This window comes from Meles meles, chromosome 14, assembly GCF_922984935.1.
Source record: "Meles meles chromosome 14, mMelMel3.1 paternal haplotype, whole genome shotgun sequence".
NCBI lineage: Eukaryota > Metazoa > Chordata > Mammalia > Carnivora > Mustelidae > Meles > Meles meles.
This window is the reverse complement of record NC_060079.1, coordinates 57235315-57379493: the sequence shown is the minus strand read 5'-3', so window position 1 is coordinate 57379493 and position 144179 is coordinate 57235315. Positions and strand designations below refer to the sequence as shown.

At 36.1% G+C, this 144179-nt stretch overlaps 1 protein-coding gene across 15 annotated transcripts; it reads left to right on the top strand.

The window, feature by feature from the left end:
• Positions 1-26822: 26822 nt before the first annotated feature.
• Positions 26823-115381, top strand: RBM26 (RNA binding motif protein 26). 15 transcript variants are annotated; one of them, XM_046028251.1, is made up of 24 exons: positions 26825-28166; positions 59028-59146; positions 59773-59909; positions 62798-62886; positions 63950-64167; positions 66130-66390; positions 67158-67397; positions 67832-68002; positions 68435-68590; positions 74524-74635; positions 75734-75893; positions 77923-78087; positions 78732-78863; positions 80074-80145; positions 87779-87904; positions 88232-88306; positions 89712-89879; positions 91557-91661; positions 94991-95191; positions 97868-97954; positions 106044-106157; positions 107807-108983; positions 109623-109678; positions 113409-115381. In XM_046028251.1, the coding sequence occupies exons 1-22, from the start codon at positions 28096-28098 to the stop codon at positions 107894-107896; spliced, it is 3069 nt and encodes a 1022-aa protein (XP_045884207.1). In that variant the 5' UTR covers positions 26825-28095; the 3' UTR covers positions 107897-108983; positions 109623-109678; positions 113409-115381. The 15 variants fall into 15 exon arrangements, with proteins under 15 accessions (XP_045884214.1, XP_045884207.1, XP_045884206.1 ...); XM_046028250.1 differs by having other exon boundaries at positions 109620-109678; positions 113412-115381; XM_046028248.1 differs by having other exon boundaries at positions 109620-109678.
• Positions 115382-144179: the final 28798 nt, after the last annotated feature.

The following is a 144179-nucleotide window of genomic DNA, read 5'->3' as shown; positions in this document are numbered from 1 at the left end:
TGATCTCTGTCTGTAAATAAATAAATAAAATCTTTAAAAAAAAGAATAATAATATGAGTAATAATAAGATGAAAAAGACCAATCCTTGAAAACTACAAACTATCAAAACTTATCCAACCTGAATAATCCTATTACTATTCAACAAATTGAATTCAAGTTTAAAATCTTCTGATAAAGAAATATCCAGCCCAGATTGTTTCACTAGAGAATTCTAGTGAACATTTACAGAAATAAAAATAATAAAAATAATTCTATACATTCTCTTCCAGAAAATAGAAGCAAAAATAGAATAAATGGAAGTAAACAGAAAAATAGAGGACACTTGCCAACTCATTTAATGAGGCCAGAATTACTCTTGTACCAAATCCAGACAAAGATTTTAGTAGAAAAGAAAACTCAGACTTATACCCTCAAGAACATAGATACTGGGCACCTGGGTGGCTCAGTGGGTTAAGCCTCTGCCTTTGGCTCAGGTCATGATCTCAGGGTCTTGGGATTGAGCCCTGTTTTGGGTTCTCTGCTCAGCAGGGAGTCTGCTTCCCCTCCCCTCAATGCCTCTCTGCCTACTTGTGATCTCTCTTCCTCTCTGTCAAATAAATAAATAAAATCTTAAAAAAAGAACATAGATACTAAAACCCCAGCAAAATATTAGCAAACAAGATCCAACAACATATAAAAAGAATAATGCATCGCAACCAAGTGGGTTTATCCCAGGAATGCAGGGCTAGTTGGTTCACCATGAGAATTCAATTATCGTCATTCACCATAGTAACAGCTTAGAGAAAAACACCACATGTTCACTACCAATTAAGGCAGAAAAAAGATTTGACAAAATTCAATACCTGTTAATGATAAAAGCTCTCAAAAAAACTAGAATAGATAGGAGCCTTCTTAACCTGGTAAGTGGCATCTATGAAAAACCTATAGCTATCCTCTAAGTGAACAGCCTCAAACCAACATCAAATATATATAATTGAAATACATACGGTTTTGTCATAGGCAAGATATCCATATTTTATACGTTGACATAAAGGCCTTCTGTAATGAGTGACTTGGGTCACTTGTTTGCATAAATAACACATAAAGAAGACAATCTTTCCCTTCTTTCTATTTTCATGGGGTATTATATCATTATCTTCAGAAGATCCAAATATTGTTTGGTTTTTAAAAAAAACAACAGGGGCACCTGGGTGGCTCAGTGGGTTAAAGCCTCTGCCTTCGGCTCAGGTCATGATCCCAGGGTCCTGGGATAGAGCCCTGCCTCGGACTGTCTGCTCCACGGGGAGCCTCCTTCCTCCTCTCTGCCTGCCTCTCTGTCTACTTATGATCTCTGTCTGTCAAGTGAACAAATAAAATATTTAAAACAACAACAACAACAGAGGCTGGTCCAAGTGAAGTGGTGTTTACAATTCATTGATCACAGCCAGTTACAGAGTTCTCTGTTCCTTCTCCACTCCCACTGCTTCAGTGGACTGGCCTTAAATAGAAAATTAATTAATTACACAAGAAAAGCCAGAATTCCAAAGTGTTGTTTGTTCTCTCTTTACCTTTTTCAAGACAAAAGTTTCTCATATGAATGAAATGCCTTTCATTATAATTACTAAACTAAAAAAGTAGTTCTGTTGTGAATATGCCCAGGTTTTTCCTTCCTTATGTTATGCTTAAAGTAATTTTAGGTTGGATGCTGGAGAGGTAATATAATTATTTTTTATATTTTATTATTTTATTTATTTATTTATTTATTTATTTTTATTATTATTTATTTATTTATTTATTATTTATTTATTTATTATTTTATTATATTTTAATATAATAATTGTGTTTATGAAACACAACACATGATTTACTGTAATTACAAATTCCTGCTCCGGGCGCCTGGTTGGCTTAGTCGGTTGAGCATCTGCCTTCCGCTCAGGTCATGATCTCAGGGTTCTGGGATTGAGCCTTGCATTGGGCTCCTTGCTCAGCAGGAAGCCTGCTTCCCCCTCTCTCTCTCCCCCGCTTGTGCGCACGCTCTCTCTCTCTAATAAATAAGATCTTAAAAAAAACAAAAGAAACACAAAAACAAATTCCTGCTTCTAATACAGTTAAGAATGTCCTTTATAAAAGGGGTATCAATGAAAAGGCCCAGATTTGTCTTAATCAGAGAATTCTGTATTTTATTTACATGGAGAGTTTGGGAAATGGAAGTTCAAATTTTTTCTCATTAGACTCATTAATATTTGCTTCTGCATAGGTGGAATGTTTATATAGCTTATAACAACTATTAAACTGTAATGCATATACATAATTTTCCATACAAATGGCTAGTAAAAAGGTGATTCTATAATTTATAACTACTATTTAAAAAATCATTCAAGTACTTATTTTTGTTTTTTGTATACAAACTTGATAAGAGCTAACATGTTTAAGATCAATTTAAAGGAATGTTATGGGCTGAATGGTATTCCCCAAAATTCATATGTTGAAGTCTTTTTCTTTTTTTTTTTTAATGAAGGAGAGGGTGGGGGAGGGGCAAAGGGTAGGGGAGAGAGAGAATCCCAAGCAGGCTCCATGCCCAGTGCAGAGCCAGATGAGGGACCCGATCTCATGACCCTGAGATCATGGCCTGAGCAAAAATGAAGAGTCAGAAGTTTACCCAACTGAGCTATCCAGGGGCCCCTCTATTAACCTTCAGTACTTTAGATTGTGACCGTATTTGAAGATAGGGTATTTAAAGAGGTAATTAAGATACTATATGGGTGGGCTCTAATCAAATAACACTGGTATCCTTTATGAGAAGAGGAGATCAGGACATAGATATGCACAAGGGGAAAAACCATGTGAGGACATGGCAAGAAGAGGAACATCTGTAAGCCAAACAGGCCTCAGAAGAAACCAAACTTGATGACACCTTGGTCAGAAATGTGAGAAGTAAATTTCTGTTGTGTAGGTTACCCAGTTTGTTTGATTATGATATTATATGGTATTATTTGGTTATGATAGTTCTAACAAACAAGCAAAAGGAGTTTAAAAAATTTTTTTCAGGGTGAGCTGTGTGCTAGGCACTGTGGGGAATACAAACATTTTAAGAAACAGTTGTTCACTCAAGAAATTTAAAACGTTTAACTGGGCTGAAGACCACTGGGGTAGATCCTATATTCTCTAACAGGCAGAATAATATATGTATATATCCCTTTACATTCTTTAATAAACAGAAGAGAAAACTGAGTGATCTGCTCATGAGCGCTAAAATCTTACAGTGTTTTTTGGACTGTAATACATAAATCCCCACAATAATATGTAAATATGTTTAATTATGAAAAAATTATTAATGAGGGGCACACCTGGGTGGCTCAGCCGGTTAAACATCTACCTTCGGCTCAGGGCGTGGTCTCAGGGTCCTGGGATTGAGCCCCACATCGGACTCCCTGCTCACCAGGGAGTGTGCTTCTCCCTCTGCCTCTGCCTGCTTGTGCTCTCTCTCTGTATCTTTGTCAAATAAGCAAATAAATAAATAAAATCTTCAAAAAAATTAATGAAAAACATTTCTTTCAGCTTAACCACGCTACTGCAAGAAGGAAAAATGGTAAAACTTACACCACATTTAATGGAGAATATCCTCATGACTTCCAAACAGGTGTTCGTTAATGGCTAAACATCTACTGAAAGATCCTAATTTCAGGCCAGGAGACTGATACCTAGAGCTGAGTAGAGAAGAGCGATCATGCACCAGAAGACCTAGAATTCAAATCATGGTATCCAGGACTTTACTATTCTTACAAAACAGGAGCAGCTCTTGTATTTATGATCATTCTGAGGAGAAATTACAGAGAATTTCTCTTTAGCAAAAAGTTAAAAAATTTATACAACTGTTTTTTCTACTTAAAAAAAAATCTCGGTGATTAGTTAAAAGAAGATGTGTTGATAAGTGAGTTTTGTCTGTTTTCTCTGTGGTTGGGTACAAGTTGTATAATCTGTTCCAACCTACTCATCTACATTACTCATCTCTATCACTGAATAATTGAAAGTTAGTTTCACATTTGGGCACTTACTGCATTGTCTTCTCATACATTCTTAATATTGTATGCTGATAAGTTGATAATGCACCCCCTTATATTAGAAGTAAATAATTAAAGGTGTTGAACTCTGGGAATATGAGCTATCAGCTTTCCTTTCCTCCCTTAATATTGAGTTTATTACTTGGATCACTTGATCTGTGGTTAAGGTTAGCCCATCCTCTGCTGAACACTGAATAAGCATCTTCAGGAAGTTTCTTGTGCAAATGAGCTAATTAATTTTATCAGAAAAGACAGAAAGAAGTAAGTGTACAGTTCATAGTACTTGCTAGGAAATATGTGCAACAAGGGGAACTTGCTGAAAACTGTATGAAACATTCTTAGGCTTTGTCTTTAACTTTCAAGATGAACATTGAACAAATTAACTCCATTCATTCATTCATTCATTTAGTCCACAAAGATTTGCTGAATCTTTGATTATGTCTTATATCAAGTCCTAGAAGTAGAGCCTGAGATGAGGATTCTTGTTAAAATAATTAGTTGAGGAAGTGATCTCAAAAGAAGGTGGGTGAGAGAGGCAAGATGGTACAGGGGAAAAGGTTGGGAAGGATGTAATCTCTTTAAGACATTAGCTTCAGTCTAGTTCCCCAGGAAATTCTCATCCCATCTTGAGTGAATGGGGCCAAATTTTGGGCCCCTTGTTGGTCGGTTATCACATGACAGCTATAGCTCTCAGGGTGTGGCTGTTCCAGTCTCCTGTTCTGCTGGAAGGAAGAAAGCAAATCTCCTGAGATGGGGACAGCTGTGAATGGCTAACAACAGGAACTCATAACAGCTGGGGGTCTGGGGGTAGACAAACTAGCCAGATCAAGGGAAGGTGGTCACCCACACAGTCTAGTAGATGACTGTTAGAAACGGTCATGACTTACTACATTTTTAGAGGTAGAATGTACTTTAGAGATTAGATAGAGGGGTACCCGGGTGGCTTAGTCAGTTCCAACTTTTGATTTTGGCTCAGGTCATGATCTCAGGGTCGTGAGATCAAGCCTGCATTGGGCTCTGCGATGGGCATGGAACCTGTTTATGATTCTGTCTCTCCCTCTCCCTCTGCCCCTCCCTACTGCTCGCATACTCCCTCTTTCTCAAAAAAAACAAACCAAAACCAAAAAACAACACTCATTTTCTACATAAGCAACACTGAGGCTCAGATACAGAGTCTTAAGAGTACCTAATTTGGTGGCACAATGTGGATTACAGCACATACATAACTTCCAGCAGGATAATTTTATTATATCCTAATTCCTAATTCCAGAAATTTTTCTTTTGATTAGTATATACGTTGCAGAAATCTTATCTCTAATATTTTTCTTTCAGAGAACTAAAGGACCTGATAACATATTTTGAGACTAAATGAGTTTTGTGAGAGGAAAGAATTAATAGCCCAGAAACAAGTAAATGGGCTGCTCCTGCCTACAATGAATTTAAGAAGAATTCAATATCTAAATTTAGGTGATAATGGAAAAAAAAAAAAAAGGCAGCCCCAAACTGGAGATAAGAATAAGAAATAAGAGATCAATTTTTTCCTATCACACGTGATGAGACAGAAAAATCCCAAGCAGCAATGATGCCTAGTAAAGAGAGAGAAGAAAGAGATGTCTTGTCATTGGATTTTTTATTAATAGCACTAAGTATTTTGACCACATTTTATGAGAAAGAACCTGAGAGAAACCGAGTTTAGGACTCTGTTTTCAAGTCTTTAGACTTGACACAGACTAAACCCAGGAATGTGACTTTTCTCTTAAAACATTCTTGCTCCGGGGCGCCTGGCTGGCTCAGTGGGTTAAAGTCTCTGTCTTAGGTTCAGGTCACGATCCCAGGGTCCTGCGATTGAGCCCCGCATTGGGCTTTCAGCTCAGCAGGGAGCTTGCTTCTTCCTCTCTCTCTGCCTGCCTCTCTGCCTACTTGTGATCTCTGTCTGTCAAAAAAAAACAAAAAAACAAAAAAAAAAAACCCAACAAAAAATAACATTCTTGCTTCAAGATGTATTTACATTGTCTTTAGGACGAATAACCAAAATGTGAGGGTTAAGAATTCTGTTTAATTTATCTGTTTATATCAGGAGTTCTTAACCGGAAGTCCTGGTGTGCCCGAAAGGTCCATGGATAGAATTTAGAGGGTGTTTGAACTTGAGGTGTAAAAAATTTACATCTTTATTTCCAGTAAGGTTTAACGGAAGTTTAGAAAGTCCTTCAAGTATGAATGTTGGCAAAACCTTAGTCCCTGGGACTTGGTCACCGCTAGAATTCATAGATATTTTTAGACCAGAGTGAAGTTATAGATACCTTAAACTATCATTTGTGCTAATCATTCCTCAAAAAGTGCTGCTGTGCGGGCTCTCAGCCTCCCTGTCTGGAGCTGGCCAAGCGCAGTGTTGAACTCACGTCCTCCGACTGGTGAAGCTATATAACCTCATAATAGAAATTTAACTACCACAGCTTCCAGGAATTTTGACATTCTTTGAGGGAACCTATCCATTTCTTGTGAAGCAAGGCATAGAAACTTTAATTAAATTTATGATAATATATTTTTTGGTGATCCAAATTGTCAACACTTATAACCAACAAACCCCCAAATGACATCAACAGGATACCTTACATGACAGATGCATTCCCTTGTCAAAGGTGATGGTTCTTATTCCTATTCAGTAACAATGGCCTTCACACGGATAAGTGTTCTAAAAATAAAACGTAACTTTGACTTGAAATTAACAGGTTTGAAATCTGTTGTTATTTAGTGTATTTTAAAAAGCTCATATGTTGTTACATTACAGAAATAATATTTTATAATGTTTTCAGTTGAATTACTTATTTTTGGTAACCCTATGTATTTTATGTATTCAAAACATTATTCTTGGTAGGAATCCATAGGCTTGATCACACTGCCAAAAAGGCCCATGATATAAAAAAAAGTTAAGAACCCTGGAATTAGGAGGTATTTATTACTTATGTCAATCACGACACTAAATAATCACTTTCACTGGCCTTTGTTTCTGTGTTCTGACTCAAATTGGTTAATTATTTCCTTAATTCATATTATCTCCGATTTTTATACCTTTAGTGAGATGTATTTTACATATTATAAAATGCACCCATTTCAGGTATACAATTCAGTGATTCAATTAGTAACCTTATTTTTTTTTAACTTGTTAATTTATTTTAGAGAGAGAGAGAGAGCACGCGCACACAAGCAGGAGGGGCAGTGGGAGGAGTGAGAATCTCAAGCAGACTCCACGCTGAGGTTGGAGCCCCACATGGGGCTTCATCTTATGACCCTGAGATTGTGACCTGAGCCAAAACCAAAAGTTGGACACTTAACTAATTGCACCACCAAAGCCTTCCTCAATTAGTAACATTACTGAGTGCTGCAATCATCACCATAAGTCAGTTTTAGAACACTTGCAATCCCAAATAAAATCAGTCTTTAATTCATTATTGGGCATATTAAAATTGTATCCTACACTCATCATTGATTATGTTTTTTAGATTATAGGAATTCATCTATAATAAAAGTCCTATGATTATGCTAACACTTAGCACAGCATGAGTGGTGTGCATTTTAGAAACAAGTTTAATTTAAAAATACTCATTCTAATTGATTCAGGTAGATTGAGCATCCATTCACCAATGGATGCTCAAATTAGTGTGTAAATGTTTGTGGAGTAACAGAATGGTTATACAATCTCAAAGTATCTTTCCAAAAGTCATCTACTAATTCTAAGAGGTAACATAACAATGTTACAGTGGAGAACCATGACAGACACCACCTTCGCCAAATGATCAAGGTTAAGCACAAATAGTGAGACAAGTCAGCAGCATATTCCTCCTCATGTGGTACATCCTTTCTGTGATATTCCTGTATAACTTGAATCTAACAATGAGAAAACATCAGACAAAACCCAATTCAAAGGACCATCTACAACATAATTGTCCCACACTCTTCAAAGAGGCCAGCTTCATGAAATACAAAGAAAGTCTCTGGGTTTCCATATTGAAGGAAAGTAAAGAGTTATGACAACTGAATGTTATGCATAATCCCAAATTTATTTTTCTGTAATTGCCTTTACTGGTGTATTAGTAAAATCTGAGTAAAGGCTGTGTAGTAGATAGTAACGTTGTATCAGCAGTAATTTCCCCATTTTGAAAATTGTGCTCTTGTTAGATACGAAAATGTTCCTGATTTTAGAAAATGCACACTGAAATGTATAGCACGAAAGAACTTATTCTTAAATGATTCAGTGTGTGTGTGTGTGCATGCGCATGCATGTGTGTGCATGCACACTCACGTGTAGAGAGGGAAAAAATGAAGGAGAAGATTATGAGACAATAAAAGTTAACATTTGCGGAATCTGGGTAGAGGTTATTCTAGAATTCGTTGTACTATTTTTGAAACTTCTCCGTAAGGATGACATTATGTTAAAAGAAAACAAAATAAAAGACAGCCCTACGTGTACTCACTGTCCTACCAAATGCTGAAAGTTCTGACACCTCTATTTACATCACTATTGGTTGTATTTAGCTGCTGGCTAATTTTCTCCATAGATTTTTTTGGCTGTGCCCCATTTGCTTCTTTCATTTGAGTATTTGTGCTCTCTTCTTTTGTTTATTATTTCCTTAGGGCATATGTTGCTGAGTTTCAAACATATGGCCATTTTCATTTTCTGCCATTCACCTACAAAAAAAAAAAAAAAGCGAAAAAGGACCAACCATTGTGATAAACTAAAATAAACTATAGAAATGTGGAACAGAATGAGTCATATATTTTGGGAATCTGCAACTTTGGTTAGCTACCAACTCAATTTATGACCTTGGAAAAAAGCACATCACTGCTTTGAACCCTATTCTCCCCATAATCTTTTTCAAAACAGCACTGAAAGGATTAACTTATGATTGTGCATCACGCTGACTCTTCTTGGTTTAGCTCTTAAAAGAGTTACCACAAATAAATACCACTATAAATAGCAAACTTATGAAAATCTTTTTCTTGGTATTTTGCTAGTTGTTTTAGAACTATAAAAGCTTTTCATAATGTTCAAAGTATTACCAGCACTGGCTGGAAGTAGATTTTCTCCCCGTGGACATTGTATTATTGAATAATATTGATGAGAATAGGAATCATGCCAGGGATTCATAGATCACCAGTATTTCGCCATTTTTGTCTTTTCATTTCTAGACTGAAAGTATCTAATTCTTTTTTCTTCCAAGTTTTTACCCTCTCTACCAGGCCTGTTATTTTAATTTGGAGACAAGGGGTGCCTGGGTGGCTCAGTGGGTTAAGCCTCTGCCTTTGAACAGGTCATGATCTCAGGGTCCTGGGAGTGAGCCCCGTATGGGGAATCTCTGCTCAGCAGGGAGCCTCTTTTGCCCTCTCTCTCTGCCTGCCTCTCTACTTGTGATCTCCCTCTCTGTCAAATAAAAAAAACCAAAATCTTAAATAAAATGATTTGGAGACCATCCTGCACCAACTTGGTTCATACGGTTTAGCTGGTACTGACCTAGGAGGATGAAGTCCATGGCACAGATGGGACCAATCAGAGCAGCACATACCCTGTCTACAACAATTGTACGAATAGGCACATGATACCAAGAACCATGAGTTCCTCTTAATGACTCTTTCTAAAATGAAGAAACAGGTGATCTCTTTTCACGGGGATTGCTAAACTGGCAGAATGTAAGCCCATTATTTCTAATAGCTCTCTTGCCTACAGGAGGGGAAAATAGGTCTAAGCCTGCTTCCAATCCAGGTAAAAGCACAGGTGAGAGATAAAGGAAATAATTTCCTAATGCTTATTTGAGTGCCTAGATTGGTATGTCTGCATAGAGATAACCTAAAGTTCACTAATGGGGGTCAATATATTCCCTGGTTTTTGTTGTCGCTGTTGTTTGGCTTAAGTTGTTGGGAGAGCTCCAACAAAATCATTTGGTACCTGTGGCGGAGACAGCTGGTTGCTTATTCAACATCCATTTTCTCCTTTATCCTTAGCAACATAATCTCAATTTTATTTAAGGTTCCAAATGCCCCAGCTTTAAAAAAAAAAAAAAAAAAAAGTACTTTCCAACCTCCTTTGTAGACAGGTATGACTATGTAACTAAGTACTAGTCAAGATATATAGGCGAAAGTGATAGGTTGGGATTTATTAGAAGGCTCTTATTAACAGAAGGCTTGGATGAGTCCTTTTATTCCTTGCCCTTCTATATATTCCTGACTAAAATGGACATATGATGGTTGCAATTCCTGTTGCCATCTTGTGACCTTGAGGATGGAACTATGTGTCAAGAAAAGCACTGTCGAACTAGAGAAAGGCCTGGATTCCTACTGTCTTTGTGAAACTCCATGCCAGTATGGAGAATCAACACTTGAACTTCTTTTATGTAAAACAATAAACTCTTAGGTGTTTAAGCCATAGCAGTCAGGTTTCTATTGCTAGCAGCTGATAAAATCCCTATGTACTATGATACATCTGCAGTCAAATACTAGTGGTACTTCATGAGATGCTTAAATTTATTTTTTGTGAATGGAACCTGAAGAGAAACAGAACATTTTTGCTTCAAGCTATCATTAATTTACCTCATTTATGAATTTCAGGTGACAAACAATAATTTTGGTTGCTACTACCTCAATCCTTTTTCTTTTTTTTAATGTTTTCATTTATTTTATTAATACCACTCATTAATTTAACAGGATCTTACTTTTTAAAATTTTTTACTTATTTTTTATTTTTTTATAAACATATAACGTATTTTTATCCCCAGGGGTACAGGTCTGTGACTCGCCAGGTTTACACACTTCACAGCACTCACCATAGCACATACCCTCCCCAATGTCCATAACCCCACACCCCTCTCCCAACCCCCTCCCCCCAGCAACCCTCAGTTTGTTTTGTGAGATTAAGAGTCACTTATGGTTTGTCTCCCTCCCAATCCCATCTTGTTTCATTTATTCTTCTCCTACCCCCCTAACCCCCCATGTTGCATCTCCACTTCCTCATATCAGGGAGATCATATGATAGTTGTTTTTCTCCACTCAATCCTTTTTCTGATCATCTCCACACACTAAAGAAAATTCTAGATGGGTCAAATGTGGCAGTTCAGAGTCACATGAGCTTGCAGATGTTCCTATTTGTTTGCCTTCTCTATTCTTGGGCTCGTTATTCCATTTTAAGTCATTGTCAGCTTGTTACTTGGATTTCTTACATCCAACCTTTGTTACTAAACCCAATTCTCTGTACTGGCACTACAGTAATCATTCAAATATATATCATGATTTTAAAAAAATTCCTCACAGAACAACTAAATGAACTGGAGAGTAAACACAAATAGGCAGAAGCTGGAGGGAGGTCAACACTTGAAGGAAAAGGCAACAGGGGAAAATATTATATGTGGTTTCTATCCTGAGGGTAGGCTCCAGGGAAGGAGCTACAATCTGAAGAGAAACCCACGGCCATTCTGGTTTCAAGAATAAGAAACAAAGCATAGAGTTTGGGGTGACCACTATAACCAGAAAGAAAAAGGGGAAATATACAAGAGAGGTTCAGAGAGGAGGGTTCCAAATACTCTGCTCAAATTTTAGTTAAAGACTGAACTCTTAACTTGCTCAGGGCAGATTTATCCCAGAGAAGGCAAAAGATCTGAACAGAGATTTCAGCCGCTGCTTTCCATAGGTAAGGCAGTGTGAGTCCAGTGATGTTAACCACCTTTCAACAACAACAAGAACAAAACAAAATACCACGGTTAGCCAAGTAGGAATAGAAAGAGAACTTCTTCAATTTGTTAAAAAAAAATCTACAAAAGCCCTGCAACTAATGTCATAGTTAATACTGAGAAAGTTGAGGTTTTCCAGATAAGATTAGGTACTGGGCAAGGATGTCTCCTGCACCACTGCTTTTTAATATCATACCGTTAAGTCCAGCTAATGCAATAAGACAAGAAAAGGAAATAAAAGTTATAAAGATTGGGAAAGAAGAAATAAAACTGTCATTGTTCATTGATGACATGATCGCCTATGTAGAAAAGCCTCCAAAATTGAAAAAAACAAACAAACAAAAAAGGCACAACAAAAACCATGGGAGAATTCTTTATAACCTGCAAGTGGGGATAGATTTTCTATAAATCAAAATCTAAAAGGCTGTAAACAAGATTGATAAATTTGATTATGTAGATAAGAAAATTTCTGCATGCTAAATATATACCATAAATCAAAAGACAACAAAGTGGCAACACATAGCACAAAGGGCTAGTCACGCTAATAAGGAGAGACTGCAATTTAATAAGGACCAACAACCTGACAGAAGAATGAGCAAATGATTATGAGCAGTAAGTTCCTGAAAAATAAATAAAAATGGCTTTGTCATTGCTGTTCAGTTAACTCACTCATAGTAAGAGAAATGTACCTGTCACCCACCAGACTGGTAACATTCATAAGTTTGACAACATTCAGTTGACAATATTGTAATGAAACAGCTACACTGTTCCTGAAGGAATGTAAATTGGTAAAACCTTCATATATGGTAATGTGGCAATATCCATTAATATTATAAATTCATATGTCTTTTTACCCAGCATTCCCACTTTTGGGGACTTCATCCTTTAGATAGACTCTTTACATATACAACATGGCCCATGTATATAAGGTTATTATTAAAAAATTATTTGTGGGGTGCCTGGGTTAAATCCTCTGCCTTCGGCTCAGGTGATGATCCCAGGGTCCTGGGATGGAGCCCTACATCGGGCTCTCTGCTCATCAGGGAGCCTGCTTCCCCCTCTCTCTGCCTGCCTCTCTGTCTACGTGGGATCTTGGTCAAATAAATAAATCTTAAAAAGATTATTCCTTTAAAAAAATTATTTGCAAGAGAAAAAGATCAGAAACAACTCAAAAGTTCAACAAACGGGAACATGTAAATAAATTGATATATTTTTAAAATGCACTTGCTATTCACTATACAAATGTTTATTTTTTTAAAAGATTTTATTTATTTATTAGAGAGATGGAGAGAGAGCACAAACAGGCAGAGCAGCAGGCAGAATGAGAGGGAGAAGCAGGGAGCCTGATGCAGGGCTCGATCCTAGGACCCCAGGGATCATGACCTGAGCCGAAGGCAGCGGCTTAACTGACTGAGCCACTCAGGCCTCCCTCCACTATACAAATGTTTAAGAAAAACGAGTAAGTTTTCTATAATAGACTTAATGGAAAGATTTCCAAGATATATTAGTGATAAAACTAAAATACAGAGTAGGATATATGATATGCTACTTATTGCCTAGGAAAAGGTGGATTAGAATGAGACTTTATATTCATGTACACCTGTGTATTCATAAGTAAATCCTGGAAGGATACTTAAGAAAATAATGAATGGTGTTTATGTATGTGGAGGGGCTGAGAACTGAGTGAATGGGAATGTGTTTATGTTTTATTACATATATAAGAATTAAACTTAAAATGTGTAATATTTTACCTATCATGTTAAATGTTTACAACCGGCAAGTTTTCATTATAGTTTGGTTCACTTTACCAGAACCAAAAATCTTGGTAAAAAAACAATTTTGGAAGCACAGTCTATGGAAAAAAATAAATGGAAAGAATGAAATTTCAATTGCCTGCCATTTCTAAATAAAATTAGTGATATTGATAACTTATTTGTGAATATATTTTTAACCAAAGGACTTTTTATTAATACATTCTATTATTTAAATAACTACATATTTTTCAGAATCCAGCACCTTTTATTTATTTACATTAGTCGTCATACAGTACATCATTATTTTTGATGTAGTGTGCCAAGATTCATTGTTTACATATAAACAAACACCCAGTGCTCCAAAATGTGTCCTCCTTAATACCCTCATGGGGCCAACCCATTTCCCCAACCCTCTCCCCTCTAAAACCCTCAGTTTGTGGGGACAAATTGGAGGGGGAGAGGAACCCTGAGAGACTGTGGATTCTGAGAAACAAACTGAGAACAAAGCACCTTTTCAAAGAAAATAATTTTGGGTAGTGATTTAAAGAACAAAGCAAAAAATGTTTGAGCTCCCTCTGTCGGCTCTGTAGTAGCATATCAGCATGTAGTTTGGTTTTATTTAGAAACAAACTGGCACACAGTTAATGCCATTAATTCATTTGCCAATATTAAAGAGAATCATTTTAAACTGTGTGTTTTCCATACTTTTATACATGTTAAGTTCTGCTAATATACTACGACTATTAGCAAGTAAGATGAACATTCAATATAAATGTTGAAGTTTTATATAGTATGTGTCTGTTCCATTTAATACATCCCTAAATACTGGGTTAAGCCTCTGCCTTCGGCTCAGGTCATGATCCCAAGGTCCTGGGATCAAGCCCCCACATCGGGCTCTCTGCTCAACAGGGAGCATGCTAACCCCCCTCTCTCTCCCTGCCTCTCTGCCTACTTGTGATCTCTCTCTCTCTGTCAAATGAATAAATAAAATCTTAAAAAAAAAAATCCCTAAATATGGTACCACGTTAGTGGATTATATAGGAGAAAATTTCTACATGCACAATATGTACAGGGGTATTTTAGCTTTTTAATTTATTATGGCTTTCAAATTTCAGTAATCATAAATGTTACCATTGTGTTAGTATATTTATATTTAATTAAAAATATATGCATACTTTGAAACTGGGAGGAATGTAAAATATTTGCAGAGTTAAGCAATAATTCACATGACAATCCTGAGTATCTATAGTTTTTTGTCACAACAGCACAATCTATGATGTGCTTTGCAAAATTACAAGTTACCTCTTCCTTTTATGTTTTCTATTTTTATTTTCCAGAATATCTATTAGTGTCTCAGTGGTGACCATCTGATCCTTCTCTTTATCCACTAAACTCTTCAATTTTTTTGTGTTGAACTTAATTAAACCTCTCTAAGGATGCCTTTTAAAAAAGCAATTGAGGTTTTCACCTCTCTTTTATGTTTTATCAGTTCCATTTTCCTCTTGCTTGTTCTGACTGCTATTCCTCTCTCAAACTACTGGTGCTTCTCATTTCATATGTTGCTGAATTCTGGTTGCTGAAATATTGGGAATTCCCCATGCGGTGGAACGTCAAAGTACTTCTAGTCAATGGTGTGCTGGAGCCCCGTTAGAAGTCTGAAAGGGCTTATTTACAAGAATTCTGCAAGCTGGTTGTTTGGACAACTTTTATTAAAAACTATCTAAACTTAAAATTACCTTAGTTATACCTTAAAGGCAATAAGTACTAAAAACTTATTACGTCCTAATTATTCTACCCTATTTTATTATTATTTGTGCCCCTCGGGTTCTTTACATCTATTATATCTGCATAGTGGAAATAGTGTGCAAAGATATGTTACTGTGACTCTCTTTCCAACTCTGCATTTGGCGATATGTTGATAACCTGAAATAGGCTAGTTTGGGAGCATTTATACCACGGAAATTAGCAACTGCCACAGAGTTGGACTCGATTTATCGTTTTGTTGATTATCTAGACATAAAAAAAGTAATCCAGAAAATGTTACAGATACAAGCATTTTGTAAAAATCAACTAAAACATTTTGTCAGAACCAATTTGTTGTAAGCAATTTGTAATAAAGAGTATTGTATTTTTATTATTTGTTAAGTTGTGTTTTACATATCCTTTGTATCAGTAATACTTAGTACATACATATGTATCCATACATTTTATTTTCTAGAAAGTCAGTTGCTAAACATTAACCAGCAGAGCCCCAGTCTCTATCCCCAAAGGTAGAATAGAAAGGCAAGCAGTCAATTCTCTGCTGATGTTCCTGGAGGAATCACTGATGTACTACTCAGGCAGCCTCAATGGTAGTGCTGTGGTTTTAAAATAAGTCCACAAATTCTTTGAGGACTTTTTATATAAGTCCACAGCACCTCCCCCACCCCTGCCCCCAGAATGTGGGCTATACAGTAACTCTAAAGAACAGAATGTGAAAGAAGTGATGGTATTAGATTTCCCAGTGAGGCATGCAAACACGGTGGGGAAGGGGTCTGATACCGAAAGGGGCAGGGATGGATGAAGCTCCAAGTTCCCTCCTCTTGGCCCCTTTATCTCCTGACTACTTATTCTCCAGACATTTGACTACCTGCTCTGTTTGGGATGTTCTGCAATTCCACAAGCTAAAAGGTCTCAGACTCCTTGAGGGTATGGCACAACAGGCTCCGAAGTCAGGCAAATTGGCTTGAAATGTTGGCTCTCCCACCTCCCACTGTACGATGTGCCCAAATCCCTTGAGTCCTTCCTCTCAGCCTCAATCTCCTCATTTCTACATGGGGACATGAATAGTATTTACCTTATGGGATTCATGTGATGAGTAAATGCATGTCAGCTCCAAGAACTCCATAAACAAAATAGGCTATTCAAGACCCTGGATTGATGGAAAATGATGACATATTTTTCTTTAATTTACAAAGACATAGACAATCAAATGCACCGTATGCTCCACAAAGCAATTGCCTTCAAAATATCTCTAAGCAGCATTTTTTCCCCTAAAGGTCTCTTAGCTTAACACATTCCTGGAACTTTTCTTTTGAAGTTGCCTCCAGCATGAGTATCTTTAGTAATGACAAATCTCTCTCTTTTGGGGATGCATTAGGACCAGAACAGCCAATCAGAGACAAGTGCAGTATTAAGGGGCATCCTTTCAGTTAAATGTGAGGGGGCAATTGTGAAGTTCTAATCTGGTCCCGACACATGTGTCCCGCTCTATCATCTGCCACAGCTCCCCGTGCAAGGCACTCAGAATTCCTCAACACTTACCATTTCCTGAACATGCCTTTCCCTGCTCCCAGGACTCTGGACGACTACTCCCCCTGAATAGAATGGCATAGCTTTATCTCACTGATCCATCCAGAAATATCCTACTTAACTGGCATGCCCCAGCTCACATTCAACCCCTTTGTAAAGCTTCTTCTCTGTCACTGGAGCACATCAGCACAGTGAAAGTCCAAGAATAGGGCTCAAGGGAAGCAGCAGACAAGGTTGTGGACCACGGAGCCAAGTGGTGAAGGTCTGAATCCTGCCTCTACAATGTGGTCACAAGCTCTGTGATCTTAGATGAGTTATTTTACTTCCCCATGAATCAGTCTGCTCCACAGTGAAATAAGATAGAGTGGTAGCTACGTCAAAAGTCTGTTTTGGAGATTAGATAAAGCACCTAGAATAGTACCCAGCAAATATTTGCCTAATAAAGTCCTAGATCTATCATTTCTTAGCTAGGTGACCCTCTGTGGGTTATTTAACCATTTTGCATCTCAATTTCTTGACTTTAAAACAAGGATAAGAAAAATAATATCAATATCATAGGATTTTTGAGGATTAAATAATGTATGTAATTTGCCTAGTACTTTATCATATGTAGAGCCTCACATATGGCAGAATATCAACAAAATGGTAGTTTAAAAAAAAGTTTGTTGCTTCTTCTGAACTCATAATGCTTTATTTATATTTTATTATATCAAATTATAATAGCCTAGACTGGGAACTCCTTGAGAGGAGTCATTATTCTTTGGATAAAGGGAAAACTGGTTCAGCTGGCAACTAGGATGTGAAAAGCGAACTGAAAGTTCAAACAGAAACTACCACTAGCAAAACCATATCATCACTCACAAAATAGAAAAACTGTACAAAACCATGACACGTAAGACAAATTGTCTTCAGACTCTGCATAGCAACTCATCAGACCCATGGTAGTCTGAATAAGACCACACAGACAGACCAACGGAACAATAACTCCACAAAAAGTCATGTTTCCTAAGATACAACTACCGATAGTTTCTAGTTTACAAATTCAGAGCACTCTCTGCCAAGGCCATCCTGTGACTACTTCCGGTTCTACAAACTCTATATAGGTATTCTTTTGTAAGTGCCACCTGTTGAAATGTTGAACTCCCCACAGTGCACATTCTCCCTTGTAGCAGCCAGCTGATAAACCTGATTTGAAGAAAGGAAAGAGAAAAGAACTATCTATTATATGTTAGGCACTGGGAATAAAACAGTGAATGGAAAAAAAGCTTTTGCTTTCAAGAAACGTGATCTTTTAATGTGGTGGACAACTATTAACAATACAGGATGATATCATTATAGTAGGGATGCACACTGTGAACACTCAACCCAGTCAGAAAAGACTTTCTAGAGGAAGTGATTTTTTAAGATAAATTCTGAAGTGTGATTAAGAGTGAAGTACAGAATAAGGCTGGCCATGGTAAATGTTCTAAACAGCAGGGGTTCTCTGTGCAAACAAGAGAATAAAGGGCAGTGTGTTTTGGAATAGAATAAAGGACAGTTAGCAATAGACTGAGGATTTTATAGGCCTAGGGCATCAAAAATATTATAATGCTTTTCCATTTCAAAGTCAAATTCAAAATAATGTTAATAACAAAATACATGCAGGAAATTCCTTCTGTCTGGTTTTTATCATTTTCAGTTGGATACTTTAAGAGAAATTCCCAAATTCTCTAAAAAATATATTTATGTTCCTGTTTTGATTTTTCTTTCTTAAGATCTTATTTGTCAGAGAGAGCGCATGAGAGCACAAGCAGGGGGAGTGGCAGGCAGAGGGAGAAGCAGGCTCTCTGCTGAGCAAGGAGCCCAACAGGGAATTACCTGAGCCGAAGGCACTTAACCAACTGAGCCACCCAGGCATCCCCTATTTTGATGTTTCTTCAGCATATACCAGTTTGCTTATTGCTCAGTACAGTTCTGTTTATTTGGGGAACTACACATATACTTCAGCAGAGTGTGAAAGGTGAGGAAGTGAGATGAATTTGGAGAGCCGGAGAGACACCAAATAATGAAAGATTAAGTAAAATGTGGTTAAAGAAGCAGTCACTGTTTAGTGATCTGAGTTCAAGTTCTACCATGCTTGAGTACTCCCTGAATGTACTGAGACCACTCAAGGCTTTAATTTTCTGTTATAAAATGGGAATGCTAAATTGTGAGGATTAACATAATATATATAAAGCACTTAGCATGGTGCTTAATACCATAAAACATACTACATTTATTTTATTTTATTTTATTTTTTTTTTTTAAGATTTTATTTATTTGACCAGAGAGAAATCACAAGAGAGGCAGGCAGAGAGAGAGGAAGGGAAGCAGGCTCTCCGCTGAGCAGAGAGCCCAACGTGGGGCTCGATCCCAGGACCCTGAGATCATGACCCAAGCCGAAGGCAGCGGCTTAACCCACTGAGCCACCCAGGCGCCCCAACATACTACATTTAAATTAGATGTTATTATGAATAAATTTGTACTTTAGTCTGGTAATCGGGGAGTCAATAAAGGATTTTAAACTGTGACATGATTAGCATGGGCTTTTATGGATTTCTTTGGCTGCAGTGTATAGCCTGGGCTAAATGATAATGAGCAGACTGTAGGTGTACTTAGGAGGAAGACTCAATTAAGTATTAATGATTAATTGGATGGTGGTTGAAGAGATATATGCATATATATATATATATATATACACACACACACATATACACACACACATTATATATTCATATTCACATATGCACACACAAAGCCCCTTGTATAAACTGCCCTAGATGATGACAGACAGGTATAATTCTCAGTATCCAGAGGAAAAAAGTCTGTAATATTGTTAAAACCATCTGTCAGAAACCATAAGAGACTCTTAATCTCACAAAACAAACTGAGGGTTGTGGGGGGGGGGGGGAGTAGGGAGAAGGTGGTTGGGTTATGGGCACTGGGGAGGGTGTGTGCTATGGTGAGTGCTGTGAAGTGTGTAAACCTGGTGATTCATAGACCTGTACCCTTGGGGCTAATAATACATTATATGTTAATTAAAAAAAATAATATTTTACCTTCTGTCAGGTAAATGATGTGATGTTTATGTTGTCAAAATAATTTGAAATGGGGTAAGATGAGAGTATAGAATATCAATGAAATAAGACTGATCATGAGTTGATAATTGTTGAAACTGGATGATAGGGAAGATTATACTTTTCGGTGTTTGTGTATGTTTAAATCTTTCCAAAATAAAAAATATTTTAAAAATCTATTAAGGAAGGAAGCTTGCCTGTCTTGTTTACATCTATATTTTCAGGACTTAGAGAAGTTCATAGCACACAGTAGGCTCTCAGTATAATATTATTTGTTGAATGAATGAACACTGGGGAACAAGATTTATAACCTGGGTGACAGTTTCACAGCTTAGGCTCAGAGTGGAGAGACTTGGGCTTCTCTTCATCTTCCATGATACAAGTAACATTCCATCAGCTACTGTAAAGATGAGTGCCTCAAAACAAAAACAAAAACATACCCAAAGAGAAAGCAAAGAAGATTGACAAACTTCACTTTGGAATTCCATGAGAAGTAGGTATTTACAGGCTTATATGTGTATGATCTCTAGGGAGCCTCTGTGGGGACTCTGCCATAAAATTTCACTTCATTGCTTTTTCCCAACACATATTTATTATGGAGCTATCTCTGTCCTTCAAGCGAAGAATCAGAAGAAAACTGGGTATACCCTTTTGTTCCTCCCCCTCTCATTGCCTGGCTAAGAAGAAGTCAGGGAGGAATGAACCATCTTTTGAAGAAAGTTCACCTCTACATTTCATTCTTGTTTCCTTAGTAGCCTTAGGACAAAAATATCTATTACAAAAGTAATGATGTAGAACTTTAATTAGGGCCTTTGAAATTCAAGCCCAATTTTATTGAAGGCCAGTACCTCAGCAGAGGAAAATAACCAATGACACTGAAACAACAGACATCAGTCACAATTAAAAACCCACACGAGACACTCTCTAGTTTTAAAGCTGTGCTGTCCAAGAGCATAGCCATTAGCAATGTGTAGCTACTGGGCACTTGTGATGTGGCATGCTTAAATTGAGATAGCTACAAGGGTAAGGTACACACTGGATATCAAAGACTTAGTAACCAGAAAAAAGTAAAATATCTCAGTAAGTCTTATATTACACACTGAAATGACAGTATTTTAGTTACTATGGCAAAATAAAATATATTAAAAGTAATTTCATCTTTATTAAAAATATGGCCACTAGAAAATGTAAAATTACATATGTGGCTCCTATTATATTTTTATTGGACAGTGCTTTCCCCAAATGGAAGAACTTTTCTCTCCTTATGTAGAATAAAAAGCTCAGTGTATTAATAGTACAACTCCTAGCCCTCTTACTCTGTACTGTTCTGCTTGGTTTTAGATCCCTTCCATTAAAGTACTGTGATAGGGAGTCATTATAATCAATTATGGGTATAAATGGAGTGCCCACTAAAGAATTGGTGATTATCCTTCAAATTCTTTTATTGCAAACAGAAGTACTCTGATCTTATTAAGGGGGAAACCATATGTCCTCTGATCCTAGTTTACAGTATTAGCGATTGCTGAAGGGTTTTCTCTCGAATTACCTAAGGACATACCTCACCACAGCAATGCCTTATTTCTCTTTCCAAGTTATTGGCCTCTAGTCTCAGATGAGAAAACTATATTCCCTTTATTAACATGATCTTGATTCTACTTCTAGGGAGATAAAAATCCTAGCATTTTTATGTTAAAGGTGATTTGCCTCTTTTTTGTTTTTATTTAAAAACTCCCAAATTTAATTAAGCTTTCTAAGAAGTGTATACATGCATGTTTTTAATTCAACCTGCCACACTGAAAACCTCTCAATGGCTGCACATTGTATTTTATTTTTATTACTTTTAAAAGATTTTATTTATTTGACAGATCGTGCATATGAGTGCACAAGCAAGGGGAGTGGCAGAGGGAGAGGGAGAAGCTGGCTCAATCCCAGAACCCCAGGATCATGACCTGAGCCCAAGGTAGATACTTAACCAACCAAGTCACGCAGGTACCACTTCCCATTAGATTTTAAATAAAATCTTGTTTAAAAATCTTAACATGGCCCTTGTTTACCTAATTTGGCCTATAGCTGTTTCCTCCTGACTTGACACACTCTCACCTCTCTGACCTTTAAGATCCTGGCCCTTCCTTACCTCAGGAACATCCCAAAAGCTATTATGTAGGATAGAAATGTTCTTGTCTCTACTTTGCTTCACATGGCTAACTTGTACTCATTATTCCGTTTTCTTAACCATTTAAGTATCATATCCTTAGAGAAACCATGCTTGGGCTTTCTAAACTGTTAAAATGGTTCATTTTTCCCTCTTTAGAATATGTAATACATTTTGTAAGTTTTCCCATATGATTATTTGTTAGAAGTCTGCCTTCTTTATGAGCCTATAAGCTCCTTAGGGCAGATACAGTGTCTTTTTTTGTCTACCACTGTATTCTCAGCAAGCAGTGGAGAAGAGACCTTTAGGAAACATTTGTTGAACAATGCATTGGAAAGGCCTAGTAGAGTGCAAGGGTTGAAAACAGGAGATAAGGAAGTACTGATGAAAAAAAGTACTCAAGGAGGTCACAGGGAATTAAATTCAGAGCATTAGCTGGAGGATAAAGTAATGTACACTAAAAAATAAAATGACAGGTACTAAATCAATGATGGCCAGAGAGTCATAGGCTTGCCAGAAGGTATGTGTTGGGATGAGATTATATTAAATTGAGTTGGATAGGGATGATTTCAAAGAAGCAATTGGGCCAGAAGGTATGGCTAGATTTTAATTATGACTTTAATTTATAAAAATAGAATGAATCAGATGACTTGTGTCATTAGTTGGATTCTCTGGGGAGATGCTGAGTTAGAAGTGCAAAAGGTTTACTGCAGACTAGCACTTGTGAAAGTGAAAGAGAGGAAGCAGGACTGGGCAGGGGGAGCTGTCGGACTGCCAAGCAAGATCTTACAGAGCCTCTATCATCAACATTGAGTATGTTCTTATACAATGCCTAACACTGTCTTTGGCTGAGGATGGGCTTGGGGAAAAGGGGCTGCCCTGAAAATAGTGTAACTTCAGCTTGAAAGCTCAGGTGAACCTAGAAGGAGTTAACAGCTGGAGGCTGTCAGCTAACTATATGCCTTCAGTTGGGCAGCAAGTCCTTTCTTGAACGAAGATCTGAGAAGCGCACCTGTGATTACCACGCAACCAATTAATCTATAAATTAAATAAGGGATTTTAATTTTACAAGCTCAACAGTCTTGTTCTAGGAAGTATTTGGAAAAACAAAAGTTTACATTAAGTAAAATTTGAAAAAAAAAAAAAGCAAAAAGGGGGGATTTGCCCTAATAGGTATTAAGAGTCTATAAGATGTTGGTAAATAAAAACAACAGGTTTTTTTGTTTTGGTAAGTAAAAACAACAGGTTTTATTTATGACAGGTGTAGTCATAAACAGAGAGACCAATTGAAGAGTTCAGATCCAGAGCCATATATAAATGGAAATAAGATATATAATAAAAGTGCCATCAAAAACCAATGAGAAAGGGATATACTGCTGTGTAGAATTTCAGAGAAAAACTGGCTTGCCATCTGGAGAAAAAATAGGCTAGCTCCCCACCTTACACCAAATAAAGGAATGTATTCCAGAGAGAATAAAGATCTAAATGTGATTCTCTGGAAAGTAATGAACTATAAAGGAAATAGAACATATAGAGTATCTTTGTGATGTCAAAATGCAGGCTGAGTTTTTTTTTTTTTTTTAAAGATTTTATCTATTTACTTGACAGAGAGAGATCACAAGTAGACAGAGAGGCAGGCAGAGAGAGAGAGAGGGAAGCAGGCTCGCCGCTGAGCAGAGAGCCCGATGCGGGACTCGATCCCAGGACCCCGAGATCATGACCTGAGCCGAAGGCAGCGGCTTAACCCACTGAGCCACCCAGGCGCCCCCAGGCTGAGTTTTTAAACCAGAGCCCAAAGACACCACTGAGAGTAATAAGATTACATCCATCAGCTAGGAGAGAGAACTGGAAGAACCTATGAAGGAGTTAACTACACTATGGAGAATCTTCCTAGGATCAGGGCAGCTAAGTAAACCATGAGGAGATATAAGGCTATTAGGAAGTATCATTATGACTTGTCTGTCCAAAATATTTTCCCTTGCCTCTACTTCTTTCCTATTTAAAATTAAGCACATATCCTTCAGTAAACATTTCTGAGTTCCAGACACTGTGCTAAGCGTGGGAAGTACAAGGATGAATAAGCTTGAGTCCTACTCCTTAAAGAGTTCATAATCTAGTTAAGCAGACGGAGGAGAAAACTAAACAAGATGTTTTAACTCCTATCCTACAGGTAGCAACCAAGAGGCAACTATCCTTGCCTAGGGCATCAGTGAGAAGGGGGTTTTTGAGCAATGAGGAAAGTCATTCCAGGCAAAAGGAACATCACTAACAAAGTCAACGGGCTTTCAAAGAGCACGGTGTATTGGGAAATGTTAACTAGGTAACCTAATACTGACATACATTCTTTTTTTTTTAAAGATTTTATTTATTTATTTGACAGACAGAGATCACAAGTAGGCAGAGAGGCAGCCAGAGAAAGAGAGAGAGGAAGAGAAGCAGGCTCCCTGCTGAGCAGAGAGCCCGATGTGGGGCTCGATGTGGGGCTCGATCCCAGGACCCCGGGATCATGACCCGAGCTGAAGGCAGTGGCTTTAACCCACTGAGCCACTCAGGAGCCCCTACTGACATATATCTGAAATGTTTGTTATTGAATGCAGAGAGTATTCAACAGAGGTTGTTTTAGTCATTTCTTAGCAGCAGTGATAGTAACACTAGCTAATTATCACTTAAAAAAAAGATTTTATTTATTTATTTGACAGAGAGAGAGAGATCACAAGGAGGCAGAGAGGCAGGCAGAGACAGAATGGGAAGCAGGCTCCCCACTGAGCAGAGAGCCTGATGCAGGGCTCAATCCCAGGACCCTGAAGCCATGATCTGAGCCGAAGGCAGAGGCTTAACTCACTGAGCCACCCAGGTGCCCCTAATTATCACTTTTGAAGGCAAAGCCAAAGATGAAGTACTGAAGTCATAAGGGATAGATGTTAATGGTTAAGAAAGAGAAGCACGCTACAAAGCACTGATGACTAAATATGGAACAATAACAAGCACTGTACAATGGATGCAGAGGAGGAAGAGGTCACTGTCAGTTTTGCTGGTCAGGGAAGATTTCATGGAAATGGCAGAGCTTCACTGAATCATTCAAAAAAACTGAGAACTGATTGAATATATCGGGGCTGTGCTTGGAGCAGGAGCTTCAAAACTATAGTTACTAAGGGACAGATAATCAGATACTTGGAAAAATAAAGCAAGACTGCTATAACAGACACAAACAGAAAATCTCAGAGTGACTCTTGGTTTAGAGCAGGGAGGTTAGGGATGCCTTTCCAGAGGCGAGGCTGTATACACTGAATTATGATGGATGAATAGGATTTCATCAAGTGAAAGGGAAGAAAAAACATTCTGCAATAGCCCCATTTAATGTGGGAATACACCTCCTTCCAAGGAACATGGAATAGCTCAAGATGGCTGAAGCAAAGCCTGAAAGACAGTGAAAGAACTTTGTAAGGCAAATAGGTAGGGGTTTGATTATGAAAGCCCTTTTATAGTCTGTTGGAAGAATTTGATTTTTATCCTGAAGACAATGTGGGAGTTGATGAAGATTGTAAGCAGGGAAGTTACATGATTACATGCAAGTTTTACAATGACTGCTATTAAAGTCAATGATGATAAAGGCAACTAAAGATGAGCTGATAATGGGGGCAGCCTAAGAAGCAGAGATTAAAAGTCTGTTGCTGTTGTTTAGGAAAAGTCAAAGAAGACGTCAAACATACAGTACCAGTGGTATTAGAAGAGAGTGGGTAAGGTTTGAGCAACCAGAGAAAGAAGTGGAGGTGTTCCTTGTGGAAATGATGTAGATAAGTGTTTGGAGAAGTGGAGGGTGAATAAATCGGTTTACCTAGAGTATACAGTATTGGTAGAATGATGGTTAGCTTTGGAAGGCAGGAGCAGAGAGACATTTAAGGAACAGTTGGTGATTAAGTTGAAAACCCTCCTGGAGTCAGCCTGAGACAAGTCTATTAAATAAACAAGCTAAACAATTAGGATTTTACTTTTCCCACAGCAACATTAAAATTTAAAAATCAGGGGTGCCTGGGTGGCTCAGTGGGTTAAAGCCTCTGCTTTCAGCTCAGGTCATGATCCAAGGGTCCTGGGATTGAGCCAGGTATCAGGCTCTCTGCTCAGCCGTGATCCTGCTCCCCACCATTCCCCCACCCTCCAATGGCCTGCCTCTCTGCTTACTTGTGATATCTGTCAAATAAATAAAATCTTAAAAAAATTAAAAAATCACTTTTATTGTCATAAAATATACGTAAAATTTACTGTTTTAATCATTTTAAGTGTACAATTCGATCGCATTAACCATGCAACCATCAACCCTGTTCCCCTCCAGAAACTTTTCAGCATCCCAAATAAAACTCTTTCCCCATCCTCTCCCTACTCTCCCACCACTGGCACCCAACCATTCTACCTTCTGTCTCTGAGTCTGGCTACTCTAGGTACCTCATAAGTAGAATCACATGATATTTGTCCTCTTGCTTCTAACTCATTTCACTTGGCTAAATCACTTTAACCAACATCCGGGTTATTCGGTGACTGAATTCCAATTTCATTCTACTCTACATGCTGTATTTTAAAACAAATGTCTAGCTTTTCTTACTTGATAATCTTTCCCACTTATTGCTTAAGGACACTTCAATCCAGCAAATTACAAACTCAGAGTTCTTAAGGACAATTTTGTCTACCACTGACTGCCACGAGAGTTTTTATGTCTTTGTTGCTAATGATTTTCATTTCATTATAGTTTACAGGCACTACACCTTTCGCAAAATCCCACCTAGTACCTTAACCATAGTAAATAATAGCAAATAAATTAACACAGACAGGATTCAAACTTCCCAGGAGAAGGGAAGTTAATTTATTCAGAACGCTGATATGAAGGGTCTTTTGATACTATTTAAATTCCTATCTGTGGCTGAATCGGCTTTAAAGGAAGAGAATTAAAAACACACTGTTCTTATCTTTAGCTGGGGGAAAAGTCCGAAGTTGCAGATGGTTTGAAAACTATTTCAGAACGGTCAAGGTTATCTCACCTTTCTTTTGGGGCAGCCCTAAATCATTACCTCTCTGCGATCAATGCGAGTAATTTTGGACAAGACACCAATCCTCTAGAAGTCTCCAAGGGTTAGATTACACCACCCTGTGCTTCCCAATCCTGTCCACACCACAGCGCACAGTATTAGGTATTGCAGGACAATAAGATAAACGGAGGAGGCAGTACAGCACACCTGGAGACCACAGGCCGCCGTGCGTCCCCAGCACAACGTGCAGACGCTCTCAAGGAGCGCTTCGGTCCGGAGGTTCGTTCCACTCATGCGCTACAGCCATCTATTACATAGGACGAACTGGGACTCCCACTGTTTCTGAAGTCAGCGGCCTCTCCCTTCTTCTAAGAAAGGAAATCTTTATTCCGTACGCGGGCCAAGGTGTAAAAGAAACACAAAGGCCGCGAACGACGTAAATAAGAAAAAAAAAAAAAAAAAAAAAAAAAAAATCGAAGTACCGCACTCAACCAGCGCGCTCTCCGCCGCTCTTACGTCTCTTCCCAGCAGGCTCCGGGAGTCACCGCGAGACTTCATCAATTCTCGCGAGGTTTATCGGCAGCCATCTTCTTGGGGGTGCTAGGAGCCGGGAAGACCCCCCGAATCGTTCCCATTGAGCTGCCCTTCGTCTTCGCTTTATTTACTTTTGCCAGTTCTGCGTTGCCAACACCACCTGATCCCGAGGCTGAGTGAAAGCCCGGATCTAGGCGCGTGTCGCGCTTTCGGTTCAAGATTTGCTCGGGTGGAGGGAAGGGGGAGGGCCCGGGCAAACCGTTGCTGCCTCAGTCGGGGTCCAGGGACGGGGAGCTCCTGGCACCCCGTGGATTCGCTGCCTGCGACGGTACCCGCAGAGCTGTTCGCTGATCGGGGCTCGCGGGAACCTGCCACCGGCGCCTCCCACCGGGGCCCACGCGGGAGGCGCGCGGAGGAGGGGGCGGGGGCAGCGGCGGCTGTAGCGGCCGCGACCTGGGCGGGCAGAGGAGTGTGACGGGCCTCGGGGCCGCTGTGGATGGTTTCTAAAATGATCATTGAAAACTTCGAGGCACTCAAGTCCTGGCTCAGCAAGACTCTCGAGCCCATGTGAGTATCCGGGGGCTATCTCCTTGCAGGGATGGAAGTGGGAGATAGGCGGCCACAGAGATCTGTGCAGTTGCCCGAAGTGCCTGTGATGGAGGCCGAAGCGGTGAACATAGATCCCCGGGTTTTGTGTTTTCTCCATTTCCACCCTCGCTTACAGGTTCAGGATTCCCCAGAGAGCCTAAGCTGACCTTTATCATACCGCTGAGTTGGTCCTCCAACTGATACCTCCTTCTCTTTTTTCCCCGTTATATGTAGACCGATCCCAATCTACACACACATTTGGTGAGGGCCCCCAAATCGGTTTCTTTTCTTTTAGTGAATCCGAGCATAACCTCTCGCTCACAGACCGCTTTACCTTGTTTTTTTAGATGAAGTGAACGGCCCTTGTTAGGGATTAGGACAGTTCTAATGTAAGCCATTCACGTTTTACCTAAATACAGTCCCCGAAAGAAAGGCCACGTTTCCCATGTGCTATCTGGCTCACCCGCACCTCTCTTAACTGATTGAAGATGTAACAGGTGCTAAGCTGCCCAGTAAGATTCCCTTTTCCCACTAGCAGATTTGTTAGCTTGGAGAGGAGGAAGAAAATGTTATTTATCCATATGGTATATTTGGCACGTTTAAGTGGGATGCTGTAGATGGACTGTGTGTGTGTGGGGGGGGGGTTCAGAATGCTGGATTGTTTTATATTGGAAAAAATAGGGTGTTTTAATATAAAATATATCATGGGTCAGGTGCTTTATCAAAATTAGTTGATTTACAATAAACAAAATGAAAGAGGGAAAATCCATTCATTTAATAGGTTTATTAAGTGCTTGCTGTATATTGTGCAAAGTTTTGGTGATAGAGCTTTTAAATTCCAAAGTTGAGAAGACAGTAGTAAATGAGTATTAAAGAAATAAGATAATTCCAGATTAAAATAGCAGTGACGGTTGTAATAATAGAGGGTCATATAAAAGACTGATTAGAAGGCCTCTCACAGGAGGTAGCATTTGAGCAACACTTAAGGAGGAGAAGAAACCATCTGTGTCAAAGTCTGGAGAAAGACTGTTCCTTGTAGAAGGAACAGCAAGTGCAAAGGCCCTGTAGCAGATATGATCATGGTGTGTTCCTGGAAGAGAAGGAAGGCAACTCTGGCTGCAAGGAACATTGTGATGGGGGAGAGAATGGAATAACAGGAGGTTGGAGAATTAGTCAGGAGCACATCATTTAGGTTCTGTGAGGTCATGGTCAAAACCTAGGATCTTATTTAAAATACAGTGAGACCTTAGATAATTTAAAGCAAGCAGAGATTGATTTGATTTTTAACACCGCTTGCTTTGTGGAGATTAAGGGGGTAAGAATGAAAAGACTATTCTGAAGGGCACTGTAGGCAGAAATGTAGGTCGTTTATATTAGAATGGTAATGGAGACAGAACAAAATATGATTTAAAAGTAGATCTGATAAAACTTGCTGTTGGAGTGGATGTGGGAGATAAGGGAAAGGGAAATCAAGGATAATGACTAAGAAGTTAGCGTAAACAGCTGGATGGGTGATGATGGAGAAGGCTGGGGAGAACAGGTTGAGGGGAGGAGGAAAGGTAATTGGTGTTTGTTACACATTCAAGTTACATATTTAAGAGGTGGTTGGGTTGAGTCTAGAACTCACGTAGGACTAGGGAAAGAATCACGCAGAGAGTATTTGAAACTACGGAATTGTGGGAGATTTCCTAGTCAGAATGTTGATAGGGAAGAAACGAGGGCCCACATTTGAGGTAGATCTCAAGACTGAGATTTGTGGTACTTAGGAAACAAATGTATGGCAAGAGAGGTGGGTTGTCAACTTGATGAGATGCTGCAGAGTTGGATGAAAAAGGTAGAGGCAGGTAAGTGGCCCTTAAGTTTGGAAAGGTAGGAGTCATTGGTGACCTTAGCAAAATAGTTTCATTGAAGTGAGGTGGTCCAGATAGAAGCCTTATTTCAGTGGATGGAGAGAGAGAGAGTGCAACAGTGATTGTAGTGTTTTAGAGGATGAACTTCAGAGTCAGAATGGCTGGCTTTGAATATTGCCTCTGCCACCTACCAGCTGTATAATATTGGGTAAGTTACTTAACTCAGTGCCTCCCATTTCCTCATCTGTATGGGGAAATAATGCGTATTAATCTTTAGACAGTGCCTGGTTTGTAGTTAGCTCTCAGTAGATATTAGGTGAACAGAAAATGTAAAAAAAAGTTTTGAGTTTAAATAGCATTCTTTTAAAAGAAATTTTTGAGTTACAGTTGACACACAATGTTATATTAGTTTCAGGTAAGCAACATAGTGATTTAACATCTCTGTATGTTATGCTGTAACCTAAAAGAAGATTATAGTTACATAGTGTATGCTTGTGACTTTTATTCAGTTTTAATAAAGTATGTTTCAGATATAGCCTACTTAGATGACTGTAGCACTGCAGTCATTACTGTTAGGATAAAGAAAGCTGTTAGTACAGCCTAGACAGTGGTAGGAATTGGGATTGGTCCTTTCATAATGGACATTGCTGTGGTAAAATTGAGCCCTTATCCAAGTTCCTGTCCTTTCATTGCATTTCAGGTGAGTTCTCGATGACTTTTAAAGCTGATTCCAATTGCTTAAGACTTGTGGTTTCTAGCCTTGGTTCTGTGAAACTTTAGGATGTGTTATCTAAAGGGATTTTTTTTTTTTTTTTGCTTTACTTTAAAAGTGTAATTGCCAAATAGCACTTACTTGAAGGAGGACATTTGAAGGATCAAGGTTAAGATGTAACTCAAAACTTGTATGGAACTTCTAGCTTCCTGTGCTAGTAAAATATCTCATGGTTTTGGACTTCCCCTGCATTTTCAATGTTAATTCAGCAAACTTTGAGTCCTTAATCTGTACTTTGCGGTGTGTTAGATATTGGGGATATTGGGAAACGACCTGAAATAACTATATTCATATTGTTTACCATTTAGCAGGGAAAACAGATGTTGAACAAGTAATTATAAGACCTTTGAGTATTCTAAAGTCAAGAGTGCTGTGAAATGTATGTTTGGAAGGTCAAGAAAGGCTTTTGCTTGGCATAACATTTGATCTTAGCTTAAAAGGATGAGGAGCAGTTTGCTAGGGCAAAACGGTGGGAGAGCTGTGAAAGCATTCTAGGCTTTAAAGAACAGATTTATGAAAGCCCTAAAATGAAAGAAAAAAAGTGTCTTGGGGGAAATGAAAGAAATTGAAAAAAAGAGCAAAGGGAAGAATAGCAGAGGATAGCTCCAGAGAGAGAGGAGCTAGATCATTCAGGACTTTGTTGAGTCATGTTAAGGATTTTGGATGTTAACTGAAAGATAGTGGGAAGCCGGTGAGGGGTTTTAGTGCAGGAGAGTTTTCAGATTGACATGAAAACAAACAAATCCCTAGCCTGGTTGCAGTGTTTGGGCATGAAATAAAAGTTGGTTAATCTGCTTGTTATTTGATTATAAGGTCTGTAGATGTGTCAGGGCTCTGAGTTTTGTGTCCCCCCCCCCATTGAAAATGTAGGTGTTAAAATTGGCATCTTGAAATATTTAAGATTGATATTTTGTTCTCCCAAGCATTTGCTTAGTCATACTTACTATAATAAAATGAAATTAGATATTGGTCTTTTCTTTAACATTTATTTCTTTTTGCTAATGTGAAGTCCTGGAAAAAAAATTTAAGCTGTGTGTGTGTGTGTGTGTGTGTGTGTGTGTGTGTATGTGTGTGTTCAATTTTTCTGTTTCTGTTTTCTAAATAGAGAAGGTTTCTGCTGTATTTTGAAACTTTTTGTGAGTTTATACATCACTAAATGGGTAACTTAATAAAATCGTGGACTTTTTTAGCCAGAGGGAAACCTCAAAATCAAATCAAATTAAAAAAAAACTCCTTAATTTTTCAGAAGATGGAGAGGCAGATAGACTTAATGATGTGCCCAGATTTTGTGAGGTTAGTAGTAAAGAACACAATGCATAGTTTTGTGTTCCTGCTGCTATGTAGTGCTGGGGAGTTAATGTTGTGTAGTGGAAAGAAGCCAAGTTTTGTAACCACATAAACTAGTGTTCACATCTAAGTTCTGCCACTTACTAAGTAATCTAGCCAAATGAACCTCCCCTTTCCTTATTTGTATAATAGGGGGAATTATACTTGTATCATTCTGCAGTTGAAAGAAATGAGACACTTTTTTTTTTCAAGATTTTTTTTTTCAAGATTTCTAAATTAATTAGAGAGCTATGGCCTGAGATGGTCATGGTGGGGAGAGGGAGAGGGAGAAAAGAGAATCTTAAGCAGACTCCCTAGTGAGCTTGGAGCCCTGCCAGCTCATCTCACAACCCTGGGATCATGACCTGAGCCATCAAGAGTTGGATGCTTCTCTGATGAGCCACCCAGCGACCCCCGAGACACATTTTTAGGAGCCTAGCCCTTCCATCTTTCCTTAAATACTGCTTGATTAAACATGAATAGGTTACTTTTATTACGACCACTGCTGCTGCCACTATACCTGCATTTGTATGCATTGTTGAAAGTTTTCTATTACTTCCAAGTTCTGAGAGGTAAGGAGACCTCCAATTTGCAAGTGAAGACACTGGCACAAAGTTAAGGTACTTGTCCAGAGTCACACAGTAATTTAATCTCACGCTTTTTTGCCTCTGGAGCCATGTACTTAATTTGCTACTACACAGTATAGTGTATTCTGCCCTCTTACTGTATGCACTTTTATTCCTATTACATTTTCGTAATACTAGCTGCAGTTATAAAGGAGTAAAGTTCGAAAGCATTATGGTTATCAGTGCTTTACAGCTTAAGAAAGAAACTTCTTCAGAGTTTTTGTAGTCTTTCTTTCCTCACCCACACTTGTTAGCCATACCTTTCTTACTACATTAAAGTTATTTTTGTTCCTGTTTTACAGGAAGAATTTGAAAGGTGATCTTGTCACTGCTGAACTTTATTCCTCTTTCCCTCCTTTGATCTTTCTCTTTTTACAGACTCCTTTTGGCATAGAAAGGCAGTTTCCTAGTCCTTAAGGAAGAAAAACTCAGCAACAATAGCAGCAAAAACAGAACAAAACAAAAATAAAATAATATTTTTCTTCCAGTCATTTTCATGGTAGCTTTTCCTTTCCCTAGTAAATCTAGAAATAGTAGTCAGTTTTTAATTTTTCCCTCCTTTGTCCCCAACCGTTTAGTTTCCTTTGTCATTTAGTTTCTTCCTCCTTATACACAAAATTGCTTACCTCAGTATTATCAATGAATTTATTAAATGTAGAGATTTTATATAAATTTTGTATTCTTTGTCTATATATATAACATTAAGCAATGCTGATGCTGCCTTTTTTTTAAACTTCTCCTATCTTAAATCCCTAATACTTTGCTTCTCTTTCTTCTTCAAATCAGTTGTCCTTTTCAGTTCTTTTTCTTGCCTTCTAGTTACATTTTTTCAAGTTCTTTTTTCATATTTTTTTCCCCTCAACTATTTCTTCTTCTGTCATCTCATTCACATTCATTCCCATGGATAGTTTCCATTATAATCTGTTCCAGTGGTTCTTAAAAACTGTGTGTGTGTGTGTGTGTGTGTGTTGGAGTCTTGGAAAGTTTGATTAAAGACTTCCTTCCTTAGGATATTGCATATGCTGTATATCAATTTGCTTTGAATTTCGGAGCTTTTCCAAGAGAACCTCTAATCGCTCCATCATTTTTCACATATGTATGTTTAGACATAACCTCTCTTCAAAGCCTTATTCCAGTTGCTAGCTGTATATCCACCTGGTTCTCCCATCTGAACTTCAAACTACATTTCTGAAAATAAATGTTCTCTGGGCTTGAAATTTTATTTTTTTAGCTTTTCCTCCCTTCATCCTTTCCCCCTTCAGTTAATCATTGGGTTCTACCTCTTTCTTTTTTTTTTTCACATTTTTAAAAATTTCTTTTCAGCGTAACAGTATTCATTGTTTTTGTACCACACTCAGTGCTCCATGCAATACGTGCCCTCCCTATTACCCACCACCTGGTTCCCCAACCTCCCACCCCCCCCCACCCCTTCAAAACCCTCAGGTTGTCTTTCAGAGTCCATAGTCTCTCAGGGTTCATCTCCCCTTCCAATTTCCCTCAGCTCCCTTCTCCTCTCCATCTCCCCATGTCCTCCATGTTATTTGTTATGCTCCACAAATAAGTGAAACCATATGATACTTGACTCTCTCTGCTTGATTTATTTCACTCAGCATAATCTCTTCCATTCCCGTCCATGTTGCTACAAAAGTTTCTATCTCTTTCTTTTAATAATTGTTACTAATGACATTGCTCAATAGGGGGCCTCACACTCTTTATCTAAACTTTTGCAGTTTTTTTTTTTTTTTCCCCCTTAGTTCCATCCTGGATGCTCAGTCTTGTTTATATGCTTTCATTTGATCAAAATCATTAGCATTCCTAAATAAATTGCATACATTTTGACTTAGGATTCAAAATGTATTATCTGCTTATCTTTCCAGTTTTATCTTCCCATTTTTTTGGTGAGTCTTAATTTCAGCAAAGCTGAACTTTTTTCTATATCACATTGTTTATACTGTCCACTTTTCTAGACTTTTAGAGGGTAACATTCATTGAGTGCTTATCATATACTAATCATTGTGTATTCATTGAGTGTGATCTAGATTCTGTTATTTTAGTTTTAAATAATGAGGAAATTAAGTCTTAGGCAGATTAAGTAATACAGTTCATTCATAGCTGATAAATAATGGAGAAAGGATTCCAAACAAGATATTTTGATTTCAGAGCTTTGTTGCATGTTATGATATACTGCCTTTCTCCACTTCCTTTATATATGTTGAAATCAAAGGTGAAGGATGATTCTAGTTCTACCAGAATGTTATGATCCATCCATCTGGAAGGAGTGACATGACTCTTTTCTCCTAGCACTAGTTTGCATCAATTATGACATTCATCACTTGCATACTTGTTTAGTAATTAATTCTTACTACTTTAGCTTCATTATTAGAATCTCAGGTCCTTGAAAGTAGACTCCAAATCACAAGATTTAACTGTCTTCCTGTCGTATACAGCACACAGCATAGTGCCTTGTGTGTCATAAATTAAATGCACTGGTTGAAATTGCTAGTTTGGGTAATCATAACCTAAGGAGAGAGAAATGTAAACTCTAAGATCTACCATACTTCAACGAGAATTTTATTTCCGAGCAGCAGATGTGTGAGCAATTTGAAAAGTTACTAATCTCTGGGTCTGTTTCTCTTTAGTTTTACTTCATAGCACCTTCAGATTATGTAAAGCCTAAGTGATTTTTTTTTTAAGGGGGAAAGGACACTGAAAAATAATAATAACATTTACTCAAAGTATTTTTGAATTCTGTTATGTGTAAGCTGCGGGCCTCCATGGAGCTGCCCAGAAAAGAATGCTATATGATAATTCTAGTCTGATGAATTTTACAGCTGGTAGAAGAATTTTTCTAGGGGCGCCTGGGTGTCTAAGTCCTTAAGCATCTGCCTTCAGTTCAGGTGAGCCCAGCATCAGGTGCCCTGCTCATCGGGAAGCCTGCTTCTCTCTCTCTGTCTCCCCCTGCTTGTGTTCCCTCTAACTTTTGTTGAGTTGACTCTCATTACCATATTTCGCTGCTTGACCTTTTTTGGCTTTTTCATCTGAGTGCTGAGTAGTTAAAATGGGTTTAGCATTTTCTGTATGTTTTAGCACATCCTTGTCTTTGGCTTACAATAGTTCTCAAATAAAATTATTTTATATGCGGGGCGCCTGGGTGGCTTAGTGGGTTAAGCCTCTGACTTTGGCTCAGGTCATGATCCCGGGATCCTGGGATCCAGTCCCGCATCGGGCTCTCTGCTCAGCAGGGGGCCTGCTTCCCCTCTCTTTCTGCTCTGCCTCTCTGTCTGCTTGTGATCTCTCTCTCTGTCAAATAAATAAAATCTTTAAAAAATTATTTTATATGCATATAAATCAAAAGACAGAGATAGTATTATGAGCAAAATAGGAAGTCAGATATTCCAGTGTTTGGTGTCTACATATCAGGAGTCACTAATTTAAGCTTGAGCTAAAAAACTTCTAGGGGGGCACCTGGGTGGCTCAGTGGGTTAAAGCCTCTGCCTTCAGCTCAGGTCATGATCCCAGGGTTCTGGGATTGAGCCCTGCATCAGGCTCTCTGCTCAGCGGGGAGCCTGCTTCTCCCTCTCTCTCTGTCTGCCTCTCTGCCTACTTGTGATCTCTGTCTGTCAAATAAATAAATAAAATCTTTAAAAAAAAAAAAAAACTTCTAGGAGTATTTTTTCCTTCCTCCTGCTTCCTTAGTCCCAGAGAAAAGAGAATGAGAGAAATGAGTGGATGGTATAAGCCCTTCCTACCAAACTTAGTCACTTACTTACTCCCACTACCTTATTTCTGTGGAACAGTACTTTTTAGTCTACAAAGACTAACTTCTCAAACAGGTGAAAGTTCATTTTTAACTTGGGGTCATATTTAATATTGTGTGTATGTGTGAAATAATGGAATTCACTTGAGATCTGTTACTGAGTGATTCTTCCTGAGATATTTTACCAGCACGTAAACAGGTATGTTTATGTATTCTTCTTTCTCCTTTGTACACAATTGGTATCATACTTGGATGTCATTCCATATAACACATAAAAGTGTTTCCTTTTTATTAAGGTTATGTAGTATTTTAATGTAATAGGTATACAATAATTTAATCATCTGTATTGATGAACTGGACAAAAAGTACTACAGTGTATATATTTATCGCATGACACACCCATGTATACCCATCACTCTGATTCCGCTGTTAATATTTTAGTGTACTTGTCCCGTCCTTCTTTGATATGGTTTATTTTATTTATTTATTTATTTGACAGAGATCACAAGTAGGCGGAGAGACAGGCAGAGAGAGAGGAGGTAGCAGGCTCCCCGTGGAGCAGAGAGCCCGATGTGGGGCTTGATCCCAGAACCCTGGGATCATGACCTGAGCCTAAGGCAGAGGCTTTAAACCACTGAGCCACCCAGGCGCCCTCTTTGATGTATTTTAAAGTAAATTTGAGATGTTAGTGAACTTACTGCTAAGTACATATGCATATCATTAGAGTTCAGTATTTATAGTTTTATTTATGTTAAAATTTATTTATTTATTTATTTGACAGAGATCACAAGTAGGCAGAGAGGCAGGCAGAGAGAGGAGAGAGGAGGAAGCAGGCTCCCTGCTGAGCAGAGAGCCCCATGTGGGGCTCCATCCCAGGACCCTGGGATCATGACCTGAGCTAAAGGTAGAGGCTTAACCCACTGAGTCACCCAGGTGCCCCAAATGCACCACTTTTTTTTTTTTTTTTAAAGATTTTATTTATTTATTTGATAGGCAGAGGTCACAAGTAGGCAGAGAAGCAGGCAGAGAGAGGAAAGGAGGAAGCAGGCTCCCCGCTGAGCAGAGAGCCAGATGTGGGGCTCGATCCCAGGACCCTGGGATCATGACCTGAGCCGAAGGCAGAGGCTTTAACCCACTGAGCCACCCAGGTGCCCCCCGCCTTTTTTAAAAAAGATTTTATTTATTTATTTGACAGAGAGAGAGAGATCACGGGCAGGCAGAGAGAGAGGCAGGCAGAGAGAGAGGCAGGCAGAGAGAGAGGCAGGCAGAGAGAGAGGCAGGCAGAGAGAGAGGCAGGCAGAGAGAGAGGCAGGCAGAGAGAGGGGAAGAAGCAGGCTCTCTGCTGAGCAGAGAGCCTGATGCAGGGCTTGATCCCAGCACCCTGGGATCATGACTTGAGCCAGAGGCAGAGGCTTTAACCCACTGAGCCACCCAGGCACCCCTCAGTATTTATAGTTTTAAAAGAAGTTTGATACAGTTTTTATACAATAGTTTACGCAGATCTTAAAGTGTATCCTTTGATGAGTTTTGCAAATGTATACATCTTTGTAACTCAATTCCCTGTCAAAATAAAGATCATTCCCATCATTCTGGAAAGTTTCCTCATTCCCCTTCCCATGCTACCATTTACCCATAGAAATAAGTACTGTTCTGATTTTTTCCCACTGTATATTAGTTTTGCCTGTTATGGAACTTTATTTAAATGGAATTTTGGAATGGGTGCTCTTTTGAGCAGGACTTCTTTTTACTTCTCAGAATGTTCTTGAGATTTATTTTGTTGCATGTATCTTAGTTTTTCCTTTTTACTGCTGAGTAGTAGTCCATTGTCAAATACATGCTATGTAGTTATAATAATACCCGTGCTATTTTTTTTTAGTACTGACTAGTTAATTTAACAGAATTTTTCTTTTTTCTTTTTAATTGAAAATAATACATACTTGTTTTAATAAAAACTCATAGAGTATGGAATATAACCCAAAAGTGAGTCTTCCTAACCCCATCTTGATACCGTATGTAAAAAGATCAACATGATTGTATATTTATAAAAATAAACATACATATACTATGTTTATGTAAGTATATGCAGTTGACCCTGAATATCACTGGTTTAAATTGCATGGGTCCAGGATGCCTGGCTTAGTTGGTTAAGCATCTGCCTTTGGCTCAGGTCATGATCCTGGAGTTCTGGGATCAAACCTCAAGTCAGGCTCCCTGCTCAGCAGAGAGCCTGCTTCTCTCTCTGCCCCTCACGCTGCTCATGCTCTCTTTTCCTCTCTCAAAAAAAGAAAAAAGAAAAAAAAGAGACCAATTAAATTGCATGGGTCCACTTACACATGAATGTTTTACAGTACTGTGAATGTATTTTTCTAATAACACTATTTCATCCAGCTTATTGTAAAAATACAGTATATATATAATATTCGAAATTTGTGTTAATTGTTTATATTGGTAAGGTTTCTGGTCAGCACTAGGTTAGTAGAGTTAAGATTTGGGGGAGTCAGAAGTTAACACAGATTTTTGACTGTGTGGGAGTTGTCGTCCTTAACCTTTGCATTGTTCCAGGATCAACTGTAATTTCTTTAACATGGGCAGGATCATGTTGTTTATATGTTACTCTAAGTGATATGGGTAACAGATACTCTGCATATCCTCCCATGTGAGTATATTCATTAATTTCCTGTTCTTCCCAGTGATTCCATAGTATTACATTATGAGAATATACTATATAATTTATTTTAATAGTGCTCTACTAAGACGTGGGCATTACTTTCTAGAAAAAAAATTAGCTTATTTTCTTAATGTATTAAATACCTGCACATAGTTACAAGAAAGAAAACTTGCAAGAAGGCTTTGAAATGAAAAGTTAAAGTCCTCTTCACACTTCTCGCCCTAGCACTTTTAGTATTAATATGTAGTCTCTATACCTTTAAAATGGCTGATTCCAATTTTGAGTAGCTCTGCCATACTTTACTTAGCCATATTTTTGCTTGTGATTTAGTTCATTTCCTAGGGGTTTTTTGGTTTGTTTTTTACTTTATAAATAACTGCAATGAACATCTTGCCATTTGTAGTTTATTTTTCTCTAACTTTTCCTTCTTTCTCTCCTTTCCCTCCCTCTCCATCTCTCTCCCTTTCCTTTCCTTCTCTTTTTTGTTTCTCCTCCTCTTCCCACCTTCCTCCTGGTTCCCATTAGAGAGGAATTATTTTCCAGATGTCACCTAATACTGCTGTGGAGGGCTTTTTAACATTAAAAGATGTGTTTGAAAGCTCAGCTAGGTGTGCTTTTGGTGGTGATTGTTTAATAAATCCAGTAGTTCAGATTAACTTATTTTTTGAAGTCATGTATTGTGTTGTGGCAAGTACTTTTTTCTAGTGTTCTTGTCTCAGCCATTTAAAAAGTGACAGAGGGAGAAATAGTGTGTCAGTATAAATTCTGGTCTGTTTTTGACTTTATAACTTTCTACATCCTGCTGTTTTGACACTCCCTGCTGCTTTGCCCACATTCTCCAATTATTAATTTTCCATTGCTTACTGGCAATTTAAAAGTTACTGTGAAAAAGCATTTCTACAAATTTAAGATTTATACAAATCTTAAAAAGTTACCAAAAGTAAAAGATACTTGATTACAATTTCTTTATAAAAGCATTAAAATATGCTGTTCAGCAGATCATTTGTTGCTCTTTGTAATACAGTTTTTTTTAATTGAATAAATTTGCTGAGTAACATTGTATAATTTTTAAGGTGTCGCATGTCTCTTTAATACATTTATGTATCTTAATATGACTGTCGATGTAGTGATATTTATCATATAATTATAGTATAGTGTTATTGTCCATGTCTATAATACTGTGGGTTAGGTCTCTGTGGCCCGTTTATTACTCATTACAAGTTGTACCCTTAAATACCATCATGCCTGTCTCCTCCAACCCCCGCCTTTCAGACCTGCCCACCCATCGTAGTCCCCATTTTACTGTTTTTCACAGGTTTACCTTTTTTTGGATTTCACATGTAAGTGATTCATACAGTACTTATCTTTCTCTGTCTGATTTATCTTGCTTAGCATAATGCACTGAAGGTCCATCTTTTTTTTTTTTTACAAAAGGAAAGATATCTTCCTTTCTTGTGGCTGAATAATATTCTGTTGTATTTATATACCTCATCTTTTTTATTCATTTATATATTGATGGGCATTTGGGTTGTTTTTAGATCTTGGCTGTTGAAAATAATGCTGTGATAAAAATAGAAATTCATATATCTCATCAAAATCTTGTTCTCATTTCCGCTGGGTACATACCCAGAAGAGGAATTGTTGGACCGAATGCTCTTTTAAAAATTTTTTGAGGAACCTCCACGTTATTTTTTTACAGTGGCTGGGCCACTTTTTTTCCCCACCAACAGTGTATGAGGGTTCTCTTTTCACTACCTCTTCACCAGCATCTGTTGTTTCTTGTCTTCTTGACGGTAGCTATTCTAACAGGTGTGAGACAGTTTCTTCTTGTTTTGATTTGCATTTCCCAGATGATTCATGATACTTAGCATCTTTTCATGTGTGTGTTGACCATTTTGATGTTCTTTGGGGAGGTGGCTATTAGTTCTTCTAATTTTTTAATTGGAATGTTTGTTTTTGAGTTGATGGAGTTTTTATATCCTTTGGATATTAACCCTTCCAATTTATGGTTTACAAAAATCTCCCTTTCTTCATGTTATCTTTCATTTTGTCGCGGGTTTTGTTTGCTCTACAGAAGCCTGTAGTTGGATGCAGGCCCACTTGTTTATGCTTTTACTGCTTTTGCTTTTGGTGTCCACTTCAAAAACTCATTGCCAATACATTTGTCAAGGAGTTTACCACCAATTTTCTTTAAGACCTTTGTTTCAGGTCTTAAATTTAGATCTTTAATCTATTTTGAGTTTGTTTTTGTATATGGTGTAAGCTTTTGGTGTAGTTTTATTTTTTTTGCATACAGCTTTCCAAATTTCTCAGCATTTATTGAAGAGACTATTGACTCTCCTTTCCCCAGTGTAAATTCTTGGCTTCTTTGTTATAAATTAATTGACCATGTTTGCATGGGTTTATTTTTGGGCTCTGTTCTGTTTTATTGATCTGTCTGTTTTTATCCCAATACCACACTTAAAATTACTATACTTTGTAATATAGTTTGAAATCAGGGAGTATGGTGCCCCTAGCTTTGTTCTTTTATTGCTTTGACTATTCAGGGTCTTTCATGATTCCATGAAAGTTTTAGAATTGTTTGTTCTATTTATCTGAAAAATACTATTGGGATTTTGGTCAGATTTCACTGAATCTTTAGATTGCTTTGAGCAGTGATGGACAATTTCACAATACTAATTCCTCTGCTCCATGAACATGGGATCTCTTCCCATTTGTTTCTTTGATTTCTTTCACAGTCTTGTAGTTTTTGTTGTACAAATCTTTCACTTGCTTAAATTTATTCCTAGGAATTTTATTATTTTTTGGTGCTATTCTAAAAGGGATATTTTCTTCATTTTTCAGTGTTTCATTATTAATATAAAGAAATGCAACTGACTTCTGTATTTTGATTTTGTATTCTGCATCTTTACTGAAGTCATTGATTAGTTCCAAAAGCTTTTTGGTTGAGTTTTTTTTTTTTTTTTAATAAAATCATGTCATTGGGAAATAATTTTATTTTTTACTTTCCAGTTTAGATGCCGCTTATTCTTTTGCCTAGCCTAATTGCTCTAGTAAAGACTTACAGTTCTATATTGAATAGGAGAAGTGAGAGTGGGCATTGTCACCTTATTCCTGATCTTATAAGAAAAGCTTTCAGTTTTTCTCCATTGGATATAATGTGAGCTGTGAGTTTGTCCTATATGATAGCCTTTATTGTGTTGAGGTATGGTTCTTCTCTGCTCTGTTAAGGTCTTTTATTATGAAGGGATGTTGTATACTGTCAGATGTTTTTTCTGCATCTGTTGAGATGATTGTGTGATTTTCATCTTTTATTAATGTAATGTCTTACATTTGTTGATTTGCATATGTTGAACCATTTTTCCATCCCAGGGATAAATTCCATTTGTTTTGATGTGTAATCCCTTTAATATGTTCCTGAATTTGGTTTGTACATACTTTATTGGGAATATTTGCATATGTATTCATTAGGGATATTGGTGTGTAGTTTTTTTGTGGTGTTCTTATCTGATTTTGGTGTCAGGGTAATGCTAGCCTCATAAAAGGAGTCAGGAAGTGTTCCCTCCTCGTTATTTTGGAAGAGTACGAGTATTATTTTGGAAGAGTTAATTCTTCTTTAAATGCATCAGAGACTTCTCCAGTAAATCCATCTAGTCTTGGCATTTTCTTGTGTTGGGAGTTTTTGATTACTGATTCAACCTCTTTACTATTTATTGGTCTGTTAAGATTTTCTATTTCTTCCTGATTCATTCTTGGTAGGCTTTGTGTTTTAGGGATGTACACCTTTTGTCTAGTTTATATAATTTGTTGGCATATAATTATTCATAGTACTTTAAGATTTTATGCAATTCTTCAATATCTATTGTGTTGTAATGCCTTCTTTTTCAATTTTCTGAAGGTTTTATTTATTTATTCATGAGAGATGGGGGTGGGCAAAGGCAGAGGGAGAAGCAGGATGCCCGCAGAGCAGGGAGCCTGTTGTGGAACTTGATCCCAGGACCCTGAGATCATGACCTGAGCCAAAGGCAGCTGCTTAACAGACTGAGCCACCCAGGTGCCTTCTTTTTCATTTCTGATTTTATTTTATTTTATTAATTAATTTATTTATTTTTGAGCATTCACTTCTATTCCTCTTAGTCTAGCCAAAGGTTTATCAGTTTTGTTTATCTTTTCAAAGAACCAGCTCTTAGTTTTGTTAATCCTTTGTTTATCTGGTCTTTATTTCATATATTTCTACTGTAGTCATTATTATCTTTGGGCTTAATTTATTCTTTTCCTAGTTCCTTGGGTTGTAAAGTTAAGTTGTTTATATGAGATATTCTAATTTTTTAATATATACATTTACTCCTATAAATTTTCCTCTCAGAACTGCTTTTGCTGCATCCCACAATATTTGATTTATGTTTTTTTTTCATTTGTTTCAGGATCATTTTTTATTCCCTATTTGGTTTCTTCTTTGATCTAGTGGTTTGAAAGTACATTGCTTAGTTTCCACGTATTTGTAGATTTTCTTACTTTCCTCTTGTTGATTTCTAGTTTCATACCATCGTGGTCGAGAAGACAGTTGGTATGATTTCAGTTTTTTTAAATTTGCCAAGATTTGTTTTGTGGCGTATCTTGTGCTCTATATTGGAGACTGTTCTATGTGCACTTGAGAAAAATGTTTATTTTGCTGCTGTTGGATGGAATGTTCTATATGTCTGTTAAGACCATTTGTTCTGAAATGTAGTTCAATTCCAGTGTTTCCTTACTGATTTTCTGCCTTGATAATCTGTCCATAACAGATGGTGGGGTATTGAAGTCCCCTACATTTACTTGTTGTATTGCTGTTTTTCCTTTAAGATGTTGTAGTTGCTTAATATATTTCTTTTCTCTTCTTTTTTTTTTTTTAAGATTTTATTTATTTAACAGAGAGAGAGAGAGATCCTAAGTAGGCAGAGAGGCAGGGGGAGGGGGAATCAGGCTCCCTGCTGAGCAGAGAGCCCCATGTGAGGCTCCATCCCAGGACCCTGAGACCATGACCTGAGCCGAAGGCAGAGGCTTAACCCACTGAGCCACCCAGGCGCCCCAGTTGTTTAATATATTTCAGTGCTCAGGATTTGGGAGTGTACGCATTTGCCATTGCTATATCTTCTTAATGTATTGACTCCTTTATCATTATATATTGGCTCCGTAGCTCAGGGCTTAGAGCACTGGTCTTGTATAATGACCTTCTTTGACTCTTGTTACCTTTTTTGGCTTGAGGTCTATTTGCCTAATGTAATTGTAACTCTGCCCACCTTTTTGTTTTTGTTTACTTCAAATATCGTCTGTCATTTCACTTTTGAGCCTATGTATGTCCTTAGAGTGGAAATGAATCTCTTGTAGTTTGATTTTGTTTTTTTTATCCATCCAGCCATTGTGTTTTGATTGGTGAGTTAATGTTCATTTATGTTTAGAATGATTATTGATATGTAAGGATTTACTACTGCTGTTTCATCTTTTTTTCTTCTGGTTATTTTGTTTTTTTCATTGTTTTTCCTTTTGTTTCTGTCTCTAAGTTGGTTTTCCATGGTGATTTGCTCTTCATTTCGAGTCTTCATTTTTTTTAGTTTCATGTCTCTGCTGCAGGTTTTTGCTTTGTGGTTACATTGAGGTTACATAAAAAATCTAGACAAGCAGCCATTTTCTGCTAATAAAAATTTATCTTCATTTTCCTATAAAGATTCCATTGTTTTAATCTTCCCTTTTGTATTTTTGATATCATAAGTTGTATCTTTTTATATTGTGATTTCATTATCAAGTTGTAGCTATATTTTTAATATGCACTTGTTTTAAAATTTTAATTTTTTTATGTTAAGTAGGCTCCATGCCTAATGTGAGGCTCGAACTCACAACCCTGAGACTAGAGTTGCATGCTTCACCACCTGAGCTAGTCAGGTGACCCTTTAATATGCTTTTTATTTATTTATTTATTTATTTAAATTTTAATTTATTTGACATAGATCACTAGTATGCAGAGAGGCAGGCAGAGAGAGGGGCAAGCAGGCTCCCCATCAAGTAGAGAGCCCAATGCGGGGCTTGATCCCGGGACCCTGGGATCATGACCTGAGCTGAAGGCAGTGGCTTTAACCTACTGAGCCACCCAGGCGCCCCTAATATGTTTTTTTAAACCTTTATGCCATAGGTAGGAGTTTAATACACTGTTATAAAAAAGAGTTACAGTATTCTCATTCTGGATTTTCTATTTATTACCTTAATTAGAGTTTTCTGTCATTTGGTCTTTTCATTTCAGCTTGAAGAGCTCCTTTTAGCCTTTTTTTTTTTTTTTAAGATTTTATTTATTTATTTGACAGAGAGAGAGATCACAAGTAGACAGAGAGGCAGGCAGAGAGAGAGGAGGAAGCAGGCTCCCTGCGGAGCAGAGAGCCCGATGCGGGGCTCGATCCCAGGACCCTGAGTTTACCACCTGAGTGGAAACCAAGTGTTGGACGTTTAGCCAGCTGTGCCACCCAGGCACCGCTTAACATTTCTTCTGAGCATGTCTAACGATAGTGAACTCCCTCAGCTTCTGTTTGTCTGGGAAGACCTCTATGTCTCCGTTGTCTCTCAAAAATAAATAAAAACAACCAACCAAGAGTATTCCACTGGCAGAGTTATTTTTTGAGATACAAAAGAGACATAGAGGTTTTCCCAGTTTCAGTGTTTTGAATATGTCATTCCATTCTCTCTTGACCTATGGAGTGTCTGCTGAGAAGTCAGCTGATAGCTTTTGGGGGTACCTTTGTAGGTTACTGTCTTTTTTTCCTGGGCTGCTTTAAAATTCTTTATCATCGACTTTTGACAGTTTTCATATAATGTGTCTTGGAGAAGATCTTTTGTGTTGGTATAATAAGGTGTTCTGTTAGCTTTGTGGATTTGTATATCCAAATATTTTCCTAGGTTTAGGAAGTTTTCAACTATCATTTAAATATGTTCTGTGCTCCCTTCTCCCACTCTCTTTTTTTTGAGATACCCATTATTATTGTGGGGCTTGAATTCATGACCCTGAGATCAACAATGGTATATGCTTTACTGACTGAGCCAGCCAGGTGCCCTGGGGTTGGTTGGTTGGTTGTTTGGTGGGTTTTTTCCTTTTTTTAAAACTTTTTAAAGATCTTACTTCTTTCTCCTCTTCCACCTGAATCATTTCCATATTTCTGTTCTTGAATGTGTTAATTCTCTCTTCCATAGATCTGCTGTATTTCCAGTACATTCTAATTCATTCTTCATATATTGAGTTTTTCACCCCAGAATTTTTTTTTGTTTTAATCTCTCCTGCAAAATACTCCTTCTGTTTGTTAATTTTATGCCTGAGATCACTGAATTGTTTTTCTGAATTTTCTAGTTACTCATTGAATTTCTTCATAATAGCTGTTCTATATCCCAAGTTAGATCACAATATTTCATGTCTTTGGGTTCAGTTACTGGAAAATTGTCATTTTTTTTTTTTGTGATGCCATATTACTGTGATTTTTCATGGTGTTTGATGGGAAGTGCTTCCGTTTCTCCATTTAAAGTAGTAAACACCTTTCTTATTTAGGTAAGATTTTGTTTATTTTGATTCTTAACAATTCAACAGGTTCTTTTTTAAATTTTTTTAAAGATTTTATTTATTTATTTGACAGAGAGAGATCACAAGTAGGCAGAGAGGCAGGCAGAGAGAGAGAGATAGGAGGAAGCAGGCTCCCCACTGAGCAGAGAACCCGATGTGGGGCTCGATCCCCGGACCCTGAGATCATGACCTGAGCCGAAGGCAGAGACTTTAACCCACTGAGCCACCCAGGTGCCCCCCCCCCCCTTTTTAAAAAAAGATTTATTTATTTGACAGAGAGAGAGCACAAGTAGGCAGAGAGGCAGGTAGAGAGACAGGAGGAAGTAGGCTCTCTGCTGAGCAGAGAGCCCCATGTGGGGCTCAATCCCAGGACCCTGAGATCATGACCTGAGCTGAAGGCAGAGGCTTAACCCACTGAGCCACCTAGGCGCACCTACCAATTCAACAGGATTGTAATTAAGAGCCTTCATTTTGTTTCCCAGAAGGTGGCACTATAGTACAAGCCTTTGGTTTCTGTTACTAGCGCTGACTCCTGGTAAGGTTGTTGAGCAGGTCCGTTTAAAAGGGAAAAAAAAAGGACCAAATGGTGGCAGCAGAGCTTGGGGAAGAGTGTATATTTAGCACTTCAGGCTTTGGGTATGTTAGTGGTCTGCGGGGGATCCTTAAGTTGTTGGGGGGAGGGTACCAGAGGTCATTGGGTGGTCCTCTTATCCCCCAGGGCAGATAGCAAAAGACCCTTTCCTCGGTTCTCTTTGTCTACTTCCTTTTTCTTCCCCTCTTCCCAGGCACTGTGGTCTCTGCAGAGAGAGCACCTGGTTTTTGCAGCTTCAGCATGCATGGTCAGGCAGACTCCGTTCTGCCTTTACCCACCACCTCCTCTGCCTGAAAGGTTGTGCTGGCTTCCTGCTGGACCAGCCACCACCTTCTCTGCTGTTGCTACAGCCTCTGTGGTCAAGTCCACTCACTTTCAGGTGCACAGATGGATAGATCTCTCCGGTGTTTGTGTGTCCTCTGCGGAGGTGCTCCCCCCCACCCCCTTCAGTTGTGGATAGCTAGTTAGTTGTAAATCATAGAGAGAAAAAGGTAATGACCCATGCTGTCATGATGCTGATGTCTATAATGTAGTTTTATATGTAGTAAGTACTTCAAGACCTTTTTGGGGCATTTTATAAGAAATTGCCAATGTGACTGTATTTGTATGTTTATATTATTTTCTTTAATGATATCTCTAGTATTTACTTTACATTTTATAAAGTTTAATTCTTTATAATAGACAGTGAATGAGATATGTCCCATTTTGAAAACTGGTCATAACACTTGCAGTGATCATCAGTCTCTGAAGTTTTTCATGTACTCTCTCAAATTGGATTCTGTTAAACTTTGAAGCTTCTGATGACATTAAATAGCCAAAATTGGAAGAACAGTTCTGTGAGGAATTATGGCTGTTCATTTTGGTTAGGAAGAGGCTTTGTTGGCTTCAGAGTAAGATTAGATTTTACTGCCATGCTGAAGTATTTGGACATTTTGGGGACTAGGCTGTGGTATACTGGGAAAGATACATTAAATCTGGGTTGTAACAGATTTTTTTTCTTTTTTTAAAGAATGATGGGTGCGTGGAGATTTGATTAGATTAAGCATTTTTGCAGGCAGATTAGTTAGCTGTTCTTTCTTGTAGCTTTATGAGTGAGTTGTGAAATGCCTGAATTTGGACTTTGGCAGGAGGTTAAGAAGAAATGGCAATGTTCTTGGGGCTTGGGTATTGATAGAGATGAGAAGGAAAGGCAATGAGGAAAGTATGCTGTCGGTATGCTAGAGACGTTTTATTGACTTTATATCTGCAACAGGTCTTTGAACTTGTTGGTACACCTTAAGTATGTCATAATTGGTTTTGACCTAAAGTGAGAGCTGTTTTTTGTGAGTTTTTGTTGATAATACTCTTGATTTAGTGTGCTCTTAAATAGTGTGACAATTAGTCGGTACTTCTCAGCACATTGTAGTTGGGTCTGGGGAAAAGGAGACATAGTTACCTAGAATCCCTGTAGGGGAAACAGACAAGCATAGCATACCACAGTAACAATTTAGTAGGACACACATGTGTACAGATCTTAAGGTCTGGCAGTTCTGGAAAAATTTATAAAATGTTTCTACTTAGTTGAATTTTGTTATTATTTATCTCTTCCAAAGGGTTAAAATTTACTCGTGAGTGTTTAGAAAGGGGGATTCAGTGGCTCTTGAAAAATAGGTAGGGGGAAATTCTTTAAATTTTCCAGTTATATACCGAATTATTTTAAAGTTCAGTTAGCTAGGTTTTTTCCAAACTTTCTGTTTTAGTGCTATTTCTTTTGGATAATTCTGCCTCTTCTTGGTCACAAAAAGAAAATATTTCCTGGCTTCCTTTCTCTTTTTTAATAACTGGATGAACTACCTCAGCTCTGGTTTGTAAGTAGGTAGAATGTGAATATGAGTAACTGAAGCGGTGGCCTTTGGAGGCCAGAGTCCTTTCGCAGAGAACTCAAGTCTTCTATGAGTTGGAATATGAAACGTGGACTAAATGTGGAGTTTTGTTGTGGGCTGCCATATCAGCATTTTACCTCCAGTCCCACTTTTCTTTTAAGAGAGAGTTCTGTGACATGATACTATAACCATACCTGTCTGTGCTCAGTTTGCCATTTGGGCTACTGTTCTTTGCAGTGAACAGCACAAAGTTTTTCAATCTGAGTTAGTTGGTCTTATCTTTGAGAAGATGAAATTGACTTTGTCTTTGAATCACATACTTAACAGATACTTTTTTTTTTTTTTTAAAGATTTTATATATTTATTGGACAGAGAGAGAGAGATAGGAGAGAGGGAACACAAGCAGGGGGAGTGGGAGAGAGAGAAGCAGGCTTCCTGCAGAGCAGGGAGCCCAATGCAGAGCTCTGTCCCAGGACCCTGGGATCATGACCTGAGCTGAAGGCCGACACTTAACCAACTGAGCCACCCAGAAGCCCTTAACAGATAATTTTAAAATGAGTTTTAAAACAGTGGTTCTCAAGTATGATGGGAGGACTCCTGAGCTTTCCTGAGACCTTTCATAGGTCTGTGAAAGTCCTTCCATTTCCAACTATTTATCTGTATGAGGACGGATTTTTTTTTTTTAAGATTTTTTAAATTTATTTGACAGACAGAGATCACAAGTAGGCAGAGAGGCAGGCAGAGAGAGAGGAGGAAGCAGGCTCCCTGCGAGCAGAGAGCCCGATGTGGGGCTCAATCCCAGGACCCTGAGATCATGATCTGAGCCGAAGGGAGAGGCTTTAACCCAGTGGAGCCACCCAGGTGCCCCGAGAGGTCAGATTTTTTTATGTATTTCAGCCAAAATATCATATCCCAACAGACTGCCTTCGGCTCAGGTCATGATCTCAGGGTCCTGGGATCGAGTCCCGCATCGGGCTCTCTGCTCGGCAGGGAGCCTGCTTCCCTCTCACTCTCTCTGCTTGCCTCTCTGCCTACTTGTGATCTCTCTCTGTCAAATAAATAAATAAAATCTTAAAAAAAAAAAAAAAAAAAAAAAAAAAATTTAAAAAAAAGATACTAGAATTGTTCTTTTAAGCCAGACATCTAATGGTATTTGTAAAATTGTGGAACATTGTTTTCTCACAAAATTTTTATTCTGTTGTAGAAGTATTTTTTCATTAAAAAAAAGTAGGGTACTTAGTTTCAGGGCAGGCTATTAGTCATGGAACTCCGCCTATCCCTGCCCTGTGTAGGGATATGGCCCAAAGTGGGGAAGATGAGTCATTTTCAAGGAGCAGTGTGATGGCGGAGGAGAGAAAGACAGTTCCCTTTCCCTGGATTCACTAGCTATCAGAATGATGTAAACGTGGAATTGCTCAGGGCCATCTTTGTTGCCATGTGGAGAGGGCCTGCTTAAAATGAAATGAATTCAAGGGAAAGCAGAATGGAAAGACGGTCCTGGTGATATCAGTGGAACCTCTGGATCAAGCTATGCCTTAAGTTAGCATTACCCTTAGATTTTCCATTTACTAAATTCCTGCTTTTGATTACCACCCTCCCCAACCCAAAGGGCTACTTACGTTAAATTATAGGTTTGTTATTTAATTTGTTTGAGTTGTTATTTTAAACTAAATAACTTAAATTTTTTCAGTTTTCCTAATAAAAATATTGATAGATGTAGTCCTTTCAAATGAAAGCTCTTTAGAGTTCTCTGTAGTTTTTAACATGTAAATAGATCTTGAGACCAAAATGTTTGAGGACTACTGTTCTCAAGAAAAGAAGACATTGCTGCTATTTCTTGGGACTAATATAGGGAATGAAAGACCTGACTGAATAGTTTTCAGTGTTGTAATTACATGTATTGTAGTAAGTGTTGGCAGTGGTAAGAAGTGATTTGTATGATGCTCATGGATGGATCATGTTAAGATATGCTTATTTTGTGGTTGTGATTTTATTTTGTGGAATGAAGTGGGTGTGATAATTCTTAATGAATAACCTTTGCTGTTGCTAATTACTACATGCAAATAATCTGTTGTTGCCTCCTTATTTGAATTGAATGAAACTGTATAGTAAACTATGGCAATTGAATTTTTCAGTGTTTGTATTATATTTGTTGTAATGGGATTTGGATTTTTAAAAGAATAATCCTAAGTACAGAATAATAGAACTATGACTTTGATGCAAATTAGATATTTTTCTTGAATATAAAGTGAAAATTTGGTAGGAACAGATGTGGGTGTATATCCGTGTTCTAAAGTTACTGAGTTAACATATTCAAATTTAATTTTTAATTTCCACTGCCACCTCCAGCTACACCTTCTCAAGATTACCAAAAATGGAAGCTTGGGTTAAATTCCTTAAGTTATCTTCCACAGAATTTCTAAAGCCTCCAAGAAACTTGAGCAAAACAAAACAAACTTCTTTTTGAAAGAATGTACTGGAAGGCTAGCTTTTTTGTTTTCCTTGTCATTATTATTTTGAAAGTCCTAAATTAAAGAGTAAAAGCTAATACGAAGAGTGTGCTAGGAAGATTAATTATAATCTTTATATCTAGGAGTGATTTGATTCATGTCAGTGCTTTCGGGAAGTTTTATTTTTATTATAGCATTTGATTTTCTGCATTGGTTTGGCTTCTCCAGCATTTTTAGTGTATGTACATCCCTCCTCAGATAATTTAGGAAAAGAATGACCTTCCTACATGGTTACCCCTGCTAATGTGTTTCATTATTATTACTATATCCTTAACACAAATTCAGAGATTGCTTAAATTTTATTTTATTTTTTTGCCTTTAAAAGCATTGATTTGAAAAATTTTATAGTGATCTGGACATTTAATTTGTTAAAGCTCATTGAGCATTTGATTTTAAATCTTTAGAGGTGAGAGATTAGAAATCCAGCTGTTCATGAATGCTCTCTTTTCTCCATCCCACCAGACTCCTGTGCTTCATGTGTAAGTAGGCATCCACTTCAGACCTTTTCTTTTGGGCTCCTTTGGCCTGGGCAATTCTTTTTCCAGCTAGCCCGAAGCTTGCTTGTACTCCATTTTGATCCCTGTTTAAATTCTGATCCCTGTTTAAATGTTATTTCAAGTTTTTTCCCTGATGATTTTATATATATTCATTCATTCATTCTCTTCTTTCCTCTTTCCTTCCCTTCATTCCTTTTACTCTATATTTTATCTTCATGCTTTACATTATTTTTCCTCAGAGCACTTGTACATGACAATATGTTGTATGTATCTATGTACATATTTTGTCTCCTCCATTGGAGTTTCAGCAGCCCCAGTGTAAATTCTGTGAGGACAGGAACTTAAATTATTTTTGAAGTTAAATCCTTAGGATCTAGAAAAGTGCCTTACATAGTAGGTGCTTGTTAAATATTTTTGAAAGATGAATGTGATATTTGGAAGATAACCAACTATTTTATTCTCAGTACTTACCTTCATGAAGATGAAAAAGAAAGGGTCCTTGATAAAAGTGGGCTATTGATCTAGTGGGATAGATTTGTATATATTTTCTCTGTCTTATTTTTCTCTCTTAGGTATTGTGTTAGGCCCAGAGGCTACATATGTGTGTAAGAAGTTCTGTTTTTGGATTTTGGTATAAACTCTTACATAGTACATATTTTATCTGTAGTGCCAGGTCACTTAAATTTTTTTATTGCTAATACTTACAAATTAATTGAAAAGAATATTATATTGTCTTATATTTCATATATTTGCAAAATATTCCACAAACAAAATTAAACCTAAGGGTTATATTCTTTCAGGTTTGTGAGGGATTTACTGTTCAATCCAATGCTTATCTGCCAGGGACTGTTCAGCCTATGCTTGAAACCATTCTAATGATGGAAAATGCACTTTGTTTCAGGCAGTTTATTCTGCCTTTGGGAGGCCTCTGATTATTAAAAAAGTTGATCTCTGTTTTAAGCCAAAATTTGTTGCTTCTGCTTACTGGCTCTAATTATATCCCATGGAGGATGTATTGAGTAAGTGTAATCTTTCTTATGATAGCCCTTCAATTATTTGAAAATCTACCAAGTTCTCTCTGACATTTCAATTTTCCAGGCTAAGAATCCCTAGTAAGCTCTCTTGATAATGATATCCATTTACCATTCTGGTCATTTTCCAGGAATCCGTTTGGGTTTACTCATGTATTTGTAAAAGTGAAGTGAAAGCTGTGGCTCTCTTTAAGGCTTGGGAAGCTGCACTGTTTCCTGTTTAGTGCTGTGTTCTTTTAAAATTAACATATAATGTATTATTTGCGCCAGGGGTACAGGTCTGTGAATCATCAGTCTTACACAGTTCAGAGTACTCACTGTACATAACCTCCCCAGTGTCCATCACCCAGTCACCCCATCCCTCTCCCCTCCCCCCCCCAGCAGCCGACAGGTGTTGGCGAGGATCTGGGGAAAGGGGAACCCCCCTCTTACATTGTTGGTGGGAATGCAAGCTGGTGCAGCCACTTAGGAAAACAGTATGGAGGTTCCTCAAAAAGTTGAAAATAGAGCTACCCTATGACCCAGCATTTGCACTACTGGGTATTTACCTTAAAGATAAAAATGTAGGGGGGCCTGGGTGGCTCAGTGGGTTAAGCCTCTGCCTTCGGCTCAGGTCATGATCCCAGGCTCCTGGGATCGACCCCCGCATCGGGCTCTCTGCTTGGCAGGGAACCTGCTTCCTCCTCTCTCTCTCTCTCTGCCTGCCTCTCTGCCTACTTGCGATCTCTGTCTGTCAAATAAATTAAAAAAAAAAAAGATAAAAATGTAGGGATCCGAAGGGACATGTGCACCTGAATATTTATAGCAGCAGTGCCCACAATAGCCAAACTATGGAAAGCACCTAGATGTCCATCAACAGATGAATGGATAAAGAAGCCATGGTGTATATATACAATGGAATACTATGTAGCCATAAAAAAACCTGAAATCTTGACATGTGCAACGAAGTGGATGGGACTAGAGGGTATTATGCTGAGCGAAATAAGTCACTCAGAGAAAGGCAATTATCATATGATCTCTCAAAATGAATTTGAGAGGAAGGGCGGGGTTCTTCGGGGGAAGGGAGGGAAAAATGAAACAAGATGGGATTGGCATGGGAGACAAACCATAGTACTGTTGTCTTTTTTAATTGCATCTTTATGATTTAAGTTTCCCCCCAGCCATTTCACCCTTTATCTCATTTGACATACTAAAATACTTAGTTGCTTCTTCTCCAACCCACCTTTCACAAATGCTGTTGGCAAGTCGTGTCTCACGCCTGCCTTATTCTGTAGTTTGTTTTGTGTTTTGCCCACCCAACCTTCTCAACCCCCCAACACACACATACACACAGACACAGACACAAGAGTAATGGGAGTTGGAGCACTCTGTGGTTGGTTGGATGCTTTTTTCGCAGATTATGTACTTGCTGGATTGAGAAGTCCTTATGGAATATAGAATCAGTGGGAATTCAGCCTGTTTGCTAAGATAGGGATGAAACCTGTCACTCAGTGCTCTTTGTACCTAAACATTTTCAAAATCTGTCCCTTCTCTCTGATCTGAAAGATTTCAGTCCCACTTTTCTTTCACTGTTTCTAGAATAATAGTAACATAGTATAGGGTAGAGTCTAGCTCTGACAAGACTGTTCATTGAAACTGCAAACTTGTCATCAACAATGGCAGCTGGTGCCATCAAGTACCACATGAACAGTCTCGCTTGCCATGGAGACATTTTTTTTTCAATAACCCCTTACTATCTTAATATAATTTTCTTTTGATTAGGTAATTTAAACATTTTTACTGCATTAATTTTGCATAGCATGTTGTTGGATGTTCAGATGAAGTAGCATTGGCACTTTTAATTAAAACATGGAAAAGAGAACACATATTTTGCCCTTTCTCCTTGATTTGTAATGTGGCATATTATTAAACCTCTGTAGTTCAGATAGTCTTTTACTTAGCTGTAATTTACAAGTACATATCTTTTTAAAAAAATATTGAATAGGAAATGACTATAGGATTTAAGAAAAATTGCCTCTCAAATGCCCATTTTGGCATTAAATGTGAAGTTATAAACCTTGTTTCTACTATATAATTTGTAACTTAACAAATTTTAAGAAGTAATTTGCCCTTTCAGACTGTTTCAAGGATTTAGAATTTTTGTGTATAGTAGTTGATTTGCTGTAGTTGGTTTTTATTGGTTTTTTATTCAGTTCAATAGCTTCCTATAAAAGATGTTGAGCAGTGATTGTTCAGGAATGATTTTGTCTTACTGTTTTTATAAAATTGTGGTCTGTAAACCATAATAATTACAGAAATCACAAAGGTCTTTTAATACATTTTTTTTATTTATTAGAGAGTTCAAACAGTGGGGAGTGGCAGAGGGAGAGGGAGAAGCAGACTCTCTGCTGAGCAGGGAACGAACATGGGGCTCAATCCCAGGACCCTGAAGTCATGACATGAGCTGAATGTGGACACCTGACTGAGCCGCCCAGGCACGCCTGTCTTTTTAACTGCTAAAATTTTATTTGGCTCAACCTGTCCTATTTAGAAAAGTAATGGAGTGGCAATGGAATAGATTTGGTGTTTAGTTAAGAGAAATGTAAAGTCACAGTTAAGTCATTAGGTCATTTTTAAGTTGAAAATTCACAACACTTAGACCAATGTTGAGTTAAACTATAGCATTTGGACTCAATGTGGAGACTGTAAATTTGTTCATTAACAGTGGTTGCAGTAAAACAGTATAACACAGTGGTAGTATTATGTTTCACATTGATTTTTCAATTAATTGAATATGTTTAGCTTGTTGCCTAGTTAAGTGTTTAGTTGACTGTGCTTATTCAGGTTACCTAACATGAATAGGCATTGTTTCATTATTTCTCATGCAGTATTACTGAATTGGTGGGTATATCTGTAAATACATCATGAGGTTATATTTGTCCCATTTCTTTGGGCTTATTTCATCACAGATGTAAGTATTTCTATACTCATTGTGATAAAACATAAAAAGTCATAAATCGTTTTGTCTATTTTTTAAAAATGTTCATTAAGTACATTGAAAAAAGAATTTCAAAGAAAAAGTCCTTAAAAATCTTTCATGTACCATTAAAATGGAATTTTTTCTTGATTCTTGTTTAAGTAATAGCCTTTTTCAAGTCATTGTAAATAAATGTAAATAGATCTATGAGAAAAGTATGATTACTGACAAATTACCCTTCAACTTAATTCAGTAACACAGCAGACATTTACCACCTCATGACATTTATCATCCCTGTGTCAGGAATTTGGAAGCAGGTTAGCTAAGTATTTCTGGCTCTGAATCATGAGATTGCAGTTAAGCTGTAGATCAGTTCTGCAGTCTTCTCAAGGTTCTACGGTGACTGTAGAATTCACTTCCAAGCTCATTCACATATGGCTACTGGAAAGAGATCACAGTGCTCTGACTGTTGACTAGAGTCCTCATTTCATTGCCACATGGTACTCTCCGTAAGGCTGCTTAACTGTCCTTGGAACATAGCAGCTGTTTTCTCTAGAAGTAATTCCAGAGTGAGAGCAAGGATGATGCCACAATACTTTGTAGTCCTAGTCTCTGAAGGTAGACACCCTCACTGCTGTTCTGTTTGTTTAGAAGCAAGTCCCAAAATTGTCTCAAAGGGTGGGGAATCAGGCTCTGCCTTGAAAGGGAGGAGGGAATAATCGGCAGACGTACTTAATGACCACAGTAATGTAAATTAGGAAGTCTTAGAACATATGATAAATGCTATATTAGTTCCTTAATAGAGTAGTTGTCAATTCTGATGCTGTGTTAGACTCATCTGTTTAGCCGCTACAGAACAACAAAGCAAAACACAAATGGTTTGAATTAGGTCTCTTGATTCACTTGGAGTCAGGTTTTTCTATAGGCGTTTTTTACTGTGCAACCAAAGCTCTTCTTTATCTTTTTAAAGATGGACTGTTTGATTCAGTGTCGTACGTTACTGCTGTTCTTTTGTAGAACTGTTACGGAATAGAGCTGAATACAGTATGTACAGTTCATGGCACAAACTAGGTGTTTGGTAGATATTAGTGTTTGGCTATTGCTATTGTTTTATTCTTATTTAACCTAACTTGTAAAGTGATCATTAATTAAATGGGTAACAATTTTAGCTTTGTCGAAAAACAATTATTTGGCTTTTTGTCAGGGTGGGCATGGCTCAGTCATCAAAAACTTTATTGCCTCACTCTGTTCCTCCTTCAGTTAGTCCCCACTGTCTTCCCCCATCCAAAAAAAAAAACCAAACCTGTAATGTTTGTTCGTACTTCCATATATTTATTATTCAAACATAAGCCAGTCCAAATACATAGTTTTTTCTCCGCCCCCCCCACACAAATGGTAACATGATGACCAGTTTTCTCTACCTTGCTTTTTAAACATAACAAATTGATAAGGAGAATTTCTGTGACAGAACACGTCCTCATTCTTTTTTGTGTCTTTTTGCTGTATTCATTCCCTAGTGTAGATTAGTATAATTTCTTTTTCCAGTCCCCTGTAAATGGACATTTTGCACATTTTTTATTTTGCAGTGAATGTGCCAGTGAATGACTTGTGTATGTGTATATACATACACTTGTATATACAAATTGTTGTATACGTAAGTATGTCTGTAAAGTAACTTCAGAGAAGTAGAATTGCTAGGTCATTTGCACTTGGTATTGTATGCTACCATTCCTTAGGGGCTACCAGTCTTCTCACAGCAGCCACAGTGTTTGAAAACTGCTTGTATCCCCATAGTCTTACCTCCAGAATATATTTTCATACCTTTACATTTGCCAGCTTTGTAACTGAAAAATTGTATTTCAGTATAGCTTAAGTTTGAATTTCTCTTATGGATGAGGGTGTATTCTTACTCATTTAGACTTATTTTTCTGTTTAGCATCTATTTGTATTATTTGTTTTCTTTCTCTTACGGTTTTGGTTTTACTGATAAAAACTGCGTATTAGGAGAATTCACCTTTTGGAATGGGACGCTTTTTTATTTGTCTTTTGACTCTTTCATTCCAAAGTTTTGCCTTTTTTTTTTTTTTTTTTTTTTTTTGGTGTAATCAAATTCTTATAGATTTCTGTCATTACTCAGAAAATTTTCATTACTCCAAAGTTATAAAATAACTTTCTTGTTTTTTTCCCTGATACTCTAGTGGTTTCATGTTTTTCAGTTTTAGATTTATTATGGTGTATGGAATCAGTTATGGAACCAACTTAGTTTTTAAATAGATAACTATCAACTTGTCTCATTATCGTTTATTGTGTAATTCATCCCTCATTCATTGACTTGGATGCCACCTTTATAAAATCAAAATTCATACATTTATTTATTTGGGTCTGTTTCTAAACCTGTCGTATGTTTTCAGGTTTTCTTTTAGTGCCCTCTCTATCTGGGTTTTCTAGCTAGTTCTTGGGGTAGAGGTAAGGAAGAGCGCTTTTTGTATTTTTATTCATTCCGTGCTGATAGTTTTTGATGGTACTGTGTCATAACTTCTCTTCTTAGCAATAATAAAGCCTACTGAGTTTAATACATATATTAGTACAAATGTGGAAGGATACAGAATAGTGGCTATGTATGTAATATAAAATATATTACTGTAAGGGAGAACTTAACATTTCTTTATTGCCTTCCATGGGTAGCTGCTTTTTACATATGTTAATCCACTTAACTATTTATCATACCAACTAAATCTGTAATTGGAATTTTTAGAATGTACAACTGTTTATGGCTAAATTTCCTTCAATATTGCTTTTTTTTTTTTTTCTTTTTTTCAGTTGTGATGCAGATCCATCAGCCCTAGCAAAATATGTTCTCGCTTTGGTAAAGAAAGACAAAAGTGAGAAAGAGTTAAAGGCATTATGTATTGATCAACTGGATGTATTTCTTCAAAAAGGTAACATCTTTAGTTTAAAAATACTAGTTTATTTTAATAAATCCTTTAAAGCAAGATTTACCATACTATTAAAGGAACTTAATAAGAGAATAGACTAATTGTAACAAAGTTGAAAAACAGTATTATTACTGATTATAGCTTATTTATAATGAAAACCTTTTTCATTAATATCTTTATTCTCTTTCTTAAAGCAAGCTGGTATTTTTCCTTAAAGGATTAAGTAAATGATTGCTTGTTTATTTAAAGATCGTGTTGCTTAAGAAACTACTTGGAATGTTAGCTTGATACAGCTTCTAACTTTTTTCACTTTGCTACTATCTAGATAATAATAAATTTTATGTTCAGCGCTCTGGGTGCAGGGTCAGAATCTAGTAATGGCTGGAAGTGACTGACCCAGAAGCTCTGGCCATTTTAGTTCCACTACCCTGAATTTGAATGGATTAATATTACCGTAAGAGTTGTGTCATGACTCACTGGTTGGGAAGCTGTTGGTCTTAATATATTTCCATAGTTATAAAAGTCAGTGTATACTTCATCATATTGAACTCTGATGTGTAGAAGAGGAGGATTCAGTCTTAGCAAGTGTCTTTAATCTGCATTTTTTTGGTCTTGGTTTTTGTTTTTAGAGACACAGATATTTGTGGAAAAGCTTTTTGATGCTGTGAATACAAAGAGTTATCTACCTCCTCCAGAGCAGCCATCATCAGGAAGCTTAAAGGTAGAATTTTTTCAGCACCAAGAAAAAGATATTAAAAAAGAAGAGGTAAGGATTTGTGTGTTAAACCTTAGATGTTCTTTTAAAATATAAGGAATCATTAAACTGAGTTTTACTTTCTGATTTTGTGTCAAGGATCTTCAGGATCATCTCTAGGAGCAGTCATAGAACTTAGCACTTAGTCACAGTCATGCCTATGACTTCTTACATCAAAATCAGCAAAAAGAAAAAGTAGGTGTTGCACAGTCTGGGGGAAGACAGACGTAAGCTTCCAGAGACTTCTCCTAGGAGAGTCACAAAGGATGCACGTAACAAGTAGTTTAAACACATTTGAACAAGGGAAGCTCATTAGAGACTCAGTGTCCAGGGTTTTTATTTGAGGCTGGTCACAGATGCACCTTCTGCCTACTATGTACTAAAATTGCGATTTCCCGGAGGAAAGCATGTGTTCAGCTTAGAGCCATATCAGTGACACAAAACAATTCAGGCATATGGTGAGCTATTATTATCAGGGAATGATGGGAACCCTCCAGAAATCAAAGTTCACAGATACCAGCCTAGAGCCTACCTTATAAGAAGCAGGCCTTTCTAAAGATAACAGTCTCAGGCTTGTTTTTTAACTGTTTTCTGCATAGTATCTTATATCTGTGGACTCTTATTATCTGTGTTCTGTGAAAATAGTTAGATTAACATTAGACTGATTTGCTCTGTCCTGCCTGCATTTTGTAGGGGACTGTTTTTAAGGTAGTCATGTTTAAAGACCACAGGGCAGTGGGCATGACTTCATCCTTTAAGAGATTTTGAAGAGTTTACCTTTTATACAAGATTGCCATTCTTGCTTAATAATCATAAAAATTCAGATCTTCTCAATTTGATGTTTAAAGATTGTAAATTCGAGTAAAACTAATTGACAGTTAAGCTGATATATTTCTGCAGTTAGTCTTGCTTTAGGTCAAATAAATCTTGGTTAAATTTTTGCTTTATCAGTCAGTGCTTTATGAGCTTGAAAATGTTACTTTTCCAAGCCTTAGTCTGCTTAGCTGTGAAATGGAAATATATAGGGTTTTTTTGAGGAATAATAAAATTTGTCTCTTAAGCACTTGGTGTAGTGTGTAGCTCATAGTAGGTTCTCAATAAATGGCAGTTCCTATTATTGTTGAGAGATTGTTGTGTGGTGGAAGATGTGATTGGGTTTTTTCCCCTCATACTCTTTTTTTTCTTTACAGATTATGTAAGTAATATTTATTATGTAATAATATAAATATATGTATAACTTTACATAGTAATTCTCAAATATATTTTTATTTCTGTATCTGAACATATTTACACACATGTACATGTATATAGTTACACAGACGTGCCCATAAAACACCTCCATTACTTCTCTGTGTAAGGGAAAACCAGAAATAATTTTGTGCGTATTTTATACCTAACAGTAGGGGTTCTGTTCTGTTAATAAGGAGGAAAGGAATAGTGGCTGTGGTGCTGGCACACTGCTTATACCACATAGAGATGCACAATAATTTATTTAAGTTTTGCTCACCAATGGAAGTTTGGTGGGTTAGTTCTAGATTTTGCTGTTGCAAATCATATTTTAATTCTTAGATAATCTTAAGCAGTCTTCTCTTGATTTGAGAAGCAGTAAGAAGTCTATCTCCAAAATGAGTTAGTGGCAAAAACCTTAGTCCTACGTCTATTGACATAATAATATTTCTCCACAGTTTTCTTGACCAATTGTGAAGGATATTTATCCCTGATCTTTCAGAACTGTCAAAATGTCAGATGACAACCTGGATTTAAAATACCGTGGGTATAGTAAAAGTTCCCAGTTGAGCATGTACTGTGGAATATGATGATCTCTCAACATAAATTACTCGCGAGTGTGTGTTGAAGCAAGTAGAAGGGAAAAGGTGCATTGTACCCTGTTTTGTTTTGTTTTGTTTTTTGGGTGGGAAAGGGTCGAAATGGGTGGGGAAAGGAGAATGAAAGTATTTATAAGTACAAAAAGACCGTTAAAAAAAAAAAAAGGCTTTTAAGCAGTGTTTTCCAGAGTTTGGCCTATTGATAGATTTCCATTTAATTTATCACCCAACATTGGACACTTCTGACAGTAAGAGACTTTTACCCAGAGGGGTATTGGAACAACTGGCATAAACTGGGACATTGTTATTATCCTGCAGACTGCCTGCATCAGATTGTCTTAGAGTTCTCATTAAAAGTGCAAAATCTTGAGTCCTGTCGTATTTACAGAAGCCACATGTTCAGTATTTCCTGTATTTGTTTGTCCTCTAAATCTTTTTTTTCTAGTAACACCTGTTAATTTCCTATATAACCAGTGTTTTGGACAGTATAGCATGGAAAATTCTGGCCTCAGAAAAGTAGCACTGATAAAGGGAATGTTTTCCAGGGCTGCTTTCTGTAATAATATAATACGAATGGAGGCCCCTTGTAGGAAAGAGGAATATATAGCTGCCATACTTCTGAGAACTGGAGAGCTGTTTGATCTTATGTATCATTTTTTCTTATATCTCTTTTTCTGACTTGGTTAGTTCTAATGTATTCTGCTATATTTCCTAATGTGTTTGGTGCCAGGCCAAATCCGTGAAACCAAAACAAGAGTGTGTGTTGAAATTTGGAAAGAATTAAAATTTACTTTCTACTAATAATGTTAAAATGAGGACATTGGTCTAAGTGTTTTCCCACCACTATTATCTAAGATAAACATTTCTGAGTTTCTTTAGCATTCACTTTAACTTTCAGCAAGCCTTTCTTCTGTGGTTAAATTAAGTGATTGTACTTAGAAGAGAAATTTTTTTTAATGCTTTTAGAAAAGAACAATTTCACGTCTGTATTTTAATGTCAATTAAATCATTGAAATAGTAACATGGCAAGGAATAATTTGCTAAACTTAATGCGTATTTTTCTTTGTATATCAGATCACAAAGGAGGAAGAGCGAGAGAAGAAGTTTTCCAGAAGGCTAAATCATAGTCCTCCCCAGTCAAGTTCCCGATACAGAGAAAATAGGTGATTGATTGATTGAACCATGTTCAGTGTTTAGACATTGGATATCTTTTTTTTTTTTTAAGATTTTATTTATTTATTTGACAGAGATCACAAGTAGACAGAGAGGCAGGCAGAGAGAGAGAGAGGGAAGCAGGCTCCCTGCTGAGCAGAGAGCCTGATGCGGGACTCGATCCCAGGACCCTGAGACCATGACCTGAGCTGAAGGCAGCGGCTTAATCCACTGGGCCACCCAGGCGCCCCGAGACATTGGATATCTTTTATATGAATGCTTAGACTTGATTATCTTTCACCTAGGGGCAAGTAATATCTACTCTTCTGTTGGTCTAGGAAAGTGTAACTCATTTCCTTTCTTACAAAGAATATCTATGTCAGATTCGTAGGTCCTGGAAGTGAGATCTGGGCTAGTGCTTAAAAATTATTATGGTATTTATTTCTAACTTCAAATTCCAGTGAAATCTTAATATGAGAACTTTTTTTTTTTTAAAGATTTTTATTTATCTGACAGAGAGATCACAAGTAGGCAGAGAGGCAGGCAGAGAGAGAGGGGGAAGCAGGTCCCCACCGAGGAGAGAGCCCGATGTGGGGCTCGATCCCAGGACCCTGAGATCATGACCTGAGCTGAAGGCAGAGGCTTTAACCCACTGAGCCACCCAGGCGCCCTGAGAACTTTTTTTGCATGAAGTTTCCCTTTAGTGTGAATAAATTATTTTTCCCATTGGATTTCAGAAGCATTTAGTGTGGGCAATAGGTGGGCTGCGCCTTTAAGTATGAGGTTATGTGTGTACAGGACACCGTGTGCTAGAAGACGGCATGTACTGATTCTAAATGTATAGACGTCTTCGTGTATAAGGGTAAGGATTGAGACTTTGACAGTTTTTTCCCTTTAAAGGGGTTTTAGAGTTCTTGAGCAGATCACGTTCAGTTTTTCAATTTGAGTTTCCTAAATATGTGGTGGAATAAAGAATCATGATGTTTACAGGAATTAAATGTGACTTTCGCATTTAATGAGTTTTTTCTGTATCCACTTAATTATTTTCCTAAAAGTGATCGTTTATTTCTTTAGAAGTCGTGATGAGAGGAAAAAAGATGATCGTTCTCGCAAAAGAGATTATGATCGAAACCCTCCTCGAAGAGATTCATATAGAGACCGGTACAATAGAAGACGAGGCCGAAGTCGCAGTTATAGCAGGAGTCGGAGTCGAAGTTGGAGTAAAGAGAGACTTCGTGACCGGGATAGGGATAGAAGCAGGACTAGAAGCAGAAGCAGAACACGAAGCCGGGGTAAATAATCCACATATATGTGTGTTCTGATTAGCATTCTTCTTTTGTGAATAAGCTATATTTGAGGATTTTAAAAATGGTTTTAATTTTTGTCAGCGTTGTCTTCGTTTTTCTATTTTGATGTATTTTGTGGTCTAAGTGAATGTTTTTTAAAAAATTTCCTTTAAAAATTTATTCAATTCTTATTAAAACCACAGTGAATCACCACTACATGCCCATTATAATGACTAAAAGTAAAAAAGCTGACTTTATTTAATACTGGTAAGGATAGAGGTAAACTGAAATTCTCTGGGAAACACTTTCACAGTATCTGAAATTTAAATCTACACCTACCAAATAACCCAGCCATCCCAACTCCAACGTATTTATGTAAGAGAAACAAAAGTGTATTTCCACACAAAGACTGTACGCAAATGATCATGGTACCTTCCTTTGAAATAGACAGAAACTAGAAACAACCCAGATGTCATGTGAGAGTGGATAAACTGATGGATCCATACCGTGGAAGAAAAGAATGGAACTTTTGGTATATGTCACAAAAGGATGAATCTCTAATAATGCTAAGTGAAAGAAGCCAGACAAAAAAGAATATACATGCATATAAAGTTTTAGAAAATGCAAACTAATCTCTGGTGACAGGAAACAAATTATTGGTTGCCTGGGATGGAGTAAAGGGTGGAGAATTATCAAGGAGTGCAAGGATATTTTGGGGGGTGATGAATATCTATATATATAATTTTGGTTATGTTTGGTTTCACATGTATATACATAAAATTCATTAAATTGTATAAATCTGTTCAGTTTATTATATAAGAGTTACATTTTAAAATCAGGAAAACAGTTAAAATTCTCATTTCAGGTGAATATATTGGGAAGAGCATGTCACTTCCAACATTTTTTTTTTTTTTTTATACTAATGGATCAAGAGAGAGATTTCTATTTTTTTTTTTAAATATTTTATTTATTTGACAGAGAGAAATCACAACTAGGCAGAGAGGCAGGCAGAGAGAGAGGAGGAAGCAGGCTCCCTGCGGAGCAGAGAGCCTGATGCGGGGCTCGATCCCAGGACCCCGGGATCATGACCCGAGCCGAAGGCAGAGGCTTTAACCCACTGAGCCACCCAGGCGCCCCCACTTCCAACATTTTATTTTCCACTGTGTGTTATTTGAAAGGAAGATACTGGAGGCAATAAAACAACTAAAACACTTTCAAGTAAAACACCTTTACTCAAAGTTAGATTTTTGCTATTCTTTTAGCCTTTACTGTACAGTCACCTTTAGTCTTTGGGAAATAATATTTATGGCCTTTGTATATGCTTTATGCTTTTACGGTTTCCCTGGTGTTTTCCCTTTCTGTGATCTAGGTATACTGGGTCTTTTCTGCATATTGCTTCACTTAACTAATCTCCTTAATTCCTTTTCTCTCTCCTTGGGACCATACATAGCCCAGTTAATGGTTTTTTTCATGTTTAGTGTGAACTCCTTTACCTTTCTCTTGGCTCATCTGTTTCCATCTTCAATAAATAGTTTTTCACTACTAATATTATAAATAGTGTATACTATTTATTTAAAAACCCATGCTAGGATCTTTAAGTGAATTACAACTCAATTCGTCACAGAAAAAAATAACCGTACTTTATTGTATATTTTGTTTTGTGGGCTGAAGTTACTTACGCATACTAAGATTGCACTGAAGAAAATAAAAAATCTCTTTTCCGTAAACAGCACTCCAAGGAGAAAAAGCTCATTAAGCACAGCAAATTTTGTGTGATTTTATACTTCAGGTCATATTGAAAAAAAAAAGCTTATCTTGGAACATTGTGTATTCACTTAGTAGTTTTTAAAGAAAAGGAGGCTTGTGTACAATGTGAACGTTTTCTCTGTGTTTAGCAAAAATACCACGATTTTGTATATCTGTGACTTTTTTTATATAGTTTTATAAATTATTTATATTTTGTTGCAGAAAGGGATCTAGTAAAACCTAAATATGACCTGGATAGAACAGATCCACTAGAAAATAATTATACTCCAGTCTCTTCGGTACCAAATATTTCATCTGGTCACTACCCTGTACCTACTTTGAGCAGCACTATTACAGTAATTGCTCCTACTCATCATGGTAATAACACTACCGAAAGTTGGTCTGAATTTCATGAAGACCAAGTGGACCATAACTCCTATGTAAGACCACCAATGCCAAAGAAACGGTGTAGAGACTATGATGGTAAGTCTTTTACTGTTTCCTGAAGTACTGAATTAGTATTTCCAGTTGACTAAATTCTGTAAGTTTAGGTTGCACAGTTATTCATGGACAGCCCAGTTAATGGTGGTAAGTTAGTCTTGGGCACTTCTTGAATTCTTCAGTATTATTTAAACCTTTATTAGTCACTACTGACTATTGTATATCTGTCTAAAGACAATGCTTCTTTACACATAAGTCTTAATATATTTTTGGAGTTTACCAAACAAGAGTAGAATCTACTGAGTTGTTATCTGGGAATCTGCTACTGAAACATTCTTGACAAAACTCACTTCTTTCGAAATAAATGGTTATTGGCTTGTAATTAGAACCTAGAAATGTGAATATCACCTATAAGAATTTTATAAATGAAGACTCAAAGTTTTACTGTAAAAGCTTTGTAAATTTTAGTAAAGTTATAGTTGCATTATTCTCAGAGTTTTAAGTGAAATTTAAATAAAGGAAATGAAAAATAAATAAAGGAATTGCTTCTAATGACAAAGTATGTAAAAGTTTTATGCCCACTTGCTAGCTAGGTATACTCATTTTAATTTGTGGATATATTTTTTAATGTGTTTGTTAGCTATATTTACATCATAAGTATTTTATGTTACTGGAAATTAGCTCTTGTGTTATGGTTAGTTATACTGGCCCAATATTAAAAATATTCTTCTTTTTAAATATCTTACCTTTGTTAACTTATAGAATATTTATCTGACACTTTCCATGTTTCTAATTATTCTTGCTTATAGAAAAGGGTTTCTGTATGAGAGGAGACATGTGCCCTTTTGACCATGGAAGTGACCCTGTAGTTGTAGAAGATGTGAATCTTCCTGGCATGCTGCCTTTCCCAGCACAGCCGCCAGTTGTTGAAGGACCACCTCCTCCTGGGCTTCCCCCACCTCCACCAATTCTTACACCTCCACCTGTGAATCTGAGACCCCCAGTGCCTCCGCCAGGCCCATTACCACCCAGCCTACCACCTGTCACAGGTAAGTAAATATATTTGTTTGCCAGTACCCATTATCTCTGTCCATTCATAGCCTTTTTAGTAGCCATTCATAGCCTTAATAGTTTGATGCTTGCTTTTGTTAAAAATACCTGAAATAATCCTAAAGATGCCTGCTAGAAACCAAGGGCAAGATACTCTTATTTAGAATATACCCGCACTTTGCAGGCATTGCCAAACCTATGGTTTACTGTGGTTTGGAGGGGCCCTGACTTAGCACATCCCCAACGAATCCCAGCTCTCAGTAGTTCTTTATAGCTTAAGACAAACCTGTTTTGGAATACAGTAAAAGGATATTTTACCCTAGAAAACTAATATAGTTATAAGAATTTGAGTTTATAGATACTATAATTTTGCTGATAAATGAGAATATCTTGTTTGGATATACAATAACTTATTTTATTTGTTTGCTTTCAGATGATATTTCTTATTCTTTGGTTTTGACAGGACCACCACCTCCACTTCCTCCTTTGCAGCCATCTGGCATGGATGCTCCCCCAAACTCTGCAACCAGTTCTGTTCCTACTGTAGTAACAACTGGCATTCATCACCAGCCTCCTCCTGCTCCACCCTCTCTTTTCACTGCAGGTGCAGTTTTGCCCCTCTTTATATTCATAATGTAGTGAGGGTTTAGAGCAGAGTTTTAGATAAGGAATTTAAAAATGTCTAGAGAGTGACTAGCTCTATTAGTTTTATTTTTCTTAGTAAAATCATATAGAATAAAATGTAGGCATGGGGAATATATATTAAATATAAGTCCTTGGGATTTTTAAAAGACTAAGTTTTATGTATGTGTGTATATATGTATATATAATTACATATATTATATATACATATATATAAAAAATTTCTTTTACTGTGATATTTTCTATTTAACTTTTTATTTTTATAAAACTAAATTTTCTTTTTAATACATGTAGCATGTAAGCTCTGTATTAGTAATGTTATATAAGTTACTTTTTCTTTTATCAGTATTAAAAAATTACCAAGTGGTGTTTTATAATTGTTTTTTAATTACAGTTTTTGTATTACCAGATACATATGACACAGATGGCTACAATCCTGAAGCCCCAAGCATAACAAACACTTCCAGACCTATGTATAGACACAGAGTGCACGCACAAAGGCCTAACTTGATAGGACTAACATCAGGGGATATGGATTTGCCACCCAGAGGTACTATGATTAATCTTTTCTTCTTATTTTCATATCAAGAGTGGCAAACGTTTATAAAGAATATGGCCCTGCATTTATTGGGGTTGAATAAGGGATGATGATTAAGTTTATTCCTCTGATCCTTTGGTCTTTCTTAAGAGAAAAGGTAATGTGTAGTTTTCTATTTGTGTTACTGGTGACACTTTATTCTGTCACCGGAGGGGAAAGGAATTTCCTGAAAGTGCATACTTTTTTCTTTTTAAAGAAGAATAAATTTAAAAAAAATTTTTTTAAGACTATTTATTTCAGAGAGTGAGGGAGCATGCGAGAGAAAGAGAGAGAGAGAGACAGAGAAATCACAAGCTGGGGGGAGGATGAGGCAGAGGCTGAGGGAGAAGCAGATTCCCCAGAGCCTGACTCAGAGCTCAGTCCCAGGGCCCTGTGATCATGATCTGAGCTGAAGTCAGATGCTTAACCGACTGAGCCAACCAGGTGCCCCCAAAATACATATTTTTTTAGGTAGCTTTTTGGGGAGTTATTTTTTTTTATCATTTGCAGTCTTTTAAAAGAAGATTTATTTTATTTATTTAAGGCGGGGAGGGGCAGAGAGGGAGAGAGAATATTAAGCAGACTCCATGCCCGGCATGGAGCCTTATATGGGGCTTGATATCACAACCCTGACTGAGATCGTGACCTGAGCTTAAATCAAGAGAAATGGAGAGTCAGACATTTAACTGTGCCACTCTTGCGCTTTTGAAAGTAATGATTTAGGGGTGCTGGGTAGCTCAGTCAGTTAAAGCACCTGCCTTTGGCTGGGATAGTGATCTCAGGGGTCATCGGATCGAGAATGCTTTAATTCCTGAAGAGTTTTTTGTAGATTGGATAATGAAATAAGTTTTACAAGCTTCTACAAACTTGTGCTTGATACATATTTTACATAGAAGAATTTGTTACTGGTTTGATCATAATATTTTAATCAAAAGGACTTATGTTTTTGGAAGTGACTTAATCAGCTTTTAAAATTTTCTTAGAGCGGGGGCGCCTGGGTGGCTCAGTGGGTTAAAGCCTCTGCCTTCGGCTCAGGTCATGATCTCAGGGTCCTGGGATTGAGCCCCGCATCGGGCTCTCTGCTCAGCGGGGAGCCTGCTTCCTCCTCTCTGCCTGCCTCTCTGCCTGCTTGTGATCTCTTTCTCTGTCAAATAAATAAATAAAATCTTTAAAAAAAAAAAATTAGAGGGGACAGACCTTTTGATAAAATTTCTAAATGAGAAAAGATAAGAGTTTAGATGAGGAAGTCGCAAGCTGGGGCAGCAAAACTGCTCTGCTAGAAGTACAAACTGATAGGTTTAGAGGAAGGGAGAAAGGTTACATTAATTTGAAAGAGGGAGCGTTGGGTACAGATATCAGGAAGTGAGGGTTGTCATCCATAACGGAAAATATATGTAGGCCAATAAAATATATTTTTTCCCTAACTACTTCAACTAACTTTTAAATCCCATTTTCTTTGTAGTCTTGCCTTATCTTTTTTTTCTAGTAACCAAAAAAAAAAAAAAAAGATTCATGATTGATGCCTCATCAATCATGAATAAAACTACAACTTGTTGAATGGTAGTGCTTAATGTGGTTTAGTAAACTTGTGAATATTTATACTTAGCGTTTTTGTATTTGCTCATTGAAATGATCAAATTCTGCATCTAACTTGAGTGTTCAGGGGACTTTTTGTTACAGAGGTATGAGGAACATTATAATTTATAACCAATTTAATTTATATCATCTAATTTTATAGGAAAGCATTTCACGTGGATGTCACTTTTCTCTCACACTTTTTAAATTCTCATTGAGGAATTCTAATAGCTATCATTAACAACAACAGAAGAAAAATTTTTTTAGAGTTTTATATAAGGGATAAGATTGTTTATAAATGGAAATTATAAGCCACTTAAGATTGTGGCTTTTCATCTCCCAAGTCTCTCCTGCCTAGTTCAGAGAAAACCCCATTCTTCTTTGGTCATTGCTTAGAACCTTTCTTTTCATCATACTTATAGTCTTTGCTTTTACTGGAACCTCCTACTTGAAGTCATCTCTTTCTTACCTTGCTGCTTAGGTGTGGCAAAAATATATGCTACTACAGATCAATATTAGACTCATTCCAATGCCAGGCAAACTTTTTTGATGGTGGTCAAGAAAAGGAAGAAGGATCATGTTCCTTACATAAATCTCTTACCATGTAGAAGTTGCAGTTATGGTAATTTCAGCTCCACGTGTGTAGTTAAAAGTTATGGGAAGTGGCCCCATTGAGAGAGCAGTGTCAAGTATGTATGGTTAGAAATTCGAACGCCTTTTCCTATACATTCATTTTATATGGTGATTATTTTTGTACTGTTCTTCATATATATCACATGGTATTTTTGTAATGTGGTTTAGGAATATATTCTCCACTAATAACACTGTTTTTATGTGCCACAGAACTGATTTAGCACCCCATTTTAATTGAGTAGTACCTATATTTTTATTTCCTCATCTTTTCTCATTCTTCCTCCCCCCTCCCCCCCAAATATTCTCATCTTTTGCCCATTTGGTTTGAAACTTATTTTCCTGGATGGTGACAGATACATAATTAAAAGTTTTTATATTATTTATTACATAATTAGTGTACATTTCTTACTATCTATAGATGATAGACTTAATTTAAATTTGTTATAGGCTATTATGCGATAATTACATTGTTCCATACTTTAAACTTGATGGGGAATCATCATCACTAAACAAAAGAAAAAATTTAGGCCCATTGATACCTTAGAATTACTAATAAAAGTGCGTGAGAGGCCCTGAGAATTGTTCTTTTCAGATTTCTAAGGAGGTAGAGAATTGGATAGGTGTTCCTTGACGAGATATAGGTAGGAGTAAGGGCTAAGTGGTTTTCCATTTGCTGTCAACAAAACCAGGGCTAAAAATTTTAAGCATAAAAACAATTTATTAAAAGGATACTATGGGGGAAAACTCAGTGTGTATGTAACTAATAGACTCATTTGCTAATTGAATACCAAGAGGAATTTATTTCCATTTTTAATACTCCTTAAATAAATAACAATGAAAGACAGTCTGAGTCAGAGAATATAGATGAATTGGAACAAACACATCACAATGACTAGGGGAGAATATATCACTGCCTTTCTTAGTGAACCTTCAGATAAAGAACATATTAAAGTAAAAAAGGATATTTGATAACTCAAAAACTTTAAGAAAGTCAGTGAACCGGATTGGGAGGCAAGAGTAAGGCCACAAATCCTGTTGCAGAACTGGTCTTGCGAAGGTGCCACTGAGCAAAGAAGCTGCCAACTTGCACTGTGAATATCACCAGTGTTAGATAGTGGATGTTTCTTTCCACCTCATCTGCTATGGAAACATAGGATGATTTAGCCAGAGAAAGGGAGTAGTAAAGCAATTACATTCCATAATACTTTAGAGAAACTGAAAACTTGATGACTGGAACAGGGAGTGAGATATGTGGAGGGAGGTATGAGACCAGTTAAGGACATTTAAAGAATTCTAGAAAAAGAGATGACAGTGTAATAGCTGGGATAGGGTACTAACACTGGAAAATGAAAGATTTAAATTTAGTGGAATTGACGACATTATTGGATTGCAGGACTTAGAATGGGTGAAATGGAGAGCATGAAATTGAAGACATCAGATTTCTGCTCTGGATAATTGGGTAGCTGATAATATCATTGAGAGGAAGAACAGATTTGGTAGAAAAATAAATTTAGTTTTGGAATTGTTTAATTTGTTGTGTCCTGGGGTGTTTGAAGAGAAATGTCTAGTTGGAAGTAAGATCTGGACGTCAGGTCTCTTAAGAGAGAGGTGGTTTAGAAAATACAGATTTTTAATCATGAGCATGTAAAACAGTGGTTCTTAATCTTTTCTTCTGTGCCATTAGTAATTATGGAAGGTATAGGGAGATGGAATGAGGCATATCCAAATCTGCAAGCCTGACTGATACGGGTTCTGAAAGCTCTTCTTGTGTGTTTCTGATATACTTTTCTTCCCTTTGAGAATCACTAGAAATGATGAATGAAGCAATGGTTATAGATGTCTTAAGGTGATTGTGTAGAGCGAGATTGGAAAGTGCAAGTAACTAACTTTGGAGAACGCCAGTATTTGAAGCTGTGGGCAGAGAAGGGGGAACTTAAATAGGGCACTGAGAAAATGAAGTCAGAAAGGCACAAACAAAAGCAGGGAGTGAGGAGTCCCGAAAAATCCAAAGAAGATAGGAAAAGAAGTGATCAACAGCATTTAATTATAAGAGGTCAAGTAAGAGAAGGACTGGGATATATTTATAAGCTTAAGCAACAAGTTAGGACATCAGCAAATTTAGGATGAGAAAGTTAAGTGTAGTAATGAGAGCGGCTGCCAGTTTTTGGAGGATTAGTGAATGGGTGGTAGGGAAGCAAGTTAGCAAGTGTAACATCTCTTAGGAAATAGCTGTGAGGGTGGGGAGCGAAGGAAGGTGGTACCTGGAGGGGAAGTAGTTTTACGAGATTTCATTTAAAAATGGGGTAATTTGAGCTTGCTAAATGTCGATGGCAAGTTCCAGTTTAGAGGAAGAGGTTGAAGATGATGGAAAACAGCAGACGGAAAACAGTCTGAGGCACTGATTTTGCTGATTCTTTATATGGGACGAATTACTGGAAGGAACTCCAGAAGCAGAAATTCAGTTAGTACATTAGACTTGGTGAAAAGTAATGCAAGTTTGGACCAAGGTTGTTTCAGTGAGAAATGAGAGGAAATATATGCAAGGTGAATTGAAGGGATGTGGGCAGACTCAGAAATCAAATAGTAGTTTCATTAATAGAAATGCTTAAGAAAGATTTAGAAGTACATTTGATATGAAGATAATTTGTACTTTGTATGTACTCTGAGTTTTGAGAAACCTGTAGGATTTTGAGAACTAGATGGCCAGGGAAAACCGACAAGTTAGAAATCGAGGACTGACTCCTGGACAAGAGTTCATGGTGGAGAGATTGATGTGATCTCCTACATGGAGATCAGAGTTGTAGCCATCCATGAGAGGTTGTGCTGAAACACCTTAAGTTATTTTGGTTAGTTATGTGTTTAGAAATATTAAGAACAAGATGTATGCATCAATTTATCCATCTTTAAAAAGAATTTTAAAATTGTATTTTTCTATGTGGATTAAGGTTTGCATGTTTTAAGCTTTAGTGTTGTTTCAGAATAACAGGTTAAATGTACCTATGTTTGTCACATTCCGACTAAGTAAATGTAAAGTTTTGGAAGTAGCAGATGCGTACAGCTCTTTTACACCGCATTTCAATCTTGAATACCTTTATAAATCAAGTGTGCTTTCAATCTTGAATACCTTTCTAAATCAAGTGTGCTTTGTGTTACTGTGTTGAGATTTAAATAGGCAATTTCAATCACAACTGTATCAATTCTTTTTTTTTAAGTTATCAATTCTTAAAGGTCATTGGGTTAATGTTAAATTTTGAATAAATTTAAATTTGAGTAAATGTTAAATTTAGGTCGTGCATTTGATTTCAAAACTATGAACTCAAAGCCTTAAATAAATCAGAAACTTAAATTTCTGATTTATTTGTACATTTATTTACGGGGAGGGTGATGGCTAATGAAAACAGTGACATTGATTTTACCTTTACCGTTCCCCCCCCACCACCTCAAAAAGAAGTGGCCTGCAGAGTCATATTGTAATTTGACATGTAAGAATTACTGAGTCGTCTTTAGTTAGATATGAAATAAATTCGGAATAAGTTAAAATCCTTTAGGTTATTATATTTGAATCTGCATTTATTTCTGTTTCTTCTAAAAATGTATATTTGGACAAGAAGCCAGAACTTTGTTTTCAGTATGCATTTAAAGAAGTAGCTGTGATAAACAGAAAATATTAATCTGTGCTCTCTTTTCTTTTCAAATAGAAAAACCTCCTAATAAAAGCAGTATGAGGATAGTAGTGGATTCAGAATCAAGGAAAAGAACCATTGGTTCCGGGGAGCCTGGTGCTCCTACGAAGAAGACCTGGTTTGATAAGTAAGCTGGCAGGGAAAATTGAGAAATTTTAATATATAGTGATTTTTAGGATAGTGGAATATTATTTGGCAGTATAGTGTTCTCTTTCAAAATGAGCTTTATATAATTCTATAAGCAGCCTCACACTGTAGTGTACATTGATTTCTAAATATTTGTAAGTTAATAGGTACTTGGAGGGTACTTTCATACAGAAGTGTTGTGGTAGTCAAGGACACAGTTTTTCCTCTTTCTTCCTTTCCCCACCTCCAAAAAAAAACACTGCTTAACTTAGAGATCTCAGTGAAAACTACCTATATAAAAGATAGTCATGAGACCACTATTAGAGAAGGAAGTTGGGTCGGGTTTGGGAAGAGGCTTTAGCATGTAGGCAAGTCCTATTAAGAGCTGGAAAGTGATCTTTTGGGGAGCAGGGGAGGCTGAACAGTCATTAAAGTTGTTAGGGAAGGGCTTCAGAGAAAGAGGATCATCGAAAGAACCAGAGTGTTGGGGTGCGTGTGAAGATTCTCTTATAACATTTGTAAGTTAAAGGAGAGAGGATCACACTTTCAGAGCTTTAACATAATTTAGTAATGGGTACTATCTAGTTCTGGCTCTGCCTGTAATTCTGTGATGTAAGGCAAATGTGTAACCTCTCTGGGCCACAGTTTTGGCCATTTTTCAAGTGCCACATGTATGGTTTACAGTTTTGACATTTTTTTTAAAGGTGGAAAGTGGTTGAGATGGTTATACCTTGTTTTTAATCCGTGTTTTAGAATAGGATACATTTCAGTAAGCTAGCTTTTGTAGAAGTGCAACAAAAATTATATATGCAAATTTACTGAAAGAGCACTGGACCTTTCCTGCTTAAGTGGGCGTGGATTCGAAGTGGGACATAATAAATAGCATAGGAGAACCCTTCTCAGTTAGCCTCTGTGAAAGATATGTACAGTAGTAATTAGGAAATTTTCAGTTTTTGGAAGAAAATTTCAGTTTTATCAACCAGTAATTTCAGTTTTGAAAAAACAATTGAACTTAAATGGTAAAAACCTTATTAATCTGTGCTTGATGGGTTCAGGATTTATAAATAAATATATTAATCAATTTGATTTTTTGTTACAGGCCAAATTTTAATAGAACAAACAGCCCAGGCTTCCAGAAGAAGGTTCAGTTTGGAAATGAAAACACCAAACTTGAACTTAGAAAAGTTCCTCCAGAATTAAATAATATCAGCAAACTTAATGAACATTTTAGTCGATTTGGAACCTTGGTTAACTTACAGGTAAGAGCTATGCAGTAATTCTGTGGTCTTTGCTTAATTATTTAGGGAGGGATTTTAATGTAAGAAAAATACTTCTATAAAAGAATATGGAAAATTTGGTGACATTCTAAATTTGGAAAATTGGAACGATACAAAATTATATTTTTAAAACAATGTGTGATTTTGAGTAAGTTTTTTGCTCTCAGAAGGCAGGAGTTTTGATTGATCATATTATATACTTTATACCTAATACAAGTTATTACAAAATTATAGCAAACTTTAAATGTAGAAAAATCTAATCTTTTTTTTTATTCTTATTTAGTTTTTAAAAAGACTTTACTTAATTTATTTGACACAGAGAGTGTACAAGCAGGGATAGTGGCAGGGAGAGGGAGAAGCAGGCTCCCACTGAGAGAAGACCCCACTGTGGGGCTCGATCCCAGGACGCTGGGATCATGACCTAAGCCAAAGGCAGATGCGTAATCGACTGAGCCACCCAGGTGCCCAGGAATATCTAATCTTTAATAGTGTTCATTTCCTCAGTTTCTCTGAAGCATTACAACAGAATGCTTCAGTCAGGATGTTTCTGCTGCTCGTATATTGGGAAGCACTTAAATGATAACTTTGGGGGGGCCCAAATATCAGCTAATTAAGGAATACTTAATTAGTTTAAATATTTAGTTTTTCCTCTATCACTTTTGAACATCCTTAAGGATTAAGTATCAGTGTAATTTGTATATGACTTCACCTAAAATTAGACCTTGGATTGGATATTTGTAATTTGTGAGATTATTTAGTATTGAGTTAACATTATATATGTCAAAAATACTGTAATAATGTTGGGCTTTTTTTCCAGTATGTATGGTGTTCTTTTCAACTAAAATAATTACTTCCCATAACCTGATAAAAATAACTTTTAGAGAGTATAACTGAAGTCGATTATTTGGAAAATTTTGCTTTCTTGACATTTAAAAAATAATATAGGGGCATCTGGGTGGCTCAGTGGGTTAAAGCCTCTGTCTTCGGCTCAGGTCATGATCTCAGGGCTCTGGGATTGAGCCCCGCATCGGGCTCCCTGCTCGGCTGAGCCTGCTCCCGCCCCCCCAACCTCTCCGCCTACTTGTGATCTCTGTCTATCAGATAAATAAAATCTTTAAAAATAAATAAATAAATAAATAATAATACAAAAAGAACATATAAAAATGCATGCTTACTTGGTGTGGGGCAATAGAAGTGTTTTTTTTTTCTCCCCCTAGAGATTTTATTTATTTAACAGAGATCACAAGTAGGCAGAGAGAGTGAGAGAGAGAGAGAGAGAGAGGGGAGGAAGCAGGCTCCCTGCCTAGCAGAGAGCCCGATGCAGGACTCCATTCCCAGACCCTGAGATCATGACCTGAGCTGAAGGCAGACACTTAAGCCACTGAGCCACCCAGGCGCCCCGGGGCAATAGAAGTTTATATAGAATTTAAAGGAAATGTTTCCCCCTTAACTCTGTGTACTTCTCATTCCTTTCCCCATATATCCCCATAATCCTATTATTGTTAAAAATATATCATATATTATTCTAGGTTTTTTTGTATTTCTGTGTCTACTTATCAGTTAGCACACACAGAAGATATATATATTAAAAAATATGCGGGCCCATGGTATACATATTACTCCACAGTTACCTAATCTTAATATCTCTGAGTATCTTTTTACAGCAATTCAATTTTATCTACCACATTTAGATATAGACACAAAAAAGTTTTCAGAATATTCTTTTCCTCTTGTAATTTAAGTGCCCTGGTAAAATTAATTTAGGGAAATTTTCAAAACTGAGGAGCAAAACATGGTATCTCACTACTGTATCAGTTTGCATTTTTCATATAGTCCTTAGTTAACATTTCTTTGGGAGTGAAAGTAAACTGTGGTAAATGATCTAGATGTAAGAAAGGGTAAAGATAGAATACTTCCTGGAAGGACCAGAATTTCATCTCTTGAGGAATTTTATTGGGTGAAACAATGGATTCTTTTGGAATTAACTGGTCTTAATATTTTTAAATCTTAGGTTGCTTATAATGGTGATCCTGAAGGTGCCCTTATCCAATTTGCAACATATGAAGAAGCAAAGAAAGCTATATCAAGTACAGAAGCAGTACTAAACAATCGCTTTATTAAGGTTTATTGGCACAGAGAAGGAAGTACCCAGCAGTTACAAACTACTTCTCCAAAGGTAAGAGAGAGATTTGTGTGAAACTCATTGCTTTTCTCAGAAAGCTCTTAGCATATAGTGTTTAAAAGCAGGAGTCCAGCAGTCAGGTAGACTTAAATTCAGATTCTGGCTCTACCTCCGAAACTGTGAAGACTGAAGGAACTTATTTAATGTCCCTAACCTGTTCTCTTTATTGTGAAGTTAGTCCTTAGTTTAGAGAATCATTGTATGATAAGATAAAAAGCATATAGAAGAGTCCCTAGTAGATAGGAGACAGTCAGTATGTGGTAGCTTTTACATATTCCGGAAACTCATACTGTGTGTTCATCTTGGAAATCCTTCCCTTCCTCTCTCCCTCCCACCTTTCCTCTTTCTCTTTTTCAGTCACTGAATCAGTCACTAATGTTAGATCAGTTGCTTACAGGAGGATTTTATAGCAGTTTGTTTCTCGATTGAATTTTCTCCTGTTCATTATTTCCTTTATAAATATGTTAATTTATGCAAAGAAAAACATCTATATATGTGTGTGAAGGAATTTGGAAGACAGGTTTTGATTATAAGCTGCGCTTTTAAAACTGTCTGCATGGGCAATGTAATAACAACAGAGGTTACTTGACATGTTCATGAGCTGATCCTCTTGTTTAACATTTTTTTCTTGTTCTGAGGTAATGCAGCCCTTAGTCCAGCAGCCCATTTTGCCTGTTGTGAAGCAGTCGGTCAAAGAGCGATTGGGTCCAGTACCTTCAAATACTATTGAACCAGCAGAAGCACAGAGTGCCAGTTCAGACCTTCCTCAGGTAAATGAAAAGTCTTATTGTGTGTGTCTCATAACAGGTTCTCAGCAAATTAGTGTCCCTTGTGATTCGAATTATAGTTAATTGTGTATATCTTATACAGAAATACAGTCTGTACGTATATGAACTCCGCCTGTAAATTTTCTTTTTACCATTAGCATAAGATTTTCACATTCTGTTTTTCCTATAGTATTTGAATTTTAAATTCTTCTCTCTAGTTAATACTTGAGTTCCCTTTCACTTTGTGAAGGAATTAATTTTAAGCAAAACTGCCTGAAAAATGAAGTTCAGTATATTAAATCTTACTTTTCCCATCATCTTTTATTTAACTAGATTTCTATTCCAGAGAAGATGATACAGTAGACTGCACCAAAAGCTTTTGTGAAGGGAAGGCTTAAGCCATCAGGTTTTAGCATGCTTGATGATACTGTTTCAAGTTACTTACATAGTTCTCAGAACTTTGCATCACTCATTCCTGACTTTCAGATTCTCTTCTCCACATGTCATTCCCTTCCCACTGCCTTCCACACTTGAGTGGCAGTTTCTTGTTTCTGCACCCTCCATCTTTGAAACTTAGCTTTCTTTTTCTCTAGATATTTTGGCATTTGTTGTTTAATGTAAGCATTAGGATATAATTAGGATGCTATTTTATAAAAATAGGCTTCTAGGTAATTCCTGAGGAGTCAGATAATGAGATTGTATGGAAACATGCAGAACGGAAATTGATAAATTTTCAATTACTAAAAAAAACCCCAGTGATAATAATTCCCCCTCCTGTTATCTCAAATCATCACCAGATACACTGTATTTGGCTATAGAAACATACTTTAGGAAAGAATGGCTTTTATTTTTAAGCTCAAGAAGCAGGCAGATATTTTAGTTACTCAAATCTAATATTTACAGTGTTCACTTTCTGCACACTTGTCAACATAGGATTCTAAGAATTTATGATTCTGTATCAGTGAAGGGACGTTAATAAATACCTAGTTGAAACCTTACTTTACATCATGATTTTTTATGATTGCATAATACTGCATACTGTTTGTTTTTCCACACACATTTTCTTTCTGTCTTTGAAAAAGGCCCAAGTTTGTGTGATTAACATCAGTATACTTAACGAGTTAGTATATATTAGTAGAATCAGAATGTTCAAAATCCCAACAGACCTATATGTTTGGGGAAACACTGAATATGTCCATTTTAATTTTTTTAGAATGTAACTAAGTTATCTGTGAAGGACAGGTTGGGTTTTGTATCAAAGCCATCTGTTTCAGCAACTGAAAAGGTAAGAAGAATAATAGCATGATCTGTTTGTCTTGGCTTCATAAATGTTTTCAGGTGGCATCTTAATTTTTTAATTTTTTTCATAGTTCTAAACTCTTGCTTCTTAATAGTATCTGTATCTCTTATTCCTACCTTTTTGCCTTCCATCTGCTGAAAAAGAAAAAAATTTGCCTACCTTTTTTTTTACTTTTTGCATCAGCATTTTAATGCCTCTCACTATATGTCCATGTGCTTCCTTCTTTTCATTTTCTCATTTTATTTACTGTATTTTCTTTAGCGATATTGTGCATTTTAATTTGAAAACTCTGGCAGCCTAATGGAAAAGGCCACAAATTGGGAATTTTACCTGAGTTTGAGTTCTGGCTCTTCACTTACTAACCGCATGATACTGGGCAGTGCTCTTAACCTTTCCGATTCTTTTTCCTTGTTGGTGAAATGATGATTGTAAATTGGTGTTGCTCACAGAGTTTTGTGAGGATTAAATAAAATGATTCATTTAAAAATATTTTTTAATTGGAAAGGATGATGTAAATGTAAATTTGTTATTTATTACTAACAGCTATTGTACATAGCCTGACAATTGTTATTTGTCATTTCTTTTTTTAAACAATGGGGTAATTACTGATTAAATGGATCTGTCTCATAGTTTTGTGTAGGTGTGTTATTTATTTTTTCCATTTAGGTATGAGTGAATGCTTTGGTCTTTAGTCTTATTTGATATGTGGAATCACAGAATAGGATTAGATCATTTTTCTCATTTCTGTGTCTTTACCTTAGAAGGAAGGTAAGCCCCAGTGGATAAACTAGGAATTACTGAGTCAGGACTGGAATTGGGTCTCCTCTATTTTATATCCATGGCTCTTTCCATTATTAAGACTATGTAGAAAGTTGACTCTATGTATTACACAGAGCATCCCATGAAAGGGCTAACCTCTCTTTGCTGATTCTTCAGTATATTCTCTTCCTTATTTGCCATGTTAAACTAAGGCAATTCTAGAAATTTGAATTTGAATCTCATTCTGTATTTCAGATTTTCGTCTTGGGCACCTCAACATTACTTCAGGCATAATGTACTTAAAAAATGATGATTTCCCACTTAAATTAACCTCTCCTCCTCACTCCAATTCTGGAAGTTATACCACCATTTTCCAAGTTGTGCAGTCTAAAAACCTGAGAGTCATTCACTTGTGTTTGTCATCCACTTCTCTTTCTCCACCACCTTCAGTTTCTTGGCCTCTGGATGTGGTGTCCTAGCCATATGCTCCTCCTATAGTGTATACTACCACCACTGTACTCCCAGACTTCTTTTAATGTTAACTTCTTACAGAAGTTAAGAACTTCATTTCCCCAGCTACATAACTGCTTGATTCATAGCATATCATATCTCAGTTATTTGGGGCTTATTATGTCTCTGTGTTAGATCTTCTTTTTACCTTAGCAAGCCTTTTTCTGCTCATCGTTTCTCACACTTTCCTGCCTTTTTTCTTTTTCTTTTTTTTGGTGGTGATTTTCCTGGAGTGCATTTTCTTCTAAGTGAATTCTAGTCATTCTTTTAGAGATTTGAAAAAATCTCTTTACCCTATTCTATAAAATCTTTAATTTTTTCCCCTATATGATGCCTCCCTTTTTCCCCCTGTATTTGTCTATATCTTAGTCCATGCTACTAAATTTAGCAGTATCTAAATATTTACTTTGATTAGGTTTATCCACCTTGATAGTAACTAAGGAATAAAGAAAATAAGTCTGTTACACTTTGTTTAGTAATGACCAATTCTGGAGAGGTCTAAAAACTTTATACGTAGCATCTGTTTTTGTCAAGATTAGGCTCTGAAATTTATAGCTTTTACAGAACTTTTCTGATATGTTTGCTTCTGTTTTTTTTTTTTTTTAAGATTTTATTTATTTATTTGACAGAGAGCTAGAGATCACAAGTAGGCAGAGAGGCAGGCACAGAGCCAGGGAGAAGCAGGCTCCCTGCTGAGCAGAGAGCCCGATGCGGGGCTCGATCCCAGGACCCTGGGATCATGACCTGAGCCGAAGGCAGAGGCTTTAACCCACTGAGCCACTCAGGTGCCCCTCTGTTTTGTTTTGTTTTGTTTTGTTTTTTTATGTGTTTTATATACCTTTAGGATAAAAGAGATACAGATTTGGAATTGATAGTGTACATTTAGTAATAGAGTTATCACTAACTGAAAAATCATTAATGGTACTATTTTTATGAAGAAATACTGTAAATACTATAAAGAATCTTTTAAGGAAAACAGTTATTTAGAAGTGTGTAACTTTCAGTCATCTTCAGTGAACTTCTTTATAGAATAGCATTTTGTTTTTGCTTATTCTTGGTTGTTCCCGTTCCCCAAGTCTGTAGGGGTTTTTGATGAAGAATCCTTAGAGCTTAGTGATTCAGAGAAGTCTTAGGAAGGATAGAAGAATGTTTCCCATCATCAAATTGAAGGCTGGGAAATACTCAAAACTAGTATTTATACAGTGTCTTCTGTCGTTATGAAAGCAAGTAAGTATACAAATACAAAAAATTTCCCCTTCCTCTGAACAACACTGAGTAAACCTTCAGTGATTCTTTATTCTAAAAGTCCGTTTTTATGTTGAGAGAGAAAACTTACACGCTGAAATCTTAAGACATTACAATAGCTATAAAATAAGTATGATTTAGAAAGAGTGATCAGTGAAATGAGTTTGAGTACTTCTCAAGATAGAGTGATTTATTAAGAATAAAGGTGGCATCTGTCTGTACTACCTTGATTAGTCTACAGAAAGATTTAAGACTGTCCAGATTATCTCCCTAAGACCCTTCTTAACTAAGAAAGTAAAATGATTAGTTACATGAATATTTAAGGTTTGTGTATCATTATCAGTTTCAGGTGTAGGATGTTATTGTTCCTTAGCAGCTTAGCAATAGTTTCTTTCTCTCCCCCTCTGACCTTTTTTAAATCTAAAAATATGTATCTTTGTCTCTTTGCAATATGATATGTTAACATATGCACCATGGGACTTTTAAAAGGGAAATTATGGGGTATACTGAAGGAACATTGCGAGTCATTTGGAGACTTCAGCTGTTGAGTTAACAGCTGACGTTAGGTATGATCCTGAACAAAGCTTACTCTCTGTTTCCTTAACTAAAAAATACAGCCATCTAAGTAACCCTCTGATTTTTTAATTTTCATTTGTTGTGTAATTTTGCTACTTTAAATATAGCAGTTAAGGAATTTATGAGTTTCTTTTGTAACTGTTATTGAGTACTTTTGATTTTTTTTTTTAAGATTTTATTTATTTATTTGACAGAAAGATAATAAGAGAGGGAACACAAGCAGGGGGAGTGGGAGAGGGAGAAGCAGGCTTCCTGCTGAGCAGGGAGCCTGATGCAGGGCTCTATCCCAGGACCCTGGGAGCATGACCTGAGACGCAGGCAAATGCTTAATTGCTGAGCCTCCCAGGTGCCTTGATTTTTTTTTTTTTTTAAATGCATTGATCTGTCTCAGGATTATTACCTGGATTAGTTAGTCAGAATTATTACCAAGATTTTTTTTTTTTAAAGATTTTTTTATTTAGGGGTGCCTGGGTGGCTCAGTGGGCTAAGCCGCTGCCTTCGGCTCAGGTCATGGTCTCAGGGTCCTGGGATCGAGCCCCACATCGGGCTCTCTGCTCAGTGGGGAGCCTGCTTCCTCCTCTCTCTCTGCCTGCTGCTCTACTTGTGATCTCTCTCTCTGTGTCAAATAAATAAATAAAATATTTAAAAAAAAAGATTTTTTTATTTATTTGACACAGAGAGATCACAAGTAGAGAGGCAGGCAGATTGAGAGAGAGAGGAAAGCAGGCTTCCCGCTGAGCAGGGAGCCCGATGTGGGACTTGATTCCAGGACCCTGAGATCATGGCCTGAGCCGAAGGCAGCGGCTTAACCCACTGAGCCACCCAGGCACCCCTGTTTTTATTTACAAGAATTAATAGTAGTTACATCTGATAATATTTTACATAAGAAATAAGATAAAGAGGTGTTAATGGATTATAACTTGTCTTGTTAAGAAATTGACTTTTGGGGGCGCCTGGGTGGCTCAGTGGTTTAAGCCGCTGCCTTCGGCTCAGGTCATGATCTCAGGGTCCTGGGGTGGAGTCCAGCATCAGGCTCTCTGCTCAGCAGGGGGTCTGCTTCCCTCTCTCTCTCTGCCTGCCTCTGTATCTACTTGTGATCTCTCTGTCAAATAAATAAATAAAATCTTAAACAAAAAAAAAGAAATGGACTTTTGTCTTAGAAAGTGAGAGGTAGTAGTGATGTACATTTTAATAACAAAGCATATATGATACATTTCAGCTCACTTTCTGAATTCAACAAACCTTTGACACCAAACCTAACAAGTGTATATTACAGTAAAGGAAAATTATAAGCAATAGCTTATGAATGTACACCTAAAAATCCTAAGCTAAATATTAGCAAACTCTCAGTGATAAGAAGAAAGAAAATACATGCTGGCCAGGTAGAATTTATTCCAGAAATGCAAGATTGAGTTAACATTTGAAAAGCCACTTAATTCACCACATTAACAGAATAAGGGGGAGAAGAGTAGGAAGAACGTCCTATGATTATTTCAGTAGAAAAAGCACATGATGAAATTTATTACTTAGTCACAATAAACAGCACACAAAATAAGAATAGGAACTTCCTTAATTTGATAAAGTTTATCTTTATAAAACCTCTAGAGCTAAAATACTGAATAGTGGAATATTGAATGATTTTCTTCTTGAGATCAGGAACAAGATCTCTTCTTGAAATCATCACTTTTTAAAGTGTAGGGCCTACCCAGTATAGTAAGGCAAGAAAATGAAATAAATGGTGGAAAGATGGCAAAAGAAGAAACAAAACTATATTTACTCGCAGGTGACATCATATATGTGAAAAATCCAAAGGAATTCACCAACCTTTGGAATTAATAGGTGAATGCAGTAAGGTCAATATATAAAAAAAAAATACAGCGCAGGCAGAAACCCATTTGGAAAACAGAGAAGGTGTGATTGTTTGAAAAGCCACCACCTGTGCTTTGACTTTGTTCTTAGGAGTGGTAGCACCTGCTTTTCTTTTGGATTGGTCATGTCCTTCCAGTGGTTTCATTCTTAACAGATTTTCTTCTCTTTTATCACAACTCTATCTTTGTCTTTTGAAAATACAGATATCCCTTGCTATTCATACTCTTGCTATCTAAACTCTAGAACCAAATAGATTCAAATAGTTAGCAGCTTTTGTGATCATATAGTTCATTGTTTATAAGACATTTTATTTTCACCTTTCAACACCTCTAAATTAGGCTACATCTTATTTGTGTTTGCACATTTATTTGTGTTGGCAACATTTTTGTCTTTAGTAGGGGTACATTGTGATAATGTGTTTCATAGTGATGTCTTGAACTCAGTGAAATATGCCAGCTAATGTTCTGTGTAGAGAGAACAGAAGGCAGTTCCTGGATACAACAAGGAAGTGGGATGCTTTTAGGAGTAAAGGAGTCTTCTCATTCTTGTCATACAGTTTTATTCACTTCGAAACAGTATTCCTTAGTCTGATATCAGATGTTAACAAGTATACTTTGAAAAGGAGTGTTCCCTTCTCACTGAAATTAGAGAAATGTCAAATTAAACAAGTTAATGGGTTTCTTTACTTCATGCCTTCTCACAGCTGTTATGGTAAAATGCATCTTGAAACTAGAAAGTAGGTTTATATTATTTCCAACTTATTTGAGTATAGAAATCTTTTTGGTCACAACTTTTCAACTCTTTATGGAGCGCTCATGAAGGGGAAACAGTTTATAAGACGCTCAGACTGTCTTTAGCACATTATCTTGTGTTTCTCTATAAAGTTATTCTGTCATCCTTGTATGATCATGCAGTTTAGCATCATGTGGTATGGTAAGGTAGCATAGAAGAAACTTTTTTCTGATATTACAGGGAATGGTGACTGAAGTTAGACTGCAAAGTAAATCTGTATTTATTCCATATATTACCAAAGGCAACCATTTCATTATTTTTAGTGATATCTGAGTATTGTTTTTCGCTATTGAAGAAAATTATCAGTCAGATTTGATACACCTCAAGTATTATAAAGAACCTTTGTTTTTAAACATCAGTTTTACTGTATGAAACCAGTATAATTAATAGTATTCTAGGTTTTTATGTTACTTGGAGGCTAAAACATTCTTGAATACTTAGAGTTGATGAGTTGTCTAATCTTTGTGATGATTACTAATCTAACTTCATGAAAGCACATTAGAAAATAGTGTCTGGTACTTCTCTGATAGACGCAGATGTTTATATTTTAGTAGCTAAAAGGTCGGGCTTTTTCTCACTGATAATCTTCTGTTTGTGTAGTTCTTTTAACCTGTTTTAAGAAGGGAACTCCCTTAACACTTTGGAAACTTTTTTTTTTCCCTCTGGAAAGTTACATTGTTCACACATATGGTTCCATGTTTAGTTTTTATAACATTCATAGATTACTCTTAAGAGATCTCTAGACTCCTTTCTTAAAAACTGGTAACTGACCACACCCTGGAACCTACAACTTCCTGCTTTTGGAGAATGAAAAAGGTAGCCTGTACACTTTTCTTTTCGTGAATGACCCTTGTGTAGGTTGTACACTTCAGTCTATCATCATTTCAGTTTAATTTAGTGCAGAACTATTCGTTGAGTGTTTATTACATGCCCTGGCACTGTTCTAGGCACTGAAGATAGAGCGGTGAATGAAGCAAAAAAAAACCGTACCCTCATGGAATGAATTTTTGAGTTTGTAAGGACATTAGATGCCATCAACTTAAACATTCTCATTTTATAGATGAACAAACTGAGGCCCAAAGAAGGTGCTTGAAGTTACCCAGAGTCTCATAATTAGTTGGTAACAAGGTTTAGGTACTAGAAGAAGCACAAAGAGGAGAAAGATGTGGTTTTGGTGGCTTTACTGAATAGACAGACACATAAATTAATATATCTATTAGGTCATTTTAGTTAGGTCTTTGAATAGCCGTAGGAATAAAATTTCATGGAAGGATCTGGGTAGAAGAAATAAATAATTAGGGGTTTGTGGAGGTCTTGACCATTTGGTGCTGAACTTAAGCTAGGTTTAAGGGAATAGGGTCACTTAGAACAGAGGGATCAATGCATCAAAAGGAATGGAGAAAGAAAGCAGTTTCTTAAGTTCTTAACAAAGGTTAATTTCAGAACTATAAATTGTGAATAATTAAGTTAAATTGAGGGACAGTATCCGGCTTCCTCCTGTGTCATGCTCTTGTGTACAGTGTTTGCTCTAGTCACTAGGGATATTAAGTAAATATTTTTAGCAACTAATATTTTCTCAGTGATGCAGTAATTGCAGTGTTTTTTTCTTGATTTCCAGTTTTTGTATGTTCTTTTTTTCTATAGGTGTATGCTGTTTAGTTTTTTTAATTTTATAGTTTATGCCTCAGTCATAACCCTTTCAAATCACTAAATGTGGTTTAGTTAATAATGTTACAATTATATAAATAATATATTTATTTCAGTGTACTGATTTTTGACAAAAGTGTTTTAAAATTGGGTTTTGTAGAAAAGACAAGTATCATGAATGCTTAATACATTTTTTAATAAATTGAATTTGTATTGGTAGGTGTTGTCTACATCTACTGGCCTAACTAAAACAGTATATAATCCAGCTGCTTTAAAGGCTGCACAGAAAACCTTACTTGTTTCCACTTCTGCAGTTGATAATAATGAAGCACAGAAAAAAAAACAGGTAAATACAGATAATAGTGTCCAAAATGTGCATGTAGGAAAGCTTTTCTGCATGTATGTGTTTTTTTAAGACTTATCACAAAACAGAATTAAAAGAAAAATGTATGTTGGCTGCCACTGAACTTATGTTTTTCATAGTGTAATAATAGGTATTAATTTTGGGGGGGAAGGAGTCTCTTGGAACTTACATATGTATTTAACTTGTAAACTTTACATTTAATTGTTGCCAAACTGCTGCATCTACAACCATTTCTTTCCTCTGGAATATCTGTTTATCAGAAAAATATATAGTAAATATTCTAATGATATTTTTGGTCTCTTTCACTAGGAGGCACTGAAACTTCAGCAAGATGTAAGGAAAAGGAAACAAGAAATTTTAGAAAAGCACATTGAAACACAGAAGGTAAAATATTAGATTTGACAAAATATATTTGTGTTCTTTTAATTTTAAGTAAATTTAATATGACACTTTATAACTAATCCTAAGAAATATATTTTATGTAATTGAAAAGGGTAAAACTGAAATACTTGTCTGTGATAAGGTATATATCAGTTGATTAATGTATTGAGGATGAAGACCATTAAATGGTGAACTGGAGTTTGGAGTGATTTCAAGGAACTCGGGTGGTCAACTTGAAGTGAAAATGAGTGTTTATCAAGATATGTTGCTGCATAGTAGTTTGTCAACTGATAGTGAATTGGAACCTTTTTCTCAGGTTTCTTTTCTGTTGAAATATGTACCTTTCTTTAATTTGCTTGGAATCCTCTAGTTTTGTGTCGTCCAGTATGGTAGCTAGTAGCTTCAGTCAACTTTTGAGTACTTGAGAAAAGTCTTGTCTAAATTGTTATGTGTTCTGTGGATATAAAATGCATACGAGATTTCAAAGATGTAATATGAAGGGAAAAAGTAAAACATTTCAGTAATTTTTTTGAAATATAGCATTTTGGATATATTGAGTTAAACACAGTATTAAATTTACTAGTTTGGGTTTTTAAAAATCTTTTTAATGTGGCTGCTAGAAAAATGTAAAATTGCATGGTTTGCGGTATTTTGTACAGGGTTGCTCTGTGACATTTAATTAGTGTCAGTTTTTTATTATGTCTAGTAATAAAAGTTATGACATTTCAAAATATTGAAAATGTAGACACTTCTTACATTTTCACTTATAATTTCTAATTTAAATTTGGATATACTTAGTAAAGAGAAATGACAGTACTTTACACCACAAACTGAAACCACCTTGACTCAGGAAACCTGTAATATGTGGTATCTTCTACCCCATATTGCCTTGTTTATCTTTTGATTCCTATCCGTGTTGGGGAGATCAGTTTTAGGCTAGCCAGTTATTGTTTCCTGTGACAAAGAAAGTAAGTAATTTTTTAAGATTTCATTATGTGAAGGGAGCCATAAAACTTCCTCTGGTTCTTTCTGGGTTGCAGACTACATTTGGAGTGGGAATACTTAGGGCCAGTAATATCCTCAAGGATTAGAAAGTAAAATTATTGATATTACTTTAAATTGACAACTTTTTGGTGGTCCGATTGAATTTCTTATGTTTGTGCTTTGAACTTATATTCTGAGAGACAAGTGATAACGTGTAATTCTTTACAGAGTGTGCCAAGATTAAGACTTGAGTTGAGATAGCACCACCAAAATCTGTTATTCTGCTTAGAAGTTGTAAGCCTTGCCATAAATATATAAACTAAAACTAGTAGTTATTTATTTTTATATTTATTTTGCTGTGTTTGCTTTGTTAATAGTATGAGGAATAAGTATCTTAATTTTTTCTTTTTTAAAAATTTGGCAGATGTTAATTTCAAAACTGGAGAAAAACAAATCAATGAAGTCTGAAGATAAAGCAGAAATAATGAAAACTTTAGAGGTTTTGACAAAAAATATTACCAAATTGAAAGATGAAGTCAAAGCTGTTTCTCCTGGACGCTGTCTTCCAAAAAGTATAAAAACCAAGACTCAGGTATTTTACTTTGTGTTGTTCTTCATTATACTATTTACTAAAAAACATTTAAATGTTACACTGCTTTAAGATTATTTTCCATTTAGGTAATATCCTTTGCTTAAAATCTGACTATTATATGCTAACATTTTTTCCCTCCTTCATTAATTAATAGTAAATATGTATAGACAAGCAAACTCTATAAATCTTGTAAATCCTGTCTCTATTAATTTTTTAAATTCTTTAGATTACAGTTGGAAAGTCAGTAATTAGGAGAATAGTTATGGATAATCTTTAAAAGATAACTTGAGGACAAAGTGATACAGGTACTTGAGGGAAGAATTTGAGCTTTATTTTATTTTATAAGGAGTTCATAGTACAAAAGGTTAATAAACAGGTAACATTCTGAAGGCATCTGGGTGTTGCAGTTGGTTAAGCATCTGCCTTTGGTTAATCATCTGCCTTTGGCTCAGGTCATGATCTCTGGGTCTTGGAATCAAGTTCCATGTCCGACTCCCTCCTCAGTGGGGAGTCTGCTTCTCTTTCTCCCTCTACCCCTCTGCTTGTCCGTTGTCTCTCTCTCTCTGAAATGAATAAATAAAATCTTAAAAAAAAAACAACCAAACATTCCAGCAGCCTTATATTGAATTGATTAAAAGGGGGGAAATTCAAGTACATCAATCTGTTGGATGTGAATAAGTGAGGAAGATAATTTCATGTGATAGTAAGTGATTTTTAAAAATCTCCAGTTATACAACATTTATACTTGGTGTTGTGTGTATGTACGTATATGTGTAAAATCATGAATTCATACTGATATTTCTGATTCTCTCCCGTACCGCAGGATGCTTCTTTTCCTCCTCTTATTCCATATTTTATCTCCTGTTGCCATAATGACAGCTTGCTTCCCACTAACATAAGTACAGTACTCATTTTCACAGTCATTTAATACATTCCACATAGTTCCTGAATTGCTATAACAATAGCACTTCCAACCATTAAGTAAAAGATTCAAAATTTATTTACATTTTTTACAGGCTCACAATATATTCAACTAAGAGTATAGGGTCAGAACTGTGGCCTATGATTACTTTTTTTCCCCTTTTGTGTGATTATGCCATCAATTTAATGAAGTTAAATGTATGTCTATTTGTAGTCAATTTTGGATCCCTCTCCATTTCATTCTTGCTGACTTTGTTTTTTGAATAAAACATAAACATAATTTGAAAGTTAAATTATATTAAAAAAGTATATATAGAATACCTTTTCCCTTTGATCCCTGCCACTCTATCCCCATTCTTCTCTCCCTCTTGGTATGTGTGTATGTATTCTTTCCTGCGTAAAAGCATACTATATATTGCTCATTAACATCTTGTTTTTTGTTTTTGTTTTTTTTCTTTTCACAGTTATTTCCTGAAAATTACTTCATATCAGCTCATAGAAATCTCACTCTGGCTTCTGTATGGAAAATGAACTATAGGGAAATGAGTGGAAGTAGGAACAAGTTAGGAAGCTATTGTAGTAGTGTAGACCAGAAGTGATTGATGGCTTGGACTAGGGTGGTAGGACTGGAGATACAGAAGGAATGTATGGATTAAATGGGAATATATAAAAGTTCTTTGTAAAAAAAAGAAAAGTTTTTTGGTAAATGCAGGATATTAATTTTTGTCACTTAAATTATTAATTACCATTTTCTAGATGCAGAAAGAATTACTTGACACAGAACTGGATTTATATAAGAAGATGCAAGCTGGAGAAGAAGTCACTGAACTTAGGAGAAAGTATACAGAATTACAGCTGGAAGTATGTTTCACCACAACTACATAGTATGCCAAAGAGGAGCAGATGTAGTCATGGTGGCCAATTTGAAAATATATCCCCCTCATTCTAGTCAATAATTGTTGGTAGTCTGTGACATACATACTGGGATTTGATACAGGAAAGAGAGAAGAAATTAGCAAATTTTTCAGAACTGGTAGAGAAACTCTTTTATTTAATGAGGGGTGGCAGCAGTTCTACCTGTACACCTAAGTCCTTCCACTTCTAGTGAGTTTGGTTCTTTTCCTAATTTTAGTCTCTCGTTCTCCCTGGGATCAAGATCTATTAAAGCCTTTTCAGTTATTACAAAGATATTTTGTGTATGTACAGACATATATTGAGTTGCTGTAAGGATTAGACTTCAGTGGAGAACTGTATTAAAAGCATGCTTACTTAAGTTTTGCCTATAGATGGTGCTGTGGATGTTTATAAAAGAAAATAAACTTCTTTCTTCTAATTTAGCTATATGATTGTATAAGAAAAATTTAGTGAAATTGATCATTATAATGAGCATTTGTAACATTTAGCAAAAAGTGTTTAAAAGTCAGAATTACATTTCGAAGTACAGAGACGTTAATGTCATTAATGCAGTTGGTACTTGGGTACATTTATGATTGATGCCACAATTAAAATTTTTTATATTTTAGATTATTTTGCTTTCATCCGAGAATTATGCTTTTTTTGCCCAAATTTTTTAGCACCTTGATGATTTTTTTTTCTAATCGGACATATTCTGAATTTAGTACTGGCATCTGGGTATTAAAGACTTAACATTTAGTAGCCAAACAACTGTGCTGTCTTAAGGTCCATCTTGCCTGTCATAGAACATCATAGGATAGTCTCTCAACCTGCATACATTTTGCATTCTCTGGAAACTTGATAGGGTTGCCTTAGTGTTCTGGCCAAGGTAACAGGTTTTGAAAAAGATAGATTTTTTTTCAGTTAATATAAAAATTGTGTTTTCTTTATTATGGAGTTTACTTGCCTTATGTTGGTGGCACTTTATTTTATTTTTAATTTTTATTTATTTATTTTAATTTCAGTGTTCCAGAATTCATTGTTTGTTGGTAATACTTTAAAAAAACAGGTTATTTAAAAAATTTTGGCTCAGAAATTTTAGTAAATAAATAATGGTTCTACCAGTAATCTTTATAGTCCATGCTTTGTTTCTCTATCATAATAAAACTAAATGCTGAATGGCATTTTCTGGTTTCCTTCAGTTTGTAGTTACTGTTGGAATATGCAGTAATGTACTATTTCCCAGAGTGTGTCACTGACCATACCAATTCCATTTGTTGTCAACATATTAGTGCAAAAAGTTTTTGAGGCAAAATAAATTTGGAAAAGTTTATATTACACATGCTTGTTGCCATAGGTTTTCTTTAGAGGTTTTTTGTTCGTGAATCCCTAAATATACATATTCAGTATTTAGTATTGCTCAGATTTGTTCATGAATCCTCTTTTTCAGGGAACATTTTGAGATAGTGTTGCTCAGAGCATAAGTCTGTATATGCTGCTCCATTATGAACATTAATTCTTGACCTGTGAAGTTTATTATTTGGGTTTTAGATTATTATTTTAGCAAATGTTAAGATGAACTGTCTTGAGATGAAGAAACAAATATTTATACTTAAAGAGATTTGTCAGTGGTGCCTACTTGACGTTTCTACTTGGATACTTCACATCCTCAGACTCAACCTGTTCAAAATTGAATTTGTCTTGCCCCTAAATTCCATCTACACAGTTATCCAAACCAGAAATCTGGGAATCATCATTGATTCCTCCCTTTCCTTCATTGACCATATCAATTAATTACCAAGTTTTATACATATTACTTCCAAATATATCTTAAAATATGTTTACTTCTCTGTGATGCCACCACTGTAGATGAAGCTTCCATCTTGTTGTTGGAGCTATTTTAGTAGCCTACTGACTGGTTTCCCAGCTTGTTCTTACTTTTTTCTACTCTGTTCTTAAAACTAGCCAGAATTACATGTTAAATACCGATTTGATGATATCACTCTGCTTTTGTGTTTAAAATGTTTTAACTGATTTTCTTGGCTCTTGGGATAAAATTAAAAATCCTTAATTGTGGTCCTTAAAATTTTTCATGATCTGGTTCTGCCTATCTCTCTAGCTTCATTTTTTCATCCCATGTAGTCCACTTGCACTGCATTTCCTGTATTCTTGGACATACCATGTTTCTTTCAAATTTGATTGCTTTGTTCATGCTGTAGCCCCAACTCCACACCCTTACATTTTTTGTTCTTTGTGTCTTCTTTGATTCACTGAACACATATTAAGTATCTACTCTCTCAGCTGCTATTATAAGTGCTAGGGATCAAGTAGAAAGTAAAACAAGTAAATATCCTCATGGAGCTTTCATTCTAGTATCTTACTCATTGCTAGTCTTTAATGTTCTGTTCAAGTCTTTAAAGCATTTCCTTACTCTTTGCGTTACTTCTCATTAGTACTATTAAGTAACTTGGTTGCTAAAGGTCTCTTACCCCTATAGGATTTGAGTTTCAGGAAGGAAAGGACTTGCACATAGGAAGTACTTGTTAAATATTTGTGCAGTGAAGGAATGGTATACTATTCATATAGAAAAATGTGGTGGAATATAAGTTATTGTGCTACATTGGTTATAAAGTGATGTTGGTATAAGTGACTAAAATGATGAATTTGAGATAATTATACCTACTGAAGTCAACAGGCAAACAAATACACTATTTAGAGTTTTAAGTGGAAAATGAATTTATTGTATATTATATATGTATTAAACTGCTGAAGTAACGTTTTAACATTGTGTATTATTTGGAAATCAAGAATTGTTGCTCTTTTTATGATACAGTCTGATATCTTGTAAAGTAGGAACTTAGTAGAAAAAGGCACATTTAATTTAAAAACATTGTTTAAATTAATGTTATTTTGTTTTCTAATTGCATCGGCTACCTAAAATGCTTTCACTTTAAAAACTAAAACCCTCAGGGGTGCCTGGGTGGCTCAGTGGGCTAAGCCTCTGCCTTCGGCTCAGGTCATGATCTCAGGGTCCTGGTATCGAGCCCCGTGTTGGTCTCTCTACTCCAGCAGGGAGCCTGCTTGTGATCTCTGCCTTTCTGTCAAATAAATAAACAAAATCTTTTTTAAAAAAACCAAAAACTAAAACCCTACCTTAAATTATGAGATCTTTTCATAGACCAGTATTTGAATATGATGTCAAATTGTATAAAAGATTGACTATTCTCACAGAATATATGTAACACAACTTGTGTTAGAAATTGTGATGGTTAACTTGTGTGTCTGATCTCTTCAAGGCTGCAAAACGAGGGATTCTTTCATCTGGTCGGGGTAGAGGAATTCACTCAAGAGGTCGAGGTGCAGCTCATGGCCGAGGCAGGGGTCGAGGTCGAGGTCGAGGTGTGCCTGGTCATGCCGTGGTGGATCATCGTCCCAGGGCTTTGGAGATTTCTGCGTTTACAGAGAGTGATAGAGAAGACCTTCTTCCTCATTTTGCGGTACTTTCTTACTGTCCAACAGAACATGTACTGATAATCATTGTTGGGGATAATGGATATTGAAGGGAAATTATGAAAATATGAGTAATTTAAACCCTTCAGTCTGACCAAAGGGTTTGATTAATCCATAATAGTCTTTTGCTAATTATTTAAAAAATAAACTGAGGGATTTTTTTTGTTTATTTAATTACTGTCTGGAAGACATGTTGCTATTCTTAACAGTAGGACTTCAGATATTGTGAAATGAATGATTAAATTTTGCTGTTTCAGAGGGGGATGTCCTATAGTTTAGTTTCACTTGATAGATACATTGAACAGAAAATTTAACACATCGCAAAGGCCACCCAGATATTTTAAAATTAAGATGGAATTTTATGTCTTAATACCATATTCTTGATCTAGCTGACCTTAGAAATGAAACAAGACAAAATTTTGATATATGATCTTGAAGTTGCCTGTATTCACTGGCAGGATATAATTAAAGGGAGTGAGTCTAATGTAGACTTATGAGAAAGGAGAATGAGATTCTAGTCCTGGCTAACCCATTATTTAACTTGGACTTCCTGGGATCCATTGGGCTTATGTGTAGAATAGAAATTTTATTTGCCTAAAGGCCTTTTCAGCTTAAATATTGTGATTCTTAGTGGTATCCCAAAGGTTAGTTACTAAGCATCGGCCTTGCCTTCAGGGCTATAGTAACTGCTCTGGAGATACAAAAGAAATAACCAGTCTTCACCTTCAAAGATTTTATACATATTGTTTTAACACAAGGCAGTTAAAGTAAGCTGCAAACATAATTTATCACATCATCAAGCTAAATTTATTAAAAACTGTAAGTACTTGAGTAACTCAGAAAAGTATCTTTCACATAGGCATATGGTGGAAAAAGAACAGTATAGGAGAATTTCATGAGGTAGGAAAATTGGAGCTTAGATCTTGAAGGATCAGTAAGCTTATAGATAGGTACACAAAAGATTGAATCTTTTGGAAATTCCAATTTAGATGTTTGACGGTCATATTCCAGGCTGTTAATAGAAGTTACAAAGGTGAAACGTATTTTGTCAGGACATAGGGAATTATTGAAAGAAATGGAAATTATTAAAGAAGTAACTAAAATAATTAATATTTAGGGATGAGGAGTCTGGAAAGTTATGCTTGATGGTTTCAAAGGGAGAAAGAAAGGGATCAGACAACTAGAAAGGATCTTAGAGATAATTTAGCCCAATTTTTGCCTGTTACTCACCCCAGCTTCTCCCACCCTTTTCACAAAGGAAAGGAGATTCAGATAATTTGTTTTGCATGCAGTTATATAGCTAATCAAGAAACTAGCAAAGAATGTGCTAAAATAATCCAGATAAACCAGTGAGTTTGTTATGAATGTATTTTAGTGACAACTAGGATGGGTTTTGGTTTTATAAATATTCAGAGCCTCTAAATGGGGATTCTTGTGTGTATTTAGAGATTTGAACTCCTTTCATAGTAGCGGTAATGCACATTTAAAAATAATCAGTCTTTAAGAATGGTGCATGTTTAAAATTTAGTTCTCTGTCTCAACCTGGGATTTGAACATGTGACAAGTAACAGAAGAAAAGAAAACTGCATTATTATAGGACCATTAACTGTTACAGATCGTGATTAACAACATGCTTTCATTAATTTATCCACCGAAACCAGTAGTAGTATTAGTAATAAAAATTATAGCTAAAAGTTATAGAGCATTTATTTTGTGGCAGGTATTATTCTGAGTGTCTTATGTAATTCATTATATTATGCGTTATCTCAACAACTCTGAGGTACGAACCCACTTTAGAGATGAAGAAGATGAACCATGAAGAGATTAAGTAACTTGTTCAAGTTCAAACAGCTAGTAACTGACAGAGCTGAAAGGAGCTGATTGATGCTAGAGTACTGTTACCTTTACAGAAACTTTCGATATGGAGAGTGAGAGTGTGTGTGTGTGTGTGTGTGTGTATTTAATGAGATTATAGTTACTTTGTTTTGGGGTAGGAAAGAAGGCAGGTATTAGTAATAATAAAGGACTAGAATTTTATATGATAAAGGTTGCTGTTTAAAGGAAATATGATAAAAAAAATCCTACATACAGAAAAAATCCAACAAAACAAAAGCAAGCATAAATTAGTTTTTTTTAAAGAGTGTGCTGTGTAGAGGAGTATGTAATAGGAGTGAAAAGCAAGGTCAGTTTGAATGTTAAATCAAAAGACCCTAGACTCTCCTGCTATTTAACTTAAATTACTTTGGGAAAATTATTTAAATTCTCTGAATCTTCTTTTTGGCACCTTCTTTACATTGGGAATGACGCAAAAAAACTCATAGAGTACCCTGAGAATTAAATATTGTTTCAGAAAGAATTTAGCATATTCTAGGATTAGAATAATGAAGGTTAGTAAGGAAGCCCAGTTGTGACTGTTATTTCAATTTTTTAAGGAATAGTTGATTCAAATATGTTTCCCTAATTCTAAAAAGTATGGAATTGTAAATAGGACCATTCTTTATCTTAAAATATCAAGTACTAAAATGAATTATTCATTTTTTTCTGTTAATCACCATGAATTGTTATATATTCTGGGTTACATTTATTGGTAATTTTAAAAGCCATTAGGATTTTGGATGTTTCAAAATATTTATTTGGAGGAAATACTTCTTTTTAATTTAAAGCAATATGGTGAAATTGAAGATTGTCAGATTGATGACTCTTCACTTCATGCAGTAATTACATTCAAGACAAGAGCAGAAGCTGAAGCAGTAAGTATTAGAAATAATCTGATTTATTGAAAATTCAGATTTAAATGTTTTATAATATTGCTTTTAAGTCTTAATATAAAGAAAATTTTTTTTTTACTTAATAACTACAGTTTGACAGTAGATAGATTATAAGAAGTAATTCATAGCCACAAAGAATGTCCTAAAGCAGTTAGGCAATTCTGTTTATAACATGATATAATTAGAATAGTCACCAAGTTGGACAGTAAGTTGTATTGTCTTGAGACACTAGCAGTTCTCCTTCCTTTCTCTTTCACAGGGGATAGGGCCACCAGACTTTCCATTATCCTTTTTCTCAGCTGGCCCAGAGCAAAGTCTGCTCTGGCAGAAAGAGTGATGAGAGATAAGGTAGAAGCTAAGATAAATCGTGATGTCAGATTTTCTGAAGCATCCCTTATCTGCTGCTTCCTAGTCCCAGTAGGCTGAACTTTAACGTGTCCCTAGCTCAGCATATCCCCAGCAAAGCCTCTATAACTTTCTGCCCAGGCATGATACATTGCTGTAGCTTTTAGGGTCCTTTTCTTATGGTTGTCTTAAACCGTGCATCTTGAATTGTCTTTATAAAGAATGAGTATATGCAACCTTGTCTTCCATCGGGGTTTAAAAGATTAAAAAAAAAGGAAAATGGGTATAAAGTATAAGAGATTGATAGGAATGTTTTTAGCCCTGTATGTTCTTTCTTCAGGATTGTAGAGAAATAGATGTACCATCTTGTCCTTGGAAAAATGCAATAAGAGTTCCAAACAGTTAACCTAATGTGAATGAAAGAGTAGTATGCTTTTCAGAAGTTTTTAAGTGGATTGTGGTCTAAATTAAAATCTTTAAAAACTTTCTAAATTGATTTGTCTTCTTTGTAGTGAATATTCCCTGACAACACAATGGTACCTTACTGGGGACCTAGCCTGGTAGGACTTGGGCTTGGAGCATTGTAACCAGTAAAAGACTATGGGTCTGAAAAGTCTCAGTGAAGTGCTTAGCTGGGGCCTTGTAATAACTAGTGTCAAGATTAGTGGTGTAGGAGATGGATAGTTTTATGGAATAGGAGTTCCTGATCCTAGAGTTTTGTTTTTTTTTAAATCTGCTTTTGGGTAATGTTTCACTTAAAGATCTTTTTTCAGAGTAAAAAATGTTATTGATGAGAGTTTAAAACTTTTAATAAACTTGTATGTGTACATGTTATATTAAAAAATAGATCTTTGATCAAGTTTTCTCTCAAAGGTATTATTGAGTATAAGTTAAAAAAATAAGCTTTTTGTTAGGTAGCTTGAGTAAGTCTTTTTATGTTCTATTTTCTAGGCAGTAGTCATAAAACAGTGGTAGTTGTCATTGTATAAATGATTATAAGTTTGTTAAAATTTCTTGTTTATGTGGCTAAGGGAAAAAAACTTTTTACCTTTGAAATAATTTTTCAAAGTTTGGCTCTTGGAAAATTTATTGACATACAGCCTCTTTCTTGGGTATTGCTTTTTCCACCTCAGATATATATATTTATATATACATACTATATATATGTGTGCATATTTATATATATAAATATATATTTTTATATGTACGTATTTATATATATATATAAATACATGTATATTTATACAATGCATATGTTTTCCAAATGAATAGCAACCAATTCAAAAGACTAGGGATTGATGTATGACAAACACTGAATTTTATGGAGGTCAGACAAGTGACAAAATAAGTTAGATCCAGTAAGAATTATCTTTTCAGAGTAAATACCATTTTAGTTGGAATTACTTAATAGCCTGAAAGGAAGAACTACCATTGCTATGATAAACATTTGAATTAAGTTATAGAAGTTGTTGATCCAAAGCCAAATAGGCCAAAACAATTCTTAAAATTTTGTAACTTTCTGTTGTAGAAAAGAATAGAAAATTAAGTTGAAGCTTATCTTCTCCAAATAGAATATAGGCTAAGGCAGTGGTTTTCCAACTTCTAGATTTGCGGGACCATTGAAGTTTGGGAATTTAAAAATTAGTGTGTTTGACATAGAGGCACCAGTTTTTAATTTTGTTAAGGATGAATGCTTACAAAATATAAAACATATCATGTACCATCATCATCATTTTATAAAATAAAGAAAATTTTGACACCAAAAATGTAAGAGGTTATAAACTCAAGGTGAATGATAGGCCTTCCCAGGAAAAGAAAATGATCTACCTTTTTTAATGTGTATTTCCAAATATTTCTATGTTTTTATTTTCTGAACCATTGTCTTAGATGAGTGAATGAATGTCTCTGTATTTTCTGTAATCAATAGATGGCATAGTATTTCATAGTGAAAGTACAAAATAAAGTACTTCAGACACTCATATATGACTGAAAAGTGAGAAAATTTCCCCATATAGATGTACCAAATTTAATCAACCATGCTGATGGCCTTTAAATTGTTTTTGTTCTTTTACAGTGCAGCAGTGAATATTCTTGGAGCATATTTCTTTGTGTACATATGTGAATATGAATATAAGATACATTCTTGATACAGTGTAACTGGATGAAATGATATGTGCACTTAGATTTTTGATGGATAGTTCTAAGATTGCTTCTTTCATTCCCCCTCATGTAGGTTGTACCACATTTCCCTGCCCACCAAAGATGTATGAGAATGCCTTTTCCCCATACACTTGCCATAGTGTGTACTCTGCGTAGTGGTTTGCTCATATAAAATACATGGGTACATAAGCCACAGAATGGTATCAGTTTTATTTTGGTAAAATAGCAACTCATTTCAGGTTTTTTTTTTTTTTTAAAGATTTTATTTATTTATTTGACAGAGAGAGATCACAGGTAGACAGAGAGGCAGGCAGAGAGAGAGAGAAGCAGGCTTGCTGCTGAGCAGGGAGCCCGATGTGGGACTCGATCCCAGGACCCTGAGATCATGACCTGAGCCGAAGGCAGCAGCTTAACGCACTGAGCCAGCCAGGCGCCCCTCATTTCAGTTTTAATACACTTTTATGATTAAAATTGAATGTTTTCATATTTGTTTAAATGCTCTTTATTTCTGTTTCTGTCAACTGTTAATGTCATTTGTTTACTCTCGCTGAGTTATTATGATTTTTTTCTTTCTGATTTTTTTCAAAATTTTTCCTAGAAAATTAGCTCATAAGTTCAAAACATTTCAATGAAAATTCATATGACTTTTATTTGGCGTAAGGTGTGAAATAGGGAGCCTACTTGATTTTACTGAGTAAAAGCTAGTTTCCCAAACTTAGGTGAACTACCCTTAGTGTGTAAAAATTTTCCATATTTATTGGATCATGTTCGGGATTCATTCTCTTCCATTGATCAGTTTTCTTTTCATGTGCTTCTTCTGCACTTCTTTAATTAAGCTAAACTTTATATTTTAATAGTCTGTCAGGGTTGTTGTTTGGATTCCCTCTTATTGTGCTCACCTATTAACTCATTTTAAGCATCTTCCTCATAGATTTTATATGTTTATTTTTTATATAAGCTTACCAGGTTCTAAAAAGATAGAATAATTTATGGGAGATTTAACATCTTTGTGATACAAATATTCCTCTATGACATCATTGTATTTCAATCCTTTATTCTCTAACAGCATTTAAAGGTTTTCTTTATATAGATTTTATTTATATATGTGAAATCGATATAGGTAATATACATATGCTGCAGATTACATAATATATAACATAAGTATATAATATACTAACATATAGTATGTAATGTGAAATATATATAACATATGTATAAGTTTTTACATAAATAAATATATTAGTTTTCCCCCAGTCATTTAACTTTTAGTTATTTTTAATGAGGTCTTCTTTATGTAGAAAAATCATTTGTCTGTTCTTATTAAATATGTAGCTGCCATCTTACCAAATTATCTTTTGATAGTTTTTTAGTTTTGTTGTCCTTCGTTTTTCAGGTAACCATATCCATCTTTAACATAAACATCTTTAACCATAAACATCTTTAATGTTTATAACTTCTTACTTTCTGTTACTTATTGGTACCTTTAGAAAAATATTAAAAAACAGTAATAGTAATTGTCTCCACTCATGACATTCCATTCATTGTCTTGTTCATGAAATGAATGAAAACATTTCTAATAATTTCAGTATTATTATATGATGCTAGTTTTTTAGATTAAGATAAAATACAAATGATTCCTGGTTTTTGGACGCTGTAGTGATTTTGGGTTTTGATCGGAAAGATTTTATTATAATTTTTGTGTATTTATAGAAATATGAGGGTTTTCCCCCCTCATCTATATTGTTTCCTTAGATTAACTAACCATTTGCTTCTGGTACAGATCCCCATGGTACTGTATTTTTCTTTGGTAAATCACTGAAGTCTGAAGTCTTCCTTTTTTTAAAAAAATTTTAATTTATTTTTACTTCTAAAAGACTTTATTGAAGTATAGTTGATAGGCATGTTATATTAGTTTCAGGTGTACAGCAGAGTGATTTGGCAATTCTCTTACTCATTTCTCACCATAATAAGTGTAGTCACCATCTATCACCATATAACATTATTACAATATTACCGATTATATTTCCTATATTATACTCTTGATCCATGTGACTTATTTTTTAACCAAAGGTTGTACCTCTTAATCGTCTGTAGGTAATTTTGCCCATTCCCCTATCCATCTCCCCTCTGGCAACCACCAGTCTGTTCTCTGTATTTAAGGGTGTTTGCTTTGTTTTTTATATCCTGCATATAAGTGAAATCATACGGTATTTGTCTTTCTCTGACTTACTTCACTTAGCATAATAACCCTCCAGATTGATCATGTTGTCGCAGATGATAAGGTTTTATTCTTATATTTATTTGTAGTTTTAATTCAGTCTTCGGAAGTAAGATTTGTTTGTAGACTGGAGGGGTGTTATTTACATCAGGTATCAATACTACTTGGCTTCATAAAATGTCACTGAAAAGTTTTCCATCTTTCTTTGTGCTGAGTTAATTTTAAGTAGCATTGGAGATACATTTTCTTAAATGTTTAATAGAGTTTATCTGTGAATTTATTAGCTTCTACTGATTTTAGATCCATGTATCTTTTTAAAACCTTTTTCTTTTTTGTAGAAAAGATTTATTTATTGCTTTTTTAAAAAGATTTATGTGTCAGAAGGGGAGAGGGAGAGTGAGCACAAGCAGAGGGAGCTGCAGGCAGTGGGAGAAGTAGGCTCCGCATTGAACAAGGAGTCCAGTGGACGCGGGGCTTGGTCTCAGGACCCTGGGATCATGACCTGAGCCGAAGGCAGATACTCAACCAACTGAGACACCCAGGAGTTCCTATTTTTTCTTTCTTTTTTGGCTTTATTTTGGTACTTTGGTGGTTTTTTCATTGAAATTATCAACTATTTTCATTAAGATGAGCAAATTTAATTTTATCTTCTTTTGGAGTTATTTTCCCCACTTTTCTTTATTTTATATATTTTTACAGTTAGCCCCACTTCCACCTTTATAATCACTACCACCTTGCTCAAATAAGCGTCCTGTAGAATACATTTAAACATGATGTTTTTGTTAACATTTTATAAGTAGTTACAAAGTTCATTTTTAAATGTACATTTTAATAAAATGGTTGCAGAACTCTGGAAATGACTGCCACAGTATTGAAAAGCATTGATCTAGTTGATATTATACTATTATTAAGCAATAGCAAGACAGTGTGATACTGGACTTGGCCAAAATATTCCAGAGAGCATAAGGACAAAATAATGTCAGAATAACTAAGAATATTCTGAAAAAGATGAAGAGTGATACCAAATTCATTGTGAAATAATTAATATAGTAATGGTATGGATAGACAGACAATAAAATAGTCCAGAAAAAGATCTGAATGTATGAAAGAATTGTAGGGGATTACAAGGAGATATTTTATTTAAATCAGGAAATTTAAATTTACTGAGTAATCTGAAAATAATGTTACGACATTTGGCTATTAGGAAAAAATTACACATTATGCTTTTATTTTTGGTATCAACATAAAGGTGCATAAAAGTTTTTTTCTTTTTTCTGTACATATGACTAGTAAAAAGCTAGGGAATTCCTAAAAGTAATTTTACTGTGGAGGGGGCTTTTTAAAGGACTGGCACAATCTGGAAGCCATAAAGATAAACACTGATAAATTACAGTACATGAAAATTTAAACTTACTTATTTAAATTTATGACAAAAAGAACAGCAGCAGCCCCTTTCCCTTTAGTAAAAACAACCATTGTAATTGTAAAATCAAGATCCAGTTGAGAAAAGAGTATTTTGCCAAACAAATAGGATAAAGTTCCATTCAAGAAATTAGTTTAAATATGGTGTAGGTATGTGTGTGTATGTAAGTAGCCATTCAAGAAAAGTGAAAAATCTATTGGTATGGCTATGGAAAGGGTCTGTGAAATAATTGAATTAATAATACAAGAAAGAAGCGTGAGACCAGTAAAGTATGTACCCGTGTGCATATCCTATATATGTGCATACACGAACACTCTTCATAAGTGCATAGGACTTTTTTTAGTGGGTTGCAGGACTTTTTTCCAAACTCTTCGTAGAATAGTTCTCTCTTCAGGATAGGACAGTCGTGGATTATGATATTTTACATTATGTAACCAGAAATTTTGGAATTAAAAAAAAAGTAGATTATAGAGTTTTTTAAACATTAAAGATTTTATGTTGCAAATTACTTAAAATAAATTTGTATATTTAAAAAGGAAGAACGCAGTTATCTCAAATTTATATAGCCGAATAGTCAAAAATTTCTAATGGCGAATGTTGATAAAATGTTAAATATACCTAGCTTTGAAATCATCCTATAAAATGTTAAAAACTTTAGAGGGTTGTAGACTCACCTTATAAATTTGAAGATAATATGTGCTAAATACAGAGATTTACAGTATTAGGTCATCAGAGATGTTAAGAACTTATAGAACTTAATTTATAGAAAGTATTGGTAAAATTTTTGGCCTTTTTTAACTGGATGAAAAGATGAGCTTTATGAGTAGACATTTTACATGATACTATTGGAATTTCTTGTAATATATTTTTATGTGATAGTTTTAGCTTTAAAAAATTACAAGTTGTTTCTAACTTAAATATCATATATAAGTACTTAAAAATTTTATTAGTTATATGACATTGTGGTGAGGCCATGGACTAAAAACTCCTGAGCTGCATTTTGTAATAGGTATGAAATCTCTTAAATTTATAATAGATTTATATGTGCAGATTTAAAATTTATACCTGGAGACTTAAATATCACACAAGTCATGGTTAGGTGTTCTTGAACATGTAATTATTTCTGGATTTCACATTATACTATGAGGTTGTGCTATAAGTCTTTCATGACTACGAGTTATTCTGGTATGTTGCTAACATTCATTTATATTTGTTCATGTTATTTTAATTTGAATGCACGATTTCCTAATCACTTAATTTAGCAAATACTAAGTTTGACTTTTATCTTGTATAGTTCTGAAAACTTTGTAGGAAATACTTTAGTTTCAGTGGAAATATTCAGGTTTTTTTTTCTTCATGGAGATACTTAGGTTTTGTAATAGTGATACATGTCGAACATCATTTATTTAAAGACAATGTGATACCTTACTGATGTAATTTTAAAGTAATGTGATACTTCACGCATGCAGAAGTATTATATCTGTTAAGGGTTTCTAGTTTGTAGTTACTATATATGTCATTCATAAATTAACAAGAATTAAAATACAATAAAGTACATTTAGCCTGCTGATCCAAATTTGGACTCCAGTTCAGAACCTACAGCCAGGATCTTGAAATGTCTTGAGATGTTGCCTTTAATAGCCATTATCATTGTATTGTAAACATGTAGACATAGTTATAGTCAGATACTGGCCATTTGTAGAATAGTTCTGCTTATTTCCAAACACAAAGCTGATTTTAGAAGTAAATAACCATAAAAAGTAAATTATAAATTATAATAATAAATAGTAAATGAAGAAATAACCACAAAGTAAATGGATAGATATCTTCACTTTTGTTTTACTAATTTAAATATTAGATACTGTAACATTTCATTGTTTAGAAATTATTAATATTCTGCATTCTAATGTTCTTAATTATTTTAGGCTGCAGTTCATGGAGCTCGTTTCAAAGGGCAGGATCTAAAACTGGCATGGAATAAACCAATAACTAATATTTCAGCTGTTGAAACAGAAGAAGTTGAACCTGATGAAGAGGAAGTATGTTTTTTTTTTTTTTAATTTGTGTTGGCCCTTAAATGTTCACATTTTTATATAAAATATGATTTTATGGCTGTGATTTTAACATAAAATTTTTATTCCTGAGCCATATTCCAGGCAGGGGATGTCAGATAAATGCAGACCAACTTTAAATTTTCTGGATTAATGAGATCTATGGATTACTAATCCAAAAACAGAAAGAAAGAAAGAAAATCATATATATATACTCAGTTTTCATTTACTCTTAGAAAACAATAATTATTCTTTAGATTTTTATCCACAGGAAATCTTGTAATATTTTAAGTTTTAGAGTATATCTCCTACTTATTTGCTTTATTAACATTTCAGGTTTCCTTTATTTTAATTCATACCGTTTTAGTTCATTAGAGTGAATGCCTTCTATATGGTAGATACTGTGATAGGCACAAAAATGAATAAGACACGGTCCCTATCATCAAGGAGCTTTAATCTGGAAAGGGGGGTGGTGACAGACACAAAAGAAACTAATTACAATGAAAGGCAGAGTGATATGCTCAATAAAAGATCTGAACAATACGCTGTGGGAACCCAAGGGGAAGGAGTGGTTATTTCTGACCAAAAGAGTCTTGAAGAAGGTGGTGACAGTGGAGCTGAACCCTAAGTGATAAAAATAAGTTTTCCATAACCAAGAGCTGGGACTGGGAATAGAGTTGAGAGAGGCATTTTAGGTGTGGAAGGGGAATAGGTGTTGAACAGTCCATTTTTCTTGGGTACAACAATTAGTATGATGGCTGAGAGGTGTGGACATAAAGAACAATGAAGTGGGAGAGCCCTTTGAAATCATAAACATAACTCTATTTTGTTTGATCATGAAATAAGCTATAGGAAAAAGTTGAGGTTAATAAAGGTAAGGTGGGGAAACAATGATTCCATGTTTTACCTTTGTTAGATTTTCTTAATGGCACTTCATTTTGTTTGAAGAGCATTAGAGGCTGTTATACATATCCATAGTCAAATGCAAGAATAAAATGTGTATTTTGAAACTCATATACATGATTTGTCATTTTATATTTTAGATTATACCTTTGTCCTTCCATGAGTTTGAATTGAATGGGGAGAAAAGCAGGAGAGCTCCTGGTATTAGGTATTTTGAAAAGTTTGAAAAGCAGTCTGAGAAGCTTTTATGAAGGGAATGGGGAAAAGCAAGGAATGCTATAAAAGAAATGTTTGTTTCATATAGCAGAAAAAAATATAGATCTATAAATTTTGATAGATGTTTCTACAAGTTATTGGTTGATTTAGTGTCCAGGGTTAGACAGGGTAAGTCAGAGAAGACTTATTGATGTTTTCTTTTTTTAAAAACTAAAGGTATTGAGCACTGTTTTGTAGGTGTAGAAGATGGCATAATTTGATCAAGTGAGGCAGGAGAAATGGCATGTAAAAGGCTTACTTGGATATTTTTTTAGTGCCTGTTCGATATAAACCATAGAATAGATATTGTAGAGAAACCATTGAGTGGATAAAGGTTGCTTTTCTTTGTTCTTGAATATTGTAGCTATAGCAATACCTTTTGTATTCGCCTCTTTTGAGAGAAATCAGTATTTAAAAGTGTCACCTTTTTTCTTTTCTTTTTTTTTTGGGTAAATTCCTAAATGCATTTTAACCTAAAGTTTCAGGAAGAGTCTTTGGTGGATGACTCATTACTTCAAGATGATGATGAAGAAGAAGAGGACAATGAATCTCGTTCTTGGAGAAGATGATTTGACTGATCATTGATCTGCATATGCTAGAACTCTACCTGTGTTTCATTAGTATTATCTAATGTACTTTTACATATTTGTAAAAACAGTTTTTTTGGTAAAATGTGATGAAGATGGATTTCACAAATAGAAGAGAAGAAAACTACCTTCTGATCCTGTATTTTGAAAGATTGATGTTTGCATTTTATTTCAGTAAACAATTGCTAAAGACATCACACTAGAAACATATGCAATGTTTTTATTACATACTTCTACTGAACATTACGGAATTCTTTGGGTTCTTTGTAATTTAATGAATAGGTCTAAAACCTTAAGACCAATACTTGTTATAACTTAGAGGATTTTGTTTTACTCCAAATAAGGAATGAATTTGCATTTAAAATCTTAATGAATGTTTTCAAAAATGAATAGATAACATAGTACTCTAACTAAACTCTCCAAGTTATGTATTCATAATATTACATAGTAGTATGCTTAGGCTTTACTATGTATTAGCCTTTTGTTGGACTTGTGTATGTATTTTACCTATGGGTTTTAATGATAATGGTGTATGACTGCTTTGCATATGAGTCCTTATGCATTCAGATGTTAAAAATAAAGTGGAATGGTCTCTTGAAAAGAAAAGAAAAGAAAAAAAAAAAAAAACAATGACAAAAAAAACCCCACAAAGACCAAGACAATGTTCCTTGATTTTAAAAAAGAAAAAAGAAAAAAAAAAGAAAAGAAAAAAAAATTAAAATAAATAGACCATTCCAGATGGTGATTTACCCTTCCCCCCAATTATCACAAAAGGAGCTATAATCACTAATTTATTAATAATGGTTACTGGTACCTTTACAATAATGTACAATCCAATGTTAAAAATTTATACCACTTCAGTTTGGTTTGATCCTATAAATTTTCAACAGATGTCTTAAAATTTAAAAGCAGGCTGATTAGTTTGGAACCAGACTTCAAGTAGAGCTAACATTTGGTGAATAAGAAAACATCACATTACATTTTGGATGTATGAAAGAAAACTTGACCATTTGAAGATGTATGAATAAAGAAATGTACTATAGATACTACTTTAGGAAAACACTGTTTGGTAAGTGTTCCAGTCTGATATTTTAAGTGTGCATTTCCTATACTTGTATAAAAATCTTTGACATTTGCAACAGTATTGTGATTTTTAAGTGGATTTCTCTGGCAAATGAACATGATCGTTGAAAGTTGATACAGCAGTTTCAGGAAATAAATGCATTCTTTGTAGAATGAGGGGGTGGGAGATTACATATTTACCTTTCAAAATTTATCATTTCAGTTGCAAGTGTTTCTTCCCCTCCGGAGATTATAGTGATTATATTCAGTGTCACATTAAAAAAAATCACTTTCTTCCCATACTGGGGTCCTCACAGTCACAAACTGTAATTCCAACACCATAATCCTCTGTCAGTGGGATAACTAATGGATGCTGTTCCTCTTTTATTTTTTTCCTCCCACACTTAGGGTTAAAGTTGTATATATGTTCTTGATGGTAATACTATTTCATAGGAATGTTTTGGCTTACATTTGGTACATGTCTTAATATTTAAAATTTCAAAATCGGTTTCTTTTGTCAAAATAGTGACTTTACTCAAAAACTTCTTTACTTAGATCTGTGATATATTTTTATGTAGTCTCTTGTATGTTGACTATGTGCTATTCTGATTCATTAGGTAAGTTTGTTTTCTTTTCTTTTTAGTAGTCGTGAAAGGTGCCAAATTGGCAGAGGCTCACGTTTCTTCTCTTTACACCAAACAGGTATTATAAAGAAAGAAAATCTTTCAAAGGCCAGTTAAATCTCCATGCTGATTTTTGGCTTTATGATTTGACTAGTAAATTTTAGCCTGATTTTTAGAAATTATTATAAAATTCCCTTATAATGTAACTGAAATTACCTACTTATTTAAATCCATAAATAGCTTATCACTTTCCCTAGCCTTAAATTCTCTAGTAACCTAAAATTAAAATGTTTTAAGCCATGTTGCTTTGAATGAATCAGAAAACAAGTGTGTTTCGGTTTCGTTCCAAAGAATGAGTAAATATTACATTCATTAGGTTCACAGTTACATTTTTATTATCATTAAGATGATTTTAACTATAAATATTAGTGTACTTAATTGCTACTGGATTTTTGAAATTAATGAATATGCTTATAAATACTATGCATGTACTTTCATGTGTTCTGATTTTAAACTCAAGGTATCCCTTTGAAGTAGTTGCTAATTCCCATTTTACAGATAAGGAAACTTAGGCTAATAGAGATGGAGTGACTTGCCAAAGTCACAGCTAGTGAGTGAAAGGACTAGATTTGAATGCAGGCATTCTGATTTGGGTGCCAACTTTTTTTTTTTTTTAACTCTACATTGCTACTCCTTCCTAAATATTGATTGAGCATGAGATTGTGTTTGCAGTAAATATGGTAGTTCTTGCACAAAATTGGTAGACGACTTGGTCATTAGCCAGTTCATACCTTTACCCTCCCTTCTAATACAGCACTTTGTTCATATCTCTGTTATAGTACTTCTGTTGTAATATAATTTATCTGGTTTATATGTCTGTCTTCCCCACTAAATTACAAGCTCCTCTAGGAAGGGGACCATGTCTTATTCATCTTTTTATCTCTAGTGATTATCACAAAGCCTGGCTCATAGTGGGCACTCAGATGTTTGTTGGGTGATTTAATGAATGAATGCATATTTAAATCTCCAATAATGGAGTGACAATTACCTCCCTTGTTAATTCTTATCAATTTTTCAAATCTCTCCTGAAGGTCTTCTCAGTTATTGAGACCATTTTGCTAAACAGTTGAACAGTTATGTATTGCAACAGTGGGGTTAAAAATACTGATGGAGGAATATACGTATAGTCTTAATGGAATTTCCACAACAGTTAAGACATTAGTAATTTGGAGTATTAAATGTTGTAGTCCGTTTCAAGAGTAAGTTAGCCTTTGGTTTCTGTTTGTGTGTAAGAATAGAAATGCCAAGAGCCACCAGTCTAGTCCATCCCACTAATTTTTTTTATATCCAAAGATGACCTAGCATGGAGGTACCATAAGAGTTAAGTGATTTAGCGTTTGGTCCCAGCTCTGCAACTGACTCTTTGGCTTTAGACAAGTCTCTCAACTTATCCAGGGGTGTTTCCTTGTCTGTAAAATGAAAGGGCTTGGACTAGATTATCTTAAGGTCCCTTTCACACTGTAGTTTCCTTGGTAGTATATTTAATATAAAACACTTTAATGTATCTGTGCCAGTTCTCCCTTCCTGTTGATGGTATTGTTGTTTCTGTCATCTTATCAATGGAAACAACTTAGATTTGGTTATGATAGTCTGTATAAATGTGTTTCAGTACAGTTTTTTGTATATAGTGTTCCCAAATGCTTGCTTTTGCTGGCACAAAATTCATTTAACTTCTAAAGTATAGCTCAGCTTCCCTATTCACTAGACTTGGTAGACTTCTGCTTACAACTTTCCTTTTGCTTCTAAACTTGAAGTCTAAAACTCTTTCTGTTAACGATATGCTACCTAAAACTTGAAACATATATTTAATTCTACAATTCTCCCAATAAGTTCTTTGCTTTAGTACAGATCTGGACTGAGTTTGAAGTGAAAAAAGGAAGAATAGTGTAGGTAGCTGCTACTTAACAAAAAGAAAAAAAAGAGAGAGAAATTATATATTACTGGTTAAAAGATTGATTAGGATTACCTCAAGGGATGGTTGAGTTGTCATTTTATATATTTCACTCAATATTTTATGTCTTAAGCAGTGTTGTTTAAATGTTATTGAATAATTGTGAGATTTTCAAAAATTAATTTTAGTTTTTAACTGATGCCCAACTATTTAATGAAATCATGTTGCAGGAATGGGAAAGTATTCCATAGCTCTTGTTTTATTGTAATACAATCAAGTGTATCAACCAGTAGTTTACCATAAAGACAAAACTTCAGTGGTTTAGGCTGATTACCTGCAGAAAAGTATGGCTGAGCTTATTTGTAGGAAATTTCCTGTGACTAGAACTGTTTTATGGGGACTGTATTTCCAATCTTCAACTTGGGACACTAATCATTGGTTCTAAGGTTTACATAAGAAAGCAAAACATTTGCTTGTTTGGTGTGTTGAAATATCAATGGTTATTTTAGAGTGTTATACAAACTTTACCGATCTATATTTTCTTTTTTTCTTCCCCTTACACATAAAGTGAACCAGTTGTAGAAAATTAGTTTTAGTCGTCCTAGAATTTGTAGAAATATTTACAAGCTTTTTTTCTTACGGTACACAAAAATCTTTGAGTCTTTAAAAAAAAAAATGTCCTGCGTGGAATTCTAGTTAATTAGTTCACTTTTTGGTCTTTTCTCTCAGGGCTTTTATTCTTCTAAAGCCCTATAAATAAAAACAAAAATTTAGGGTTAAATGATCAGTGAATGATGTTTGTAAGGCAGAGAGAAAATTTCCTTTTCCCAGATCTCAGGAACTACCCTGTTCTTGTTAACTTCTTGAACTGGCTAGTTGCTCTCAGGTATGTATACAGGCTTTTAGAGGAGAGTAGGATTTTTTTTTGTTATTGTTGTTTCTCTCTCTCTCTCTCTGATCATTATATACTTATCAGATGACAAGAGATTATCTTCCAAATTAGCTACCTAAAAGTTCTGAGAAAAAAGAAATCTTGGTGAAATGACTGCCATTCTCACTATTTTCTAATGAAAACATCATACTTGGTTAGTAGAAAAATTCTGAGTTTGGTGAATAACTTTCTTGCAGTTTATCAGTAATATGTATTCATCACATAGTGTATTGAAAGCACTTATTTGTTTTACTTTTTTTGGTATCAATTTATTATTGTTCCTGATTCCTCCCTCCCTACTACTTTATTTCATCTATCCACTAACTTCCCATCATCCAGTTAGTCTCCCTTTGTATATGAAGCACTGTCTCATTCTGATGTGTTCCTTTTTATTTTTGGTTGTTTAATCATTGTGCTTAGTACAGAATTTTATGTCCTGTAGTGTAATTAAAGAATGAAATGGTTATCATACAGAGTTTAAGGAAATTAGATACACTTCACAATTACTTTGAAATCATTGGGAAATTTAAGAAAATTGTTCTTGCTTTTATTTTTATATACTCTATCCTGGAATTTGTTTGTGATTTCTTAAAGTTACTTTGCCTACCCACACTCTTTAACAATTGACTATCTTGTCAGTTACTGCACTTCCTGAGCAGAAGTTATAGATCATGGCTGTGTTGTAGCGCTGTCATCTTTGGCTTAATGTTGTAAGGAGGAAGCATGATGCAGAGAGGTTTTGTTAAAATCATTTAACCCAAAGCTGGTTCTTTGTGAAATTTGTCTGCAACTTGGATTTTGATTCCTTTCTCAAATAGATTTTTTCTTAATGTTTAGAAAAGTTGGAGATCAGTTTATGGTATGATTCAGTTTTTAGATTTATTTACAATTTTCAAAGTTTTTTTTAATAGTCTTCTCTTTTTCCAGCAGAGAGAGATCATCATTGCCTGAATTTAGATTTGTGACTACAACAGCAAGACCTGTTCCTGTCTGGAGACGACTGTTATAATATCCTATCATTTTATGTTTTCTCTTTATCAATTTGAATAGATGTTTACATGTACTATAATTCGCATTTTGTCTTTTCGCAGTTCTCTAATTGCTACATCTGAGTCCAGAAGTATGTCTGAGTGTGTGCTTTATCTGACCTTGCTCTTAAACATCTTCTCCCTTTACTTTATAGCCATTTAGTTTTTAAACACTAAGAAGGAAAAAGACCTCTTGGCTTCCCAATATGAGATAAGTTCAGCCTCAGCCAAGTTGAAAATTGTGTCTAGGAAATCTATAAAGCCATGATACTGTGTTCATTAACATGAACAATTTAGAATGAAGAAAATGATCAAAAAGTTAAGCATCGGTCTGTTTTTAATTTTTCCGGGTTTTAGGATACATTTCTGGGGTTAGGATAGTCACTTAAATAATTTTGAACAGATGCTAAAATACTTTTTTATACACTGTAATAACTTGCCTCTTTCTTCTAAATATACTTAACGGAAATTGTTGCCAAGGCCACTTATCCAAATAATTTTTAAAATTTCTTAGCTCTTCAAAGCCAACAAGGAGAATAATTTTCTTTTCAAGTAATACAGGATGATCTGTGGATTATAAATATTGAGAAATATCTATTAAATGTCTAATTTACAGTTTTTCCATATTTTCCTCACTTGCAATCAAGACATCAAAGACAATCTTAAAAGCAAGGGGAAATTGTGTTGTGTGTCTAACGTTGTTTAAAAGGTGTATGTTCATAATATTTATTTATAAGCAATATGGGTTAGAATTATTTATAAAGAGTGTGATTTAATCTGATCCTAAATATTCACCCCAATACCTTTTTTATAATGAGCATCATATAAAGCTTTCAGAAAATTAATTTGAGTATTCCTTCATAGATTCTCATGAGGCATTTGAGAAGTTGGAAAGTTATTTTATTAGAAAAGCCCAAATTATACTTGATTCTATTCACCCTTGTTTTTTTAGTTTCTTTAAGCCATGCTCATATTTTCTCATTTTTTTTTGCGCAGTTGACTGTTCTGCAAACACTTTTTTCTTGAGTGTGCAGTGCATTTGTCTTCATGAAAAATAAAAAGAATGAACACCAATCATAATGTAAATTATTTTGATCCACATTAGTTGATAATTGCTTTGTTAATATTAGGTTTGTGTTTAAAGGCTAAGTACATACATTTTGGAAGGTCTTTTAATATAATTATGACCTAGTAGCATACAGGACATTTTTAAAATTAGACTTTTGTTTTAGTTCATATTTGCAAACTAGCATATAGCCACAAGGAATTCAAAGATACTTTCCCAAATTAGTTCAGTATTTTTTCTTTTCAAGGAAAGAAGATTCTCTTCCCTGATGGTAGTGCTTACTTGCTAGGTTAGAAACCCAAAGAACATAGACTGAAGAGACCATACTTGTTAACAGTTTTGATTGGTTCTTGGATGTAGACCACATACCAGCACCCTCAACATTACTTTGTCATCTTTCTTTTTCTTTCCCTTGCTTTTAAATTAAAAGACAGAATAAAGCAAAGCAAAATTAAACATGCCTTTGAGAATCAGAAGTCGAGATGATTTGACTCTCAGCAAGATCATTGTGCTTTTTGAAAATTTCTGTGAGAGCCAGTAGGTCAGTTACATATTTAAATTCCTATGTGTTTATTAATTAAAGATAAGGATTTTCATTATTTTGTTTTCCTGAATAGGATTCTCATGGAGCTATGTGTAGATAACTGTACAGAATCACTTTTGTGTAATTGAATGAAGTGGTTTACCTCTGCATGATTGCATTATGGAAGCGTTTTATATATCTTTATATTTTTCAATATACTTAGATTTTACACTATTAGCAGCTCTAGTCATGCTATATTTGTTTTTTTTTTAAATAGAGTTTATAAATATTTATGCTCAAAATACAGATCAACTGAATATTTTTGGTCCTGTTTACAAGATAAATAATACTTTAAAGTGATGCAGCCCCTCAAGTGTCTTAGGAAAAAGTTATTGGTGCTAAAAAACCTTTCAATATCATTTTTGAACTTGTTATCTAGACTTCGCTAGGCTTTAATGTATGATCACTTGTGACTCATTCTAATCTAGCAGCATAATTATAAAGTGGTCTGTGGTAAGTCAGGTAAAGATCCCAGCCTGTTAGAATTTAAAAATATGATACAGAATTACAGTACACTTATTTGTGCCCAGCTTCCAAAAAAGAAAGTGGTTTCTTCAGTTTGTCATTAGCTCTTTTGATAAGAGGAACTTTAATCTGGATAGAATTAAAAAAAAAAATGATACATTCAGCATGGCTCAGTTATCCCAAATTTCAAGTGGAAAACTTTTCTAGTCCTAAAAATATGGTGTAATCCTGCTCTGCTTCAAATTCCCATCTGTCTTTAACTGAACAGGAGGCGGCAGGGTAATTCTTACATATTAATAGAACATTTGATGAGTTGTAAAGGGATGTATTATTTACGTTATGTAAGTGTTGCGTTGATGTGTAGATTGTTTTCTACATCTAGAAGACTTCATTCCAGCACCTTAGTGAATGTTCTTAAGATACAGTTTTTAAGTATCAACAAAGCATTCATAGATGTTTACTTTGATTCTCAGAATCCTGAATCTGTTTTGGATGTGATATTACTTCAGAACATGTTATCTGGCACAAGATTTCCTTTAATAAATGGTTTAGTTTTACTCAATTTCTGTGGATTGTTGAACCTAAAAACACCAAAGGAGTCTTTTCTTGTCTGGAGACTGGATTGTTCCAGTTTTTAATACCTGTGCCCATAAGTATCCCATTTCACGAATGTGTGTTGGCATGGGGAAAAAATTCCCTGCTCTTTGAGTGGAGCGAAAGTAATTGGTTAAGCTGTAGCAGCTTTTTTTTGGTTTATTTTTCAAAGTGATAATAAAACTTGAAAAAGGTAAAACTTGAACTAGAAAACTACTCTTGTATGCTTAGAATGTTTATAGTATTACATGTTTATGTGGGGTTGTCAACATTTTTATTATTTATAGTTGAATTATGTTTTGTTTGTTAAATATCCATAATGTTTATTATTTTTATATTTTGAAAAATTTTTAAATAAAATAGTCTTACTAAAAACAGTTGTTAACTTTTTAAAATGGTCCTGCATCTTGCATCAGTTATATTAATATGGAATAGAAAGAAAAATTTGCAGCCCTCAGGTATTGCACAGTTGAGAATTTTGAAAATATTTATATATATGTGTGTATATATATATACACACACACTCACACACACACACATATACATACAAGTGGCTCCACATTGCCTCTTCTCCTCTCTACCCTCCATTCCCGCTTTAAATTGTTCTAAGTCACCTTTGGTACCAATTTGTTATTGGCCTAGTGACTCCTTTTCTAACATACATACAAATCCTCCATACCCTTCTTCTCCTTAATTCCTGCCTCTCTACTGCTAGAATTTATCTATATTCTATTTGGGGGCCAGAAAGTTTCTCCTTATCATGAGTAATAAATATAACTACTGTGATGTCAAAGAAAGACTGACATATATTCTGAAATGAAATTCTGTAAAGTGCTTATGCTGTCAACCTCCAAAGCCATTGAAAGTTTCTGGAACTTCCTTCTATAATTTTCAGTTTTCATCTCAGTGTTTTCCTGATTTGTCCTGCTTTTTCAGCATTCAGCATGCACATTTCATATTCAGTTTCACTGATTGATAAATATTGCAATTTTTTTTGGTTTTCATTGCAGATATACCTTCTGTCATCTATAATGTGGGTTAAATAAGCTTGGTAATAACCTGTCTTCCACTTGTGACACTGCTTCTACAAGAAAATAATTATCATCTCAAAGTGCACAAGTCTTGATACAAATCTAGTTAAAGCTGCTTATGAAACAGTGGAGGACTTTGGTTAATAATGATGTACTGGGTAAAATTATTTTTAAAACATACTTTATTTATCCAGCCCTGTGGAATATTTGCAGATTGAGCATATTATCAACCTTCACTTAACTTGAAAAAAATATTTCTGCATGAAGTATGAATGACTTTGGTCTTTTAAAAAAATTTTTTTTAAATCACATGTAATATTTTACTATATAGAAAGCTAGAAGTTAAAAAGCATGATAGAAAGCCTGTTATTTATAAATGATCACAGAACATTTAAAAAGGGGGTTATATAATGTATACTGTTTAGAGGTCTTTTTTCATTTATGATAGTAGATTCATACCATTTTTTAAAGCCCCTCCAGTTGTAGATGAATCATAATGTATTGAATCCTTATTTTGGGTGTGTAGGGCCTGCCTGTCCGTTTTTTATTTTAATATACATGATGCTGTACCCTTGAATATCTTTGATTATTCCCGCAAGATATATTCTCAAAACTACTGGGTAAAAGTACACTTGTTTTTAAAACTCACGTTACGTTTTCAGTTTGATCTTTTACAAAGCAGAGATATATAAACATATAGGTACTTCCACAGTTTAGCTTTGGAGAGCAGCATAAATTCAGTTTTTTGCGTGTGTTAAAATGGAATTTATGTCCATATTTTGACAGAAACCAAATTATGCTTGGTAGAGTAGTTCAACTCTGATGCAGTAGTGACACTATTAGTATTTTCCACAGTATGTTGTTGCCAGGATTTTGTATACCATACCAAAAATTTTTTATAGTCTCATATCTAGTCTATTGAAAGGACAAATAATTTTTACATTTATTAAATAAGATAAAATAAATGGCAGAATCAGGACTGGAATTTCCATTTCTCAGTATCACAAGCACTAGAAGAATACACAAAGACCACATAATTTATAGCAATGACAAACTCCCCATATTTTTTTTATTTCAACTCCAAACTGATTTTCTTCAGGGAAACAATTTGTTTTCCCCCATGAAATCCATGAACATTTGTTTCTGAAACATAAAGCATGAAATGGACTGAAAGAAGGAAATTATATAGAAATGGGAAGGCAATGGGTTCCATGGATTCTCCTATGTCCTAAGCAAAAAAATTTAAAAAATTGAAAAGATAATCCATTTTCTTGGGAAGAATAAAATCCCTTGCAAACCATGAACATTTTCCTGAGCTATTTGTGTAATGGTGGTATTTTATCTAATATTTTCTAATCCACTACATTGTATGACATTAATTCCAGTATCTGAGGGTTTGCAGTGTTGTGGTGTTTTCTTGCCAGTCTTTGATTCACCTTTTTAAAACCTAGAATGTGTTATTGAAGTATGGAACAATACACTTTGTGTTCAGTGCTTTGAGAATCACGATTCTGATTATATAAAATGAGTATGCAGTGTATTTATTTTGAGGATTTTGAATTTAGGAAATGGAGTTAATGAAAAGACTTCTGACTTCAAGGAGGATAGAGTGCAAGTTAAACGCAAAGTAAGCTTTTAAAATCTCCCACATTTTTGAAACACTTAATGTTAAAATGTTACTTATTCCAAAGATCCTATTTAAATAAAAAAATTTTAGGGTTGTTACAATACCATTTTTAAAAAAGTAATATCTATGACTTAAGACTTAATGATCATCACTTTTTATTAGAAGTTGATGTTAGGAAGAAATACTTAGAGATGTCTGCAATTTTGGAGTTAGAAATGGATTGCAGTCAAATTTGTATTAAGTTTAATGCAGCATTTAGTTTTGTGTGCTAAGACTATAGGTAATATGCCAATTTCACATTTTACTTTTTTTTATCAAGTTAATATTCAGAGTTAACAGAAATTAAAGAATGATAGAAGATCTCTGGCACTTAGCATTTGTCATGTCTGAATGAGGTAAGAATTTAAACATCAAACAGGTAACTCTTAAAAATATTCTTTGAGTATTGATTTGATTGTTAGCCATGATAGCCCTCACATATGTCATATTTGTAATAATAAATGGATGAAAACTACATATATTGAGAACGAAATAGCATCCTAACCAATGATTCTATGGTTAACCTAGAGTAGGTTTTTAAATTTTGTTTTATCAAGATATCCAGTGAAAAAAAGGAGAGAATCCTCAAATTGGGAATACTCACAAAAGAATAGAGCCTTCTAAGGTGCTGAAGATGGGGAGACTAGATTTAGTCCTGTATTTGTGGAAGTTCTAATTGAAAGAAAGCAGCCTACAAGCAAGTAATGCATTTGTATTTTAGGTTTTTTTCTCAAACTGATGAGCTTTATTGAGTATCATATAGATACATACGTGTGTGTGTGTGTGTGTGTGTGAGTGTGATGCTCAATTTATAAAATTTATTAAAAGTACACATCCAGGGCACCTGAGTGGCTCAGTCAGTTAAGTGTCTGACTCTTGATCTCAGTTCAGGTCTTGATTGCAGCGTTGTGAGTTATATAGAATACAAAAATGTGTATTAAAAACATGTATCCAAAAATATATTTATATAGTGTCTCTCCTCTATTCTTCATGTGGAAGCACTCAATATAGGGGTGATTGCAGCCTGAGTTCCAAGGTATCCCTCCAAAAAAAGACCCACCCTTTTTATCTGCCACAAGAGTACCTCAGCATAACTTATATTACCACAGAAAGCATAAGCCAGACCATTCAGACCTGATGTCCAACCAAGTTCAGTTTCCTAAGATTTTCACTGTGCTACATACTTACGTAACCTATGTGTGACTGCTTTTGCCCAGTTGGACCTGGGAATTTTCCAAAAGATGAACAGTTACGGCCTTTTTGTGTTCAGTTCTAGCTATGGCTTACTACGAATCATAAACATATAACAATAATTTTTTTTCTACATACTAGCATCGAACAGGTGGAGACTAAAATTTAAAGTGCAATGCTAGTTACAACCAAACCTAAAAAAAAAAAAAAAATAAATGATATACCCAAAAGAAAATCTAACCATGTATATAGGACTTGTATGTTAAAAACTACAAAATGCCAATAATCAAGGAAGACATAAATAAATGGAGAGCTGGAGTTCTAGATTAGAAAACCCAACATAATAAGTTCATTCTCCGAATTCACACACAGGTTTAATATAATACGAAAATCCCAATGAGTTTTTTATCGGTAAGATTATCCTAAAGTTTATATGGAAAGGTAAAAGAATCAGAATACAATTTTAAGAGAAATGGAATGAAAGGAATCAGTCTACCGGTTTCAAGACTTAAAGCTATAGTAATTGAGATCGTGTTTACAATGGAGGGGTCTTCATGGCAGGATAAACACATAGATCAGTGAAACAGAATAGAGACCTAAAGATGCACACAAATATGCCTGACTGATTTTTGATAGGGTACAAAAACAATTGAATGTAGGAAATAAAATCTTCAAGTAATCCTGGAACAAATGACATCCATTGGCAAAAACAAAACAAATACTCCTCTCCCTGACCTAAGAGTCACCCCTTATTAAACAATTAACTCAAAATGAATTAAGGATTTAAATATAAAACTATAAGATTTGTAGGAAAAAGAAAAATCTGTGTGATCTAGGACTAAGCAAAAGTTCTTAGACTTGACACTAAAAGTATGGTCCCATACAACATGATAAATGGGACTTCATCAAAATTTAAAACTTGCTATGTGAAAGAATTTGTTATAATAACATAAGCTATAAATGGGAGAACTTTTTAAACCACATGTAGTATGTGTCAGCATTGGTATCTAGAATATATAATTCCTTAAAATCTCAACAATAAAATGCAAACAATCCAGCTAGTACACGGGCTAGAGACATTTCACCAAAGAGACTATTCAGGTGGCAGATAAACACATGAAAAGTTAGTTGACATCCTCTGCTATTAGGGAAGTGGAAATTAAAACCACTCTAAGATGTTCTTACGTACTATCAGAATGGCCAAAAAAAAAAGTGACAAAATCAAATGCTGGCAAGGATGCATAGAAACCGGATCACTCATTTAGGCACTTGGGTGGCTCAGTAGCTTAATTTTCCATTCTTGTTTCCAGCTCAAGTCGTGATCTCAGGGTCCAGGACCAAGCCTTACACAGGGCTCAGTTCTGGGCATGCAGCCTGCTTAAAATTCTCTCTTGCTTTTGTCCCCTTCCCTCTCTAAAAAAAATAAAAATAAAAATAAATTTAAAAACTGGATCAGGGACGTCTGGGTGGCTCAGTTGGTTAAGCGGCTGCCTTCCGCTCAGGTCATGATCCCGGCGTCCTGGGATCGAGTCCCACATCGAGCTCCGTGCTCGGCGGGGAGCCTGCTTCTCTCTCTGTCTCTGCCTGCCACTCTGTCTGCCTGTGCTCACTCTCGCTCTCTCTCTCTCTCTCTCTGACAAAAAAAAAAATAATAAAAATAATAATAATAATAATAATAATAAAAACTGGATCACTCACAGATAGCTAGTGGGAATGTTAAATTGTATAGTCAGTCTGAGAAACAGTGTGGCAGTTTCTTAAAATAGCTAGCTAAACCAACCATCATATCAACCAACGTTATACTCCTAGGCATTAAACTTATTTTCACACAAATACTTATATATAAATGTTCACAATAATAAACCACTGGAAGTAATCTACATGTCTTTGAATATGTGAATGATCTGATACATTCATCCCATGAAGTACTACTCAGCATTAAAAACAACAACAAACACCACATTATTTTTTTTTCCTAATTAACTTTTTTTTTATAAACATGTAATGTGTTTTTATCCCCAGGGGTACAGATCTATGAATCGCCAGGTTTACACGCTTCACAGCACTCACCATAGCACGTACCCTCCCCAATGTCCATAACCCCACCCCCCTCTCCCAACCCCTCTCCCCTCAGCAACCCTCAGTTTGTTTTGTGAGATTAAGAGTCACTTATGGTTTGTCTTCCTCCCAATCCATCTTGTTTCATTTATTCTTCTCCTACCCCCCTTAACCCCCCCATGTTGCCTCTCCACTTCCTCATATCAGGGAGATCATATGATAGTTGTCTTTCTCCGATTGACTTATTTTGCTAGGCATGATACCCTGTAGTTCCATCCACGTTGTTGCAGATGGCAAGATTTCATTTCTTTTGATGGCTGCATAGTATTCCATTGTGTATATATACCACTTCTTTATCAATTCATCTGTTGATGGACATCTAGGTTCTTTCCATAGTTTGGCTATTGTAGACATTGCTGCTATAAACATTCGGGTGCACGTGCCCCTTCGGATCACTACATTTGTATCTTTAGGGTAAATACCCAGTAGTGCAATTGCTGGGTCATAGGGTAGTTCTATTTTCAACATTTTGAGGAACCTCCATGCTGTTTTCCAGAGTGGTTGCACCAGCTTGCATTCCCACCAACAGTGGAGGAGGGTTCCCCTTTCTCCGCATCCTCTCCAGCATCTGTCATTTCCTGACTTGTTAATTTTAGCCATTCTGACTGGTGTGAGGTGATATCTCATTGTGGTTTTGATTTGTATTTCCCTGATGCCGAGTGATGTGGAGCACTTTTTCATGTGTCTGTTGGCCATCTGGATGTCTTCTTTGCAGAAATGTCTGTTCATGTCTTCTGCCCATTTCTTGATTGGATTGTTTATTCTTTGGGTGTTGAGTTTGCTAAGGTCTTTATAGATTTTGGACACTAGCCCTTTATCTGATATGTCATTTACAAATATCTTCTCCCATTCTGTCAGTTGTCTTTTAGTTTTGTTAACTGTTTCCTTTGCTGTGCAAAAGCTTTTGATCTTGATGAAATCCCAATAGTTCATTTTTGCCCTTGCTTCCCTTGCCTTTGGCGATGTTCCTAGGAAGACATTGCTGCGGCTGAGGTCGAAGAGGTTGCTGCCTGCATTCTCCTCAAGGATTTTGATGGATTCCTTTCCCACATTGAGGTCCCTCATCCATTTTGAGTCTATTTTTGTTTGTGGTGCAAGGAAATGGTCCAATTTCATTTTTCTGCACGTGGCTGTCTAATTTTCGCAACACCATTTATTGAAAAGGCTGTCTTTTTTCCATTGGACATTCTTTCCTTCTTTGTCAAAGATTAGTTGACCATAGAGTTGAGGGTCTATTTCTGGGCTCTCTATTCTGTTCCATTGATCCATGTGTCTGTTTTTATGCCAGTACCATGCTGTCTTGATGATGACAGCTTTGTAATAGAGCTTGAAGTCCGGAATTGTGATGCCACCCACTTTGGCTTTCTTTTTCAATATTCCTTTGGCTATTTGAGGTCTTTTCTGGTTCCATATAAATTTTAGGATTATTTGTTCCATTTCTTTGAAAAAAGTGGGTGGTATTTTGATAGGGATTGCATTAAATGTGTAGATTGCTTTAGGTAGCATGGACATTTTCACAATATTTGTTTTTCCAATCCAGGAGCATGGAACATTTTTCCATTTCTTTGTGTCTTCCTCAATTTCTTTCATGAGTACTTTATAGTTTTCTGAGTATAGATTCTTAGCTTCTATGGTTAGGTTTATTCCTAGATATCTTATAGTTTTGTGTGCAATTGTAAATGGGATTGACTCCTTAATTTCTCTTTCTTCTGTCTTGTTGTTGGTGTACAGAAATGCAACTGATTTCTGTGCATTGATTTTATATCCTGACACTTTACTGAATTCCTGGACAAGTTCTAGCAGTTTTGGAGTGGAGTCTTTTGGGTTTTCCACATATAGTATCATATCATCTGCGAAGAGTGACAGTTTGACTTCTTTGCCGATTTGGATGCCTTTAATTTCCTTTTGTTGTCTGATTGCTGAGGCTAGGACTTATAGTACTATGTTGAATAGCAGTGGTGATAATGGACATCCCTGCTGTGTTCCTGACCTTACTGGAAAAGCTTTCAGTTTTTCTCCATTGAGAATGATATTTGAGGTGGCTTTTTCATAGATGGCTTTGATAATATTGGGGTATGTGCTTTCTATCCCTACACTTTGAAGAGTTTTGATCAGGAAGGGATGCTGTACTTTGTCAAATGCTTTTACAGCATCTATTGAGAGTATCTTATGGTTCTTGTTCTTTCTTTTATTCATGTGTTGTATCACATTCATTGATTTGTGGATGTTGAACCAACCTTGCAGCCCTGGAATAAATCCCACTTGGTCATGGTGAAGAATCCTTTTAATGTACTGTTGAATCCTATTGGCTAGTATTTTGGTGAGAATTTTCGTATCTGTATTCATCAAGGATATTGGTCTGTAGTTCTCTTTTTTTATGGGATCCTTGTCTGGTTTTGGGATCAAGATGATGCTGGCCTCATAACATGAGTTTGGAAGTTTTCCTTCCATTTCTATTTTTTGGAACAGTTTCAGGAGAATAGGAATTAGTTCTTCTTTAAATGTTTGGTAGAATTCCCCTGGGAAGCCGTCTGGCCCTGGGCTTTTGGTTAAAAACCACATTGTTGATATGTGCCACACCTTGTATGAATTTCCAGAGACTATGCTGAGTGGAAAAACAACAACAACAACAACAACAATCTGAAAGGCTACTTACTATGTGATTCCATTTATATAACATTCTTGAAATGACAGAATTATAAAGATGGGGAACAGATTAGTAGTTGCTAGGTGTTATGGAAGGGGTGGGCATGAATGTAAAAGGACAACACAAGAGATCTTAAGGTAATGGGAATGTTTTGTGTCTTGACTAGATGGTTGTTAACATTGTACTACAGTTTTTGCAAGATATTACCATTGGAGGGAACTTAGTAAAGGATACTCAAGATCTTTATTTCTTACAACTGCTTGTCTTGTGAATTTAAGTTATCTCAAAAAGCTTAATTTGAGAAAAAAAGTAAAGGCAGACTAACACCCAGTTCCATCTTAGGGCACAATGTGGAGAAATGCCTTGGAAGGATGCATGCTACTCATAAAGAATGAAATCCTTGAGGTATATAAAAGGAATCACTTGAGTTCACATGCTTGGGAATTTCTGGAAGTACTGCACACTTACTTCTCCCACTGGTTACATACCCAGTGCCAGTAAATGAAGTAGTTCTGCATACATGGTGACTCATTTATTTCCAGTACTCTCTATTCTATCAGTACTGCTGCCTAAAAGGGACTTCATACTGAGAAATGACAGAGCTCACCTATGAAAACGTGGGTGAAGATAAAAACAACTGATGCTTACTTATTTTTCCCTGCCCTTTTTACCATAGTTCAGGGGAGGGTGGGTGGTGTGTGTGAAATCATCCAAAAGTGAAAACATAGAACAAAAGCAAAAATATAAATTAAATGCTCTAAAGGGAAAAATAAAACCCAACAAAAACAGTTTTATGGAAGCATAAAGCAAATGAATCTGACCTATGATGTCAGGAAAGTCTTCCCACAAAAAAGTGATCTTTTAGTTGAGGTCTGAAAGCTGAGCAGGATCTTACTAGAGGGAGAGCATGCTCTTGAGGAATAAACAGTTTTGTGTGAAAATACCATACAAGGACCATATATGGGATATTTGAGGGGGAAAGGAGGCCCATTGTGACTGCAATGCAGTGATAAACAATTTGAGAATGATTTAGTACAGAAATACTAATCTATGGTTGAGAATGAGATCCCTAGAGATCACATATAGATTGAGGAAGTCTATATTTAATCCAGATAATGTAGGCAGATTCTGTAAAGGAGAATTAGAAAGGAGAGCCAAAGGGGTAGGAACAAAACCAGGAATGGTAGTTAAAAATAGGCACCACCACCCCTCCACTCTCCCCCTCCCCCACCAAAAAAAATGTTTAGGAGGAGGTGGTGATAAAGTGTCAAATGTTAAAAGGCAAAGTAAGATGAAATGTGAAAAATGTCCGTTGCATTTTGGGATAGCGAAGTCATTGACTCCGAAAATGCTTTTGTCTTTTTGTTGTTGTTTTGTTTTGCTTATTTTTAAATGATGGATATGGGATACAAAATGGATAGGCTAAAGAGCAAAAGGAAGGTGAGGATGTAAAAACTGAGTACAGGCAGGTTCTTTGAGATTTTTAAGGGTAGGGGAGAGAGAGATCAGTAGTTTGCAGGGCAAGTAGGATCAAGGGAGGCCAGAAAATCATGTTTAATTTTCACAGAAAATACCTAATAAGAAGGTAAAAGGATTAATAATGATAGTTTAAGGTGCCAAAATCCAGGGAATGAGAAAAAATCCAAAGCACACTTAGGACTGCCTTTAGAAGGTAATAGAGAAAAGTAAGGAGAGGAGGAAAATGTCATGTTTTTAGAAAGTTTGGTGGTAGAATTCAAAGGGTTCCCATTAGATGACTTCAGTTTTCTTTGCAGGTTCTTAGGAATATCATTTGCTTCATGGCCTCCACCCTATAGTGGTAAATAGCATTCCCACCCCACTTTTACCATTTTTCCCAGTTACCCCTGAGCATTCCCTAAATAGTCTTAACTAGTTCCCCTGTCATTCTTCTGCACCAGACTCAACTGGACCTTTCCCGACAGCCTCTACTGCCAATCTCTGTGGCCTGTTACAACACTGCTTTACTGGATACACCCAAACTCCACAGTGCCCCTCTCCCTCAACAGTACCACATCTTCAGGGCAGCAAAGCTGCACTGCAGTCTGAGGAAGTCCATGATCCTTCTTCAAATCTATCAATCTTTGCTCCTTGAACCCAATGCATAACATCTTTTAACACAGCTCCTTTTATTTCTTGCCCTCTCAAGCCAGTGAGTAAACAAATATCTTGCCATGCCTTTTATAATCTTTTTTTTTTTTTTTTGCTCTATCTACTCTCCTTTTTTTTTTTAAGATTTTATTTTTTGTTTGACAGACACAGCAAACAGTGAGAGAGGGAACACAAGCAAGGGGAGTGGGAGAGGGAGAAGCAGGCTTCTCGCTGAGCAAGGAGCCTGATGCGGGCTCAATCCCAGCACCCTAGGATCATGACATGAGCTGAAGGCAGCTGCTTAATGGCTGAGCCACCCAGGTGCCCCTCTCTCTACTCTCTTGATATTTAGGGGGAAGAAATTCCCGTAAACATCAATTTATGAAAATAAGTAGGAGTGGCCAGGAGCATGAAGCACTTGGGATGTAAAGGGTTTTAAAAGAAATAGAAACTAGGGTAGAAGAAGTCTGGAAAGAAAGAAGGTTCAGAGCATGGTAAGATCTTTGAACTTCATCCTGAGGTGTTGGAGTGGGGGGCACTGAAGAGTTTGAAAGTTTAGAAGAAAGAAGGGGAGGGAGTAGAAGGAAGAGATGAGGGCAGGGAAATGTGAAGTGGTTATTTTGCAGTGATGAGGCGGATATACTGGAGGCAGGGAGGACATTGAGTATAACAAGGGCAGAGACTCCAGGTTTCTAAGCTGAGCAACAAAGGTGATGGTCATGTCATACCCTGAGTTGGGCCAATGGGATTGGGAGCAAGTTTGTAGGACAAGACGGGGAGTTGAATTCATGTGTGACATGTTGAGCTTCAGGGCCTTGAGGGATATCAAAATGGAAATACCCTCTAGGCAGATGTCTGCTATCTGAAGTGTAGGAGAGGAGTCTGGGACACAGATACAAGTTGAAGAACCATATACACTACCTGAGTGAGATTCTCCGGTGAGAACATGTAGCATGCAGAGTGGTAAAACTAAGAATGGTAAACCCCAATATTTGTAAAGGATAGAGAAGAGGGTAACCCTGAAGTAGATGAAAAAGAGTAGCTAGGGAAAAAAAAAAAAGACCTAACTGAAAGGATGTCACAAAAGCCAGTGAAGGCGAGAACATCACAAATGGGGACTTGATAAAGTAAGAAGTCAGTAAGATCAAGATGGAAAGAACCTGCAGAATGGCAAATTCAAAAGTGCATAGGCAGTTTCATGGAAGGAGAAGTCACACTGATGTTTGGTGGAGACTGAATGTGGGAAATTCAAAGCAGAAGGCAAAATTTAGTATGGTAGCTTGAAGACTTTGCTGGGTAAAGGAAAGGAAAGGTCTGTATTTTATAAGCTGAAGGAAAAGAATCAGTGGGAAGGAAGAGATTAAGAATGTAAGAGAAGTTGTTTATAACCGATAGATATTTCAGGATGCACCGTGGAAAGGGAGGACAGAATGAGTTGTGAGAACAGTGATAGAGTATGCTAGAACATGGTCACCACAGCCTGATCATTTGAGGACTGCCCAAATGTGATGTGGCCAACAGAAATGCATGGAACTCATGGACTTTTAAGTCAGTTTTAATAGAAAGTTCTTTTGCTCAGAACTCAGGGCAGCTGTGCCATGCCAGGGTATGAGGATGGCTGTTTTCACCCAATCCCTAGAAATCTTAACACAACTGAAATATAGTAATTTCTATTTACAAAACCTAAGTAACTTGCTCATAATAAGCATCCAAATGTTTGTAAAGTAAGTGGATTAGGTTGCCCTGGATTTTTCTGGGGGAAGGGAGAAAAAATTATAAAATAAAGAAGGGTGTAGGAAGGGGAGAATCCCAGGGAAGAAAGGTATAATAACAAAGCCTAGTACTAGAGTAAAAACACCCTGTATAAGGAAAAATATGTTTGTTTATTCTTGCTGCAAGTAAAACAAAAATGTTCTTTTTTCCTCTGAAGTATTTGTTTCTTTCAGTAACCTATATCTTGGTGTCAGGGTAAAGAAAATCAGAGTTGGTACTTTGGTTCTTGCTTCTACTTCCCGAAGACAACCAGCATAAGATGGCTGGAGTAGGGAGATGGAGCACCTGGGTTTAAAGAAACTATGTGACCTCAAGCAAACAATTTACAGTGTCAGTCTCAGTCCTCTCATATGTATAATGGAGGAAAAATAGTACCGTCTCTCTATTGGTACTCTTCTCACTGTTGAGAAAATCTGATTAAATTATGTGGATTAAGGATTTGGTTGGGATATGGTAATGGCTCAGTGGATTCATAATTACTTGAAAGGCTCAGGAAATGGCAACTATTTCCTGTGGGTTACATATCTTAGGAAAAAGGAAAGGCCCAGATAGTGTTAAGGACAATGGATACAGTGTAGTTCCATCATCCACTCCCAGTGCCTCATTCAGAAATATGAATTGGATTTATCCTCAGACCTGATCTGCTTTAGATACAGAGAATCCTGGGGAAGGCTCATCATTTCCCCTTTTCCACTCTACCTGCTTCTAATATACTCTGAAACCCTAATCTAAGGAGGTACGACAGCTGTGGAATAGTGAGAGTTGAGCTCTTTGTGTTGCAGAGAACTCTGGCTACTTCCTACGGGCTCAGTGTCTTGGGGAAAACTGGTTTCAGAGGCATATATGGCCTGGAATTCCAGAATTATTCAAGGTTGAAGATAATCACTCTGTGCTTCTTTTCCATAATCTCTCAGCCTTCTCTGTGTCTCTACTCCATTCTGCTCTCTCTACTAGATAGAAACTCTTTTCTGTACTTTCCAGTGCACACTTTGGGAAGATTTTCTAATTAGCTAGACAGCAGAGCTGTCCTATATTATTCAACTATTGCAAATAAAACAGCAGTAGCAGCAACAACAACAACAAACCCACAGACGTGAAAGGAAATATAAAAAAAAAAAAAAAAATCCCAGTGGCTTACAACAAGCCTTTGTTCTTCTGCATGTACACAGGTTGATGGTGATTCCGCTTATCTAGAACTCAGGTCAACTGGGAAGATTTGCTTGAGGCTATGGGTTGACATTAGCTCATGTCATATATGTATGTTCATTCATACATATATGAACGTATGTTCATTCTGGGGGCTAGGCTGAAGCCCTAGCTGAAGCTAGGCTAAGCAACAGCTTCCTGGGCATTCTCTTCTCATGTTGGATAATTGAACAGTTCATGCCTCTTGAGACCTGAGTCTGGCACATTGTCACATCTACCCATATTTCATCAGCTTAAGCAAGGCACATAGCCAAAGCCATCAGTATGGTAGTAAATATACTTTTCTTACTCTAATAAAACAATGTCACATGGGAAAGAGCATGGGTGTAGAATTCTAAAACAGGAAGTTATGAAGAATAAACAATGATTCAAACTTTGTCCCAGACAACTGTAATCTATGTGAGCATCAGGTGCTCACTCTCATCTCATCTTTGGCTGTACTTAACAAAAGGCTGCTGAGTAGAACAGCCCACAGTGGAAACAATGGGTCAATGGGTGCGACCCACATGACTTGTATCTAGTATGTGAACACTAAGAAAGGTGTCAATCACATGAGAGAATATAGAGAATAGAGGGGAATGGATAGCCCTCATTCATAACATTTTACCATGAATATGGTTCAAAAGCAAGGTTAGTCGAGTCTGGAGGTACATTTCTTGAAGTGGATGAGTTATGATTCAAAAGAAATGTAGTTATGAACCCTCAAATATTTGAGTCTTAATACAAAAACTATAGGCAGTCTTTGCTCTAGACTACCGCAATGTACATGAATTTCACTTACCATAGTTTACTTAAATAACACCAGTCCCACAACACTGTGATTCAAAATCAGTTAACCACAGTATATTAACTGTGAGTGCTTAAAGTATAAACTTCAACGCTAGCTCTTAAGTCCGCAGATCACTGTGTGAATAAGAGATGTACATCAGGATCAGTGAACAATCACATTGCTTCTTCCAAACTGTCTGTGATTGGTCACTATGCATCTTGTATTCAGTTCACACACGTATAGCAAAGCATGTCATTGTGTTGCCTTCTGGTCTCCCAGTGATAAGTTCATGTAGCAGTTTATAAAAATGGGTAATCGAGTATTAGTTACACCAGTTTAAAACCGATGGAGGTGGTCGTTCTTTCAAGAGCAAAGAATAGAAGGGAACAGAGCGCTGTCTGGGAAGTGGGATAACTCACAGTTGCTGCTTGGATTTCTAAGGAGATCACACAGCTGATTCTGAAAGTGACAAAAGATGCTGGAAGGATGCATACGAGACCTGAAGTGGGAGCATCTCTTCTCTCTTTCTTCCCTGGTAGTCTCCCAATAGCTCGTCCTATTGGCAGTTAGTCTAGGAAATGCAGTTTGCAGATATACAATCAAAGCCGGAGGTAGGAGGGTTGGGCTGGGTCTGAGAAGCGCTAGGTAAGTACCGCAATAGCAGCCATCACTATTTCTCCTAGGGACTGTTGCAAAAATTACATTTCTAATGCTTTGCTTTGATACGTCATGTCTCTGAAGAGGCAAGTCTATAGAGCCACTGTCATAAGTCTGCTACCCTTGTAATTCATGCCTTGAAATAGATGGAAACAGGTTGCCCAAACATCAACCAGAGGTCAATTACAACCACTTTTTCTTGGTCCACAAAAATCAGACAACCCCCCCCATTATCATTGTTATTTGCTAATAGTTTATTTCATTTCTCCTAAAACGGCTAACCTTTGTGTGATTCCGTGTCTAAGAACTTAGCTTGTCTTCTTTTATCTATTCTCAGGCTGTGGGTTTGCTTTTTCTTTACTCTATTTCTTATTTACCTCTCTGCTTCTGGTAATGAGGTATCCTGGGTGTTGATTCTTTGAGAGTATTTTTCAGTTTGCTACTCAAAGAAAAAGAGGCTAAGGATTCTGAGATTTTAATTTATTTCAACTTTCTCAGTTTCTTTCTTATACTCCTCCTGGCCTACTGGGAAGAAACAAGTCCACCCCTTGGAGAATTTGAAACTTATGCTCTGGAAAAGAAAACAATGGCTTGTATGTACTTCTTAATATATCTTTTTTGGTTTTCTTTTACATACACTCTTTTACACATAATAAGCATTTATGTATGATAAAGATAGACAACTACAGTATTCGAGTTGTTTAAAAAAATACTGTCATGAAGTTCTGGGGTCCTGTCTAACACCCACTTGTGCTGGTGGCAGTGGCATCTGGATGGAAGAGGATAATGTGAATATGCAGAGACAGTTTAAAAATTACTAATTGGACAACCAACTGAAAAACTAAGATATTCTAATTTCCATAGCTATTTTTTCAAATATGTCTTTGATACCCTAAGAAGCTGTGAGAAAGATACTAGTTAAATTGACCAGTGCTGCTTTTTTGTTGAATTTTTTTGTGTTTACTCTTTTTTATGGCAAACTTTTAGAGGCACTTCACTTTGTTTTTTTTCTTGGCACTTCACTTTTGATTACAAAATAATTTATATTGTGTTTATTCTAGTGACATGGACTAAGCCGTTACCAATTTTGAAAAACTATACCTCCGTGGCTTTAAGGGAAGATTGGATTGGTATGAAAAACCAATTGAGGTGTTTATGCCCAGTGATGCCATCGGTTGAGAAATACTAAGTGAAGGTTCTAAACCATTATATATAATGTATAATGTAATGTATAACAAACATGCACATATAATAACCAAAACTAACATTTTCCATGAAGTAGTCATTCCTATTGATCAACTATAGACATAAGAAGTATATTCTATTGGAAAGAGTCTTAGGTGATAAGGTTTGGTTCAGCCTCTACTACTAATTAGTTCTGTGGCATAGGCAAAGTCATTTAACCTCTCTAGGACTCACTTTGCTTATCTGTAATAAGAGAGAATAGACCAAGAGGGACAAGCAGGATTCATCTTGACCACCAACTCCAGAGAGCGGTCTGTTAAGTGTTGAGTTGAGAATTCTAAGGCTGAGTATGGACTTAATGAGAAGGAGTGCTATGATCGATTAGTGCTGTCTGCTATGGGTGCAGGAGGTGGAGAGCGGCACTGAGAGTGCCATATATTAACTGTCTCTCTAGACTAGATTACCTCCAAAGCCACTTGTACTATACCATATAATTCAAGTTATTCATCACGTAAATTTAGGTTTATAAACATAAAACAAAGTGGGAAAACAAACCTCGGGGTTCCCTGGTCTAAATATGGATTTTGGAAAAATACACTTTCTCCTTTTGGAAATAAGAATAAAAAAGGAAGTTTCTGCCAGAACTTTTTGAAAGAGTTTTAAAATAATGTAAATTTATCTCCCTTCACTCTTCCATTCTCTCATGAAATATTTATTAAGTACCAACTTTGAAATTGACACAGTGCTGCATGTTGAATATTTGCTGAATTGAATTGAAATGGGGGATAGAAAGATGAATAGGCATAGCCCTTCCTCTTGTGGAGTTCGTGGCCCAGTGGAGAAGGCACACATCCTAGTAGATAATTCCAGTACAACATGTTAAATGCTATAATGGTCTTATGAAGCTCAAAAAATGAAATGACTAACTTTGTCTCAAGGAGTTGCTGCACGTTCTATAGAGATGGTATCTGAGCTGAGTATTAATGGATGAACAAAAAAATTTGTCTGGTGGAGAAGAAGAGCTTAGGTATGTTGGCATTTTTGAAAAAGAGTTTCTCCCCACAAATTATTTATATTTTTCAGGTTGTTTTGCTTAAGGTAGAGTCTAAAAAATTGAAATATAATTGTTAATGAGGATTCTGATGTTTGTTTAAGAAACTTTAGTCAAATGATGCAGGCCTGGAAATGTAATTTGAACTGCCTGAGAGAGGAGGGATGAGTATTCAGATAGAAGTTTACGTATCTCTGGATGATAACACCAGGAAACAGCTCGGAAGCAGAGACAGAACTATGCCGATCAAAACTGGAGTTTCAGAGAGAATGGAAGCAGGCACACTGGCTGGGAAGGGGGCAGGGGATTTTCATGAGGGAATTTGTGTAAGGGTTTGGGAAGGGGTGGCCTGAAATCAAGGGCCTTCCAGGAAAGGGTCTCGCTTCTCTAGGAAAATAAGGATGGAAATGGTACCTTACACTAGAGAATAGCAGCAAGGTAAAGTATGAAGTTACAAGAATCATCATCAAGGGTCAGATGAACAGAGGAGTCAATTGCCAGAAGAAAAGTTATGTGGAGCCAGGGAAAGATAAGCTGATTGTGTGCTAGTGGGTGAAGATTTCAGTTTTAATATGTATAAACTATACCCCACCCCAAAATAGAAAAAAAAATACTCCATATACCATAATTATTTCTGGGGGAAAGTCTCAGTTGAGAGATCTTCTTGGAGGGAAGAGATTCAGATCTCAACTCCTTCTCCTTAGGAGCTATTGAAAACTTGGGCAGAGGTGAGTGTGGACTAGAGGATAGGCTTCCCTGACATAAACTTGAAAGTTGCTTGGAGGTTGCTGATGTGCTGAGTTGTGACTGTGTTGGCATGCCTGGTAGATAGGGTTAGGAGTTGGATTTGCTGCTGCTGCTGCTTTTTTTTTTTTTTAAGATTTTATTTATTTATTTGAGAGACAGAGATCACAAGCAGGTAGAGAGGCAGGCAAAGAGAGAGGAGGAAGCAGGATCCCTTCGGAGCAGAGAGCCCGATGTAGGGCTCGATCCCAGGACCCTGAGATCATGACCTGAGCTGAAGGCAGAGGCTTTAACCCACTGAGCCACCCAGGCGCCCCGGTTTTGCTTCTTAAGCTGTGCGTTCCTATTTCAGCAACATGTGAGCCTCACTATTGTCAGGATTGACTTACAGTGATGTGTAAGCCTCACCTGTATGAGACTGGCTATGAGGAAGAGCAGTCTCCCTTTACCCACTGAAAAAGCACTTTTATAGGCCAAACAGCAGGCCCTTTGTTGTTCTGAAAGGATAAAGCCAGTGCGTTAGATGAATAAAAATGTGGTTCATGTTGTGAATGACGTAGAGTGGGTCCTGTGTCTGCCAGATACGACTGGGATTTGTGGGAGTATATACGTAACTTTAGTCACATGGCACACTTTGGGGGAAGCCACTCAATGAATTGATCATTTTCTAGTCCATTCAATGAACTCATTAAGCAAATATTGCATCAGCGTTGGCGGTCATACCTACCACTGCTTTCTTCTCATGGTGAGGCATAATAAATACTATTGGTTGACAGAGATAGGGGAAATCGATTCAGGTTTCAATTTAAGCACACTATTTTCTGGCTGAGAATTGTATCTGTGGCATCTGTATTTAATTTTAGTCAACTTCTTTTCTTGCTAATTTTTTTGTGACCTAAAAGAAAATTTCACGGGGCATAGTGAGATTTCCTTACTATGTAAAAAGTGCTTTGTTCTTCTTTAGAAAGCTATTAGGCAGGATTCTACTAAAGCTATATATTCATATTAAAATATACATGCAGAGGCAATGACCCAGCAATCCCACTCCTAAGTATATACTCCATGGAAACCAAAATATATATGCACCAAAGTAAATGTACAGGAATGCTCATAGCAACAAACCCATGTTTATCAATAGTAGAATATTCTGTACGTACCATGGAATATTATGCAATGAAAAAGTGTAAACTACACTTAACACAACAACACAGATAAATGCCCCAAACATAATATTGAGTAAAGAAGTCAGACATTCCCACCTTCCCCAAAAAAGACATCAGACCAGAAGAGTAGATTTGGTATGGCTTGATTTGTATGAATTTCAAAAACAGGCAAAAGAAATTTGTGCTGACAGAATTCAAAAGAATGTCTACATTTGAAGGGCTAATGAACGAGAAGGGACATACCATTCTGCAGTTCTATTTCTTGGTGTTGATGGTGGCTAAACAGGTGTATTTACTTTGTAAAATGTCGATATATACACATGATGTGTGCTCTTTTTACATCCATAAAAATTTTTAAGAGGTTTGTTTAGTAATAAATGTTCTGTTTATATTAGTCTAGTCTTGTAAAGAAAGTTTAATTATTTCTTACTTCTTAGCATATTAATGTCAAGTCTTTGTTACAAGAATTGGTATTTTTATTCTATTGTTTTTGTTAAATACATATCTGTAGCAGCTAATATTTTCTGAATTTTATGACATTCTCTACTGTAGTTAATCTTGTGGTAAACAATGCTGAATTTTAAGAGCTGGACTAAGGTAACATTATATCAAAGTTTCTTACAGAGTGGAAGATTTTCTTCCACTAATAGCATTGATTGGGACAAATCATGTTTTCAATTTGTGTATTTTCTTCAGTACGAGGATTATGTAGCTCATTTAAACATGACTTGCCTTTGTTGCCATCTTTACTTTCTGTGTTTCTTCCTATTGTATGGCATTGTTTAGTATCCTCCCTTTTTATGAAGAGAATTTCAGATCATATTTTCCCTTTCTGTATGTATTTATCCACAAAGTACATACGTATGGGCTTTTTCTGTCTTTTTTGTCTTATATCATTGATGTCTTCCCGGAAAGCTCTGTGTGTGCGTGCGTGTGTGTGTGTGTAGTGATAATAGAGAAACTGTAGTCAGAAGTTGAAGGAAACTGAGGACAATAGTTCACATCCCGGATTTCAGACAGTAGGCTCTATCTTCTGAGAAATTTAGTGTTGTAAAACATTCTTTTAAGAACTTACAGAGACGATAAAATTACCAGACCTTCGTGAAGCAAACGAGATAACAAGCTCTAATGTTTTCCCACCCTTTTGGCTTGATAGAATCATTGACTGTTAGTACTGGTTGGGCAGAATGCGGACAGCCTGCAGCTTCATGGAAATGTCGCTCAGAGTCTCCCAGGTGCTGGTGATTGTGCGTCACAGCTCTAGGCTTGAAGGAGACACAAGCCTGAACCTCCAGCTCTCCGCAGAGACAGTAGAAGGTGAACTGCCTGGGCCACCTTTGCAGGGAGAGTCCCTGCCTTGCTGGACATGGGCGCCCTTTAAGAAGAAAGCTGCGATGTCTAGGATTTCTTTCCATTATGCTCCACTTTTAAATTTTTAAACTTTGCTGCAGTCCTAAGGGCTGTGGTATAAGAACAGAGCTTTCCAATCTTATCTATTTTCCAGTGTAGGATAAACATGTTGGGTTTAGTTAAATTATGAATGCTGATAATATTCATTTGGTACAATTTATATTCTTCTTTTATCTTTTTATTTTTGACAGTTTAGGCTGGGGCATAAAGCATAATTATATTCTTGGCATCCTCCCTTAGAAGTTTTAAATCAGTTCATGAGGCTTTCAGCTAGGCTGCTGTCATTTATCCATCAGCATTCAGTCCACTTAATCCGGGCCTCTCAGCTGAGCAGCCCTAGCCCCTGTTGTGAGTGATTGGCCTGCTCCAGTGCTCCCAGCTTCTCCTGTCACATCGCATTTGCATAAAAGAGGACAGATAACCAAATTTGAGCACACAAATGAAAATGCTAAGCGCTAAACCTGTCACAGTTGTTGTTCAACTAATTGTGAAAAATTTGATTTGTTCGCCTTTCACTGTTTGTCATGTGGACCCCCTTCTCAAATGTGTCTTGGCTTCTGCCTCTGTGTACGGAGCTTTTAAACTCTTGAGCACAAGCAGCCCACCCTGGGGATTACTTACCTCTCCTACCAGCTTTTAATGTTGGCTCATCTTCTTGACTAAATTAGGCCACCATGGCAAACAAACACATAATTAAAAACCCAGGAAAGACAACTGCAGTTGCACTTCTTAAATTGATTTTTACAATGCTGGTGTATGCCTCTGTATGCTCTTCCATTTGATAATTTTATTTCTTTATATAACCTCTGGTAGAAAATTGAGGATGGGTGCTGTAGCCAGCCTTGTTATTTTGAAACCTATGTGTTTCTTACTTTCTGTTTCTCAAATAACAAAAATTGTATAATGGGTCTTAAAAAGCACATTTCTATTCCCTAATACTTTACCTGACATGCCAGTATACATTTTTAATCAAGGTTTCAAATGATTCCATTTGAAATAGTATTAGAAACAATGGATAAAATTCCTTTGCCTTACAACACTCAATCACAGGAGCTCTGTTTAAATGGTATGCGATATGGGTGTTTTGAAAATATGTATGTGTATTATGTATAGTCTTGTTCGGTGTTCATTACGCAGAGGCCTTAACTAGTCTTTTTGTAGAGGCGTTCACTAGATGATTTCTTGGTGCCCATGAAAACAATACGTATGGTGTGGCTACAAAGTGAAAAAACTTGTTTTCCAGGAGTCACACGAGAAAATGTCTCTTTTGTTAAGAACGATACCTCAGATTGCTTTACTGTGTTAACTTGTCCCTAGTATTTTAGGTATGTAATCTTCAAGCCACAATGAAGATGGCATTAACTAAAGCTGAAACCTTTTATTTATTTATTTATTTTTTTTTTTTAAAGATTTTTTTTATTTATTTATTTGACAGAGAGAGATCACAAGTAGGCAGAGAGGTAGGCAGAGAGGTAGGCAGAGAGGCAGACAGAGAGAGAGGAGGAAGCAGGCTCCCTGCGGAGCAGAGAGCCCGATGCGGGGCTCGATCCCAGGACCCTGAGATCATGACCCGAGCCGAAGGCAGCGGCTTAATCCACTGAGCCACCCAGAAACCTTTTAAAGTTGAATACAGTTTAAATTACCTTTGAGAATTGGAGGGCTATAGTCTTGAAATTGTGTTGAAATGAAATGTGACATTACAGTGACAGTTTGTGGTTTGCAAAAGTTGGATGTAACATCATGTATTACAGTATTCCTTTGAGATTTATTTTTAGTAGGTCATAAGACATGGACTAATTGAAGAAGTACTTGAATATATATAATGTTATACAGTCTTATCCTAAAGAAAACAGCGCCGTTCTCTTTGTCATAACCCCCTTAAGATGCTGAGGGATTAAATCTAACTTGAAAATTTGAAGGTACACTAATCTTTACAATGTTTAATCACATTTTAGTTCAAAGAAATTAGGTTATGGTATAAAATGCTCACTACTTTAAAACATACATGATAAATTTAAGGGTTTAACTTTTGTTTTTGACAGAGTTGGAGGAATAATTTTATTCCTATTACATTTTGTTTATACTTCACTATTTTTATGTCATTGTAGTTTCTTCTATGGGTTAAGTTATCGGTGAGACTGTATGTATCAATTTCAACTAGATGTGGCTAGTTACATATGAACATATTATGAGATTTCAGTGTCTCCAAACCAAAAATCTGGAAAGGACCACAGAATTAATTTAACCCTCCAGAAAGGACTGAATGAAACCTTTACCAGAGAGATCTCTTATTATGACAGTTAGTACAGACGCTTCTGTAGATTAGGAAGAGAATAAATTAATAAGTATACTCCATTGTCTTTCATTCTACTTCCAGATTGTGCTCATTCCTCTTCAATAATATTTCTTAGTCTTTATCCACATATATTTCATTTTTGCATTCATTTAATTACAGACCTTATAATTATGCAGGCAGCATTGACACTGTGGTTGTTAATTGTCTGGGCCTTAGAGCCAGACTACATTGGTTGGAAACTTATCTCATGCTCTCAGTACTGTGTGACCTGGGGCAAAACTGGTCGTTACCTCCAGACTTCTCTTTTACATAACAGAGATTATAATAACACCTTCCTCATAGAGAAGTTATTAGATTTATATGAGTTCATGCGTGTGATGCTTTTAGATCAGAATAGCTCAAGAATAGTAGCTCTTATTACAGTGCATACAAGATTAATATTTTTCTTTTTTGCTTTTGACCTATTTTAAATAATTTCCCAAGATTTCTAAGCAATCACATTTAGCATTTTAATGGCTTATATAATATACATAGTTCACCCAATATTTCCCCAACTACTGGATATTCATATTATTAGTAGTTTTAAAAAAATACATTAACACAGCTGTGTGTATCTCTGTTCATTCAGGCTCTTCTCCCTCTAGCACCCCACATTTTGTATTATTCCTCTGATTTAAGTTTCCAGAGGTTGGGATTCTGTTTCATAAGACATGAAAATGTTAATGGATATTGAATTATATTGCAAAATCCTCATCCAAAAAGTCTGAACACTTTAAAATGTTAAGTTTGATCTCGACCCTCACTTGTGTTGGTCTCGCTAGTATTTCCTGCCTGTGTGTGCTCATCATCTCCAAGTCCTGTCCGAGGTCAAGGACTCCCCGAACTTCTGCTGTGGTCTTCTCTTGCAGCTCCGTGCCTGTCGCCCACTTCTTATTCATTTCACACTAGAATAACTCTTCTTAATCATTGTTTTTCTTATGATAGAATTTTTCCTCTGTGGCTTCTACTTCTTTTTGAATCAAGGTAGAAGTTTTTATTAAATAAAATAAACTGCTAGACCAATTGTCATCTACTAAGCCTACAATTTCTATTTTATTTTACTAGGAGGCTGTGCAGCTTAGTTCCAAGAATGCAGGCTTCGAGTCAGACAGATCCGGTTTGAATCATGATGCTATTACTTATGAGTTGAATAGCCTCAGATAAATTCTTGAACTTCAGTTTCTCTAAGAACAATCACACCAAACTCGAATGGTCACTGTGACATACATGAGGTGTGTGAAATCTTGGCTGGCTTTAGATACTCAATAATTACTAGTTAATTTACTTTTTCGGTCACTACTCTGTTCCTACTTTTGCTCTTTTTTCAAACTATTTCCTTGCAAATATTTTTCCTCTTTTATTTCCAAACCTTTGCAAACACAGAGATTCTTTTTCTCTCTCTGCCGAATTTCCATATTTTTTTTCCTTTGAAATCATTTTCTCTCATTACTTTATATTGGATCTAGTTGCTTCAACAACTACTCTTATTTGGGATTTGAAGAGGTCTCAAATGGATGCTTTTGCATGCAAAAGTTTCTGTTTTAATATTAAACATCAACTGGGATAAAAAGCTGAGGAGATCTGTGAATTAATATAAAAATAAAAGTTATCAGTTGGGTGGGGAATGGGGAAAAGAGGAGAGAAGACGTTTATGGAACCATTTTTCTTCCCCTGTAATAAAACCATTTTGGTTCCTGCATGGCTCAAAGATATCCTCCTGGTGTTGGTACTTGCAGAACTTGGAGTAAAAGAGACATGGTGGCCAATAACTCTTTGGCTAATTATGTGTACAAAGTGTTTTATCATCTTGCCCCATTTAAAATTTTAATTGTGAGGTGCCTGGATGGCTCAATAGGTCAAGTACCTGCCTTCAGCTCAAGTCGTGATCCCAGGGTCCTGGGATTGAGCCCTGCATCGAGCTCCTTGCTCAGCAGGAAGCCTGCTTCTGCCTCTCCCATTCCCCCTGCTTGTGGTTCCTCTCTTGCTGTGTCTCTGTAAACAAATAAATTAAGTCTTTAAAAAAAATAAACAAAATATTAATTGTATAGAAACACTTCTCTGACCTTAGGAAATTCACAAGTTGGAAAAATAAAACATATTTTTACAAATCATAGACAAAGATTATGAAATAATGCCATCAGCATGACATGGCATAGACCAAGGTTCTCAAACTCAAGTGGTAAGGAAACTGAAGAGTGTATGTAGTCCCTAAGAGTATTAATATTTAACCTAAATTATGGCAACAACACAATGTTGACTTAAGAAAATACATTTGAGTGTCATTCTGTGGGATGCTGCTTTTTGACTCCTTGTACACAGATTATGTTATATTTACAGAGCCAACCATGGTTCGGGAAGAGTTTATGGAGGCATTGGTTCTAGGTTTTAAATGACAAGTGGGATTTGAAGATGGGAGTTAATATCCAGCTAGGCAGGGACAGTGCATCGATGGGGAAAGGCAGAGAAAGAGAAAGTACATGATCTCTCCTAAAATCAGCGAGTGCTTTGATTTTATTTGGGAGGGAGTCATGCCCATGATAAAAGTTCCACCCATGAAAAGGAAGGTAGTGTTCATACTATGTGTAGTGGTAAGTTATAGAAGGGTCTTTTCCCCTTTCCTGGAGGTTAACCTAACAAAAGTAAGGTGTGGGATGGTTGTGCAGGTGGCATGCTGAAATCCAGAGACAGAAAAGCCTGGAAAAAAGGAGACCAGTTAGAAGATGGTTTCAGTGGTCCTGGTGTGACGTACTGGGTATCATGGTGGTAAAGGATGGAAAGGGAGGGGCATGCAAAACAAAGATTTCATAAAAAGAATTAAATAGGCCTGGGACCAGATAAAATTTAAAGCCAGGAAAGATGAAGAAATCAAAATTCATTGACAATTCAAACTTGGGCAGAATATTAACTAAAATAATGAAGCCGAGAGAGCTAGCCTGGGCAGAAATGCTGCATGCAATTCTGAATCTGTGAAGTTAGATATTCCAGTGATGTGATGGCCATGTAGCTGGCTGGATGACTGAGACTGGAGACGCAGATTTGGAGATCAAATTCAAAAGTTACATCGAAGGAGGAAATAGAAATAATGAACAAGAGTCAGGGGATATAACTCGTTTTAGTCGTCTGACAGTGAAAGAAAAAAGCAAACTAGGGAGAGAGCGTGAGCAAGCAGAGGAATTAGAAGGCTATTATATTTCAAGAAAAGGGAGGAAAACTGAAAGGAGTCAGGAAAAAAAGGGCACCTCTTTATTTTTATTTTTTAAAGACTTAATTTATATATTTGACAGAGAGACACAGCAAGAGAGGGACCACAAGTATGAGGAGTGGGAGAGGCAGAAGCAGGCTTCCTGCTGAGCAGGAAGCTCGGTGCGGGACTCTGTGCGGGGCTCGAACCCAGGACTCTGGGATTCTGACCTAAGCTGAAGGCAAACGCTTAACTGACTGAGCCACCCAGAGGCACTCCAAGAGCACCTCCTTCCTATGGGAAGCTAATTGTTGTTGGTTGTTCCCCTGCCCGATGCAAATCACATGATCATATTGACTACAGTCCAAATCCCACATTTCCTTGGATCTGAGAACTAGGTTCCTTTTTTGCTGCTTTGTGGACAACAAAGAGAGGGAACCCTTTATCTTGCACGAGCTAAGATCAGAGCTTAGAGTGGGAAAAGAAACTACCATAAATCCATGAAATTTTGTGTGAATTAAAAATGTTTTAGCAGCATTCTTTTGCCCTCAGCATCTGGTTTGGAATTTTGTTAAGCGTTTTATTGGATTTTTTAATGTAATGATAGCTTTTCATTAAGAGTTTTGAGAATTGTAACAGCAAGACCCAGTCACTGCACAAATGATTATTATACTCATTCAGAGCTGTGGTGGGCATTAGCACTCCTCCTCTCCACTGTCTGGTTCTCCTTTACCTTCTAGCAGACGGGTGGGTGGCTTTTCTCCACCTGCTGCCCTGAGGACAGGTATGCTATGCAGTTTGCTTTGGCCAAGGATTGTGAGTGTCAGTTGTGGCTCAGCTACCCAGCCTACTCATCCCTCTCACTGCCACCAGCCATGGACGTGCATGTTGGTGTGGAGATGCCTTATGGCTAAAGCAGGTGAGAATGAAGGCAGCCCATGGAAATGAGCTACCCTGGAGTGTTGTCCGTTGTCTGTTGTCTGGGAGAGTAAGAGAGAAACCTTTGTTGGACTTTTTTTTTTTTAAACCACAGCATAATCTAGTGTACCGATGTTAATAAAAAGAGTTGAAAAAAATATTAACAAAAAACAGTTGTAGGATGCCTAAAAGGTCTCTCTTCTGTTACCTAAAAATTTTATGGTGGTTCAATGCATGAGTCCTTATACTTTGTCAGTTGTATAGTTTTACAATCATAATAATCATGTGTACAAAAGATAGTAATAACAGCTGACATTTAATAAACTTTTGCTGGGGCACCTGGATGGCTCAGTCAGTTAAGCATCTTCCTTTGGCTCAGGTCATGATCTGAGGGTCCTGGTGGGATCGAGCCCCGCTGTCTGTCTGTCAGGCTCCCTGCTCAGGCAGGAGCCTGCTTCTCTCCTTCTGCCACTCTCGCCCCCACCCCCCCACCCCCCACTCATGCATGCTCTGTCTCTTGCTTTCTCTTTCTCTTAAAGAAGTAAAATCTTTTAAAAAAGAATAATAAGTTTTGCTGTGTGCACTACCTGTTCTGAACCTGTGTAAGCTCTGTGCATCTCTGTTTAGCTCTTTCGACAACCCTAAGAGGAGACTGCTATTAATAAGGCCATTTACAGACGAGGAAACTAGGATAGAGAGGATTTTTAACTTGCCCAAGGTGGGTTCAAGGTTGAAACCCAGTCTCTCTAATTTTAGATTCTGTGTGCTTAGCTGTTGCGAAATGGCCCCTGGCTGTCTCCAGGAAAGG

Bases quoted from the DNA above. Each gene is read 5' to 3' on its own strand.
- RBM26 (XM_046028251.1), top strand. From the start codon at position 28,096: ATGGTTTCTAAAATGATCATTGAAAACTTCGAGGCACTCAAGTCCTGG. The intron at 80,146-87,778 runs GTAAGAAGAATA...TTGTATTGGTAG, and splicing joins CTGTTTCAGCAACTGAAAAG to GTGTTGTCTACATCTACTGG. The intron at 97,955-106,043 runs GTAAGTATTAGA...TAATTATTTTAG, and splicing joins CAAGAGCAGAAGCTGAAGCA to GCTGCAGTTCATGGAGCTCG.